This window comes from Primulina tabacum, chromosome 7 (genome assembly GCF_025594145.1).
Source record: "Primulina tabacum isolate GXHZ01 chromosome 7, ASM2559414v2, whole genome shotgun sequence".
In the NCBI taxonomy this organism is placed as follows: domain Eukaryota; kingdom Viridiplantae; phylum Streptophyta; class Magnoliopsida; order Lamiales; family Gesneriaceae; genus Primulina; species Primulina tabacum.
This window is the reverse complement of record NC_134556.1, coordinates 36,484,768-36,602,511: the sequence shown is the minus strand read 5'-3', so window position 1 is coordinate 36,602,511 and position 117,744 is coordinate 36,484,768. Positions and strand designations below refer to the sequence as shown.

The 117,744-nt window shown below is 34.6% G+C and overlaps 13 protein-coding genes, 2 long non-coding RNA genes, 1 other non-coding gene and 2 pseudogenes across 29 annotated transcripts; 10 read left to right on the top strand and 8 right to left on the bottom strand.

The window, feature by feature from the left end:
• Nucleotides 1-21,684: 21,684 nt before the first annotated feature.
• LOC142550733 (3-ketoacyl-CoA synthase 4-like) lies at nucleotides 21,685-24,281 on the bottom strand (annotated as a pseudogene).
• A 994-nt stretch (nucleotides 24,282-25,275) lies between these two features.
• On the bottom strand, nucleotides 25,276-25,962 carry LOC142550924 (protein RADIALIS-like 4). Its single transcript, XM_075659970.1, has 2 exons — nucleotides 25,623-25,962; nucleotides 25,276-25,450 (listed from the first exon to the last, which is right to left on the bottom strand). Exons 1-2 carry the CDS (start codon nucleotides 25,886-25,888, stop codon nucleotides 25,426-25,428), a joined length of 291 nt encoding a protein of 96 aa, XP_075516085.1. The 5' UTR covers nucleotides 25,889-25,962; the 3' UTR covers nucleotides 25,276-25,425.
• A 13,432-nt stretch (nucleotides 25,963-39,394) lies between these two features.
• Nucleotides 39,395-43,378, top strand: LOC142551590 (putative LRR receptor-like serine/threonine-protein kinase At2g16250; annotated as a pseudogene).
• Nucleotides 43,379-44,209: 831 nt separating this feature from the next.
• LOC142551589 (uncharacterized) lies at nucleotides 44,210-54,946 on the bottom strand. 2 transcript variants are annotated; one of them, XM_075660901.1, is made up of 17 exons: nucleotides 54,213-54,946; nucleotides 53,132-53,424; nucleotides 52,773-52,850; nucleotides 52,437-52,651; nucleotides 49,562-49,654; nucleotides 48,214-48,297; nucleotides 48,015-48,131; nucleotides 47,307-47,412; nucleotides 47,046-47,105; nucleotides 46,853-46,906; nucleotides 46,177-46,234; nucleotides 45,556-45,632; nucleotides 45,153-45,223; nucleotides 44,914-44,974; nucleotides 44,710-44,818; nucleotides 44,542-44,604; nucleotides 44,210-44,459 (listed from the first exon to the last, which is right to left on the bottom strand). In XM_075660901.1, exons 1-17 carry the CDS (start codon nucleotides 54,502-54,504, stop codon nucleotides 44,431-44,433), a joined length of 1,860 nt encoding a protein of 619 aa, XP_075517016.1. In that variant the 5' UTR covers nucleotides 54,505-54,946; the 3' UTR covers nucleotides 44,210-44,430. The 2 variants fall into 2 exon arrangements, with proteins under 2 accessions (XP_075517016.1, XP_075517015.1); XM_075660900.1 differs by having other exon boundaries at nucleotides 44,710-44,769; nucleotides 54,213-54,943.
• A 2,338-nt stretch (nucleotides 54,947-57,284) lies between these two features.
• LOC142551587 (uncharacterized) lies at nucleotides 57,285-59,482 on the top strand. Of its 2 annotated transcripts, XM_075660898.1 has the most exons (6): nucleotides 57,285-57,607; nucleotides 57,703-57,810; nucleotides 57,904-58,034; nucleotides 58,755-58,855; nucleotides 59,019-59,078; nucleotides 59,209-59,482. In XM_075660898.1, exons 1-6 carry the CDS (start codon nucleotides 57,385-57,387, stop codon nucleotides 59,291-59,293), a joined length of 708 nt encoding a protein of 235 aa, XP_075517013.1. In that variant the 5' UTR covers nucleotides 57,285-57,384; the 3' UTR covers nucleotides 59,294-59,482. The 2 variants fall into 2 exon arrangements, with proteins under 2 accessions (XP_075517013.1, XP_075517014.1); XM_075660899.1 differs by lacking the exon at nucleotides 57,703-57,810.
• Nucleotides 59,483-60,343: 861 nt separating this feature from the next.
• LOC142550732 (uncharacterized) lies at nucleotides 60,344-62,057 on the bottom strand. The gene is given in 3 exon segments (XM_075659804.1): nucleotides 60,344-60,807; nucleotides 60,810-60,995; nucleotides 62,054-62,057. Coding segments are annotated over 3 exon segments (654 nt in total).
• On the bottom strand, nucleotides 60,858-64,200 carry LOC142551586 (uncharacterized). Of its 2 annotated transcripts, XM_075660897.1 has the most exons (6): nucleotides 64,092-64,200; nucleotides 63,195-63,371; nucleotides 63,016-63,114; nucleotides 62,674-62,919; nucleotides 62,300-62,597; nucleotides 60,858-60,995 (listed from the first exon to the last, which is right to left on the bottom strand). In XM_075660897.1, the coding sequence occupies exons 1-5, from the start codon at nucleotides 64,155-64,157 to the stop codon at nucleotides 62,316-62,318; spliced, it is 870 nt and encodes a 289-aa protein (XP_075517012.1). In that variant the 5' UTR covers nucleotides 64,158-64,200; the 3' UTR covers nucleotides 60,858-60,995; nucleotides 62,300-62,315. The 2 variants fall into 2 exon arrangements, with proteins under 2 accessions (XP_075517012.1, XP_075517011.1); XM_075660896.1 differs by lacking the exon at nucleotides 60,858-60,995 and having other exon boundaries at nucleotides 62,060-62,597.
• On the top strand, nucleotides 64,085-64,941 carry LOC142551588 (uncharacterized). Its single transcript, XR_012821591.1, has 2 exons — nucleotides 64,085-64,177; nucleotides 64,697-64,941. It is a non-coding gene; the product is annotated as an uncharacterized LOC142551588 (long non-coding RNA).
• Nucleotides 64,942-66,910: 1,969 nt separating this feature from the next.
• LOC142551585 (uncharacterized) lies at nucleotides 66,911-69,736 on the bottom strand. 4 transcript variants are annotated; one of them, XR_012821589.1, is made up of 5 exons: nucleotides 69,446-69,736; nucleotides 69,274-69,352; nucleotides 67,614-69,166; nucleotides 67,447-67,519; nucleotides 66,911-67,211 (listed from the first exon to the last, which is right to left on the bottom strand). It is a non-coding gene; the product is annotated as an uncharacterized LOC142551585 (long non-coding RNA). The 4 variants fall into 4 exon arrangements; XR_012821588.1 differs by having other exon boundaries at nucleotides 67,465-67,519; XR_012821590.1 differs by having other exon boundaries at nucleotides 66,911-67,200; nucleotides 67,465-67,519.
• A 2,738-nt stretch (nucleotides 69,737-72,474) lies between these two features.
• LOC142551583 (uncharacterized) lies at nucleotides 72,475-77,914 on the top strand. 4 transcript variants are annotated; one of them, XM_075660893.1, is made up of 5 exons: nucleotides 72,475-72,826; nucleotides 74,097-74,155; nucleotides 74,266-76,599; nucleotides 76,685-76,796; nucleotides 76,977-77,914. In XM_075660893.1, exons 1-5 carry the CDS (start codon nucleotides 72,715-72,717, stop codon nucleotides 77,528-77,530), a joined length of 3,171 nt encoding a protein of 1,056 aa, XP_075517008.1. In that variant the 5' UTR covers nucleotides 72,475-72,714; the 3' UTR covers nucleotides 77,531-77,914. The 4 variants fall into 4 exon arrangements, with proteins under 4 accessions (XP_075517008.1, XP_075517007.1, XP_075517006.1 ...); XM_075660892.1 differs by having other exon boundaries at nucleotides 74,100-74,155; nucleotides 76,914-77,913; XM_075660891.1 differs by having other exon boundaries at nucleotides 76,914-77,913.
• A 3,108-nt stretch (nucleotides 77,915-81,022) lies between these two features.
• On the top strand, nucleotides 81,023-84,040 carry LOC142551582 (glucan endo-1,3-beta-glucosidase 7-like). The gene is made up of 5 exons (XM_075660890.1): nucleotides 81,023-81,183; nucleotides 81,280-81,944; nucleotides 82,367-82,690; nucleotides 83,068-83,356; nucleotides 83,639-84,040. The coding sequence occupies exons 1-5, from the start codon at nucleotides 81,117-81,119 to the stop codon at nucleotides 83,674-83,676; spliced, it is 1,383 nt and encodes a 460-aa protein (XP_075517005.1). The 5' UTR covers nucleotides 81,023-81,116; the 3' UTR covers nucleotides 83,677-84,040.
• Nucleotides 84,041-84,602: 562 nt separating this feature from the next.
• TRNAE-UUC (transfer RNA glutamic acid (anticodon UUC)) lies at nucleotides 84,603-84,674 on the top strand. Its single transcript has one exon. It is a non-coding gene; the product is annotated as a tRNA-Glu (tRNA).
• Nucleotides 84,675-91,692: 7,018 nt separating this feature from the next.
• LOC142550923 (uncharacterized) lies at nucleotides 91,693-96,765 on the top strand. Its single transcript, XM_075659969.1, has 2 exons — nucleotides 91,693-92,290; nucleotides 96,049-96,765. Exons 1-2 carry the CDS (start codon nucleotides 91,911-91,913, stop codon nucleotides 96,539-96,541), a joined length of 873 nt encoding a protein of 290 aa, XP_075516084.1. The 5' UTR covers nucleotides 91,693-91,910; the 3' UTR covers nucleotides 96,542-96,765.
• Nucleotides 96,766-97,282: 517 nt separating this feature from the next.
• On the top strand, nucleotides 97,283-102,997 carry LOC142551581 (putative protein phosphatase 2C 55). Of its 4 annotated transcripts, none has more exons than XM_075660889.1 (7): nucleotides 97,283-97,572; nucleotides 98,772-99,679; nucleotides 100,134-100,458; nucleotides 100,694-100,843; nucleotides 102,095-102,385; nucleotides 102,626-102,678; nucleotides 102,722-102,997. In XM_075660889.1, the coding sequence occupies exons 2-6, from the start codon at nucleotides 98,925-98,927 to the stop codon at nucleotides 102,656-102,658; spliced, it is 1,554 nt and encodes a 517-aa protein (XP_075517004.1). In that variant the 5' UTR covers nucleotides 97,283-97,572; nucleotides 98,772-98,924; the 3' UTR covers nucleotides 102,659-102,678; nucleotides 102,722-102,997. The 4 variants fall into 4 exon arrangements, with proteins under 4 accessions (XP_075517004.1, XP_075517002.1, XP_075517001.1 ...); XM_075660887.1 differs by having other exon boundaries at nucleotides 97,284-97,572; nucleotides 102,626-102,705; nucleotides 102,747-102,996; XM_075660886.1 differs by having other exon boundaries at nucleotides 97,284-97,572; nucleotides 102,626-102,996.
• Nucleotides 102,998-104,215: 1,218 nt separating this feature from the next.
• Nucleotides 104,216-106,491, top strand: LOC142551580 (arabinosyltransferase RRA3-like). Its single transcript, XM_075660885.1, has 2 exons — nucleotides 104,216-104,654; nucleotides 105,199-106,491. Exons 1-2 carry the CDS (start codon nucleotides 104,478-104,480, stop codon nucleotides 106,309-106,311), a joined length of 1,290 nt encoding a protein of 429 aa, XP_075517000.1. The 5' UTR covers nucleotides 104,216-104,477; the 3' UTR covers nucleotides 106,312-106,491.
• A 371-nt stretch (nucleotides 106,492-106,862) lies between these two features.
• On the bottom strand, nucleotides 106,863-109,266 carry LOC142551579 (APO protein 4, mitochondrial). The gene is made up of 2 exons (XM_075660884.1): nucleotides 108,834-109,266; nucleotides 106,863-107,832 (listed from the first exon to the last, which is right to left on the bottom strand). The coding sequence occupies exons 1-2, from the start codon at nucleotides 109,100-109,102 to the stop codon at nucleotides 107,109-107,111; spliced, it is 993 nt and encodes a 330-aa protein (XP_075516999.1). The 5' UTR covers nucleotides 109,103-109,266; the 3' UTR covers nucleotides 106,863-107,108.
• Nucleotides 109,267-110,334: 1,068 nt separating this feature from the next.
• On the top strand, nucleotides 110,335-112,993 carry LOC142551578 (uncharacterized). The gene is made up of 8 exons (XM_075660882.1): nucleotides 110,335-111,092; nucleotides 111,287-111,809; nucleotides 111,913-111,967; nucleotides 112,057-112,121; nucleotides 112,205-112,270; nucleotides 112,359-112,436; nucleotides 112,509-112,685; nucleotides 112,761-112,993. Exons 1-8 carry the CDS (start codon nucleotides 110,701-110,703, stop codon nucleotides 112,797-112,799), a joined length of 1,395 nt encoding a protein of 464 aa, XP_075516997.1. The 5' UTR covers nucleotides 110,335-110,700; the 3' UTR covers nucleotides 112,800-112,993.
• Nucleotides 112,994-113,202: 209 nt separating this feature from the next.
• LOC142551577 (lysophospholipid acyltransferase LPEAT1-like) lies at nucleotides 113,203-116,759 on the bottom strand. 2 transcript variants are annotated; one of them, XM_075660881.1, is made up of 8 exons: nucleotides 116,084-116,759; nucleotides 115,345-115,464; nucleotides 115,218-115,255; nucleotides 114,683-114,747; nucleotides 114,315-114,383; nucleotides 114,005-114,138; nucleotides 113,695-113,835; nucleotides 113,203-113,470 (listed from the first exon to the last, which is right to left on the bottom strand). In XM_075660881.1, exons 1-8 carry the CDS (start codon nucleotides 116,636-116,638, stop codon nucleotides 113,363-113,365), a joined length of 1,230 nt encoding a protein of 409 aa, XP_075516996.1. In that variant the 5' UTR covers nucleotides 116,639-116,759; the 3' UTR covers nucleotides 113,203-113,362. The 2 variants fall into 2 exon arrangements, with proteins under 2 accessions (XP_075516996.1, XP_075516995.1); XM_075660880.1 differs by having other exon boundaries at nucleotides 116,063-116,751.
• Between the last annotated feature and the right edge of the window lie 985 nt (nucleotides 116,760-117,744).

The window sequence follows — 117,744 nt, the reverse complement described above, 5'->3', positions numbered from 1 at the left end:
AAGCAATTTCAACTGGGTACGTCTCCATAAGGAACTCCAGTACTGATTGTGAATAAGGAAGAAAGAAGTATGAGATAGTGTATAGATTATAGAGAACTCAATAAGATCACAATCGAGAATAAATATCTTCTTCCAATGATAGACGATTCTTTTCGATCAACTTAAAGAAGTTACAACATTTTCCAAGCTTGACCTGAGAAGATGCTACTACCAATGGAAGGTCAGGGCTGAAGATATTCTCAAAACAGCTTTTCGGACAAGATATGGGCATTATGAGTTCATAGTGATGCCTTTTAGACTGACCAACGCGCCTGCAGCCTTCATGGACCTAATGAACAGAGTTTTCAAGTCATTCCTGGATCAGTTCATAGTAGTATTTATTGACGACATCCTCGTCTATTCTTCCAACGAACATGATCACGAAGAGCATCTCCGCATTGCACTTCAGACCTTGAGAGAGAAGGAACTTTACGCTAAGTTTAAGAAATGTGAGTTCTGGTTAAAGAGTGTATCCTTTTTAGGACACGTAATCTCTGAAGCAGGAGTATCAGTGGATCCCAAGAAAGTCGAGGCAATTACAGAGTGGCCAAAACCTAAGAACGCCACAGACATCAGGAGCTTTCTTGGACTGGCAGGTTATTACAGAAAGTTTGTCGAAGGTTTTTCCTCAATCGTCATACCACTGACTAAACTCATTCAGAAGAATTCCAAGTTCGTCTGGGACGAAGGTTGCGAGAAAAGTTTTCAGACGTTAAAAGAAAAGCTCGCATCCACGCCAGTACTAATCTTACCCACTGAAGATAAGGAATTCACCATCTACAGCGACGCATCTAAGGAAGGTTTGGGATGCGTACTCATGCAAGAGGGAAGAGTAATAGCCTACGCATCAAGGCAGTTGAAACCGCACGAGCAGAACTACCCTACGCATGATCTGGAGCTAGCGGCAGTTGTATTTGCCTTAAAAATTTGGAGGCACTATCTCTATGGTGCCAAGTGCGAAATTTTCACAGATCACCAGAGCCTCAAATACCTGTTCACCCAAAAGGAACTTAACATGAGGCAAAGACGGTGGATCGAACTCCTGAAGGATTACGACCTGACAATCAGTTACCACCCGGGTAAAGCGAACAAGGTGGCCGATGCTCTGAGTCGGAAAAATGAGAGCAAAATTACTCTGGCTTCACTCTCCGCGAGACCATGTCTGCAAGAGACCGTCAAGTTAAACCAGGATCGAGACCCTGAGCTAAAGAAACTTAAGGGACAAGTCGAAAGCGGGAAGTCTCAAGATCTACAAACTGATGACAAAGGAGTCCTGTGGATGAAAGGGCGACTGTGTGTACCAGAATGCGATAACCTTCGCCAAGAAATACTGTCAGAAGCACACAAATCCAAGTTTTCAGTCCATCCAGGGAGTACGAAGATGTACAGAGATCTTAAAAGCAATTTTTGGTGGAATGGAATGAAAAGAGACGTGGCAGAATTTGTCTCTGAATGCCAAGTGTGTCAACAGGTCAAAGCAGAGCACCAACAACCTGGAGGATTATTGCAACCGTTGGAGATACCTGAGTGGAAGTGAGAACACATCTCCATGGACTTTTTGGTGGGGTTACCAAAGTCGAGGCAATGTCAAGACGGAATATGGGTAATTGTAGATAGACTTACAAAATCTGCACACTTCCTACCCGTCCGTATGAACTATAATCTGGACAAGTTGGCTACACTGTATATGGATAATATTGTACGAATTCATGGAGTACCAGTGAGCATCCTGTCTGACAGAGACCCAAGATTCGTCTCACGTTTTTGGAAGAGCTTTCAGGGGGCCATGGGAACTAAAGTGACTCTTAGTACGGCCTATCACCCACAAACCGATGGCCAAACCGAGAGAACAATTCAAACCCTGGAAGACATGCTGCGAGCCTGCGCTCTAGAATTCAGTAGCAATTGGAGCAATCATCTACCATTGATCGAGTTTGCTTATAATAACAGCTATCACAGCAGTATTGGGATGGCTCCATACGAAGCCCTGTATGGGAGAAAATGCCGATCACCCTTATATTGGGATGAAGTGGGAGAAAAAGCAATAGTAGGACCCGAACTCGTACAGATAACAATAGGCAAGGTTACAGTAGTCCGAGAGAAACTCAAGGCAGCTCAAGATCGACAAAAGAGTTGGGCAGATCTGAAAAGAAGGCCAGTGGAATTCAATATCGGCGAGAAGGTCTACGTAAAAGTCTCGCCTATGAAAGGAGTGGTCCGATTCAGTAAAGCCGGGAAGCTGAACCCTCGTTATGTGGGACCCTTTGAGATTTTGGAAAAAGTGGGCACACTAACATACAGATTGGTCCTGCCACCAAGCATGTCTAGAATTCACAACGTTTTTCACGTGTCCCAACTACGGAAATACATCTCGGACCCAAGCCACGTATTGGAAGCAGAACCGCTCATGATCGAAAGTAACTTGGGAGAAGAGCTGAAGTACGAAGAAGTTCCCATCAGAATTGTGAACACCAATGACCAAGTACTAAGGCGACGTATCATTCCCTACGTCAAGGTACAATGGTCTAACCACACGGAAAGAGAAGCCACGTAGGAGCTAGAAGAAAGGATGAGGGACCAATACCCGTACCTCTTCGGAGACCAAGCCAACCCAAGTTTCGAGGACGAAACTTCCCATAAGGAGGGAGGGATGCAAAATCCAAGAATTTTAAGTTTTATCATTTAAGTTTTATCACGATAGTATATTTTGGATACCATGATTTATCTCATTTGAGGATGTGAGATTTGTAAGATTTTACCAAGATTGAGTGAATAATAATATCGTGTATATTATTATTTGAAATTTCGCAGATAAATGCCTAAGATTTGAGTTGATATGGAGATACCGGGATAAAAATCAGGCAAAGGATAATAAAATCCCTAGAATTCGAAATTTACAGTGTATATATTTGAGAATTTCGAAAATTGAGAGATAAAAGATTTAGAGTTCGAATTTATATCACGGATAGATCACGATTCTCGATAAAGATTTGATTCAGATTCAAACGCGATATCACTCGATCACGATAGCAGCCAACCCCTATAAATAGGAGGGCCCTGTAGACTCGAAAATCACACCACATATCACACCAAATTTTCGAAAATTTGTGCTCTAGTCTCCTTAGGAATTTTCGAGCGCAGCGAAGCCCTGCCGCCGTCCAACCAGTGAAGTAGGAATTTCGAAGAACCCTAGCCTTTTTACGTTTTTCATCAAGAATTTAAGGTAAGTGGGCTTGTTTTAAATTATTGAATTTCGATGCATATATTTTCGGTTTTATAAAAATTCGGGCGAGTACAATTCTTCTTCTACACCATTCTGGTTACGATATTTTGCATGAATAAATGTTTTGACACTGTGAGAATTCAACTTGATATGGGTGGGAATCCCAACCATACGTACCCTTACGCGGTGGGGGAGATAACCGCTATACGGCCTCGTCCCCTTAGAGGAGTAAAAATTAGGGACTGATATCAGTAGACCATTGAAAGTAGATGAATCTCAGTGTCGGGTTAATGATGCGCACATGATAAGAATTATGTTTGCATGGTATGTATATTTCGAAATTGCATATTGTTTTGTTGTACTCGAACGGCCCCCACTTGCTGAGTATTTCCCAAAATACTCACCCCTTACAACCTTCCCAGATAAATCCGAAGAGCAGATTGAAGAAGAAGAATCGGAACAATTTTGGGGTTGGTGAATTGTTTTAATCTCGAGAGTTGCTAGTAAAGAGGTTTTTGAATTTTGGTACTCAAGTTTTATGTAAAAACATTTCCGCATTTATTTCATTAGTTATTTCAGTTGTAAAGACTTTGGTTTTTGAGATTATGATTAATAAACTGGTATTTTGGTTTATACTATGCTACGAGGCTGGTTGTTTCAATTGTGTGATTGTTAAACGACGCCGGTGTCAAATCCCGAGTTTCGGGGCGTGACATTTAATGAAGCAATAAATGCTAGTATCACGTTAATAGATCAACTGTAATATTTAAAGACTTTGAGATACGCAAAATTCTGTTAGTGTATATTTCGAGTTTTGTATCCCTTCTAGTTATGATTTTAGCTAAGAAGCAGTACTTGACAAGTGCTGCTACTGGTCTTTAGCTCGATACAAGTGCTTCTGTTTTTCTGCTATTTTACATCTACTGGTTTTGTACTAAGCCAGCATCTACTGGTTTTTTACTAGCATCTTCACTTTTACTAGCATCTCCACAACAAATTTAAGTCTAACAATTTCCCCTTTGTGGTGATGCCAAAACCTAGATGTTCCTTAGACGTTAAGATGAATAGATAAAACAGATTACGAAGCAGATAAAAACAGTTATTATCCAGAAAAATCACGTAAAGCACAAATTAGTTAAGACAAGAAAATAAAACTAATTTGTTCCAATATCTCTGAAAGTAGCTTCATCTGGATTTTGATCCCTTCCAGAAGAGTAAGGTATGCTGCTACTCACTCCAGTTCTATCTTTTTCCCCCTTTTTGGCATCATCGGCAATGACCCTAGCAATTAAGTAATCCATTTGCCTAGATAAGTTGTGAATGCCATTAGTCAACATCTCCAGATATGGAGCCTGATTAGAAACTCGATCATTTAGAGCGGTGAGAGATTGAGATTGAGAATCGATCTTGGCATCCATTAGGTCCATGGTGGTGGAGATTGAGCCAAAAAGGCCATCATGCTCGGTGAGCCGGGTAAGTATGTCAGATTGAGCAATCATGAGCTGACTGGAACTTCTGGATATAGCTTGTCGAAAAACAATGGTTTCAGCATTCATTTTATGCACAGATTCCGCCGTTTTATGTATTTCCTTGGACATACGGTCTCGGAAAAACTGAGCACCACTGATTTCTACGGCATTCTCACAAGATAGCCGCTTGACTATATCAGAAAGATTTTGTAGCTCCTTTTGTAGATTATCAATCTGAAACTCTAAATCAAATGGTTCCACAACTGGTGAAGGGGTTCTTGCAAGCAATCGTTGCTTAATGTCTTCCATTCTGGCGATGCGCTCAGGAGACTGCAGAGAAGGAATAATAAGAGCAGTAGATTGTGCAACTTCTGCTTGAGTGATAACAGCTGGTTCTGGTTCAGCAGAAGGTCCTTCTGAAGCAGTAGATTGATCTGTTGGCCCTTCGTCTGGTTGCTGCAAAACAGCAGCAGGTACAGATACAGCTTGTGGCTCAACAACAGAGGGTGAAGTATGCAACAAAATTGCCATATCAGCTTGGTGAGCTTCTGAAAAATGCTCAAGTGCTGGAAGAGACGATGAAGGAGTAGTCATAACAGTAGCACTGTCAGCAGCAGTTGCAGTAGCAGTAGCAGATTCTGGAGAAGGATCAGTAGTAGTAGGAATAGCTTGAAGCAATTCATCTTGTGCTGTTTGGGTCGGCATAATCGATTCGATTACCTCATCAACAGAGGCCAGATCATGTACAGAGATCAGAGATGAAGATTGAGTAGGAACTTCTACTGGTACAGGAGTACTAGAGACCTTGAATTCAGGTGAAGCTTTGGTCGGTTCCTCAACTGTCTGATTCTTCAAAATTGCGGAGACAGAAATGAGACTGAACTTTGGAGGGGCCGAGAAAAGGCCTTTTCCTTATCAGCAATTTGTTCAGAAAGAATTGTCAGCTGCTCCGACAAAATTTGAATGACATTCTGGTCATGAAAAGCAGTAGGACTTGCAGAGTCAAAATTTGACTTTAAGGTTTTCAGAACAGTGTCCATCTTCTGCATTTTGAATTTTTCCAGAATGTAATTGCGACGATTTATAGCTTCTATCACATTTCGTGTCCCGGCAGCATCAAAAACCTTTTTCTCATTTTCTACTGTTTGAGAATAAACACCAGTAGTTTTCAAAAATGTGATTGGGTGGTAGACTCGTACCTTAAGCCAATCGTCAAAAAATTTCATATCTTCTCTGGTTGAGATCTCAACTTCTTCCAGATGTAGATTTATTGCTGTTTGGATTGAGGAGGGAGCCACCGGTGATTCAGACAACTCAGTAATCTTACCTTTCCCTTTTCCAGAAGAGGCAGAGACTACTGGTTTAAAAGTAGAAGAACCAGTAGCAGATTCTCTAATGACCACACCAGAAGTTGGTCTGAAACTTGGAGCAGTTGAAGGCCCTGATTCAACGGCTTTAGCTTTGGTGGATGGGACAACTGGTGGAAAAACTTGTCGAAGAGGAACATTCTCTAATTCAGCAAGAGCTGCTGTTTTCTTGATGCGGATGGTGGTGCGAGGCTTCTTCTTGGATGGGGTTGGAGGCAGTGAAGCTTGTTGAGTGGGTGCTGCTGATTCTCCAGATTCTGTTTTGTCAAAATCAGACAAAACCACAGCTCTTTTTCTTTTGATTTTCTTCTGCCCCTCAGTCTGAGATTCCCCAATCTCCTTCTTTATGGCCACAAATTCACCAACTGTTGGCTTTGGCCTTAAGGCAAGCACATTATCAGCATAAGTCATGGTGACCGAAGAGCCATCCTCTTCTGTTGTGCCAGGAAAGCCAGCATCTTTCAACATCTTACTGATTTGCACAGCAAATCCAGTACCTTTCCTTAGAATCATATCCTTCATAATTCGAAACAGAAAGCGACTCCAATCCACTTTCTTTTCTGAAGTGATGGCCACCATCACTTGAACCTTTTTTTTGGTCAGTTTGTCGAATGTTCCAGCCTTAACTAACAAGGCTTTTGCTACTATATTAGCGAGTATCTGGTACTCAATTTTCAGTAGCTTTTTGAAGCAAGAGGGTGAAAGTTCTTCTCCAGTGGCTGAAAAATTTGTCAAGGCGATGGACATGTCTTCCTTTGAAATGTCCGAGAGCTCAGAAAGGCCAGAAATCGGTAGGAAGAAAGTGGAACCCAGAAGTGCAGCATCAATAGAGATCGATGCATCTCCCTGTGTATAGGTAATCTTGCCTTCCACAACTTCTGCTTTGGCATAGAAATCCAGAAGAACAGACTTGTAGATAACAGCAGGCGATTCCAAGAATATTCGAAGCCCAGACTTTTCCAATGATTTGAACATCTTGACAAGATTCTCATCCTTAATGGTGAGAACAGAAGCAAAATTCACCTGATAAGCATTCAACGTATATGCTGCGGCCATTTCTAAATTTGAAAGAGAATAGAAGTATGCTAGCAGTAGATGCGAAAAAGCAGTAGAGACAAGGAAATAATCTGAGTTCGTAAAGCGTAGTAAAAAAAATGAACGGTTAAAGCAAAATATACAGCCGTCAGTGAACATAGGGACACGTGTCGATATGTTAGGAGAGAGAGAGGCAAAAGTGTCAGTTACTCTACTCATTTTAAAATATTTTAAAAATTGGCGGGCTGTCCGAGGCGGTTGCTAAATAAACAGAAGCTGATTTGTCATTTTATGATAATATCTACTGGAAGTGGATAAGATGCTGAAACAAATGCAGCACTTCAACAACTTCTGGTAGGTATACTGTTTTATCGAAAGGACAAATCAGTTTCTAATATAAATGCCATAAAGATTTTCCCCTTCAATTAATGCAGTAGTAATGGATATTAAATACTAAATGACTCTTGGCAATCTTTCAATTTAAACCGTTGAATTTGAACAGTCGCAAGGATCCTTATCTCCTTTGAATATCACTATAACAAGGTTAAGTAAACATAAAAATCAAATGAAAGAAGAGGTAACAACTGATCCGGAAGCAGAAGAAAGAATGTTCAGAAGACAGCTTGCCGCGATTTCTAAGAAGATGTTGGAAAAAGTCGTTCTGCACATAATGATCCTTGGATCATACTCCTGGAGTTGTAATATTAACAATCAAAAAGATTGTTTGCTTTCATTGAGATTGATATGTAGCATCGATCCCTTCCAGAAGCATGCTAATGCAATAAGAGAGTGCTGGTGGATCGATAATGCTAATATCATCTATAATGCCCTGTAAAGTATCTAATTACACATTAGTGCTGATAAGACCCAAGCTTGCTAGATTCTTTGCAAGACCTAAGCTTGCTAGATTCTTTTCGAAAAAGACTCTCCTTCTTCTGCTGAAGTACTTTGCAAAAATACTACAAGCTGCTGATATTACTGAAGACATAAGCTTGATTAGTCTAGAATTTCAGAAGACGTTTCGATTGTCTTGAGATTTCTGTAACTTTCGCTTTGTTTAATGTACGGGAAAATTCCTAATAAAATTTCAGTTGAAGTACTTGATGTTCCTTTATTCCTTTCTGCAAACAACTCAATGTTAGAAGAATAAAATGAATAAATGATTAAGTTCAGAAGGAAGTAAGTCGTCTTATGATAGCTTCTACTGGAAACTGAAGAAAGCCTTGTTTTGTTAATGAGACAAAATACCTTCTGCATCTGCACAAAATCACAGAAGATCAGAATAAAGTTCTACCTAAATTAGTGCAATTATTAAATGAAAATACTTGGTAACTGAACCAATGATAGCTTGATATGGGATGTTTCATATATATATCTACTGTAGTCAAGACTTTCTCGAGCTTTGGTGCCTGATTTTCATCTATAAATATGAACATGAGGTAAACCAGATAATCATTCTTTAAGAGAAATGGCAAGAGATAATAGTCCTGATTTGGCTGATGAGTTTATGAGGGAGGTGAGCGTTGCAAGAAAGAAAGCAATAGAAGACAAAGTGTTGAAGAAGACACTTGCTACCTGGACTAAAATCCAGGAGCTTAAGTCCTCCTTCGAGAGTGGGCGAGCATCTTCCACCAAGGAGTTGTTAATGATGAAGAAATATTATCGACGTCTCCATAGTGCTGATAGTGCAGACGTCGTCTCTGATGATGGCGTCTACCTTCTCATGCTCTTAAAGGAGCAAAAGACTCTGAAAAAGATTGCTTTTTCAGAGGAGTTTCTACGTACCTCTACTGGAGAGCTGACCACTTGGTTGGCATTCTGGAGAGTTTATGTTAAAACAGAAGTGAGAAATGTACGCCCCCGCTTCTATTATTTTTAATGAAATTTTATGTCTACTGATTATCTCTATCGTTCAGCTTTTACCTTCTGCAAAATTAAAAACTGAATAATCACAGAGGAAAAGTTAAGCCATAATATCAGATGATGATAAATAATCAATTAAATCTATTAATCCAAGTGTATTTCGAAAGTAAGAAAACTTATTCTCAGGCAGATGTTTTGTAAAAATGTCTGCTGCTTGCTGATCAGTAGGAATGTATTCCAGACGAATGTTCTTCTTTTGCACATGATCTCTGATAAAATGATGTCTGATATCAATGTGCTTAGTTCTGGAATGGAGTACTGGATTATGTGATATAGCAATTGCACTGGTATTATCACATAATATTGGTGATTCAGAGGCTTGAACTCTATAGTCTTTGAGTTGTTGCTGTATCCAAAGTATTTGAGAACAACAGCTTCCAGCAGCAAGATATTCAGCTTCTGCAGTAGACGTGGCTATGGAAGTCTACTTTTTGCTAAACCAGGAGATCAACCTATCACCAAGAAATTGACAAAAACCACTTGTGCTTTTTCTATCTAGTTTACATCCTGCATAATCAGCATCCGAGTATCCAATAAGATTAAACTGACGAGTCCTTGGGATACCAGAGGCCTACATTTTGAGTACCCTTAAGATATTTTAAAATTCTTTTACCAGCAATGTAATGTGATTGTTTAGGGTTTGATTGAAATCTAGCACAAATGCAAACAACAAACATGATATCTGGTCTACTGGCAGTAAGGTATAACAATGAACCAATCAAACCACGATACTGAGTTACCTCTACTGAAATTCTCCCTTCATCTTTATCAAGTTTAGTAGATGAGCTCATAGGAGTGGAAGCAGCAGAACATGTTTCCATCCCAAACTTTTTCAGTAGTTCCTTTGTATACTTAGTTTGGTTTATGAAGATTCCAGTATCAAGTTGCTTGATTTGAAGTCCTAAGAAAAATGTTAATTCTCCCATCATGCTCGTCTCGAACTGGTCCTGCATTAACTTAGCAAACTTTGCACATAATTTGGGGTTAGTTGACCCAAATATGATATCATCAACATAAATCTGAACTAACAATATGTGTTTGTTTTTGGCTAAGGTAAACAAAGTCTTATCTACAACACCAACGGTGAAACCATGATTAATGAGAAATTGTGAAAGTGTGTCGTACCAAGCCCTAGATGCTTGTTTCAGACCATTCAATGCTTTATATAATTTAAAAACATGATTTGGTAACAAATGATTAGAAAAACCTGGAGACTGTTCAACATAGACTTCCTCTTGTAGTAGACCATTAAGAAACGCACTCTTTACATCCATTTGATATACTTTGAAGTTTCTGAAAGCAGCAAAGGCTAAGAATATTCTGATAGCTTCGAGCCTAGCTACTGGTGCAAAGGTTTCATCGTAGTCTATTCCTTCTTCTTGTCTGAATCCTTGTGCAACCAGTCTTGCTTTGTTTCTTACAACTGTTCCTTCCTCATTTAGTTTGTTTCTGAATACCCACCGAGTTCCAATGACAGCTTGGTGAGAAGGTCTAGGTACTAGAAACCAAACTTTATTCCTCTCAAATTGATTCAGCTCTTCTTGCATAGCTTCTATCCAACTGGGATCCAAAAGTGGTTCTTCAATCTTCTTTGGTTCATCTTCAGAAATAAAAGCAGCATGCATGTATTCATTTATCATCTGTCTTCTAGTCCTTAGTGGAGCTGCTGGATTTCCAATTACCAAAGATGGAGGATGAGATTTTCTCCAAATAAAAGGATTTAGATTGTCTTCATATAAGGCAGTAGATTGTTTTGGAGTATCGACTGCTGGTTCTGGAATGTCAGCTGCTGGTTCTGGAGTATCAGCTGCTGGTTCTGGAATGTGAATGTCTGGTTCTGGATTTTGAATATCCTTGACACTTGCTTCTGCATCATCTTCACTGTCTAATTCCAGATAAACCCTGTCTAATCTTTTACTTAAATTGGATATGTTAGTAATCTCGGGAACACTGCTGTCTTCATCAAAGACAGCATGAATAGATTCTTCAACATTAAGAGTTTTATTATTGAAAATTCTAAAAGCCTTACTAACTGCTGAATATCCAAGAAATAAACCAGTGTCAGATTTTGAATCAAAAGCAGCTAAATGATTTTTGCCATTATTGTGCACAAAGCATCTACAACCGAAAACATGAAAGTAAGATACGTTCGGTTTACTTCCTTTCCATATTTCATACGGAGTCTGATTGTTTCTCTTGTTGATCATCGTTCTGTTTTGTGTGTAGCAAGTTGTATTAATAGCTTCTGCCCAGAAGCACTGAGAGATGTCTGCATCTGCTAGCATTGTTCTAGCAGCTTCTTTAAGTGTTCTATTTCTCCTCTCAGCTACTCCATTTTGTTGAGGCGTCCTGGCAGCTGAATATTCATGATAAATGCCCTGTTCATCTAGATATATCTCAAGAATCTTGTTAGTAAATTCAGTACCTCGATCACTTCTGATTCTAATGACACAAACTGATTTTTCATTTTGAATCTTTTTCAGAAGTTTGATCAGGAGGTTACTGGTTTGATCTTTTCCAGCAAGAAAAATTACCCAAGTAAATCTAGAGAAATCATCAACAACAACAAGGGTGTATCTCATTCCCCCTAAGCTTATGATAGGGATTGGACCAAATAAGTCCATATGTAATAATTCTAAACATCTTGAGGATGATTTGCTGCCTTTATTTTTGAAGCTAGATCTTACTTGCTTACCAAGTTGACATGCAGAACATACATGATTCTTAATAAATTTTATGTCTGGCAATCCATCGACTCAGTTCTGCTTTTTTGAGATTGTTGATAGACTTAAAATTTAGATGATTCAATCTTTTGTGCCACAACCAGTGTTTATTACTTAAAGATGCAACTAAACTTGTAGGAGCAATGATATGATCTATGTTCCATGAGATTTTATAGGTGTTGCCTTTTCTTACTCCGGTTATAACAGTAGAATCATCAGCATTTTTAACTGTGCAAGTATGCTTCTGGAATGCTACTGAAAATCCATTATCACATAATTGACTAATACCGATCAAGTTATAACAAAGATTTTCAACTAAGAACACATCCTTAATAGTGATGTTACCATGGATAATCTTACCCTTACCCACGGTTTTACCTTTTGAGTTATCCCCAAAGGTTATCTCTGGTCCAGCACAACTTACTACTTCTGATAGTAGACTTTTCTGTCGCAGTCATATGTCTTGAACATCCACTGTCCAAATACCATGTTGAGCTACTGATCTTGGTTTCCTTCACATGTTCCTGCAAGCACAAATTTTAGTATCTGGTACCCAATCTATTTGGGTCCAAGCCTTATTAGTCCCTTTGGAACCCACATTTGTACAATTTTTATACTTCGGGTATCCATGGAGGTGTGTGCAACAGAGGGTCTGTTGTTTCTAACATTGTGCATCTTAGTATGTTGTTCTTCCCTTCTGTTTCTGTTGTCTAGCCTGTATCTCTTCTGAACAGGTCTAGAATTGTAGTACTGGTAGTTTTTAACCTTCATAGGAGGTTGTCTTCCTGAGTTGAATCCTCTTCTGATTCTAGAACTCTGGTCAACTTTTTCCTTAGGTTCAACATAACCCAGACCATAATGCATCTTTTTGTTCATCTGATTTACATTCCTTTTTACTGAAGCAGTAGGTACTTCTGGTTTCTGTACCACACTGGATTTCACAAAGTGAATATACTTCCCTTTGCACATATCCAGTTTTGGCTTAGTATTCGTTTCAGAAGTGCCTTCATTATTACAAAATCCGAGACCATTCCTGTCTCCAGATTGTTTTTGTAATTCTTGCATCTTTTCCAGTGAAATAGAGGACTTGTTCCAAACATTTACCAGTAGTGATAACTTCTGGTTTTCAGAAAACATCTTCTGGTATTCTGCTTTTGCTCTTTCATTCTCCGTTTTTAATTTACTCATCTCAACTTGTAAATCATTATAGCTGTCTACTTGCAAGCAAGTTAACTTACTGTTCTGATATTTTAAGTCCTGATTTTCGATCTTAACTTCCTCGAATGATTGAGAAAGTCTAGAATACTCTTCTACCATGTCGTGTAATGCTTTGACTAACTCAGTGCGTGTAAATTCATCAGAATCAAAGTCAAATACCTCTCCATATGTCGAGGTTGAATCAGTATTTGTCATCAGACATTTGACCTCATCTTCATCACTTTCACTCGAATGGCTTTCAGAACCAGAAGATTCAGAACTCGAGTCTGCCCATTTGGACCTACTTTCTTCTGCAACCATTGCCTTCTTGTCTCTTCTGGTCTTTTTATCATTGCGTTTGACACCCTTCTTCCTCTGGTCATCCTTCTTTGGTTTTGGACAATCAGCAATGAAGTGTCCAACTTTTCCACAGTTAAAGCATGCCATATCACTAGGTGATGATTCCCTTTTGAAATTGCGGTTGGGACTTTGAAATGTTCTATGATTCTTTCTCATGAATCTGGAAAACTTCTTAACAAATAATGACATTGCGTCATTGCTTATCTGTTAAAGCACTTCTCTCAGAAGTGTTCTCTAAAGCAGTAGCAGAAGATGAGCTTGGAGCAACTATAGTAGTAGAGTTAACAGTAGCTGCGAGAGCTTTGGTTGGTGGATTTGCTAAGGGCTCTTCTCCACTTCGAACTTCAAGTTCAAACTCATATGCCTTTAAATCCGAGAACAACTCGTGTAGTTCTAACTTGTTGAGATCCTTGGAAGCTCTCATTGCCATTGTTTTGACGTCTCATTCTCTGGGTAGACCTCTCATTACCTTTAATGCAATTTCTCTATTGCCAAAGTCTTTCCCAAGAGCTGAGAGTTCATTGACGAGGCTGCTGAATCGTTCATCAAATTCATTCATAGTTTCTCCAGCCCTCATCTTCATATTCTCAAACTTCTGCATGGCTAATGACAGTTTGTTTTCCTTTGTTTCTTCGTTTCCTTCACAGATCTGAATTAATTTTTCCCAGATTTCCTTGGCAGTATGGCATATCTTGATTTTGCTAAAGATATTTTTGTCGAGTGTCTTGTATAAAATGTCCTTCGCAACAGTTGTCAAGATTGGCTTTCTTCTTGTCCTCACTTGTCCATTCATATCTTGGTTTTTCAAGCATCTGAGGTGCACCTTCGGTGATAGCAATAGCTGGATTTGGCTTTAAGATCTTTAATGGACCATCAGTGATGACATACCACATGTCATCATCTTGAGCCGCAAGATGAGCGTGCATTATGATTTTCCAATCATCGAAATCTTCTTTTGAGAACATTGGAACTTTGCTGAAATAAGCCATGTTTATTAAATATTTTTCAGAACAAGAATAACTCTGCTCTGATACCACTTGTTGAGGATCGGGTTGAGTTTAGAAGGGGGGGTTGAATAAACTCAACGGCAAACTTAACCGATTTTTCGGAATGATGTGCTAGACTCCTGTTAAAGATACTAGCAGATTCTTGTTCAAGTTTAAAGACCAGCAGATCACAAGATAATGTGCGGAAACGATCTGTTGGTTAGTAGGTGAAAAATAGTGAAACAGAAAAACAGTAGATGGCACAAGGTTTGTTTCTGGAAGTTCGAAGATGAATCTTCTACGTCTCCCCTTCTTCTGTTTCCAGAAGGTATCACTAAAAGACTTTGGTGAATACAGTACAACAGTTGTACACACCCACTTCAACAGGACTTACCCTTCGCCTATCGAAACTCTTAGTTTTACAACTCAACTTCTTGAATGATCTTAAGTTCTGGAAAAGACTCTTTTCCAGTTACAAATTCTTCTATCAATGAAATAGTGAAGTGAATAGCTTGAGAAGATATAACGAAAATAGCTAGCACAATATGATCTCAATGATCAAGAGTATGCAATGAAGCGTATGCTGCTTTTTCAGTGTTGAGCTTTTGGGATGGCTGAAAGTTCTAGCGATGCTCAAATGATATTCTTTGATTTAGATTCGTTTCACTTCTTTTTCTTGAAAAGTGCTTCGTCTCCATATATATAGACTTTATCCAACGTTAAAATCTGAACGGCTCTTTTTGACTTTTCAGTGGTTCAACTTTATTGCCGAAAATGGACCCTGCAGAATACATTAAAGCAATCAGTCTCAGTTCATACTAAAAATGGTAAACCGTCTTAAATGTTTTCGTACAACATTTAATGGCATTTAATGAAGCAATAAATGCTAGTATCACGTTAATAGATCAACGGTAATATTTAAAGACTTTGAGATACGCAAAATTCTGTTAGTGTATATTTAGAGTTTTGTATCCCTTCTAGTTATGATTTTAGCTAAGAAGCAGTACTTGACAAGTGCTGCAACTGGTCTTTAGCTCGATACAAGTGCTTCTGTTTTTCTGCTATTTTACATCTACTGGTTTTGTACTAAACCAACATCTACTGGCATCTTCACTTTTACTAGCATCTCCACAACAAATTTAAGTCTAACAATCTCGATACTTAAATTTATACAAACAAACTATTTCAAATAACCTCCCTATACTAAATCATACCCTTTTAAAAGAACATTATCGCCCTCGAGTTACCAACCGAATAATGCTAAAAGTACAACAAATATATCGTACAACGATATTTACAACAATTATGTCTTAAAATTTTATTATTATATCGTGAGATTTTGCGATTATCTCATTAGATTTTGTGTTGAATTTTTTATGAAATTTTGATAAATAATTTTTGTATTAATTTTTTTACGTCGTAAAAATTATTATACAAATTTAGCTCTTAGGCCATCTCCAACCCAAAACTCTATTTTAAAGCAACTCTACTTTAAAATAGTGTAATTTCTGCACCAAATATAATAATCATCTCCAACCCATCTACTTCAAATCTTACTCTAAAAAAATATTTTCGGAATATTCTTTTTTATTTTATTTATTTAATTTTTTATTAGTTATTAAATATATATTTTTAAATGTAGTGATATAATTTTAATTACATTTTATATTGGATATATTTAATATTATATTTTAATAGTTGCGATAATATTACATTTGGAAAATATTTTGGTGATTTTGGGATCTGGATTCGGATCCGATTTTTCAAATTATCGATGATTTAGTTTTTTTATCTTTTATTATATTTGTATTTAAATATCTGAATTCGAATTCGTATTTTTATTTTAATTATGTACTTGAATGTTTAAATATTAATCAATAAATTTGTGTGTTAGATGTTTATATTATTTTTTATTTATATTTATTAATTATTTAAAAAAAAACAAAATTTTACTTTTTCATATCATCACAAATTTAATAATCAAATTAATTATATTATTATTTATTCAGTATTATTACATGTCATACTAAATATTTTAATAATATATATATTTTAATTTAGCTATAAAATCACGTCATCACCATTTGTCTTTTTTTTTTTTTTACGAAGCAAATTCATCAAAAAAAGAAGATAAAAAGTTTGAGTACAAAATAGACGGTCATCCCAAGATCGTTGGGCCACCAACAGAAAGGTTTTGTAGGATAAAAACAAAATAAAATATTAAAATTAAAATTATAAAGCAACAAAAATAATAAATCTAAACGAGAATCAAATTATCATACTCTGATTCAAGGGGATTTTCACTATTCAATTATGTCACTGTTCATCGGCTAACATATTATTTATTCATGCAGTTACAAGTAATAAACCTTAAAATTATAGGGATAGCCGCTAAAATCATTGTGTTTTCCTAATTTAATTGACCAAACCCAGCATCCAGTCAAAACTTATCAATAACTAACTGGACACGATAACGTTCCATATTAATTCAAAATAGCATTTTCGTTTTGTGAAAACAGTTAATCCTAAAATCTAACAACCGAGATAGCTGCAATTGATAGATCGAGTTTCGTTGATTTATTTAGATTAAATATGTTATGATAGCACAACACACCTAATATATCGATACTCATGTAGCAATCGTTCATGACAATTACGGATCACTGAATTCATGGATAGCAGTAGAAAATTATATATCGAATTAAATTGTCAGATTAACCAACATACAACTTTCATATAAATAAATCATAAATCAACAAATACTTGAACAAAACACAAATATTAAATTAAAGTGCAAAAAGCTCATAGCGATAAATCGAAATAGTAAAAATATATCTTGAATTTAAAATAAAACTTAGCCCAAATGTGTGGAGAGAGTTGGAGAGAAAATCCTTGAGCCACTTTTTTCTTGTGCTTCACGTGAGATGTTGGTGGAAGGTTGTGAGTTATGTTGTAAAATTGTGCAGCCTCCTCCTTCTTCACGTGATGGTAAGTTGGGTCTAAAACTAAGCTAAAAAGCCCACTAATTTCTTAATTAACCCTAAATCTTAAAATATAAAATAATAGATAATATCTTATCTAGATTTTCCCTTCTAGAATTTCCACTAACCCAAACACCATAATTAATTCTTTCAAATCTTGCATAATCTTCACAAAATCAGATTTTTCACTTTTTGCAATTTTAGGCAGTTGAAACATAATCACAAGACGTGGCCACGCCTTGTTCCAAAACCTTTTCTGGTTTGGCCATTCTCTTTCAAAACTCTATCTTGGAAACTTCAAATGTGATAAACATCACTTTTTTAACTCAAATTTGCTTCAAGGTCGTAAAAGTTACTCCTACAATAAAATTACACAAAAATGTATCAATTAAACATATCGGAGGTTGGAATAATGAGAAATATGAAAATAAAAATACTAACTATTATGAGCCTATCAATGACACACACAAGTACTAATTAAACGTAACTACACTACAACATTAAATACATCAACAGCGGTAGGAATACAACGAAGAACAAAAATCTTAATCCTATGCACCAAGTCCTCGATCTTCGGCTTTTCATCATCGAAAATGCACCTGTTGCGTGCGTTCCAAATGCTGTAAATAGTAGATGCAAGTGTCGTTATACGCATCCTAGATAACACCGAATTACCACGATAACAATTTCTAAACGCCCTCAAAACAGCCGTGGGTGAAGCCATGTTCTTCGACATTCCCAGCCAATTGCAGATCTCCTTCCATAGTGCGGCTGAGAATTTGCACTAAAGAAAAGATGGTTTATAGATTCAAGTTCCTCATTGCAAAGAACACAAGACTTATCTTCAACAAATGATAAGCGATCTCTAGTCAGGAGTTTAGCATGAGCCATCAACCACAAAGTTATAAATCTGTGTTTCGGAAGAATGACTGATCCATTTGTCGGCTCCCGCCCGCCGGGCAAATGAAATGGCTTCACAGATCTCAAGTTTCACAGGAGACAATTCAAAGACAACAAAACAAAGCATGGCCCGACATTGTTATTTAAAAACATATATTCGGAAAAAGATAGCAAGGAGATGAGAGACACCCACCGTCTAGCACCTAGGCCCATATGTGGTCATTTAAGCCGTTTTTTTAATTTAAATATTTAATTTTTTTTTTCATTTTCGTATTTATGCAATAATTATTATATATCATATTCAAACTTAAAATCAATATATATTTCTTATTTTTATCCGATACAAATTAATTGAAAAATATGTAATAATATTTTTTTAAAAAAATAAAAATTATATTTATATCAAATTAAGCGATCACCTGGACGGGACGGCGTTTTTTAAAACAACAGATTGGTGACTTTCCAATAATGTTTCCAGCAACCGAACAAATAATGATAATGATCAAACAGGACAAGATATACGTCTGGAACCGAATATAGTCAACCATAAATATTTTCTAGTTGTAGTTGGCTTATACATAGATTTTCTAAGTGCAAATGTAGGCAACGAACTGATGTAAATACATGTTGAGATCCGCTACGCGTTTGTAAAGATGAAACTTCGTTTGAAAACATACACAAAGCACGGAGAAGACCATGGACAGAACGAAAATTTAAGAGGGTGTATTGGTTTTAGATTTTTAATAATTTTTGTGGAGTTTAAAAATTTAGAGGTATTCAGTCTAAACTTTTATATATTTTATAAAAGTTTAGTGATATTGAATGTAAACTTTTGTACAATTTTAATAAATCACGTGATATTCAAATTTGACTTTTAAAAACTTTACGAAATGTCAAGATATAGTAAAAATATCAATAAATTTTTAATGACTCCACATAATTTTATTAAGTACAAGAATTAAAGTCTATGGTATAACTATAAAATATCAAAAATGTATTTGATTCAACCTAAAAATTTGAATTAACATTTAATTTGAAAATATCTCAAACTCATATATTCACTTTCATTTCTATTAAAAATAATATCAATACAAAAATTTATTACACTACATTAACAAAAAAATTATAATATTTTATTGGCCCATAAATTAAAAAATAATAATAATAATTAGTTTTAATAAGTAAAATTTAATTTTTTTATTAATTATTATATAATATTTTAGGTTTAATTATTTTATGTAATTTTAGTTAATCTGCATCTTAATTTTGATGACAACTCAAGATTCATGCATAAGATATATTAATATAATTTTAACATTTTTTGAACACTCATATATAAAAATAATTATAATAAATTAAATATATTAAAATTTTATAAATTACACTAATTACAAATATTTTAACATAAGTATTCTCTATTTTTTAAATAAATAATTGTATTGTTTATTTTTTGTTAGAAATATTGTCAAAAAAAATTAAAATATTTTTTATACAAAAAGTTACTTAAAATTATTAAAATTAATGAAATTATTTTATTTTTGATTTTTATTAATATTAAAAATTATTGTTACGTGTTTTTTAAAAATATTAATTAATTAAATAAACATGTTGAATTAATTTGAAAAATTGAAGTTTAATAGTAATAAATTTAGCAATGATTTATATATTATATTTTATAAATTAAATGAATAAGTAAAAAAATATTTATATCAATAGATAAAAATATTTTAAATAAATAAAAATTGTTCGTGTTCAACTGTTAGTTCAAATAATTTTTTTTTAAAAAAATCACAACCATAAATTAAAAATTCACATGGTTATATGAAAAGTTTACGAATGTGGATAAAAATTATGCAAAATAAATCTACAAGATTCTGTGAATTTTTTTAGAAATCTCATATTTAACAAAATTTAGTAGAAATCTATCAACTCCACAAAATCAACTTTTTTTAAAAAAAATAAATTAGAAAATCTTTGCAATGAATACACTCTTTTAACTGACGTTTGGACGAAGTTCATAATATTATTAAAAATGGGTTCATCAACATATAAAGAAATTCCTAAATGCTACAAGATTGAGAAATTAACTAGTAGAAGCTTAGATATTGAAAGGTTGGGGCTAGTAGTTCTAGCGGTCGACTCGGCTCTTTCAAATTGTTTCTCATTATTGAGTAAGGGTAACAAAGATAAAATACGAGCTTGTTTTATAGCAATAGTAATTCATCGTTGTTGTTTCAAGGTCGATCTATTCACTCGCCTAGATAATATTTTTCCTTGTTCACTAATAAATTGACTGATTAAACTCATTTTCTATAATCAATGCGATCCCCCGATTCAATCGGGTGGCAAACACCTACGAAAAAATCGCTTGGACTTAAGAAAGGGTCGCTTGGATTTATCCATGGTTTGTTTGTTTAGTGTATTTATTATTTTCTTATTCCGAAAATCCTATTTCTGAATTGTCATTTTAACCCAAAATAGGATGATTTAAATATGAATATGTTCTATATAACGTGATTTTACCCATGTCCTTCAAAGGCTTGGTTCGATCTATTTCTTTATTTCCCCGTGAATCATATGTTTGTAACAATAGGGGTAGAATTTTATCAATTCTAATCGATTAGGGGTATTGTGCCGGTTCTTTTGAGTAATATATCTGGAAATGCCCGTTGATGCTCGAGTTTTCGCCAACTCAGGTCTTTGTTCTCTATATGATATTTTTTATTTAACCAAATCGGGTCTAAAGTTGCTGATCGCATGCTGGTTATCAGAGTAGAAGCTGCCCTCATTCAGCTGGAAGTAGGAAATCAATCCCGGCACGACCGATGACTTAGCTCCACTTCTGCTTTGAATGACTCGGTCTTCGTACTTTTCGACACAGAGATAGGGGGTCTTCTTTTTTTGACAATATTTTATTTTGATGTTCGAGATCGCCTCCAAGTGGTTCATCCTAAGTAGCTAACCGAATAACCTTAAACTAAACAATTGAAGTGTTAAAATCAAGGTTCTAAAATTTGTTATGTATTAGTCAGGTGCTAGACCTGTATCTAACGCCTAGACTGCCTAGATGGGGACTTAGTCGGATTCATGATAACAAGTTATAAATCTATTATTAATGATAACGAATAAAAATATGCTTAATATTTTAGTTACTGTGGATTAGGCCATTTATAAATTAGTAATGAGTTTATCATTAATTGGCTCATAATAATAAAAAAATTATATTTTTCTTTTTTCTTGTCCTAGTTATCACTGTCATTCTCATACACTCTTTTTGTCCTTCATTTTTCCTCTTTTCATCGTTCATCATGCCTAGATTTGATGTTCTCCGTCAATTTGAACAACGCAGCCGAAGCTATAGGCAGAGTCCTACCACCCTAAGGCCTCCTAGGCTGGTCGACTAGCACCTTTTTGGTGAGGTCGGCCACCGCCGCCTAACGTCAAGCCAGCGCTTAGATGGCCACCTAGGATGCAATTTAGATCATTGATTAAAACTCCGCCCAAGGGCTGTTTCTTTAGGGTTTAACATTGTGAATCGCTTCCCCGCAACATCCTGCTCCTAATACACACACCTGAACGCCTTATCATCTGATCCTTTACGGGTTCTCACTTCTCACCACATGAACAAGCTTGTACTTCGCCCTCGTCTTATCCCCTGATTTATTGGACAACAAAACCAGCACCCCCAACTCAAAACAAACAGTTGGGTATCAGCATCGATTTCTTGTTCCCAAAGTACTTTTTCTGAGTGATATTTTCAGTGCTGATCACCACAACGAAATACGCATTCCTATGAACTTGTAACAAATCCTTAGCTAAATCAACAGCAATTACCCCTGCACTACACCCCATTCCCCCGGAGTTAAAACTCATAACATTCCCCCTCAACTTGTACTTATTCACAATCATGGCAGATAAAGAAGGTGTAGAAGCTACAATTCACTACCAAAATCACAATAACCTTAGGGTTCACGTTCGTATGAGCAAACAAATTATCCAGTGCACCATACATTACCTGCTCCGCCTCCTCCCTGGCCACCTGCATAGACGGCCTTGGCAGGAGGAAATGCATCGCCTCCGGAACATAAGTATCATCCACCAGCCCCGACCTTTCAAGGATATTTCTCAGAAATTTTACCGATTAATTGCGAATGGTTCGCCGTCACAGTCACGGTATGGGAACGACAGCTATCACGGCAAAGTTACATGCTAAAATGTATAATTATAACGTTGTCTTTTTTAATTAGGCGATTTCGCGGTCGTTGCATAATGTTTTATGTGTTTTTTCTTAATTTTCCAAATTATATAATCATTTTTATTTTTATTATAAAAATATTTCACAGTCAATGTTCTAAATGACGATCGAGACAGACGTTTAGGCGTTGTTTAGTCGGTAGGCAGCCTTCGGCCGCCCCACCTATGTCTAAGGCGGTCTCTATAGGCTATCCAAGGCTATAGGCGGGCGAGCAGGCGATTGAGACGATCAATTGTTTTAAAATCTCGATCAACCGTCAAAATCAAATAATTTTTAAAACCTGATACCCCATGGATGGGACCCATTACCCATTGGCCCATCCCTAGCCCAAACGGAAGACAAGCCCATCAAGGGCCCATGTATTCTCTTATAAATACCAGGTTTGAGTGTTCAGTTATTAAATTCAATATATTGTTTTCAGCAGCACCATTAGCTGCTCCCCCCATATATCCTCAGTCACTATAACCCATGGATGGGCCCATTACCCTTGGCCCATCCCTAGCCCAAACGGAAGACAAGCCCATCAAGGGCCCATGTATTCTCTTATAAATACCAGGTTTGAGTGTTCAGTTATTAAATTCAATATATTGTTTTCAGCAGCACCCTTAGCTGCTCCCCACATATATCCTCAGTCACTGACTTGAGCGTCGGAGGGGCTACGCCAGGACACCCTCATGGCCCCCTTTAACGGTCTTTTTCGTGATTTCAGGCTCAGGATAATTTCAAAACCCTGCGTCTGTACTAGTGACACTTGCTGGGAGCGGACCCTAAATTTCCCGTGAGTATCAAAACCAATTAAAGTTAATCAATTTAAAAATCAGTAAATATAATAAAACACATTTCACTCTTTTTGTATTTACTTTTGGTTTTAAATGTTTTCCATCATCCACTACCTGACTCAAACCGTCTCCGGCTACGGTCGCCATCAACCACCACATTAATTATCATGTTACTTTATATTTATATATTCATTTGCAGTTTGTCTAATTGTTTTATATTATATGAAGTTTTTTTTTATATATTTAGATATTATTTAATTTCATATATTAAATAAAAATACGATTAATTATAATTACATTATATGATTATATATAATTAATTTACAAAATTGCTAAAAAAATTCAATCGTCTAAATGATTAAGACAGTAGGCGGTCATTGACTGCCATGCTGTTTACAACATTGTTTACGAATATAAAAATATGAATGGAACTAGAAAAACTGTCTCCGCACAGTCACCGCTACCGTGACGGTGAACCATGAATTCGCGAATGCTCCATGAAAGTCTGGAAGAAAGCCATTAGACGGCCGGGGGCGCGGTAACTGGAGTAATCGACCAGGTCCACGGGTCTGTCTGGGGTCCCGATCTAGACTGTGGATCCGAATACAAGAAACGCGGAGCAAACTAAAACATAAGCCATATTATATCGCAAATGAAGCCATAATTGCGGAGTTCGTTATGGTCCATTTGAGAAGTTTCGATGATTATCACTTGGATGATTATGATAACCATCAAGGGGACTAAGCAGAGAGTCAACAAATACGAGATCAAGTAATGGTACCCGAGTTTAACGCACTTCAAGTTGACACTTTGAAGGAAGTCCGGCAGGCTGCGGCCATGGTGGATTCTCATTCCGACTGTGGCGGCGGCGGTTTCCTGAGATTGTACGCTGCCTGCTCCTCCGTCCATGGCTTCGGAACTAAACAGGGGGAGATTTACTGCAGAAGTCAAAGGAGTGGAGGAAAGTTTACGAAGAAGAGGAGGTTCTTAATAGCTCGTTACGTGATTAGCACTTGTTTGCATTAGGTATTGTGAGATACATTTTTTTTTCTATTTCTAATCTTTATTTGATTTCTATATCTTTGTTTCTCCTAAATGTAGGAGGATAATTAAAAAATCTGGTTAAAAATTATTATAAATTAAATAAAATATCTAACCAAAGTTATATCGGCTGTATTTTCTGAGATACACATAGATTTTCTTACTAAAATTAATAAATTCACTTAAAGTTGAATTAGGTTTAAATAATTGATTTTAATATGGTGCTAAGAGCTCATACTCATCGTTATGTATTGTACTGTGCTTATGAAATAATTGATTTTAATATGGTGGAAGAGCTCATACTCATCGTTATGTGTTGTATTGTGCTTATGAGTTATGAACCACTAACTGATGTTTTACAAATTTACTCATCAGATGTTCATTACTGAGTATGAGAGGATGTTTTAAATGTCTCACATCAAAAGTATTTATAAATTCTTAGGGTTTGTATAAATATTTGAATAACTCTTCACTTTTGAGCTATTTTTTGTGTTAGACTTGGATTCGAACCCGCTTAAAAACGAAAAATTCCCCACCCAAAAACTTTATATGAAATGTTTTAAATCATTTGCATAGTGCCAACAAGTTTAGTTTTTACATCTATTTTCCTGCGATCAATTTAATCTTTCTATCCAAGACGTTCTACTGTCTTTATACCTAAAATATATCTCAAACTCGAGATTTTATCTGAAACTTGAGACCTTAAGATAAGATGAGCTACAGATATTGGCATAATACATTTAAAATTCTGTTCAAACTAAATACGAAAATAGCTCTCATTATCTAGACGTGATTGTAGGGAAGAAAAAGACTCATGTAGACATCAGGAAATAAATAAAATTAACTCGTTTCCGTGTAAATTAATAAATTTTAATGAAAAATAGCTAAAAATTATTAGTTTTAGTATAATTATATTTTCGATTATTATTATTTTTTCTAAAAAAAAAACCTGCCCCACGTGAATTGTAAACCGTTAGCACTAGCTGGTTCTACCAGGTAATTAATATGCAGAAAATTAATATTAAAATTAATGCGAATTGAAGCACAATTACATTAATTTTTCAAGGTAATTTATTAATTTTCGTTTATACAATTTCCCCTTCACATTAGTTGAAGCAATTGGATGGATGCGCTCTTGGGCTTTACTTCATTGGAGCTTCAGATACTTCACCCTGCCGACATATACATAAATACATACACATATATATATAATTAATTTCACATATAAGTAAATAGTATAATTTTAAAAAAAAAGTTAAAGGAAAATTGGATAAAATTCCAATATTCTTATTATCTGATCTTAGAACATAATATCTTCGTTTTTTTTTCTTTTTAATTTTCTACCTTTGTTCCTGATCTTTCATCACTTTATATCCTTTCCCATGTTCTCCATAAGATTTGTAATTTGGAAGGGGCACTTTCCCATTCTCAATGTGATCAAGATCTTCAACAAGCTTCTGGTAATGGCATTTCACCTCCTCCACGGTCTTCCCAGTACCCACCGCTCTGGCCAAACGATTCCACCGCTCCGGCGAGTTCTTGTCGAAATCCGCCAACGCATCCTCGAACCGCTTGTTTTCCTTCTCCGTCCACGACGAATTCGAACCCATTATGTATATAAGTTATATATATATATATGTAGAATTAGTTAGAAATATTGTGTTGTGTTGCATATATGGCTTGGCTTGCTGCTGTATTTATAGCATTGGCCAGTGGTCCCAACTCTTCAGGTGATAAAGGACCAGAAATCAGATAAGATTTAATCAACAGAAAAAAAAAAGAAAAGAAAATTTTACTCATTGGCTTTTTAGATGGTTTTATAGCGGGACTTGCAGATATATTCATGGCGGGTAAAAGGTGAAATAAAATTGTGAAATCAGGCCAGCTGGTACGAGTTAGCCCTTTATTTCTTCAGCAGAGTTCAGATGTAAAATGTGGCCCCAGTCTTATAAATCTTTACAGAGAATCTTTGGTCATTTAATTACAAAATCAAATGGCTTACAGCACAGCACTACTGTGTTTCTCGTATCAAGTGTCGAGATTTCTGCATAATATTACACATGCATGAACGTAAGTACTTCACTTTCAATTTTTATTGTATTTTGTGCTATGGTGCTCCGCTACATGCTTGAAAAAAGGGTCACAGTTATTTCATTTGTCCTCCCAAAATTTGGACATATTAATGTATTAAACCATTTTTCGTTTTTCCTAGATAAAAATTTGTATACATCCCCATCATTTGGTACATTTTTTCCTCATAAATGTGAATATATTGGATAATTAGAAAATCTTTGACATGGAATATTGCACTTTCTTGATTTTCAAACTCCCAAAAGGCCGAAACAGAAACAAAGTCAGCCAAATTCTGTTGATTAATAACGTACCGTTGATAAAGAAAAAAGAAGAAATTAAACCGAAATTTGGTTCCCAAAAGATATTCTTTTGTGGTGAAAGATGATGGCGAAACGTAAAGAATCCTTATCATCCACGTTGGTGTCGAGTAAATTCAATCTTGGTGAATGGTTTGCATTTCTTTGTCACCAACTTTAAGTCCACATGCAACTTGGAATTAGGATCCTGTCGAAACAGATCTTTCTCAAGGGATTCTTCGGTAAAAGATTCCACATGCATTAATTATTCTAGCGCAGTACTGCTGATAAGAACGGGGAATACGAGCTGAGGCATGCATTAATTTTAAGTCGAATTGACCATTTTCTAACTTTCTCTTTTCATAAATGGTTTAAATTAATTGGTGTACTTTAATTTGATAAATATAAAAATTAAATCTAGATATATTCTTATAATTAAGAAATAAAATATTAAAAGATGATATCTTTAATTCTAACCGAAAATTAATAAATAGAAAATATTAATAAATTTGGAGATGGAATGTGCTCATAACAAATTAGTAACATGATTAAATAACCTTTGATATATCCAACTTATTTTAGGATTTCAAATTTTAGAGAAAATTGTACTTTTTTTTGTTTTGTTTGTTTGTATCTTTGCGATTTTGATTTTTTATGTTGTTAGATTTCAGTCTTAATCCAACAATCTGTTTTTTTTTTTTTGGTAATTTTAGTCCTTTTTTTCGAGTGATATCAATGAGTCGCTGACATGTGTAGTGTCCTATGAAAATGACTAAAATTGCGAAAATTATGAAGATGCATGACTAATACTAAAATTTGTTGCCGCAAATGACCAAACCGCAAAAAAATAAATATACATGACAAAAAAATGCTCTTTTCCCAAATTTTAATTAGTTATATTTATCCTGTTGATGGATTAGTTCGGGCACCTTTGAAGGTGCTTCAAACACAATATTTTTAATAAGCTGTAATAGCTGTTGTTTTAATAATATAAACACCGATGAATTATATCGAGTTTGGTTATAAACTAAGCGAAAAATACTCGAAATAATCATTCGTTAAGAAAGCTAATCAGTTTAAAGCTTTTAACTTGTGTAAACTGATTAACTGATATAAGGGGGATCAATTCTTGCATATATCAATTCAGTTATGGTCAGAATTGAACTGATAACAGCTCGAACTGATCAAATCAGTTTGAAAATAATAGTTAAACAGCTAATAACACAAGATATGTTTATGGATGTTGAGAGACTTCAACTGCTCCGACGTCACCTCTTCTACCACCTCGGGTAGGTTCCACTAGAAAACTTTGATTTATACAATACTTTGTACAAATCACTCAGCTTAGGACTTACCTTACTGCCTAACTGAACTCCTAGCCTAAACTGAAGGCAACACCTTCCAGCCAACACTTGTTTAACGTCTATGTGTGAAATACTACATACACAAGTTTATTGTCTTTGTGTAAGACTCACTCAACTTATCAGTACGCTCAATTTCTGTACGTGTGAGTGATTCTGTGTGAGTGTGTGAGAACTGATCTATGAATACAACACGAAAGTGTTCTCACACACTGAGAATTTTGCTTCTAGACTAAGCAGTTGGCATGCCCTATTTTTCTTTTGATCTTCACACACTTGTATGTTGACGATCTTGATCTGGTATTTATAGAGGCAATGAAACCGTACACCAAAACTCGTCAAATATGCTCGTTGTAATTTGAATTCGTTCCTCGAAATGTGTCTGTATTTTCCGACATCCATTCTGGAACGTTTTTTCTTTTAGTTCTGCTGCAACGTTTACTATTGTCCTTTGACTGGACAAAAGATTTTTCTCAGTGCGCACAGCTGGATTTTATTGAATAAGTTTGTCGTGTTCTGCAAACTGATTGATTCCTAACTAATGTTCTGAACTGATAAGTTGAACTGATCTTGAACTTGTTCGGTGAAATCAGTTGGCTCGTCGGCTGAAGTGATTTCGCTGCTTTAGTTGAACTGGTCAGCTGGACTCTTCATCAGTTTAGCTCTTCATCAGCTGACCGGGCTTCTGAATGCCTTCTGCTGAACTTCCTATCAGCTGGACAATTAGGTTGAACTGGTCTTTTGATATATCAATTGAACTGATTCAGTTTTGGCGATCAGTTGGCGCTTTCAGTTTGCGTCTCGATAGCTTCAGTTTTGTCTCGATAACTGATCAGTTCGAATCCTGATCAGTTCCAATTTCTGCGCACTTAGATAAAATCATTAGAAACAAAATAACAAGTTTTGTTAACATAAAAATCAAGATTACAAATATGAAATGTTCCAACACTTGTAAATGGTATTGATAGGCTGAGAATATGAGCCGATTTTCCTTTAACTGGTCCGACGACTTCCCTAAGCGAACCTGAACTGATTAAAACTAATTAAAATTTTAAAGGCTTCCACAACTTTGGAGGAACCTTTTCTCTTATTTTCTTTTATGAACGATACCTATCGAGATACTTATCATGCTTATCATTTAGGATTCCTTATCATTTTCGGTTATTCCTTGTGAAAATGTCATATGTGATCACATTATTACTGCCTCTCTCTTTTATTTAAAACCTTTGAACTTGTTTGGTCTTCCATCCTACAATTGGAGCTTCCCACTTTCGGAGGCAGGGGTCCAGAGACGTATCGACGTAGGTGCTATGGTGGGCTGTCTAAACCCATGAGCTTTGTCTGATATATATGTTGAGTTGGATTTAATTTGAATATATGTGATTGATCAGCTTAATTTGAATATATGTGGTTGGACTTGAATTATATATAAATGATAGTGAATTTATTACTTAATTATGTATACATGACTATATTTTCTAAAATAATATATCAATATTAATTGAGCCAATCCAAAATTGACTCAACATTTTTTTAATAATAGTTTGTCTCAAATATTAATCTAACTATGTATGTGTAGTATACCATAGTTAAAAACCTATTAAAAATCCATAAAAAGGGAAAAAAAGCTAATAAAAACATTATTTTTACCTACTTTTTCTGTATTTAATTAAATATATACATCGCGATATATTTGATTTATTATTAATATTAATTTTGATAACATTAAATTTTAAGAATTTATTTTCACTAAAAGTTTACAATTTGTATCTAGTTCAATTCATTCAGATATAAAATACTGGATCCGTCCCACCTAGGTCCAAAGTGTATAGACTTTAGAGTGATTCTTTCATGCCGACTATTGGGAATGTATTCTGTCACTTGCATGGAGCACAATAATCAATATTTCTTTTTATAGAACATGTCTCTTGTGAGAGTGTTATAAATCTTTATCTGTGAGACAAGTCAATCATATCGATATTTACAATAAAAATTAATACTCTTAGTATAAAAAGTAATAATTTTTCATAGATGACTCATATAAGATATATGTCTCATAAAATACGACCCGTGAGACCGTCTCATACAAGTTTTTGTCTTTTATATATAATATTTTTTTCAATCCTAATTTAGGTTAATATATATAAAAATTATTAAGATATCAGTTTTCTGAATTAATAAAATTTGAATATAATTTCATGTTACATGCAATCGTGTCAGGGCTCCTTCGCAAGAAGGGCTTAACAGATAACCAATGCTCCTATTTAAATTGTGCAAAAACTTGTGTAAGACGGTCTCATGGATCGTATTTTATGAGACGAATATCTTATTTGAGTCATCCATGAAAAAATATTACTTTTTATGCTAAGAGTATTATTTTTATTGCAAATATCGATAGGGTTGACCCGTCTCCCAGATAAATATTCGTAGACTATCTCACAAAAAAATCTACTCTTTAAACTAATTTATCTCCGACTTAATTAAAAACATTGAATGGATATGATTTTTTATAATCCACGGGTGACAATTTGTTTTTAATGAAAAAAAATTGCACACGTGGTGATATTAATTGATATTGAATTTTTAAAATTCAAACTTAATAATCTCTGACATGGCTCGAGTTAGGATTTGTACCTTATTTTATACATGATTAGATTGATGCATATTTATTTAATCGATTAAATTGATAAGCTATACTGGTATTCTCAATTAATATTTAAGCATAAAATAATTGAATAAAAAATCATTTATAAAATGATAGAGTGTGAATCTGGTAATTATTTAACATTTATTATAATTTATACAGTTTTACATTTTGTATGACGATTAAATTTACCGTCGTTCTTCAATGCGTACTGAATAAACAATCGGACTAACACATTAACCTGCAGATTACACTAACCAAGTAAACTACATTGAGCTCGTTTGATAAAGTGTTAGAGGTGTGATAATTATAGCAACAGTTCTACAAGATCTCAATCTCAATTTTAACTCAAGAAAAGTTAAATTTAAATATCGAAAATAGGTTAAGTGGCAGTCTACGATCAAGGAAAATAAACCGAGAAGAACCCCAAAAATAATTGAGACCAGTTATTTTTACATAAACAAAATCGTTGACAAGCCATTATCCAAAATCAAAATGAGATTCTTTAAAAGATCGAAATAATAATGTTGAGATTCATTGTTTAATCACTTGTATTTATGTTGAACTTCATTGTTTATTGTCATTCAGTGTGTTATATCTATCAACAGTCAACTGTTGTAAGTAGTGTGTGTGTACTTAGAATAGAGGAATTTGGTTGCGATATTAGTAAATTGTTTCAATTATTTAATCTGTCAAATCCAAGCTAGGGTTTGTTGAAGCCTTTGTACTTTGGTGTTGAATGAAAATATTTAGAGTGCATTTAGGGAATTTAATTCTATAAATTTCGCTTATAGTATTTTTACTTATTGTTGAGTTAAGCGTACATGAGTGAGAGACCTCTTAGAAAGTTCTCATGCGTCAAACTATTGATATTGCGTCTTTTGATTTGGTTGATTAGATGAGTCATAAAAGAGTGATGTCAGATCTTATAAGTAATATTGTCTCTTCTGGGGAAGGGTCGACAATAGAGAAAGGGTAAGACCGACCTCTAAGGACATGAAACATCACCAGCAGATAGACATGCACATCCCCAAACACATGAGTCTATCAACCCGACCCATTAGCACCAAAGTAGTTGCACTCTTTACTGCCACGAGGATCAGAAAAGAAAATTGTGTCTTGGCTAATAGCTATAACTTTTGGTTTAGTGATAAGTGTTTGATCCTAACAATTGGTATCGTATCGAGGTCATGAGTTTAGGTTTCCCGAGAAGCATATTTATATACTTCTTAAGAGATAATGTTGGGTTAAACATGCATGAATAAGAGTAGTACTGTAATAAATGACTTTTTAAGAAGTTCTCGTGCGTTAAGCTATTGACTTTGTGTTGCTTGATCTGATAGGCTAAGTAGATCGTAAAAGAGTGACATCAGACCTAAACGCGTAATATTGTCTTTGCTGGAGAGTGTGGTAGAGAAATGATAATAATAATCTCTAAGAAATATGCGACTTTGTATGGGCTTTTAGTCTAATGTTTCTATTCAGTGGACGTGGTTATTGGCAAGAACTTATTGAATCCATCCATCAGCAAATAAACAAACACCTCATCGGACTCATGTATCTAACAACCCAACTCATTAGCATTCAAGTAGGTGCACTTTGAGCTGCCACAAGTATACAGAAATAAATGTGTGTCTTGGCTAATAACTATAGTTTTTGGCTTAGTAGTAAACGTTTGATCCTAACACTTACAATGAAACAGTAGATCAAATATTAAATTCATACATTACTTATGTACACATTAGTAATACAAATTAGAATAGCTTTCAAATGTCACTTACTGGGTGAACATGAAATTTATCTTAATTAACATGAAATACTATATAAACATGTAAGGAACGAATTTGCAGTTTATGGTCTTACTTTTCAAAACAATGAAAATATATTTGAATAGATTTGAAATTCATCAATCCAAATGTAACATTAGGCTACGCTTGAGAGGAAGGATTTGGGTAGATTTGGATTTTTAATCTAGGACCCAAATCCATTTCACCAGTTTGGCTACAAAATTAATATGGGCATATTTGGATTTCAATTCATTTATTTTTTTGTGGATTTGAAACCAACAAATCTCTTGAAAAAACCACCAATATCTCTAGTCATTTCAAACCCCTCTTCTTCAAATGAACACCTACGACCTCTCTTTTCTTCGAATTGACGCACATCTCTCGCTCCTCTTTGTATCAATCTTGCTAGTTTTAATCAAAAACTTTTTTTTCTACTAATTTAGTTTTGTATCTCGTTTTATGTAAATTTGATTAAATGAATGAATACTGTTTTTACTTTGACATTTTAAGTTTTTTTTTGAGTAAATATGGTTCTGAATTCAAGTTTTTGCTCGTATATTTGATATTTAACTATAATTCCACTGGATACTTGGGTGATTTATTTGTTCTTATTTGGGCAACAGATTTTTGTAGTAATAACGTAGAGTTGTGTTTTTAAGATTTTCCAATTCAAGCAACGATCTTTCGATTGGAAGCATGAGGTCTGGGCATTGATCGAAGATGAGATTTTTTTTATGTAGTTCAGATTTATTTGAATTGATGATGAATAATGAATTTCAAATATGGTTGTACTTGAATGGATAGATTTGAGAATTGAGATGACTGGATTTCAAGTTTTTTGACTTGCTCCGATGTACAAAATCGGATTAAAATGAATTTCAAATCTATCCATACCCAATAATGTTATTTTTACACACATTTCTCATATCATTCTTCAAATCAAATTTATCTATCCACATGCCACTTTTTTGAATTCTTTCTATTAATAAAAGATAAAATATACAAGATTGTTATAAATCATAAAAGAAAGAGAGATGAGTACAGAGAATTCTTAAAGAAAAAAGAGAATGTGTCAATACTCAGATGCAAATCTTTATATATATTATCTTGTCATATTTATCTTGATTACAAATCTTTCAAATCTAAATAAATAAGATAATCATCTACAATAAGAATATATTTATAGCATTCTCCCTTAGATGATTATTTGCAGAAACAATTGATTCGTCAAATATCCATTTGGAAAGATGGATGCTTAAAAACTTCATCGGGACTCAATGATGTCTCTTTAAAACTTTGTCGATGAAACACATTGGGAAAAATCCGAACGAAAGAAAAAGAATACATCAATAGATACTTTCTTTAAATGTCTTCCCAACGATATTAGATGCGCCTCGTTAAAACTTTTCTAAGAAAAACCGAGCTGTGAAAAAATCCTAGTGAAGGAAAAAGATTACGACGTCTCTCGTTAACTGTTAATTGCATCATTAAAAACTTGGTTTTGAAAAACAACTAGAGAAAAATAATAGAAGAGGAAAAAATAGTACAATTTGACTGCTCCCCTTATTACAAGCATCACTTGAAATCATCAATTCTTCGTATTCCGAAGTTGTACACTGATTTGCTAAAAGTTGATGCATGTGATCATTTTAATTTATATAATGACATGTTCTATTGAAATAATGATTTTGGACGTTGAATCTAAATTTATTTGACATTTCAAATACTAAGAGGATTTTTTATACATATCACTGTCAAATTAAATCATCCATGACAATTGAAAATATTTTCTCATAACCGATTTTGGATTAGAAACTCTGAGCTAAAGTGTGCTCATATTTCACATGTCATTTATCAATCATTTTTATTGATAATCACTACAGAATTGTATTTCAAAGTAATGTCATTTTACATTATAGCAAAAACACATTAACAATTATGCCATTTGATCCCAAATAATACTGTGAAATATCATCTTTTAATATACTTGTTATTTTTTGTGAATAACACCATCCAATTAGATTCATTAAAATATTTGGTCGATCACGCTATTAGCGTCTTTTATGTTTACTTGCAAGGGTAGATATCATCGGTCTCCACAAACTTTATATTAGGCTTGATGTATATCTCAATATTTTGTGTCAATTTTATAATTCATATCTCATTTGAGATAATATATTTTTCTTTGATATCAAGTTTGTTCATTGGCACTGTCACATTCATCTTATAAAATAGATCATATTAGTTTAGACAACTTTGAATAATTGTCTTTCTTTATTTCTCTTTGAATAAACAAAATACTATAACTAATACATTGAGAAATTGAACATACTTTTTCAAATTCTACTTACCTTTTCAAATTCTTACATATACTAAGTAAATCTTTTACCTTAAATAACGACATTTGATCTCTCATTAATGTCATCAGTCATTCCACATTAGATTTTTTGTTTCAACATTTGCAAAAAATATAAAACAATAATACGTATTACATTAGATTTTTTGTTTCAACATTTGCAAAACATATAAAACAACAATATGTAATACAATATTTCATCATTTATTAGCACTTTAAAATAAAGACAATTTTAATCAAATAATTTGGAGACTAGTCAAAAAAATATTCATAATAGAAAAAAATAATAAAATATTTATTTCCTTAATGTGATTTGTCTTTATTTTCAAATCTTAAACTCTTATAATATTCATTAATAAATAAACATTAATATCCATAAAAATATTGTTTCATTAAGTAGCATTATGTTAAAAGAAATCAAAATATGGATGTATACTCAGATTCACATGGTTATGCCATGATTTAAGAATTTATCAAAGAATTACATACACTGATTCATGATAGTGTAAACATAATATAAGCATATTAGTTTACGTAAGAATAACATGTAGTGAACCATGGAATTGAAAATCGGTGACAGTGGATGAGAAATACGTGAATGTTCAAAGCTCAATCCACTTCCATAATTGTGCATAGATTACCATAATCGTCGATATTTAATATAGACGATGATATAAATTCATTGGGTTTACAATTTTATTTTCTTTTTCGATTGATGACATTGTGGTGTCACTGCCATATATTCTCTTTCAAACATCGTGGTCTCACTGCCACACGCTCATTTATATTTTATCAAATAGCATATGCAGTACATCATTGAAGATGAAGTCACTACACATAATAAAATAGTGACAACTAATAGATCATACTTTTTCTTTTTGATAGATCTTTAGGAATATAGATAATTTTAGATCTTATATCGATATTCTTTAAGAAATTGTAATAAATTTCTCAATTCATAAGATCCTCAAAAATATCATTTAACAATAAGGACATTAAATTAATATTTCTCAAGAATATTGTCAAATATTGGATCTTATATAAATATTTTTCATGAATATCAACGAATCTTTGATATTTTGATCAATATTTCTTTATAAATATTGATATACTTTGATATATATCTATATCTTTCAATAATATTTATAGATCTTGAATCTCATATCAGATATTAACCGTGAATATATTTAGTTTTTTAGTATATGAATCATACAAAATATATTTATCATTAATCTATTTAGATTCTCAATATATTATATCATAATCACGAATCTATTTAGATTATCAATATATTTGATCTTATATAATATCTTAATCATGAATTTCTCTCAATATTTGTATTACTTTAGAGACATCAATATCATGATATTTCATGGGTACCGATATATCAATAATTATAATTATGCTATTTCTAGAGTACTAACAAATATCACATAAAATTGAGTATTGACAACACGTTGTGCTATTCCAATAGAATCAAAAGAACGAGAAATATGTTAATCCTCAGTTGTTTACAATATCGTGTTGATAACGTGTTATAAACCATAAAAAAAATAGAGAGGAAGCATAGAGAATTCTTAAAGCAAAGAGAGAATAAGTCAGTACTCATGTATAATTTTCATTGAACACAATCAACATATTTATATGGAAAGATTACAACATACAAATTATTACACATATTATCTTGTACATATTATCTTGATTATAAATCTTTTAAATACAACTAAATAAGATAATCATCTACAATAAGAATATATTTATAACAAAGATGTACATCTTACATTATTTTTACATTATTTGTTTTAACAAACACCTTTAATTTCATCAAATCATTATTTTAGTACTTCATTAGTTTTCGAAAAAGTTATTCCGAGTCTTTGGATCAGTTCTTAAGATCGAATTCATGTATGATATTTTGATGTTCAATTCAAATAAGAATATTTCAAGAAAATAACTATCACAACTCTTTATGCTCCCGAGTCTGAAAAATTCTTTTTAAAATTATATGTCGATCGTTCTCCAATCTCTCAAGGATCATTATTATTTCCCAACACGTTGTATATTAAAAAAAATAATAAATAAATAAATGCCAATTCCAACTTCCAGTCTTTCAAAGGTCATTATCGGTAGAATAAATTTGTTGCCATCAAACAATTAATGATAGATTACCATCAAACATCGATAATTATTAATGAAAACATTTTTCCATTAAAAAAAAAACCACTCAACTCACAAAATAACCTAACGACAAGTGAGTAAACGCTTCTGGTCAACTTCATTTTTGGACACCGATGCCGTTTAATATTCAATATTTTTAGGCTGCTTGTCGAAGAGAATTAGGTAGTGACGGTACCCAAATTGCCTACAACTTGTGGGGCAGTGTCCCACAGGATCTGAGCAGTTGATTTTAAAGAATTTGGTGGACCCCACATATGAATTGGTGGATCCCGCATATATGTGGTTAAATTTGGGCATTTGATCTCCTCATGAGGGCAGTGTCCCATGAGGTAGGGTGAAATATTCCTTATATTAGGTGTGTTTCTCATCTTCTTTCAATATCATTAGATCATATGGGTTCATCATATTTTTATAGAAGTTGACATATATGTTGATGATCTAAAGATTAAAATTTGATCATATCACAGGGATAGAAATACTTCAGGTGTAGCATAAAATAATCCATCAAATGGGGTGGATGCCATTTATCGCCTAATAATTTAAATTCTCAATAATTGAGCAGAAAATAATCATCTCGAATTATAAACATGTTTGTACTTAAATGTCGGAGTAGCTCTATTATGAGATAATCTCACGAATTTTTTCTGTGAGACGAGTCAATTCGATTAATATTTAAAATGAAAAGTAATATTTTTAGAATAAAAAATAATACTTTTTTCGTGAATTTTATTTCATAAAATTGACTCATGATGTTTAAATATCGATTACTCGAAGACAAAATTAGGGCTAGCAATAAGATTGAGACGTATTTTTCAAAAGAGAGAAATATAATGAGATAAAATTTAACAAGTCGGCCATGTGGGTCATAAATAACGCGTTGAAACATGGGCTACCTCATAATAATTTTACGCAAAAATCAATCATTCTAAATTTATTCTTTTTTTGTAATATAATTTATTTTCTTTTTCAAAAAATGTAAATTTCATTTACGAATTAGGTCGATGGAGATTAAACAAGATAAAAAATTGTGAAAAATGTACTCTGAATAAAATGAAACGTGAAAAATGTTTTATTTTATATATATATATATATATATATATTAGATGAGATTGGTAAAAGAGAAGACTTGGACTCACTTTTTTTCCTAGTTTGCTGTGTTGATCCAATTCTAGTAGAGTGGGTGATTTGAACATCTCCCAATTGAAAAGATGTTCAATTTTGCTTTGTATAATATATATTTATTTTTGAGAAAAAAGTCTAATTTCTCTTTTTACCTTCGTAAAATTATACTATTTTTGGATTAAAATGGTTAAGTAAGCATGGGTTTAGTATAAACTTGTGTAATAAATTTATGTGATAATTATGTTCTTATTTTTATAGTGGTTGTAAAGTTCATATATGAAATTGTATTGAATTTTCACTCATCTTGGGAAAACAATTGTTGTGAATTAAATATTGGAAAAAATATAATTTTGATCATGTATATAATATATATTTTTGACCTTCAATATTGTCAAATTTCATTTTTATCATGTACGTTTTAATTTTTGACATTTTAGTCGTTCTTTTGCGTGAGTACTGACGTGACACTTGAGATGTTAGCGTTGTATTGACGTCATGTCAGCTTTTATGTTGGAACCATGTTATCATTTCTTAGAAAAATGTCTAAAATTGCGAGAATAACAAATATAGCGGACTAAAATAAAATTCGACAACATTAAATCAAAATCGCAAAGAATTGAATATACAAGATCAAAATTTCTAATTATTATATATGTACATATATTTATTCGTAGAGCTATGTTACGAGATGTTTACAAAAACTTGTGTGAGACAGTCTCACGGATCGTATTTTGTGAGACAGATATCTTATTTTGGTCATCCATGAAAAAATATTGTTTTTTATGCTAATAATATTACTTTTTATTGTGAATATCGGTAAGATTGACCCGTCTCACAGATAAAAATTTATGAGAACGTCTCACAAAAGACCTACTCCAAGATGTTTACGTAAATATCTTATAGATCTTCACTACATATTTAAATTCTTGCGAGATATTACATCTCACGCTGGTTTCAAGCATATAAATTATTTATTTATATATAAAAAAATGGTTATTTTCTTTGGTGTGATTATTTTATAACAAAGTAGATTTAACTTATGATTTAACTTTAACTAAAGTCATTGTTCTTTTAAACTCGAACTTCATATCTAATCACATAATTGCCGCCATAAATTAACTCCGTCTTCCTTATATAATTAAGCAATAAACGCTAATTTCTCCTTGCATTACTTGGCAATCTGCCATCATATATCGCCAGCGCCACCGGCCATTGGCTGAGCGCCGCCAAGTCAACTCAGGCTCCCCATTCATTGATTGGCTCTCTCCCTCTGCCATGTAAACATCAAGAAAATAAAAAAAAAATATTTACAAACAGTTGTGGCCGTAGACGAGTATACGTCTCGCCATCAATAATGCAAACTTCAGTCTTCATTGTATAAATACATTTTCCCACACACAAACACGTATCTACACCTTCACACTTCACGCGCAAACTTGTTGAAGTGCTTGTGTTGAAATGAAGAACCAAAACCCGTGATTATATAGCTGTGCGTATTTATAGCAGTACGTATACCATTTTTCACTCGCGCTCATGATTGCGTGGTTGTTTTCATATTGAATACCATCTTCTTCTTTTTTTTCCATATTTACATTTTTCTTTTGTCAGAGAGAGAATAGTAAGAGGGCTCGATACGATGAAGATCAGAACAATTCAGGGACAAAGTTGAGGCCTTGGGTAGAAATCATGGATGCCTATTTCAAGATTTTGGTTGTAATTTTCTTGTTTTTTCTTAATCCGTTAGTGATTCAGTCACTGAGTGATGATTCAGAATGGCGGGCACTGTTGGAGCTTCGATCATCACTGGGAATCATTGCTAAAAATTGGCCTAAGAAATCCAATCCATGTCTTAATTGGACTGGAATAGCGTGTGAAAATGGTCGAGTAACCGGGATAAACTTATCCGGGTTAAGGAGAACCCGGTTTGGGAAACTCAATCCGATGTTTGATATTGATTCTTTACCCAATTTTAAGATGTTATCTTCATTTAATTCATCAGGTTTTTTGCTTCCGGGACCAATACCAGAGTGGTTGGGCCTAAGGTTACCTAATCTTGAAGTCCTTGATCTTAGGTCAAGTTCAATTTACGGTTCGATTCCACCATCAATTGGAAGTTTAAGTAAGCTCAATTCTTTGTATTTATCGGATAATTCGATTACTGGAATATTCCCATCTGCACTGGCGAAGCTGTATTCGTTGTCGGTTCTTGATCTTTCCCAGAATTTATTGACAGGGAATATTCCTAGTGAGATTTCAGCACTTGTAAATCTCAGTAATCTTGACCTTTCTTCAAATTTCCTATCAGGATCAATTCCTATTGGTTTTGGTTCATTTTCAAGTCTCAAGCTGTTAAATTTGAGCAACAATAGCCTAAGTTCTTTCATTCCCAATCAACTTGGGAACCTCTCCCAACTTATAGAACTTGATCTCGAGTACAATTCTTTGATGGGATCACTGCCGAATGAATTAGGGAGATTAAGAAATTTGAGGAAAATGTTGATTGGAAACAATGAGCTTCAAGGTTCACTGTTAGATGGCTTGTTTCAGAATCTCACTAAGTTGGAATATTTATCTCTCGGTATCAACTATTTTGATGGAAAATTTCCAGATGTTTTATGGGGAATGCCCCAATTGAAGTACCTAGACGTATCCAGGAATAATATTACCGGTGTTTTTCCAATCTTTGATGTTTCATTCAATGTTAGTGGTGCAGTCTTCAACTTTTCCAAAAATAGATTTTATGGAGATTTGACATTTGGGATCGAAAAACTTCTCATCCTTGATGTGTCCAACAACTACTTTGAAGGATTAGCTCCCAATGCAAGCATAAGCAGCATTGTTCTACTTTCCAACAATTGTTTTTCTAACGTAGGAGATCAAAGAAATTCAGAGACTTGCGCAGACTTCTATGCAGAAAAAGGACTAGCGTATAACGATAATGCCGAGCCTGATGGAAGTCCAAAGAAAGAGAAGCACAAGAGAAGGAAAGGATTGATATATATAGTGATAGGCATTTTTGGTGGGCTTGGCGTTGTTATATTTTCAATATTCGGACTGTTGTTGGGTCTGAGGAAACGCAACTCTAGGAGTAAAAATCAAGTAACAGGGAGTAGAAGTGTTGAGCATGATATAGGAAAAGGTAACGACCCACCCACTGATGCATCCATTGATTTGTCTAACCTGGGAGAATCATTTACATATGAGCAGATGGTCCAAGCGACATGCAATTTCAGTAATGAGAACCTCATCAAACGAGGTCATTCGGGACACTTATTTAGTGGAAAACTTGAGGATGAGCGGCTTGTAGTTATCAAGAAAGTAGACTTACGTTCCTTCAGGAAAGAATCATTCGTGTCAGAATTGGATTTATTCAGTAAAGTGAGACATAGGAGGTTGGTTCCACTCGTGGGACACTGCTTAGAGGACGAAAATGAGAAGATCTTGGTTTACAAATATATGCCAAATGAGGATTTGTCCAATTCTTTTTACAAGTTAATACATACAGAAGAAGAGGTAGAAGAGGTACGGTCTTTGGACTGGATTACGAGATGGAAAATAGCTATAGGAGCTGCTGAGGCCCTATCTTACTTACATCACGAATGCACCCCTCCTATTATCCATAGGTATGGAAAACTTTAAAACCACAATGTTTTCTCAGCATACCCATGAGTAGCTAACTGAAATTCATTTTGAATCTTGAAATTTGATCAGTCGGAACTACAAAAATAGGTCTGAAATTCGCTTGCGTGAAAAATATATAGTCTGTTGTTTACTTACTTATATCACAGAACCGTTATCAACTTATGTATTATTGGTTTATGAAGAGACTATTCAAACTAGCAGTATCCTACTCGATGACAAATATGAGGTGAGGCTTGGAAGTTTGAGTGAAGTTAGTGCTCAAGGAGCAGCTAATCCACCAAATTTGATCTCGAGGTTGCTTCAAACACCACAGTATGTTATTTTATAAAAACTTCATCCCTTTGTCTTCGTATCTCGGTGAAACTGTGCGTGACATACTCTGCTTTTTCCCTTCATTTTTTTAACACCCTTTCTCTTGACAATGTGCAGGACTTTGGATAAACGACCTTCTGGTAAGAATACTCCTCTTTTTTCAGCAAGATTGTATTTTCCATTCCGTGGTTGTAATGAGTTTGTAATTTTAGTCTTGGATCTACACTAGTCAAGTCTGAAAATGTTTTAGGGACTGGAAAATGCAACCCTGATATCAAAAAAATTATCTAAAAATCTTCGTGGAGTCATTAACATTTTGCTCCAAATATTCCAGGATCATCATTTATTACATGTACCTATGATGTGTACTGTTTTGGAAAAGTTCTACTAGAACTGGTGACGGGAAGACTCGGACTCAGCAGTCTAAATGATTCAGAGGCCAAAAAATGGCTGGAAAGTAATTTGCCTTATGTTAGTCAACATGACAAGGAACTGATTCTTAAGATTGTTGATCAATCTCTTATCATAGATGAGGATCTTCTTGAAGAGGTATGGGCCGTTGCCATAGTGGCTAAGTCGTGCCTCAATCCTAAAACTTCGAGACGTCCCTCAATGAGGACATATTCTGAAGGCATTGGAAAACCCTTTCAAAGTTGTGAGGGAAGAAAGTTTTAGCTCCGGGACGCTGAGACAAACCCCATCTAAGCAGTCTTGGACTGCTGCATTCTTTAGAAGTTGGCATCGTAGTTCATCCTGGAATTCCAATGTTTCAAGCCAAACAAATAGAGAGATCGTTGGTGGGTTGAGACAGTCCGGGAGAGTAGGATCACGTGGAAGTGGAGCGAATACTCATTCGTCTTCCCATAAACGATCATCGAGTGATGTTTTTCCTGAACCGGTGGAAATGCCAGATGTAGAAAGACAGGATGATGCTGGTTGAGTGTGGGGTTCAATCGTAGCTACCTTTTTTTCCCAGTTTATCGCACTCGCTGCATAAATGCTGCATTTTATCGAGTTGGTGACGGGGTTGTGGTCAGCTCAAGTATAGAATAGTCGGGGCAGCTTAAGCTACGAGTTCTTGAGAAGGAGAGATTGGGAGTGCAGAATAGTAGTTCTGGAGATCATATTGCCACTTCTTGAATCACAAGTGTAAATTGTACAGGAGCCCGTCGATGTTGGCTCAAATAAAAAAGGTCGGAAGATTATTTTGATTCCCGTATACGCATGTGTGGAGGAGCGTAAAAAAAAAGTTTCTTAAAATAATAAATGATGATTTATGACGGCACCTTGTTTATATTCTCCATTTGAATAAAATAATTTGGACCCAGCTATTGTTCTTCCATTACAATGTTATTTATCGTTGTAGTGATTTCATTCAAAAGCACTTTTCACTTGACATCTATTATTTATTTAAAATAGATTTATTGTGAAATGATCTCACAAATATTTATTTATGAGAACCGATATTCACAATAAAAAGTAATACTATTAGCATAAAAAATCATTTCGGTGAGACTATTTCACTCCTACTTCCTTCCAATCCACTAGTGGAATGGTATCCGGAAACACTAGCAATCAAGTACGGAATTGAGAAAGGATAGTCATCGGTTACGCCTTTTTGAAAGAACAAGAAGGGATTTAAGGGAAGAACCATGTTCTCTCATTGAATCATCAGGTTTGAGACTTCTCTTTGATCAAAAACCCCTTGGCTTTCGGGTTGACGTGTGCCCTCTCATCCTAAGTTTGATGCTACTACATCCACTATAGAAAGGCTAATCGTCTGATTTGCTCTTGCTTTTTTGATTCTTTCAATACATTGTATTTTGCTAAACACACGCGATTTGGACAATCGAATTCATTCGTGGTTATGAATAGAACGACCGCACTCCACGAATAAACAGTTCGGATGAAATAGCTTAAAAAAGCTAAAGAGTTAATGGATGAACTAAATAAAAAATTCGTCTTACAAAATACGACCCGTGAGACATCTCACACGAGTTTTTGCCATTTATTTATTTATTTATTCCTCGAACACAAAAATCTCATCTTTAAAAAATAATAAAAGTAAGATATGTATCTTTTTTCCCCAACGGTTAACATTTGTTCTCATTATCAGTTTACCTTCAAACTGCAGATTATATATAATCATAAACAATTTACATTTCAACTGGGATAATATTAACAGTATACCATCATACAAAACCTATTCCATGATTCTGGGGAAACCAATCAAACTATGCTTCCGAAAAACCAATAATAACTGGATATATACAAGGAGGTGAATCATTCACGAAGAGATCATATCAAGTTCATGAGGCATGAAATCTTCGCTTGGCCTGTAGTATTTGTCTGGGGAATACAGGCTCAAATTGGTAACCTGGCTAGTATACAGGCAAGCAAATCGTTCCACCTGAAATAACTCCAAACAAAAATGATTCAAAATCAACAATAAAAGGAAACACACCATCATTACTGATTTTTTTACGTCTGACCTGATGTGCAAAGCGAGAATTCTGATAGCCAGTCTTCATCAGTTGTCCCCAAACCTTGTGAAACTGAACATATTTGATGATACATGTAACACTTGACTTTTGGAATGATCGCGGATAAAAATAACCTTGTTATGTGCTAAAGATAAGCAACTAATAGCAACTTCTTACCTCTTGATGACATTCTCTTTGAGCTTCTTGATGACTCAACCGAACTTCTTCCCGCTGAGACTGGTAGGAAAACAATTTGGGCAAAATTCAGGAAAGATATTTTCAGCATCTGAAGCAGATGAACCAATTACGCATAGAAAGAATACATACTTCTCCTAAAACTTAAAGAATCTGATGCTACTCATCAACATATTATTCACTAACCTGCAATTTTTCAACCTCGGCTAGTTTGCTTTCCTTATTTACAACATTCACCTCATCGAACCTAAAAAGAGATGCACGATTTTTCTATGAGAAGAGGACACAACTTTTCCAGCTCTTTTACATGTCGAATAGTACAGATGAATATGGGACAGCAGCGGTCAGAATGACTTTGACAACTGAAGCTGTAAGGCAATGCCAGATTTCACCACGGAAGAACAACAAAGAGTTGAAAGTCTCACCTGAGAGACCACTTTAGATGGTGTATCTTGTCTTCGATGTGATCACGTTCATTCCTCAATATTTGAAGTTGCTAAAAGTAGTACATGATTTATTCAGAATAAAAAAGACAACCAAACCAAGATCAGGGAATTGGGGCATTGAGCAAATGAAAACTAGAAGAGAACACAGTCAAAACAGAACGGAATCACTTTCTCAGACCCAATGTCGCACCGCTAGATCTAATCAATTCAGCAGAAAACTGAGAAAATGAGTACACCCAAAATAAAATTCTTCCAAGGCCTAAAAATCTTATATTAGGAGATCAAAGATGGACAAATGCACTGGTATTTGCAGCATTCAGCCCATCATTGAACGATCAACTGCAGTGCTAAAAAGGTCAGTCAGCCAGACAAGGTTGTTTACCTTGCGTGTATCCCTTAATGTCCAGAGAAGTTCGACTTCCTTCTCGAGCTCTGGAACAACAAGCATTGTTCTCCAACCTACAAATGATGATATTATTCTGAACCAGACTGAGAAAGAAACATAAATTTTCAAAACCTAAGGACTATAAGATGCTTGTACAGGTATATTACAAGAATGTTAAACAATAATCATCTGAATTGAAACCTGCGAAAAAATGAAATCTGACAGTACTTAAACTCCAGTTCCAATTTAGTTCTACCTTCAAATACATTTCTCAAAACTCTTTCCCAAAACTGTATCACTTGTGCTGATTTAGGTTAAAAACGACAATCGCTTTATTTACAAGATTCAATTAAAGTTCCTGTACACCTGATACTAATAATTGGAATTACTATGAATTCAGCTTAATAACAAGTTTTACACAGAAAAAACAGAACACATGGCAACTTTCGTCTTGCGGAAAAATGTTTGGCATATCACATGCAATTTATTTGCCAAGTTACTTAAAAAGTCAACAACCTTAGGATATACAAGCAAAAGTATAGGGTTAAAGGAGTCAACCAGAAAAAAAAAATACACATATAGAAGCACCACAATAATGTGAGAAATAATGAAACATACCTAAAATTTTTTTACTGCGCAAAATATCTCCATATATATGGTCCCCAACATAAAGCACCTAACACGTGACAGAGAAATGAATACTCATACAGAGAAAATGAGTATTCGTACAAACTGATGTAAAAGACATAAAGCTTCCAACTGATGAAAAACATAGCAACACCAAGGATTAAAAGTTACACGTTATACCTTCCTATATCACTGTTCAGTAACTACACTTTATCAGGAAACAAATTTACTCTTCAAGAAGTGCATAGGAGTGATATTCATTTGTTTTTTAATTAACTTGGTTTAAGTTAAGGATATTCTTCGAGAGTCGGGAAAAAATTCATTCCGCATTTTTGCAATAGCTTCTTATAGTGATATACATGGCCTGAAAATGCGAAATACTTTCAATGACTTCGTTTCTTGAATGATGAGGGTGTGAGGCGACTCACATGCAAGAAGAAACTCATTAGCAAAGTTGAATCCATAAAACTTTGCCATCAGATAATTCGCATCCACGACCTAAGGTTTTAGATAACTATGCCTACAATTATCGAAAATTGACATGTGTCCCTTCATGCATTCAAATGTGTATTCGGCAATTTAATGACATTTGAAATAGCAAATATATTTTAAACAAAATAAAAACATCAAGACATGGAAAGACATCTTCACAAATAAGAAAGTTTACCTGGGAGCTTGACTCTATGGACAGTAATTTGTGAAGATGACCCACATTTCCTCCCTGAAAATGTAATTTAACAGAGAATCACAATAAAGCAGCAGACTGAAGAATCAACATTTACAGAAAATAAAACTTAAGTCCTGCTGATTTTCTTTCACTTAACGACTTAATTTATGTCTGCTGTTAGGTATATATGTACCTGAAAAACTTGGAAGTTTGTGTCTAGGTTCTTCAATGGAAGCCTCAGAGAAGAATCCACCTAGGAAAAATTAAAAAATTGAATCCGGCTCACAGAAAAGTAGCACGCAATTCAGAAAAACCAGGATGAAATAAACTAGGGGACCAGTCCCACAACCCTCCTCCTACCCAATCCCCGTCCCATAACCCTTCTACCCAATCCCCATCCCGTAACCCTCCTAAAGGATTTTGGGGGATTTTTCCAGCCCTAATATAAACTAACCTGAGGCATAGGGGTTCCGTTATCAGTATTAAGAAGCATTCCTGACTCAGGATCAACCTCAAATAGATTAGCACGATTTTCATCATGGAAAAAGCTTGGTTTTGCACTGAAAAACAATAATGGCATAAAAGTGTCTGGAGATAGTCCATTATGAGAAATATTAACAAAGTATCAGTCGGAAAGTGTTTTACACCTATTTTGAAGTGAGAAATGAACTACCATAGAAGTGAGGCATCAGTATCTTAGATTGCTGACTCATTTTCATTTGATAAATTGACGCAAGTTAGGAAAGTCATTTGCAACTCAATCCCCCAGCCACCCCCTCACAAAAATAACAGGCTAAATTTTTCCAAAAATGAATGCTAAAATCCATCCGAAACATGTTGTTATCCTTGTATTAATGAATGAAAAATCATGGTATTAATAGCATTAAGATGAATTATTGTTGTTTGTTCTCTTCTGAATTCGGTTCAGAGATAAACTAGAACTGGGAAAAATTATGAGGAAGAATTCATATAGAGATGCTTTATACGTCGTGATGGGAAAGACAGTATGGTCCCACCAAAATCATTAAGACAATTTATTATCATTTGGTCACTTGTCTACTTCATTCTTTCAAATCTGGTCAAGTGATAAGTTAAAATGGCCAAAAACAGAATCATTTAGGCACCGCAGAAAGACTTTCAAGCATCAGGAAAAGCTTATTACCTGCCAGTAATAACAACATCAAAATACTGAATCCAGTCAAAACTTGAGGCAGAGCAACCATCCAATGCTTGTGGGCCACACAGGAAGTTCATTACGATGTTTGTATAATCCCAAAGGCTGAATAAAAAACAATAGGAGATCACAATTAAATTTGAGAAGGGAACACATATACATAGCTTCAGGTTCATGGAATCAATACCTGTTAGTCACTAAAAATGTAGCACGACCAGAGTCTCTTAGCATCTTTAGCATGGGAACTATAGAAATGTCCTCATTGATATATCTGGCAACACAAAATAATGGACAAATAAAGGTTTGATCTTGGAATTGGGATTATCATTCCTTCACCAGCAGAGGTGACAAAAAACTCTCAACACGGTCTTTCCATTCTTTGAACTAGTCATTTGCAAGAGGTTATTCATGCACAAACGTTGTTATATCAAAGGACAGAAATCGCTCAATAATACCAATATTCATAAAGTGAGGTAATGGAGATCTGGATTAAGATAAAATCAAGAGGCCAAAGCTCGGAACAGGTTATGACAAAGATGATTCTAAGCATATCAGGCCACAAGAAGAAGCACGGAAAGTGTGGAAAGTAAATAAGTACGATCGTAGAACATAAGATCGACTTCCTGCAAGTATTGAGCATAAATGGAGCAATTTCTGCCAAAATGGTTCAGCTACAATTAATGAAGGCATTTTTTTGTTACAACTAGAACCACGGATGCTTGTCATTTTCAACAAACATGACCTGGAGGTTTGAAATTCTCAAATAAAATTTAGTACGAATGAAGTTCAACAATTTGTTGTCATTTATTTATATAATTTTCATAACATTAAGCATCCTTCCAGAGAATTAAATGAAATAATGATGGCGGTTGATATAAGAATTTTCATGCTCTGGCAACCATAATCTATGTTTCCCAAATGACAGTCCCCACATATACGAGTGGTAATATCAACATTTTTTGTACATCTTAAGATGCCAAAGTCATGTCATATGATTCAAAAATTACGCGACATGAAATATTTTTGATCGCATGAGAATACTCCATCAGCATGTTCATATAATGGTAATTTTAGCTCTACAAAGCTATTTTAATCTCAAGTATGTGAAGCCGATGACAAGCCTGTTGTAGGAGTATTTGTATATTTAAGAAGTCCTAGTGTTCATTGTCTTTTGAAACCCAAACACTGTTTAAATGGTGGCATTCGTGCCATGATTGACCGCTGATAAAATTGTACGTAACAATGATGATTAACAATGATGATTCGTCATGTAAGGTGAATGCATGTAATTTTAGCATGTCCCTTAACTTATTAGCAGTCGCAGAAAGTCAATCCCGGTTTCAAACCAAATAGGAAAGATGGAAAACCATATGAGTCAGAAGAAAAGTATCTGCTCACAAACAAAGAAAGTCATGTTATTGATGAAACTAATAAAGATAATTAGCAAACAGAGGCAAATTTTCAGGCAGTTACGCATTATTTGGAAAGACAATTGTTATTCTGTAATTTAACGTGGTATTTGATTTTTAGGATACCTTTTAGGATCTTTTGCAACCATCTTCTTTAATGTCCCATCACGATGGCACAAATCAACTGCAGCTCGAACATCTTTATACATGCGACCGTATCTGCCACGTCAGTACGTGCAAAACATCAATATAAGGTTTACATAAATTAGAAAAGAAAATCAATGAATATGTTGGAACAAATGCTCATGCCCAGCATAGGCAGGAAATCGTATAGTCTCATAGTCTCCTAAGTCAATATAATCAAGCTCCGTATGGTCACAACAACATATAGTTGGCATTTCAAACCTACAAAGATACAGCAGTTCATACTAAAATTTACAGTAGAATGATTAATATGTTTGATTATCTTCCTCCAACGGTTTCAAGCATTTTTCTTCTTGGCATGTATTTTCAAGAACAATAGCTAATAGCAATAAGCTGAAGTAGAAGCCTCAATACTACATGAAAATACATTGGTACCTCAAATGCTCAAACAAATGTGTTTTTTTGTCAAATTTTATTATCCAGGACCAGAAGAGAGAAGGCAACATATTCTTTGTCAGAGCTGACAAAACTTGTTAGATTTTGTCTGCTTAGTTTTTATTGATTCAGTCTACGACAGAATAACCTCATCGATAAGCTTTACAAAATGTTCGATTTGTTAACTACATAAAGTGTACACTTTTCCCGAGACACTCACAATGGTCAAGGACCAAGGTTCTAAAAAAGCAATTAAGCATTCAAATATTAAGCTTTATTAATCAAATATTAAGCGTAAATAATCTTTTTTATTTTAATATAATCTTAATTATGTCAAGTAAAACAACAGATAAAATAATATATAAACATGATAATTTTAAAACCAAACATGTATGTATCGATAATCATGTTCCAAAAAACACAAAAGTTCTAAAATTATAATATTAGTTGTTTATATAATTATATCACATATAAAAAAAGCTAAACATTGTCTAAATTTTGGTTGACTTTGATTCAATCTCATATTTTCATGTGGCTCATCTTGGTGTTATTTGAAACAAACTCATTTTATTCGAGTTAATTTGGAGAAAAAGGAATGAATCTTGAATTCTTTTGGGGAAAGAATTTCAGACTGTTAAAATTCAATATAAAAGTTGTATTATTCTATTTTGTAATATAACCTTAAACTATTCTAATATTAATGTTGAAAGTGGAAACTAAAATACTGGTAGTTTATTGAGCATTAAGTGCGCCTAATGCATTCAAACATGGGGTTGATTGAGCTATTTCCTGTTACGATAACGGTCATGCGCGTACTTATGGTGTTGTCCAACAGGATATATTTGCTTCAGTGGCCAAGATAAACATAGTCAGAATTCTACTATCATTATCACCAACTTCTGCTTGTATTTGAAACAATTCGATGTAAGAAATGTTTTTCTTCATGGTAACTTAGAATAGGACACATTCATCATAATTCCTCAAAGGTTCAAAAGGAATACGAGAAGTAGCAAGGTTGCAAGTTAAACATAGCATTTTATGGTCACATGACTATTTCCTAGAGCTTGGTTTGGTATATTTCCAAAGTGATATTAGTCATAGTGTATAAACAGGGTTAAGGACTCATATTCAGGGGGAGTAACAGCTCTCTTGTTTTATGTTGATGATATATAATTATGAAAGGTAACAATGAAAAGGAAAAACGAGCCCTGAAAAAATGTCTAGCCTGGGAATTTGAGATAAGAGAACTTGGTAAACTTTAGTAACTTTTTGGAAATTGATGTAGCCCACTCCAGCGAAGGCATTCTTATTTCACAGACCGTTTGAAGGAAACAAGAAAGTCGACGTGTAAACTAGCATCCACACCAATTGACACGAATCACAAACTTGGCGAAACAAATCAATATCCAGCCGTTGACATATAAATGTATCATAGGCTAGTAAGGAAGCTCATATATCTAGCTCATACTAGGCCAGACTTGTTTGTTGTAAGTATGGTAAGAAAATTTAAGCAAAATCCCAAAGAAATTCATTTGCAGATAGTAAACAGGCTACTACATTAACTAAAAAAGGAATCCTAGTGAGACAATCCTGTTAAAGAGAAATGGTGAATGCCTCTTAAATTTTACACTGATGTAGATTCCGTAGGCTCGCATTTGACAAGTAAGAAAACTTAGTAGTAAGATCGATGCAGAGGCAGAGTTCAGAGCAATGACTCTAGGAATATGTGAATCCCCATGGATCAAGATACTTTTAGAGGACTTGAAGATAACGTGGAAAGAATCCATTATATATATATGATGTAATTAGTTCCTCGTTTTTTTGTGAATCCCCAATGGATTTTGATTTACTATATTAAGAATGTATATTATTAATTTCCTAGGATTATGATGTTATTAGTTCCTCGTTTTTGTTGGAGATTTTTTTCCTCGTTTTTACTCTTATTGCTGTAAATCAATTTATATTTTTATATAAAAAGGCTGTGCTGGTCTAACATAATATAATTATTTGCTTCCCAAATTATTAATAACCAATGCAGGAACATAAAGTATTCTTACTCTGCTGTAACTTGCCCAATTTATTATCCTCAAAATTCAATTTATTTTCAAATTCGCATTTTCACATTATTTCAACTTCCCCCCAGCATGATTATTTTGAATTTCATCATCCCCAATAACAATGGTGTTATTCTATTTTATCCCTATGCAATAACTATGTTTTAAATTTTAAATACCACATATATCTGTGACATAAAGAACTCACACATTTATTACATGATGATAATTTGATATATAAAGTAGAATATCTCTAACTAAAACCAAACATACAACATAATTTCCATTTATTCTGAAAAAATATTTTCAGAAAATATTTAGCGAAAAACCAAAAACAAAACCAAACATAGCTGAAATATTTCTCTTACTCCGCCGGAATTTTTCCCGGATTGTTGTCCTTGAAGTCAACAAGTTGGGCAAACAAATAAGCTTCCGCGAGAGAAAAAAGGGTATCGATGAGAGCATATTCAGGCTCATCGAATGAATCACGAATCAACGTATTTCCATAAGCGGCAACTTTATCTTCCTTAGATAACTCTCTGAATCCATGATAAGCCACCTTTACATACTTGTGTCGATCCATCTATGAATCATATAACCAAATGAGAAGTACAAATACATTTAACCAGATTTCAAATTTAGAAAACAAAAAAAAAAAACAAAAAACAAAAATGATAAATGCATTACTAGTAAAGTGCACCTACCTTTAATATATTGCCTCTCTTTTTATCCAGAACTAGCCCTCGGACCATGTAAGTCCAATCAAAAGACCAGTCCAGCAACTACACAAAGCGAGTTATTTTAAAACATTAAATATCTTCACTCTTGAAAATAGGAAGTTAACAGAGAAACAAGAAACATCCGCATAACATCATTCTCTTAACAAATGAGGCAAAGTTCTTTTTGCTTGTAAGATTGTGGGGAAGTGGGGATTCAAATTTTAAAATACGTAACTAAAAGAAATTGCATTAGTTTACTGCTTCATCTATAGACATCATTATATGCTTTCATTCTTTAGACTAGTTCTAACGGAAATGGTTTAGTACCAATAAAATAGTCAAACCTCTTTAGGATACCCCAAATCATTGACCAGCTTTCTGACTGTGCCTTCATAGGCAAGTGACTCAAAAGTCTCTGATTTGTACTGTGCCAAAGTGTAATCCATATCAAATCCTACAGCCACGATATTCCTCATGTTTAAAGATCTATTGCAAAAGATTTGCTTTCCTCTAACAATCGTCCGCCCTCCTGGGGATGACCACACCAATGGGTACTTATCATCCTCCCTGGAGCCAGTCCCATCCAACTGCAGTGGTTTGCTTTCCATTATATTACTGGTATGAAGTTGACTATAGCCTGATTCATTTAAAACATAAAGAATGAAAAGAGATGGAAAAAATAGCAGTAAATAATGTTACTGAAATTATGAACGCCGCAATGATTAACTCACGACATGATATCTACACGATTAGAAATAAATCAGCAGGAGAAGATCAAATCAGTAATTAAGAGTCCATTTCTCTGCAGACACGCAACTATATGTTTCGCTGTTGTTTGATATGTTTCCACCACTGTTTTTCAGAGAGATTTTGACGTTATTTCATAATTAATAAAGAATAACCATTAACCAATCATAAGGAAATTGATATATTTCATCAAGAATGGAGCATCATATGAAAGTTTACAAAATGAATGCTTTCACTCAACATTTGATGGAAACATTTTCTGTCATTGATTAAATATATCTTTGAAAAGACGTGACTGAAATAGGTAAACAGTATGAACCAATAAAGGACGCTGGACTAGAGTAAAAGCAGCTCAAGAACAAAAATAACTTTCCGTGAAACAGGTGCAGACCCAGTCCCACTAAATTCAAAGTGATATTTCTAAAAATTTAAAATTTTTCACTCAATTTACATTAAATCATGACTAAATTTAGAGTCCGCCGAGAATAAACCATGCAAGAAAGCAAAACTTTCCCAGCAATCAATAAAACTAAATGTCAGCCATAATCAGAACAAAAAAAAAAAACTATCAACGTTCAAGTTCAACAACATTTCGTGGAAACAGGTCACCAAAAAAAGAAGAAAGATAAACTTTAAAGTGAGTAGCCTAAACCATGTCAGTCGAGCAAGTGAACAAACCTCTGCTACGATTCACCTTCCTTTCACTAGGCAAACGATGAGAAATCGAAGAACAGAAAACTCCGGAATGAAAATGTGGACCTCTCGGTGACGGAAGTGGATACAAAGACTGTTCGCGAAACGTCAAGGGAGAGGAAAAGATCGAGAGGCAAAGGGAAAGCGAACGGGCTTTGGGAACGCGCATCTTCTTTAAATTATTATATATACATTTCCCAACATGCGAAGGAAAATCAATCAGCAGCAAAAACTGCCAATCACGAATGGGATTCGATACTCCTTGTTGTTGATGCATTTAATACCCAGCTTCAGCAGCAAGCCTTGTTTCATTTCCGTTTTGAGGAATTTCGTATTTTTCTACTGCTTTTCCAGTTTCTCACCTTTCACTTTGTTCTCTTACGCAAAGGTGCGGAGGAATTTCAGCATCAATATGATGAGAAGGCATCGAATTAGCTGTAATCGGAGTCAACTCCCGCCACGTGGCGGCGGACAGCGGAGGTGCTCCTTTTGGTGTGGTGGCTTGGTAGCGGCGTGAAATGTATGAGTAGCTGACGTGGCGGTGATTGCGTAGTTTTCCCTTTTTTATTGATAAAAATAAAAATATGTAATATAAAACAATCTGTATTATATAACTGACAGTGTGCGGGTGAAGAGGAGGAGGGATTCCGGGTAAGGAAGCCACCGGCGTATTTTAGCAATGTCCTAAGGTTGTGGATGGAGTCCACGGACTAATTTCCTACCTGGAATTTTTCTCCATTTACTATTTTTTTAATATCATTTAATTAAAAATAAAATTTAGAAAGAAAAAAACAATTATTGATTGATTAAGAAAGAGATTCCGGATATTCTGTCTTTAAATCTCCTCTCTCCACGTATATTGAAGTTAGATAATCAGATACCCATATTTTTTTTTGTTTCTATTCGTTAAAAAATAAATTATTGAATTTTTGATTTCGAATATAGATAGATATTATAAAAAAAATTTAATTACTAAATAAAATCAATCAATCAAATATAAAAATATTCAAAGCAAATTTCAAAAATTAACTCAAGGTTTGAAATAAAAAATATAAATCTTCAATTTTAAAATTGTTCGTATATAAAACAATTAAATAAAAAGAGTAATATTATTACTTCTTTTTTTTTGCTTTATATACACTTCAATTTATCATGAACAAATCATTTTTATTATATATTTTTTTAAAAAATATCATAATATAGAACAGGAAAGAAAGTTATTGTAAGCTTTAACTTAACGTAATAAATCCTTTAAAAAAAAAACCTTAACGCAGTAAATTATGTCTATATATATAGGAAAAAGTAATTTCATTATATGTTTAATGAAGATATACTATAGAAGTTGAGCTTCAACTTAACTTAATGTAATAAATCGAATATGAGATATTAATATAGAGATAGTTAGCAAAATGACAATGATAAAAAAAATTCAAAAAAAAAAAAAACTAATCGCTCCTAGTGTATCTAAAATAAGATATTATTTTTAGGAAAAAAATATTTTAACCAATATCGTTTTTCAAAATTTGCATATTATTTAAATTAATATGTAATTATTGCAATCTACAATCAATTTCACTTATATTCAAAATTTACATTTTTAAACTATTTTTATTGTATTTTAAATATACTTTTAAAATTAACTTTATTAAATAAATAATTGATAAACATGTAAAAATATAATTATCTCGAGTTCAAAACACCATTATATAAATAATTAACTTTACATTTTAAAACTATTTTTATTGTATTTTAAATATACTTTTATAATTGATAAAATAGACCTTGTACCAAACTAAATGCTTAGTTTAGTATACATAATAGGATAAATATGTGATATATAATATAAGAATAAGTTAAGGATAAATAAGATGTATGATATTATATTTAATGTTTGGTATAATTTTAATAATAGTTATTAAATTTATATATTATATTGTAATGATAAAATTAACCTTATTATAATAAATTTTATAATTTCAAAGTTGTTGCTTGAGTTCATATTTCTTTTCTGTTCATGCGCCGACAGTGCTGGCATGATTTATTTATTTTTACCTAATTTTATATATTATATAAATATGATAATTGAGCCCTTAATTTTGTGAGTCAAGTCAAACAGTTAATCGAGTGATACTAATAATTTTATTGAGATTATAAAAATCATTTATATAATTATTTCAAGTCCATTTATATAATTATCATATTATATAATATATAAAAATAAATAAAAATATTTATTTGATTTTAATTTTATATTAAGGTCGAAAGGCAATGGCTTTTTACAAGAGGAAACTTTAAATATTTATAAAAAATTATTTATATATCTCGAGTTCAAAACACCATTATTTTGATAATATATAAAAATAAATAAAAATATTTGATAGGGATTATGATTTTTTATTTTGTGGACTAATTAAGTCATTTGTGGTGTTTTTATCATTAAATTAAAATTATCACATCTCGATATTTTATCCTTGTATAAAATTATTTATTACGGGCCCGTGATATTAAATGGAGTTTCTAAAAAGATATCAAACGTGAGATAAGTAAGATTATTTATCAATTCATCTATTATACAGTATACCAAACTATACCTCTAGTGTTATCAGTAAAAAAAATATGAATTGGGCTTAAATATGTACCTATTTTTACCCAAAAAAAAAAAAAATAGACTAAGAGTAAATATCTATATATCTTTACCTAAAAAATTTGGATTAGGGTAAAACTCAGGACGAGTCAAGAGTATAACCATCTCTAATTTCAATAATATATATGGAGAAGACTATAGTCAAAAACAAAGTACAATGAATTAATTGATCATAATTTTCTTGGGGAAAAGATACTATTTTTTAAAGTGCTATGTTATGTGTTTTTTTTTTAAATAATAATAAACACAAAAAATAATAATACTCTCACAAATCAAACCTGGCTTTGATATACAGAGTAGCTTCCCACATTAATTTCTTTTTGTGATGAATTTGGATATTTAAAAAGTTTTAATTTACAAACGACATAAAGGGGATGTAGCTCAAATGGTAGAGCGCTCGCTTTGCATGCGAGAGGCACGGGGTTCGATCCCCCGCAAGATCCAAGGTAACATTTTTTTTCCGATTTTGCTTTTTTCCTCCGATAAACCAAATACGGCCCAAAAAGCACCGCCATGCCGCAGTTCGCCGCCTCCCTTATCCCTTCCGTACCTCCTGCCGTCCACCCACCAAGGAAGCCCTTAAATCCACCATCACTTGGACAGTTGCCCCGCCCATCCCTGGAAGCTGAACCCATCTCCCGCAGAGATGCAGCCATTTTGTTCTCGTGTATTATCGGTCCCGTCCTACCTTATTTCGTCCAACCACCTCCGGCTTCTGCATTCTCATTTGGCATCTGTACACATTCTTTCCACCATTACATTTCACATTAAGTATAAACTTAGCACGATTATTCTTGTTTGATTATCGTTTTTGGTTTAATAAATGATTAGCAGGACCAAAGGAATGGCTTAAAGAACAAAAGAAAAAATCTTCTAAGTTTTTGTTGGCGCCTGTTGACGCGTCTCGCAATTTCCTTCGATCTGCTTACCTCTTATTAAGTAACTTTGTTTTCATGGATTTGTTTGTTTATCTTATTTCACTTTGGCATTTGATATTGCTGACACTTGACACGATGAATTTGCGGGACATAGCGGAACGGGAAGCAGAGTTCAGCAAAAATGATTTGGAGGAGGTTCAGAAGCTGCTTGTCTCTGCTGCTAGAGATTGTGTCCCTCAGGACAGGAATTCTTTTGTTGTATTCCAATCCAAGACTGGAGTTGAGGTAACTTCATTATTTTCAGTTAGTTCGACCTTAAAGCCTTAACATGCGTCGATAGTGTATTCTCCTTGTCGAAATGGTTTATTGTACCCTAGGTTTTTGAAAGATCGTCTTGTGTTTTTAAGTTGATCTTAGATTGTGTGTGATGTTTTTAAACAGAACCATGAATATGAATTTTTGTTTGCAATTTGGTTTATTGTACTGCAGTTTTAGAAAGTTCATATTGTGTTAATAAACTGTTGCTACTTGATACGTTTTTTGTGTTGTCTAGTGCCGGCGCAAATGTTCTTGCATTGATTGCTGACAAGTATGGTGCTTAGCTTTGTTAAACTCCTAGATGCTTATTTATAGTTAGTGCTCGTCCACATTAGATATCATACATGTTGTATGCCGTCTGACTCCGTGGTTGAAGACTCGTGCAACTCAGTAAAACATGAAAAAATAGAAATTTGCTTACTATTAAGCAATTCCACTTAACTGGACTCCATGGACTTCAATAATCTTAGTTTTCAACTTTCATATGATTATATCCATCATATGCGTTCTTTTTTATGATAGTGCTCACTAGTTGCAACAACAAACCACCTTTAGTGCTGAAAAAAGATGATTGATGGTAACTTATAAGTGAGGAGAAAATGTAGGTTGACGAAGTTTAATTGATGACATTTTATAGTTTTCATTTAGAAGGAAAATTAAATGCAATCTCCATACTCTTGGTTTTAGGTATGCACATTCCAGTTGATTCTGAATAATGCATCTTCTTTACTTGATGACAAAGATCCAAGCAAGTTGAAAGCTGAAGCCAAACTCAGTGATCTCATACAGTATGTTTTCATTTGGTTGATTGATCCTTAGCCTGTTGCTTTTATTTCTCGGAATCATCTAACTGCTTTCACATCAAGGGACTGGAAGTAAGAGATAATCACCATTTTTTAAAAAAAATTATTTCAGCAGATTCATTCAAGAAATTTTTTATCTCTTATGCAGATCATTTACATCTCTTAGTGGCATGACTAGAGAAGGGGATGTTCCACTGACTACTATCAGGTATGTAAGGCAAGGTGCTTTGCTAGCCTACACCACACTATTCTAATCACTCTTCAAATTTGAGAAACTTTTGGAAATTTCTTGATTTGGAATCATAATATGTTATGTATCATATCTTATTGTCAAGCAGGCAAAGAGTTGTGGTTGCACTTAAGGATACAATAAATTCTCTGAACAGCTTTGAGCAGGGTATCAAGAACTGTCTTGAAGTCTGATCGCACTAATTTCCAAGAAGGCCTAAACCACCAGTTCTTGGACATGAACCCAAATGAATTGTAAAATAGGTGACATTATTTTTTATGACCAATTTTAGGTGCTGTTAATAACGGCTCTATGGATACCTTGTATGAGTTCACTCGGTAATACAATGTTATGTTTGTGTCTTTGTAGGCTTTTTTATTTGATCTTTTGTTGTACATCAGTATCGCACGATATCAAAGTTGCCCCATTGAAGCTTTAAAATTTCGATTTATTAAATATTTTTTGATGTGCTTGATTTCAACTTTCAAGGTAACAGGTCATTTGACCTCTCGTTTTTGGCCAATCTTCTAAATCTTGACAAACGTGTGTGACAGTGTGAGTCCAGAGATTGAGTTGCACCAGATTTGAGAGAGCGCGCCTTTTGTATATAGTCAGCATCCATATCAACTTCCCTTGATGTTTTCTGATTGATAAGAAAATAACAAAATGAAAGGACTATAGGCTGTGAAGCACAATCCATTTGTCAAGAACTTTTTTGTAATTTGTAAATATCCTTTTGCAGTTGTAGATTGCAAATGGAAGAGTTTAATGGTTTATGTGCATTTGCAATGGATGGAATCATTCTATCTTCTTGCATTGATATCATACATATGGAAATTATCCAATCACCCATTATAATCGAAGTGGTTGAATTTTTTTGAAAATAGAAAGAGCATCTTATAGTTCTTCATTATAGTACCATGAAACATAGGTGCAGATTTTATGCTAATGCCTTTCAAGTTGAAGAATGTCAGACACTAAACTCCTTGCTGATTTATGCGTCAAAAAGGTTCTGCACCTCCCGTTATACGTTGATTCTACCAATTCGATTATGATAGCTTGAAGACAATGGAAATTTTTGACTAGAAAGTGAACCATTTTTGTTTATCATCAATGCTTTATGTTTCTTATAGAGTTGCTAACTGGATTATTTGCTCTCATTTAATATCATCAAGTCTTTGACAACGTGTAATAAGATTTATCACCTACCTCTATAACGTAAAACTGCAAGTTAAATATGTATATTAAGTATTGTACTGAAACTTCCCACATGAAATTGTTTGATAGGGTGAACCAGAGGCCTGCCAGAAATACAAGCGGCCACATGGTGTACCATCATCTGGGTGAGTTTGAATAGATCTAGCCAAGCTGCGTAACTTATTGAACAAATTTAGTGGATCTTCCAATAATCCAAAATTAGCATCTGGGTCACCAATCTGAGAAAGAGTAACATTGGAAAACCCTAGAGATTGGAGTAATTCATCAGGCCAATCACAGTAGACATGAAAAGTGGAGCTCGATAGTGTTGTTGCTTGTTTGTTCGTGAAGTTTGCTAAGAGAACTATATGGGTAAGCTGGCATTTTGCGGCGATGATTTTAAGTACTTTCATGGCCTGACAATGTGGTAGATAGTACAAGATACCCTCCAAAATCCATACTGTACTCTTATTTGACTCGAATCCTGATATTTGAAGTTTTTAAAGCCAGTGTCTTCTGTCAAGTCAGCTGCCTCTCGTGTCATTGATTTGGCTTTTACAACGGGTTGTTGTTGCTCATCTATTGCATTCACTGCTGCCTCAAGATTAGCGGTTTTTGCTTGCATAACTTCTGGGAAATCAACCTCGAAAACACTGCTTTCTTTCAAGCAACTTAGGCGATACGCCCTTGCATCCATTCCTGCAGGTGAGAAGGAACGTCATCTTATTTCTTGAAAATTTTATATTTGTTTATTGTGTTCGTTCATTTTGATATACTTTTTACTGATCGTAAATAAGCCTGCTATTATTTTATTGTGTAATGTCTCTAGGAAGGATGAAATTTATACATTCACTACATTTGGACTTTGATGCATCATTTGACTGGCAGTTTACAAACAGATTAGGGGGCCAAATTTAAAAAATGTTGCAATATTTATACATGTTCTAATCGTTTTAAATGTTTCTCTGAGAGAAACAGGGCAGACCGGAGATGAGGAGTGTTCCTGATTTTTACCGTGTTTACATGATAAATGAGACAAAGTTGGAGATGGACTCTACTTTTGTGCTCTTTATTTTTTGGACGAGATTATGAGCATTTAAAACTTTTGGTCTTCCATATCATATATGGGTGATCATTATAAAATTTAATATTGTGTTCGACAAATTAAACAATATTTTCGGAGTAAGTAGAATGAACATGTTACCATCAAATGGTTGCTTTCAGTTTCCAGTGGCATATCATTTCTAAATTTAAGTTAATGTTATTCTTTATGTTGATGATGAAATTTATTGAAAGCCATTTTTTTTTACTTTGTCATTGATCTGAAACACGAACTTAAAGAAAATAAAACATGTTTCTTGTTCACGTTAAATAATACTTTGGCAAAAAATTGTATGAGATGGTCTCACGATCGTATTTTATGAGACAAATATTTTATTTGGGTCATCCATGAAAAAATATTACTTTTTATGTTAAGAGTATTATTTTTTATTGTGAATATCGATAAGATTGACATGTCTTACAGATAAAGATTTAGATTAGTGAGACCGTCTCACAAGAAAAACTACTTTTATACTTTTTGCAAGTTATATTTATTTTAATATAATATTGTTTTAGACAATTCATTTGATGACATTTAATGAATAAGCACAATGCACATTCAATTGCATGTGCTTGGTGCATTTATAGGCTTGTATCCACTTTGTATGCATACATTAATCTAATATCTATTTCATCTTTGCCCTAAATTTTGGCACCCATTCTCCATGAAATGCCCATGCAATTAATCTATTTTAAGGGAAAAGTAGAAAATGCACAATGCAAAATCCTTTGCCCCCCTATTCGTACTTTCATATACTAAAATTAGTGGATAGTTCAAGAAATATCGAACGGTCAGGGGCAAGGCACAAATTCAGCTCGAAGTATCAATACATTTGAGCTAAACTCAAGTTTAATATGAAGACAAATTAAATGATTTTTAAATCGACTTGATTTATTTTCACCTTAGCTAGAGAAACTTCAACTAACTGGTGGAACGAGGCATTCAGGCTCTGGAGCCACTTCAGCTCCAATAAACTGGTGCTGATCAAATCCCCAGAACTTGGCAGCTTTAACGTCGTCTCGTGCCATTTGCATGGAGAACTCCTCATGGTCATACTGTAGTGTGGCTTTGCCTCCGAACTCAGTCGGGAGATTGTCTAAGTCGAAATATGAACGCATGAGTTCAACACTATCTTTGTTCTTCATGTAAACAAATTTGACCTTTTGAAACGTTTTGGGGTCCAAAAAGTACTTCACAACCTGGAATTCGGACATATATACAGGTCTTAACACCGAAAATCATGCATGGTGACATCCAAAAGTTATGGAAACAAACCTTCCAGAAAGCTTCAAATACGCGTGGGGGGCTGTACAGAAATGCTATGGCTAGCCTTTCGGGGTAATGATTTTGGAGTATAGAGGCAGTTTCCAGAGCGCATTTGATAGGGACACTGGTGCTTAAAGACCATCCTGTGAAATCTATCAACCATGCCATCTGTTCTTGATCTTCTGGAAGATTGAGGATGGCGTTTTCAATGAGGTACACCAGGTGTTTAACCTGGTTTTCTATCGAACTTGTATTCTGAAAAAATGGAAAACCATAACAGTTCACAAGAAAAGTGAAAGATTAAATATTTGATCACAATTTCAAGATTCTTCAGTAGTGACTAGTGAGTACCTGTTTCCCCGGCCTTAGAATAAGAACAGTCCTACCATGACGATCATGAAAATTTGCTCGAAAAACCTTCCCAGTTTCACCTTCCATTGCAACTTCATGCTAAAAACGATTACAGATTGGGACAATTTATTGAAGTGGTTACACAAGTTATAAATGGGAAAACTTTTTTTGCCTCTTACCCAACGTATCTCTTCGGGTTTATAGCTTGATCTCCATCTCAATGTATCTTCTAACATTTTCTTTGATTTGTCGACATTCCAGTTCCGAGCTTCCAGATATCTCTTTAAGCATGCTTCGGTGCAATACTGCAGATTGCGACCTAAAAGTGGCCCCAGAGAAGCTTTAAGCTCATTGATCTGCAAGAGGGTTTAAACAGGATAAATTTCAACCATATACGTACTGAAGCAGTGCTTGCAAATTGAAATATAATGTCTGTAAAAATCAATCTTGTTGCTGAATCACCTCTTGTTTGCCTTATGTCTAACAGAACAGAGATGGCAACCAGTGGGGATTTTTGGCCCTTTGTGAATCATGACAACCTTTCATAACTAATATTTTAAATTGCATCTTTTTTGCATAAGTACAGCAACGTTCTTCACAGAAAGAAAGAGATATACATTCAACTTTGATAAAGACTTGAAAACTCTTGGTCTGAAAATTCGAGGGAGTGCAAACTTCGAATTGCGGTGATTATAGGTTTTGTATCCTGGAAGGTTAATTCTTTGTGAACCATTTGCACCTTTTGTGGAGGAATTAATACCTTTAAAGATAGCATCAAATTTGATGTGCCTAACCTATATACAAATTTCATTGCCCACTTGATTTTTCATAAATATTTATACAACAATTTTCTAATGTCCTAAAATTTTTGCTAGATTTTCTACATAAGCTATTTAATTTTCGGCCTCGTAATGTGAAGTTTGCCGCAACTCTTGGCTATCAGCAGATGTAGTTTACATTCAAAATGGTGGGAAAAAATTTCTTTTATCTCTGCTTTGGCGAATTCAACTAAAAACTGTGGTTTCACATAGAAGCATAAATGTTCTGCTCTCAAATTAACATGGATTTATAATTACCTGGCGAGCGTGCTGCAGCTCAACACTCTCCTCATCTTGTGGGGAATTACTCTTGCGTCGAAACATGATATTGGCCGTGATGATGCGTAGCAACCAAGATTATCTACACCGAGACATATCGTGTAAAACCATCACGCTGCTAATCAGAAATCACATAACAGAACAGCAGAGGAGCCGAACAGAAGAAACGTGACATCTATATAGCACTAGATAAGGTTTACTCGAGTACCTTTACAGGAAAAGGCACATAATTCAAACGACGCTTACTCGAGTACCTTCACAGGAAGAGCATATAATTATAATCTTCCCCATCTTATTTTTCTTCAGTGTAGAGCGTGGACATTTGTGGATTTGGAGGATTGCCGGGAATTTACATAAAGTACAAAAATCTAAAAGCAGAACAAATTTTTTCAAGAAGACCATAACTTTGACTCACAGTGAGACACACTAACTAAAATGGTCGAAGATAATTCAACGATCAGAATTCAATGCCCAGATCGAAGGAAATCCCACTTCTCATTTTCATAAACAAATTATACATGCATTAAAATAAAATCAAATACAAACCCACTGTGAAATGAACATTAAAGTAAAAGAAAACAAAGCAGATGATAGATTTCTCACCCGTCGTGTATAGATAGTGAAAATTTATGTCTTTTTGTTATCTTCAGAACTTCTCCATGAAATTAGAACAGCTCCAAGAAAAGCCCACAACAAATGCTTGTTCACACGCACAAAGATAAAGCATAAAATGCGATCTCAGCAGTGTGTGTAACGAAGTGCCGTGTGAAGGCTGTGATATGGAAATGGGAAAATGATGGTAAAAAGTGAGAATCAGATTTTTTTTTCCCCCAAGATGAAGGAAATGTCCGGTGTATCCTTGTGAATCTAATCTCACTGGCAGCTTCTGCGTTACGTAAATCACAGGGACGATGTAACCTTAGGATCTAACGTTTAAAATAAGAATGGACACGTGTTGATGGATCTGATCATCTCTCAAAGTGGTCTCATCTAGCATGATTAACGATCTGAAACCAAATCGAATTCTCCACATAAAACAAAGAATAAGTCTTTTTGAGACGATTTCATAGAATTTTATCCGTGAGATTTGAATGGATGACCCAAATAAGATATCTGTCTCACAAAATACGACCTGTGAGACCGTCTCACACAAGTTTTCGTCTGAAGTGAATTGAATTGGATTTGTTTCAAATAATTCAAAACTATTTTAACTCGGTGCATTTTGAATCCGTATCGGAAGTAGATTAGGACCGATTTCATACGGTTATATGTATAATTGATAAATAAATTATGAATTGACATAATATTTATATCTAATTTCGTTGGATACATGATTTAAAAAAATTGATTTCCATTTGGTATCAAACTATCTTAATTCGATTTCGATTTTAGATTGAGTTAAAAAAATCGATAAACTCGGAACCTATCAAATCTGGTATCATACGAGAATCCAAGATTGGTTTGGTTTCATTACCAAACAATCCGACTCTAGTTGATTCTGCTGTGAAACTGGTTTGATACGGTCAAATGACATAACTAATCCCATCTGATCTTAAGATGAATGCCACGTGAATTTAATTTAAATTTTATCAAATTAGTGAACGGTTTAATTTTAATGTTATATGTGTTTGTTTTTCTCCATATAATATAGGTAACCCTCAATTTGTGTTAGCTATCACAATTATCGGAACCTTCTGATCAAGTTGAATGTGGATGACTTATATCTTATATTATATCAAGATCTCGAGTTCATGACGAGATGTCGAGTTTGAGTTATAGTTGTAACAAATATGGTTTTCAAAATTATATATATATATATCTTGTATAATAACATTGTACTGTAATTTAATAATTTAGTAAAAAATAAATTTTTATGTAAACTATATACGGGGACAGATAACAAACCTAAGGATAATAACAACAAATACTACAGCCAAATAATTTTTCAAAAACATTTAAAACGTATGGTGGGGGGTATCCCAAACGTCAAAGGATCTCGAAAAAAATCTGGGCACATGAAGCATATTCTGATTCGATTCCACCAAACAGAAAGGAATTAGATGCTCCTACATGGAAGAAAAATGTTTGACAAGTGTTTATGAATTGTAAGAATTCATGGCTATATTTTAATTTCATCATAATTTTTAATATTATTAAAAACACTTAACTTGATATATATAGAATTTAATACTTGAATTTAAATGCATCCAAAGGAAACAACAAATTTTACTGTACCTTGCACGTTTCACAACTTAAATATTTGAAGGAAAACTGCTAAGTTAATATTATATATATTTGTCATTTTACAAAAATGATGATTTATATTATCATATTTCAATTTTATTCCATTATTTTTGTTATTTTTGTAATTTTAGACCCCTCTGATGCCTGGCTCCAACATGTTGTTGATGTGTATGTTCCAACACTTCTCATGAATAATATGACTAAAATCGTCAAAAATTAAAATATACATTATTAAAATTGAAATTATACTATACATAATGTTGAAAAGTAATTTTAAAAAAAAAATTCGGAGATCATAGTATTAGAAAATAAAAATTAAATTTGAAAAGTGAAAAAACAAAAACGGGCATTAGAATGTTTTTTGACCTCAGGAACAGGTGTTTGTTAAAACTTAATCAACATCTGGTAAACTCAAACTCAAGAAGGAATCCAGCCGGACTCGGACAAACGACGTCACTATCGCATGCTAGACTCGCAGCGATTTGAACCTTTTTCTCCCGTATTTGAGCTTATGGATACATACAAACATGATTATTAACTATTAGAACAAGCAGGACAAAAAAATAAACCTCTATTAATAACTCAACCCATATACAGAATAATTAAACCAAACTATTTTCGTAGGATTTATTCAGCTGGTACAATCTCAACGGAAAAAAGAGGGTAAAAGCGAGATTAAAAACAGACCATGTTTGAAAATCCCAACCAGCACTCAGCCAGAGTCGGCCACGATCACAATATTCAACTCCAGATACAAACAGTGTAATACAAATGCCATTTTTTTTGCAGCAAACATCCTACTGTGTTTGTCTTTGAGACTGCCGTCTTGCTCTTGTTCCAACTACTGCAAATTTTCTGGCAACTTAGTCTGATCAGTGATAGCCAGCCCAAATGATACATCTCATGCTATGAAAAATTAACTACAAAGATAGTTCAAATGCTCGTCCATGTAAATTGAACTGAATCATCTTGTCAAAATGTATGTTTCAACTACAAAGACCTCACTACGATTATTGCACCATTCACCGGACACGAAAAAACATAAATTACGAAGGCTATGCCATAATAGAGGCAAACACAGTTAACTCACAATAGAAAATGTGGTTACCAAAATCCAATCGAAAAGTCTTGACGGCTTCCTCAGAGAGTCTGGCCACAGTTATCTGCATCACATGTAAATACTGTGGGACATCTCCACAAGATTCAACAGACGAAACATGTTCTTTAATCAACAAGCAAATGAATATGAATATTCACCAAATATTTGTAGAAGCTCAATGTTTGCAGGCAACAGCAAGAAACAGATGCAGCAAAAGATTCAAGATCAAAGATTCAAGATTGAATCACAGCAAAGATGCAAATGTAATACAGATCTTCCAACCACCCCATAAAGCTTCCGGTAACAGCAACACGTTACATTTGCACAAGCGCACCACAGGCTCCAGCAGTCTGCGAGCCAGAGCCATGATCCTTGATCTACCACAACTGACATACGCCTCCAGGAAGTCTCATTATCCTTGATCTATTACAATTGAAAAGACAGCCTCCGAAAAATTTAAAACAAGCTTCTCCTCGTATTCATTCAACTTTACAACATATCTCGACAGCTTTTATTGCAACAAAAATTTCATCAGCATAATTGAGAGTTACCGAGGCAAATATAACTTCATGATGTAAACAAGAAATTCGAAGAACTTTTTGACATAATAATTCGTTTGATGACGTCATGATAGTAAACGTTTTAGTAATGTATATTACTGAAAATTATAGGACAATTAATTATGGATCGAACATCAGAACTTCGGCTATCAAACACTGTCGCCATGATTACCGTATGCAGAAAGTGTACCATAACATTTTGTACGAGATGATTACCATTCACCCCCCAGGAGTGCAGCTTGAAAACCTCAATTCCAATTTCACAACCAAAGTCGTATACATAAAACTTTCTACTGCAAGATGATGATGATGATTGCCGAATCTCACAACATTGATAATAGTAAGTTTATATACAAAGATACAAGTTTTATTTCTGAAAATCCAATAATCATAAATTTATTTATTAGATAAATTATTGTGAAAATTTTTGACGTAAAAGCGTTCCGAGTGGTATGTCCAACAAGATACGAAAGAAACCTGGTTTATACCTTTGAATTCGTTGATGCTTTGGATGACAGAATCCTTGTTGGCTTGCTTACTTCTTTCATCTCTAATATTGAGAATCAGTTGGTATCATATGGATTGAAATAGTGTTTGATTAGTTGCTGTAATCAGTAACACGTTCAAGACTAGCCTGCGGTGATAGATTGCTGGATGTGCGCCATGGAAGGAAACAAAAGCAAAGGGAAAAAAAAGACAGAAAAAGGGAAACAAGACAACGCACACGAGAGAGGAGAGTCGGGCAATCTCCCGTACCATCTCCCCTCCAAAACAAAAGAACTTTTTTTATTGAATTAGCGACCTGCCATGCGAGCGCACCCATCATGGCAAAGGTCAACATCGACAAACGATCACCTCAGCTTTCAAGTAACACATAAACCACTCTTTTCTCTCTCTCTTTTTACACTACTATTTCCTACCGTTCTTTCACAACAAAGAACTCAATGATGCTATTGAAGAAATAACATGCAGTTAAACACAGTTATTTGTTAATCGCATCCAAACCGTGGAGATCTCTACGTATAGTAATCTCTATTCCACTGGATAAATCCTCCACGCATCAATTGTTTCTGAGACGGGAGTAAAGTCCGAAACCGGTTAGAGAATTTCCTTTCGAAACACCTTGTCGTCGAACATAATCAACTCAGGATCTAAGTTAAAAATCAAAACACGTAAAAAACCAAACATAATCTTGGCATCATAATAAAAATAAGATTCATACAATCCGAAATCGATAAAATCGGAATTGAAAACTCACCGGAAGTCGAGGACACGCGACTCCGATGAAAAACGGCCTCAGAAGCATAATAATTCATCAATTGATTCATAGATCATCTCTGCATAGGGTGAAAAGATATTAACACATACAAAACAGCCTTGAAATACCGCCATCAAAGAGTACAGAAACGACAAGCAGATCCACAAACTACCTTCATCGAGCGGTCGAACTCCTCGAAAAATTTTCCGAACCCATCGATCGAAATCAACAACGGAACCCAGAGAAAGGTCCGTGAAACGTATAAAATCGTAGAAAATCATTCGGCAAGCCAAACCAAAAAAACTCAAATCTATTATCGAAACGTAGATCGTCGCACGATCTGACGGAATATGGAAGAAATTTTTACAAGAGAGAATCAAAGAAGCGAAGATCTGAGGGAAAAAAAAAAGAAGCCTATTAGCGACGAGGGCTTCAGAGTGAGGCGGCGATAGAAAAGATTGCAAGGCAGGGCATTATTTATTGAGGGGATCAGATGATCGAACGGCTATGAATGAGATGTTTAAACGGTGTGGATACGTTATGTAGAGTAATTGACGGCTGGGATTAGATCCCAGTGGAAGGAAATTTCTGGATGCGAGTGTTTTACGGGGCTGAAACTTGGAATAAATATGAGCATTACTGGATTATTAGTCTTGATTTGACTCTCAAACAAAACTTTCACAATTATCAGTTCAGCCCTCTTGCTTTCGTGAAATTCATTATGAACCAACGATAAAAATAGGCATATTATTGGATCGGTTTAAACCGGTTCTGAATTTGTCTATCGATGAAATCGAATCGATTTTGTATTACTTAAGATTGATTTGGTTCGGGAATATCAGAATTGAGAGAGTAACACGTTCCAAAACTGAAATCAAATCTAACTCAGTTTGTACCGGATTGAGACCAAATTGAAATAATTTTTTTTTAGAAAAAAACAATTTTTCTTAAGAAATTATATATAAGTTTCAAGTCAATTCTTATATTATTTATTAATTATGTAATATATGTAGTGTACGTAATTTTTGATATAGTTTAATGAAAATGGTAATGGACCAATTTCGATACCGTATTAAAATGGTTTTGAATCCATTTTGAAGCAAGACAATCTGATTAACTATTAATGTTTAGTTTGATTCAAACTGAAATAAATTATATTGTTTTCAGATTAAACCGGACCGAATTCGGATTATTTAAAAATTTATTCAATATGTTTTAACCATGCTTAGGATAAACAATTGATTTGGTATAATTAAATGAATCATGTTTCAATTTTGATTCTAAGTGGATTCGGGTTAGAGCATGTTTAAGAGTGAGATGAAGTTGATTTTGTATCAATATGTTTATTCCTATGTTCTTTTAGTGGTGAGTTGAGGTTGAAGAAAATATTTAAATATAAATTTTTTTCTCATTAAATAACATTTTTATTTCTAAAAAAACTATAAATAATTATAGAAATTACAATTACAAATAATTAAAATTTAAAACAAAATAAAAAACTACACATAATTTAAAAAATAACAAACATAATAAAAATTTACACCTTATTAAAAAGTATACTAATTTCACTATGCATTTTCATGTGAACTCCAAATATATACAAATTAATTTATTTTTATAACTTTTATTTATTTATTATAATTTATTATTAATTTTAGACTTTTTTTTACAATTTTTTAATTTTAAATAGTTTTTGAAAATTCATTACAACTCAAGAACGACCAGATTTTCTAGAAATAATAATAATAAAAAAAGTTGTCAGATGAGTACGTCACTCGTCCTCGTCCACTGTCTGAGTGCTCTTAATCAATTTTCAAGACCATAGCTTTGTATTTTGGACCAGCTCAATTGGTAACGCACTGGTCTTAAAATATAATAATATAATATGCCCAATTACAATCATTTTTTAAAAATATAGAAAATCAACGCAATTTAAAACAGGGCGACCAATCTTTATTTTTTTCTATGTCTTTATATTGTTAAATTCAATTTTTAATTATTTTTTTCGTGATTTTTTTTCCCGACATCAACATACGTACGGTCATATTAATATTTTCATGAAAAAATTATTATTATTGCAAAATGTTGAAATATAAGAGACGTTGACAATATAGATAACCAAAATCATAAAGAGACAAACATAAAAACTTCACCAAAATTACTTGTTCATATTATTAATGTTCGATTAATAAAAATATGAAAAAGGAGCTTTTGGCAATTTAATAAATTATAATGATTATCTCCACAATGAGTGGATCTCTTGTGAGACGATCTCACGAATCTTTATCTGTAAGACGGGATATTTACAATAAAAAGTAATACTCTTACCATAAAAAGTAATACTTTTTCATGGATGACACAAATAAGATATATGTCTCAAAAAATACGACCCGTGAGACCGTCTCACACAAATTTTTGCCCTCCACGAGTAGGTCTCTCGTAAGACGGTCTCAAGAATCTTTATCTGTGAGACGTGTCAACCCTATCGATATTCATAATAAAAAGTAATATTTTTTCATGGATGACCCAAATAAGAGATATGTCTCACTAAATACGACTCGTGTGACCGTTTCACAAGTTTTCGTCAAACTTTTAAATTGACAATTATTAACCCATACACTTCTCCATTAAAGGCAGTTAAAGTTGCCAGTTAGCACAATAAATATAATTTTTACACCTCACATGGTCCGTTACTTCCTATTCAAATTAAAGCGCTGTTATTATCTTAGTTTCACGGTAGAACACCCAAAAAATTAAACAAGATAATTGCATTGCCTGAGCCACCAAAATGACGCTCTATCAGCGATACTTTAAAAACAAAACACACAGTGGGTACGTTTTTTTTTTTTTTTGTCCCTTAAAAATAAATATAAAGCATTCAAATGAAGATGTTTACTGTCAAAAGTGTGGAATCCTTCCAGTTTCATTGAACAGTAGAGAACGAGGTGTGGATGGACAGTGGAGTTTGTGAACAAGAAAGCTTTATTGCTAAGCCTTGAAAGCTCACCCTTTGGTCATGCTTGGAGTGCAATTAAAGCAATGCTTTCAAGTTTTACCCAGACCCAATCAGCCCCCCACCACTCTCAGCTAAAATCTTTCCACTCCTAAATACCGTCACATGGTTAATCTGTAAACGTGAAACAGATTTTTTTATTAAAAAAAAATACATGAAAATGATCTAATGTGTGTATGTGTGTGGAATGTACACATCAACCTCCATTTCGATTGCCTTCCCTAACAATCCATCTCACCCAACACTGACAGAACCTTCCCACCTAAGTGTCAAGAATAAACCTCCAACACAATCAAAGCATATATTCCCTATATCATATGCTCGAGCTGTTCTCCAAATTTAGTTGAGTTTCTTTGCAAGTTGATCGACGTAATCGGATTTACCTGAAATTTTTTCCGAAATTTCCGAGCTAGGTGTAAATAAGAAACATGGCAGCAAAATCAGATCTTGCCCAGAAGCTGCTCCACGATCTTCGTGTGAGGAAGGAAAGGATGGCCGCCACTCAAAATTCAAAGCCACGCCCAAGACAAACGCCTAGAGGTAAGTTGTGGCAGATTATGTGCCTTGCGTGAAATTTTTCGCCATCTGTTTCAAACAAGCATATTCTGTAATTTAGCATTTAACTGGAAGGCAGCATTCATATGAACTCATGCATCCATTCAGGAAGTTGAAAAGGAAACAAGTATTCTGGACAGGATTTCATCTAACTGAAGCCAAAAAATCCATGAGAATTTTTGACATCTCTTTTCGCTTTATTAGCAACTATAGCACAATTACGTTCAAATGGTTCCCGAGAGAATTTTGTTTAACATAGAAGTAAGAATTGTGTTTCTGATATGCAAGTGATGTTGTAACATGTCGGAATAATATAACACACAAATAATTAACTTAATTAAAAATAACACATAAATAATTATACACAACTGAACACATTTATGACATGTCTCAAAGCAAATTAATCGCTAGAAAATAAATTGAGTTTATAAAATCAAAACTAGTGAAGAAACAAAAACTAATTATTTTGACAAGTCAATGAAGTAAATTGCATCTTAACTATCACCAACAAAAATAATCAAATCACCAGAATGCAAATCTATATAGCTGAAATTTGGAGCAACAAAACGATTTTTCAATCAACACTTAGACGGGTGTTGTCTCCAACATGGACATCAATACAATGAAAATCTCCTCCTACTGGGCATTAAATTCTAATTTCCAATATCTAGCAGATATTTTGTTATGCAGTGCAACTTAATTTATGCTTTAAATTTCCGAATTCTTCCTATGGAGATTTCAAATCATATCACTCAAGATTTGCTTCTTGATTTTCTCGAATCTTGATCTTCTCTTGAAATCCTAGTCTTCTTGACATGCCAAATCATGATCATTGCTAGGCAAACTTTTGAATTTTATATACATAAATCTTCTTATCGTATAGACTTTTATTCATCCCTCTTAATATATATTTGTGAAATTATATATCCATAAATATGTGATAATTTCATAAATACGATATTCACTATTAACTTATTTAATCTCCATTTATCTTAGTTTTTACATTTTTACAAGTTTACTGGATTTCTCCAAATATTAAGGAGCTTTGAAACTATGCTGATTCATTATTCGAAAAGCCCCCAATAATGAACCAACGCTCACCTGACAACATAACTCTAATTTGTATCACAAAGAATATGGCTAATAGAGACAAATACAAGGCCCAGGTTGGTGCTAGCAAATGGCAAACAAGCGCTTCAATTCTCAAGTTTCTCTTGTATTTATTCTAAATTCAAGTCTATTGTCTCTGAATCAGCAGAAACGCAAGGAAATCCTGGCCAAACTTATAGAGGTGATAGACAAATAAATGGATATGTAAGTTTTGATTATACTGTAGCACGAACTTTTTTATTTTCGCTGTAAATGAAAGTTGTCCGGAAGTGAATAAACTGACTCATCTACTTGGCATTCCCCACGTTCTGCAGGATAGTTCAAGAACCGGGAACTCGACTAGAAGGTCCGCTGGATACACCAAAGCAATCAGCACTGCAGAATCCTCCAATCAGATTGTTCTCTACAATGGAGGCAAGAACTCAAAACAAGTGAAAGATCTTTCGATGGCCATAGCTTTCGCCTTTGAGAATGGTGGAAAGCTAAGTAAGATTGGCACTTCTAGCAGCAATCCACTGGTGAATTTTTTCCATCGATTCTCTCAGGGATCAACGGAAAGTGGGAAGATGGGTATAACCGGTTTCAGTAAGAATAGCTATTCAACATATCAGTTTCCTACTGTCTCTCACGTTCATATCAGCGAAATAGCTAAAGGAGTGCAAAATATAAACCAGATTTTAAGAGCTTGCTCGGATGGCCTTGACTTCGACGGAAACTCGATTAAAATTGGGAAGGAACTACTGAAAGGCGCCATTAATTTGGAAGAGTCGTTAAGAATTTTAGTAAACTTGCAAGAAGCTTCAAAATACACAAATGGGAATCAGAAAAAGAACCGTATAAGGTTACTTGAGGAAGATGACGAGGATCAAGACAATTCGGATATAACAGCAAAACAAAAGCAACTGGATAGACCAAAGTTCTCCTTTGATAAGCCAACCAGAAATTCTCCTTCTGCCCAAAGAGCAACCAAAAATGAGACTCAGCTGCATCTATTGGCATTCTCATATCTGGATGAGGCTGCTAAAAGACCCGTCTGCGATTCCAAAATGGTTCCTCACAAAAGATCTGTTAGCTGTGTCCCAGATTTTAATAGCCATTCTACGCAGGTGAAGCAAAGAATTCATTCAAGTTCTCCACACCCTGCACAAGAAAAAGGAAGAATTTCAAACGTGGTCGCGAAACTTATGGGACTCGAAGAACTTCTACAGCAGGACAACCCCACATGTGCACAAAAAGAATTAAGCATAAAACCCAAGGAAAGAAATGAAAAGGACAGGAAAGTTTCGAGCAGAAACCCAAAGTTGCCTGATCCATTCAATGGAGACTGCAAGAATGGCTCAGTCCTCCGAACCGACAAGACTTCACCACTGACGAACAACTCGGTACAGATCAGGGATATGAAGTTTAATCTTAAGGCTGGAAAGAGTCAAGAAACCTCAGATGGAAACTCCAAATTGAAAACTTCGGTGAGATATCAGAAAATTTCGACAACACTGACAGTTGGATCGGATGCTGTGTCAGCTGTAAAACTAGGAACCAATGTGATAAACAAGCAAGAAAACCACACAATTCAATCAAACAAAGTATCCGGATTTCAAACTTACCAGGATAAAGAGCAAAACCAAAATTTTTCAGAGAAAGAAGAAAGGAAGATTTCAGGGACGAGGGAAAGCAATGTTCTTCTCTTGGATAACAAGCCGCATCAGAAAGCACAACAAAATGGCATATTCTTCAAAGATGATGACATAACAGGAGAAACTATAGAGTTCATTGCAAGATCAAATCACCTGGAAAAGATGGATGTAAAGAAGGATCTCCCAAGCAATCTACGAAATCCCCAGGACAAACGTACATCATTTCAAGCACCTGAGTCTAAAAAACCTGAAACTTCAAAAGACAAGCATCAGGAAGTGCAAAAAGAGCATTCATTTATCGAACAAAATTTAATAGCCAAGAAATACAAGGGGTGTGAAGAGGAATCCATAACCTCATCGAAAACCAACCAAGGTTCAGCAAAAATGCATAAGAAGCAATCACGTCATAATGGGATATCGGCGAGACTTGCTGAAAAGGTTTCCTCGAAAGATCCGCCAAACAACACGTATCAGAATGATCCTCCCATAGTTGAAAATAACAACAGTGCTGCCAATCAGGAAGTGATCAAGAAAGAAGACCAAAGCCACTATTTATCTTCAAGCGAACCAAAATGTGATAAGGCACAGGCAAGTAATAGCACCCCAATGTGCACACAGGAAAAGCCTATTGCTGCATCAGCCACACAAAAGAAGGGCAACTCTAAGAAACTTCAGAAAAGTAAAAACCCTCAGAAGATAGAAGTAATGACTAAACGGAATGACAACGTCAATGGATTGCCAAGGTCGATGAAAAAGTCAGCTAACTTGTTGCAAGATTTGAAACAACACCTGCAAAACAAAAGCAGCAGCAAAGAGAAATCGGAGAAACAAATGGGTGCCCAGGTCAGAGAAGGAAAAGTAGACACTATGATGCATGGACAATCAGAAATGAAAACAGAGCCATCAAATCAGTTATGGAAGTTACCAAAAGAAGCTGATCAGATGACAGCACTAAGCTGTTTGGGGGAAGAGGACTGCCAAAAAGAGAACACATTAACTCTGATGAGTGGCACTGTGAGCCAAAGAATAACTTTATTGGAATGAAATTATATCTCACCATTCTAAAATGCTTACCCAGGTTTTATTGGTACTTTTGCAGAATGATGGTTTGGCTTCAAAGTCCCAAAAGGTGTTCAATGATCAGCACAAAGTGGAACAGCTCAATACTTTTAGAGATGAACAAGCAATCAAACAGTACGATCAAAGCCTTGGTAAGTATATTGTATTAGTTTCCAGTTCTTCTCAAGGATCCTGTTACTCTAAACTCTATTTTCCTGCAAAGCAGGCTCGATTAGTATTCTTGATTTATTGTTGCCATAACTTTCCAGCCGACGTTAAAGAAAGCACGGACATAAAAGATCTTTCCCAACCTAATGACAAACAGTTTTCAGAATCATGGAGACAAGAGCAGCTGACAGAAGATGAAAAGGATCTCAAGGAGATACTAATAAAAAGTCAGCTGTTCCTTAATGCCGCAGAGGCACTTTTCAAGCTCAACATACCTTTCAGCTTTCTTCATGCTGGGGATCCAAGTGATGAAGTAACGAACAAGAGGCTCGTATTGGACTGTGTATATGAAGTCATGAACAGAAAGGCAAGGCGGTATCAAGTCACACATCACCCCTACACGAACACTACCGTAAAGCGTACTACGCCAAGGTCCTTGGATGATTTGGTCAAGATACTGTGCAGAGATTTAGAAGTTCTAAAGTTATATGGCCGGAGTCGGGCCGGCGAAGCTGATGTAGCAGGCTACCTATGTAACATGCTCAACAAAGACATACATAATGAGGAACCTGACATGAACAGCACATGGGATTTCGAATGGAACAAAATGATGGACATGTTCCCTGAAAAGGAAGATGTCGTAAAGGATGTGGAGAAGTACATGCTGAACGGATTGCTTGATGAAATCAGCAGCGAACTCCTCCTTGTAACTGTTTAGGCTTGATTGGTAGAGTATACTGGTTTTGTAGTGTACACAGATACAAAAAAAAAAAATGTAACATAAAACAAGAAAGGAGTGGCAATGAATAGAGTAAAGTAAATAAAAAGAATCACTGCATGTTTTCTTTTTAAATTTTGTATGTGCAATTTACAACATAATCCAAGAATACAGAGGAGTTTATGAAACACTTCAGGGAAAAAATATATATACAAGGCATTCATTCATTCATTCCTGTGTTGCTTATCAAAATGAACCAAATTGTTTCACATTAGTCGAATTTCCGCATCCCATTGCTCAGCAAATTTCATCACTAAGCGGAAAAACATTCATCCAAAGAACTTTTTTCATCTGGTGTTGCATCAATTACACGATCCGATATCTCGGACGCGCATTTCTCAAAAATTGATGAATCGTGGGTTCGTTCAAATTAAAGTTAAATAATATTTAATATTAATTTGACATTTGCCTATTGGGCCGTCTTGCGTCAGCTGATAGAGCTATGGCTTTTAACCATGTGGTACCCACAAACCGCTTTGCTACTCTCCGATTACGTGTTCCAAATTTATATTTTCAAAATTTATAAAATTGTTCAAATATTTGTGTGTATGGCAGTATGGGTGTTCAAATATTCGTTGTTTTCGGGTTTGGGTCAGATCGAGTTGGATTTGATAGTTGATTCGAAAAAAATGATCGGGTTGGGTTGGGTTCGGGTTGACCCAACAATGTTAATTTTTTTAAAAAATATAATTAATAAATATTGCCTACATTTTTATATATTTTATGTCTGAAAAATTATTTATTGTATATTTAAATCATAAATTTTCATAATTTAATATTTATTTTGAATATTTTTTATTTTTAAAATAATTGTTTATTTGATTTATATATATACTTTATTTTTCTACAATTATATTTTCAAATTTAAATCATATATAATAAAGATTTTGTTATTATGTGTTTAAATTAATTTTTTGAATTTTATTTGATTTTCTTTTAAAAAATTAAAAATCGGATTGATCGGGTTGATTCGATTTCGAGTTCGGGTTGAGAGTTTTCGGGTTGAATAATTTGAATGGTATTAATGCTCGATCCGACCCTATTACTCAACTCGATCCAACCCACCCAACACATCCGAATTAACACCCTTATTTGTGAGTCAACTCTCCTTTTCAATATTATCTAAATTCAAATGTTTAATTATCATTACTTATAAAAAAATCATCTGAAGGTTTTCAAATCTATTTTTTTTTTTAAAAAACAAGTTTTCCAATCCGAACCAAATTCAAGACAAAAGTTTTAAAAGTTTCGGATTTTGAACTCGAATATGATTAATTCAAACTTTTGAATTTTCATCATATTCGACTCAGTTTGGTTCGTTTGCAGCACTACTTATATATTGAAATTTATAGAAGAGATAAAGATTATATAATAGAGAAAATTATATTTTTTCGATCTCATAATTTGTATTTTTTCTGATTTTAGTCGTGTTATGTTTAAATTTGCAGTCTTAGACATAAACTTATATTTTAGTCTAATTTCGGACATTTTATTTTTGCCTAAAATTGAAATTAGCCACCGAAAATTGCTAGGCTTGCGGTCGATTTGCTCAATTCTTTGAAAAAAATGGATTACTTGGTGTGGAATTAAAGTGGTAGTGGTGCCCAACCACCAAAAGACGATCCTCCTTTTATGCCATGATAATTCACGAAGCAACCAAAAATTCTACTATTGCACAAGAAGCAGCCCTTTTTTATGACACAAGATGGGACCATCTTTTTGGCTATGTTTTCTTAATACATAAGAGAATCATTTCATTTTATTTGGACTTTTGCTAGTAACACTTTTTTCATGATCTAATAATATTATTTTATATTATATTTATTCTCATATTATTGGAGGGAGAAGATGGGAGCATATTTATATTCTCCTGCACTATGGAATGAACATATATACATGGCAGAACTATAGATAGTTATAGGTTTAGATACAATAATGAACTCAAATTTTTTTTAAAAAAAAAAAAAAAAAAACTAAAAGTTAACTTTGGAGAGAAATACTTTATTTTTCACTAATGCATTGTAGAATTAGAGGAATAAATATACGTTCGGACATAGTCGATTTTGTTACGCAAAACCGCGGATCAAGTTTTCCGATGAAAGCTTTGTTTTTTTTTTCGAATTTGAGATGTTCTATGCTAGAACAATGCTTACTAATGAAATGTTGGAGCTATTTATACTTAAAACCATAAGTGATGAAGTAAGATTTTAAATAAGAATCAATTTATTGTATCAAACTGTCAGAAGATAAAAGAATTTATGTTCCAATAAATCTTACCTTTTATTTAATCGACAATTTTTTGAACCTAAAATAAATGTCTTCAATCCTAGCTGCTGCTAGGATTGTTGCTCCAATCCACCACTGTACCTTGTGCCACAAATTTTTTTAAATTAGTTTAAAATATTTTTTTAATTATATTATTTTATATTTTTTGAATTTTAAATAAATAATATTAAATTAATTTTCTTGAAATTTTAAATATTATTATAAAAAGTTTAATACTTTGAATTGAAAATAATTAACTATAAAAAATATAAATTTAACAAATAATCAAATTAAAACACTAGTGCGTTAAAATGATGCAAATTACAAACGTCAAATAACGAATACTACGAAATAACAACTACAACTAACAAATAACAAAATAACCAAACATAAAAATAAAAATTATGAAAATAAATAAATGCAATGGAAACACCGACTTCATACGTAGAAATGATGGTAATGAGTAAAATACAAGATTTCAAGAATTTATCGTTTCTTATAAAAAATAGAGATGCTCACTATGAACTAAGAAATACATTAATTCAGTATTTGTGAGAACACAATTCAAATATTTAATTTTGTATTATTCATTTAATTTTCAAATGTTAGTGTTTTTTCCTTTAAATTATTTTTTAAAAATAATTTTAATATAAATTTATCTATAAATCAAATAATTATTTTATCGGTAAATTTGTGAAAAATTATAAAATTTAATTATCATCCCATTATCAAACTATTAATAGTTATTAAAAAAATAAAAATATCAATATTAAAATAAAAATAATATTTTAGAAATATAGCGTATAATACAATGCAAACACGATTTTTATATATAACATATATATATATATTACAGAATGTGGTACATGATATAATGTCATGTGTGGAGATAGCTTTATGTTTTGAGACATAAAAATCCACGTAGCTCTGATCTCATTTTAAGATTGGTATTTAGACCTAACTCAATCTTAAAAGTTAGCTCAAAAGAAGAGGATTGTCTAAGTCTATATATACAACTAGCAGAGAATTTACCTACATGAGGTGAGATGATTAACGGTGATATCGGAAGTTCAATTGATTATTTTATTATAAAATAAAAAATATTAATAAATCTTATATTTTTTTAAATAAGATTATAAAAAAAAATCGAGAGTATATTTGCAGAGGTTGCATATATTCACCCAGCTTCCCGGAGGGTACCTCCTCTTTCTTTCTATAATTCCTTCTTACCGTCACCAAATTACTCGACAACAATTTAGCTATGCCGCCTTTTCACTGCTTTTCACCTATCTTCGTCCTCTACTTCTTCAGTTTCACTCCACTTTCCAGTAAGTTTCCAAGAAACCAATTTCGTTGAACTAGTTTTTCAAGATCGTATTTTTGATGAATTTGATTTTTTTTTTTCTGTTTCTTTTTGTTGCCAGAAGCACAGTCATTCATCGGCGTGAACTACGGCCAAGTAGCCGATAACCTCCCCGCACCGGCGGCGACTGCGAAACTCCTTCAGTCCACTTCCATTGGAAAAGTCCGTTTATACGGGTCCGACCCTGGAGTCATAAAGGCATTAGCTGACACAGGAATCGGGATCATGGTTGGAGCGCCGAACTCCGACATCCCGGCTATGGCTTCCGATCCCAACTTTGCGAAAAACTGGGTCAACGTTAATGTTCTTCCGTTCCACCCTGCCAGCAAAATCATACTCATCAACGTTGGCAACGAAGTGATGTCGTATAATGACCGTAATCTGATGCAGCAGCTGCTGCCGGCGATGCAGAATCTCCAGAATGCCCTCAATTCTGCGAATTTGGGTGGGAAGATCAAGGTTTCAACTGTGCATTCCATGGCTGTGTTGAGACAATCTGATCCTCCTTCATCTGGGAGCTTTGATCCCAGTATACAAGATTTGTTGAAGGGCTTGCTGGAGTTTAATGCTGCAACGAGCTCCCCTTTTGCGATTAACCCGTACCCGTATTTCGCGTACCGAAGTGATCCTCGGCCGGAAACGCTGGCTTTTTGCTTGTTCCAGCCGAATTCGGGTCGCGTTGATTCAGGGAGCAAGATCAAGTACACAAACATGTTTGACGCTCAGGTTAGTTTTTTTTTTTTTTTTAAATTAATGCTTTAAACTACAATTTGGCGGAGAAAGACTGGTAGTGTTTCATGATCTCTCCAGTTTTCGCCTCTTTGTAGCATAATTATGTTTTAATCATATTTTGAACTGCAGGCGTATGGTTAGAAGTTTAAACTGAAAGTTACTGCATTTGAGCATCGAATCCCATTTCATTTTTGCAATCTAAATTCCTTAAAACCCCGCTTATTTTTTGTGGGATTTTAATGGTTCAATACAATCCTCTCGAATTCCTTCAATTCCGAGTGACCCAATTACGCTTGTTGGCAGAACAGAGGGATGGAGTTTTTGGCTGATAGGCGACTGCATGACTCATCCTGCTTGTCTGCTCCTGTATTTATCTACATTAGCTTAACTGAGTTATGAATATTTTCTTTTTATAGGTGGATGCTATAAGATCTGCATTGAATTATATGGGATTCAAGGGTGTCGAAATTGTGGTTGCCGAAACCGGATGGCCTTACCACGGAGATAGCAATGAGGTTGGACCCAGTGTTGAAAATGCCAAAGCTTACAATGGCAATTTAATTCAACACTTGAGATCATTGGTTGGAACTCCATTAATGCCCGGAATATCCATCGACACCTATCTTTTTGCACTCTATGATGAGAACCTGAAGCCGGGACCGAGTTCCGAGAGATCGTTCGGTCTTTTTAAGCCTGATTTGAGCATGACTTGTGATGTTGGACTGTCAAAAACTAGCCAGGTTAGAACACTTGTAGTTTTATTTGAAGCATTCACTAGCCAATGTCGGCGCTCATGTAATTTAGTCTGAAAAAGGTACTGCACGGTACGATGACGTACACTCTGTTTTCTCATGTAAGTCATTATTCTTCTTAAGAAGAGATCGTGCAGTCGTTCCTACCGCATATGTGGTATTCGAGTACTTTCAAGGTTGAATTTTCCATAATGTACCTGTACGATTGTTAGATGCACTGTGTAGATTTAGAATCTGTTCTGCTTAATTTTTATATTTTTGTTTTGCCATCCCCCCCACCCCCCCCCCCCCAAAATAAATTCTGGCTTCCTGCTACATTCATTTTGTCTGAATCTATAACTAAACCAAGTTATTTTCCTTTAAAGACTCCATCAACACCAAAAACACCGGTGACTCCTTCATCCAAGCCCACAAAGGATACTTGGTGCGTGCCAAAGGCAGGCATTTCAAATGCACAGTTGCAGTCGAACTTGGATTATGCTTGTGGACGTGGGATCGATTGTAGTCCTATACAGCCTGGAGGTGCTTGTTTTGAGCCAATCACACTTGTTTCTCATGCAACTTATGCTATGAATCTTCTTTATCAAACGGCTGGCAGAAATCCATGGAACTGTGACTTCACACAGAGTGCCACCCTCACTTCCACAAACCCGAGTAAGTATTGTCTACTACTCAAGCTAAACGCTATTAACATAGTTTCTTTGCCCAAGAATCACGGTGAATTACGCATATGAGTTTAAAGTAAGTTGAGCCTACTCATTCGAGCCTTACTCGTGCGAGCCGTTATTCTTTTTCTGCCTTAACCACCACCTATAACGAGCCGTTTCACTCTGAAAAACGCAACCGATGGCCCTCTAAAACCCGTGCACCATAAAGTTTTCCGAGTTATTACAGATCAATTTGCATAAATTTTGATTGCTTGAATGGTTTGTGTAGGTTACAACAAGTGCACTTACCCCGGTGGAAGCACCTAAAAACGAGGAATGAATTCGTGTACCTTGGCATCATAGCTTGTTTTTGTTATTCTTCAAGCAGTGGGTAAAATAAAAGTGAATGACGATGAGTTGGTGGGCATCATGCGCAAGAGAATACGTATGAGGTAAAAAAATGGGATGTGTGTTGGGAGTAGGAATCTCTATCATCTCCACTCAACTTTTTTATGTGAAAAAGTTAGGGAGATGTATGTTTTTATTTATTTAGTGTTTGTAGAATTGGGGTGTAATCTTTATTAAATGAAGTTCTTGGGCATTTCAAGAATTTTGGTAAAAAAGTTGTTGACCTAGTGATTTGTGGGATGAGTTTGGATCTAAATTGTTTTTAATTTGAAATATTTAAATTGTTTTTAATTCTCAACGATCATTTTCTGAGGATAACTAGGTTAAGAAGAAATTTTAATCAAATTAAAATTGACTATTATTTCAATATAAACAAAAGTTATTTGTGTTTTAAAAAAAATAAATAAAATAAAACAATTTGGATTTCATTTGATTATAATTGAATAATAAATGTGATTTAATTTCATTCTCGATTACACGTTGTGTTTCATGATTAAGCTTATTAGTTGTTTATAAATAATTTTACAACCTTTATTTATAATATTTAACAGAGAAGATGATTTTGTCCAGTTAAGGTTAATTATAATTTTGGTATTTAATGTTAGTTAAATGTAATAAAAATTGGTTTTCGATTTTATCCAAATTTAAAAATGCTGATAATTATATACATTTGATATTTATAAATCATTAACTATTTTACTGAAAATTGAATGTAATTCATAAACAAATTACTCTGCTACAGTATTGATTAACTGAATTAATAATTTAAAAATAATATTAAATTCATAATATTTTGTCTCCATATATTATGTTATTAAAATAAATTTTGTCATAGCTTAACAAGATCCATTGTCGTCCAGCGGTTAGGATATCTGGCTTTCACCCAGGAGACCCGGGTTCGATTCCCGGCAATGGAACCTTTTTTTTTCACATTAAACCCGTGGATGTAATAATTAATATTTATTATCTCAGAATTTAAAAAATTAATTTAAGAAATTGATCTCGGATTTATTGTCACGACTTTCAGCATCTAATATTACATTTTAATTTGTCTTTTTTTTTTAAAAAAAAATTAATCTTATTACGAGTCAATTTATAGTTTTAGTATAGTAACTCGCATTTTTTTTTTCAATTTCGCTTTTTTTATTCGTCCAAATTTGAAACTGATAGTCAGAACTTATTTAACCGATGGTCGGAAATGCTAAGTTGGAAAATATATTTGAGAAATTTGGTTTCTGATGAGAAAATAGCTTAATGTGGCCTTTTTTTTAAATAAATTTTTTTTATCTAAATAAATAAAAGGAAAAAGAAAAAACTAAAATGATTATTTTTTTTAAAAAAAATCACCTAAGATAATTTACTTGTAGCTAAGATCGATAAATCTCCCGCAAATACACCCAAAGTACATAAAATTCCTTTTTTTTTGGTTCATTTTACATTGAACCTAAACTACTATAATCAAAAGGTGATTTAAGCAATCGGACCTAACTTTAAATATTTATAATTTAATCGAAAAATCGTTCAATTTACGGATATTATTTCCATTTTTTACAAACCATTTCAAGTTTGTCTATTTTGTAATAAATCAACATGTGACGATTGATTGCAATGATCGTAAACGGCAATAAAGTCAACCTATTTTCCCTCGTCTGCCCATGCTGTCAATTAAAATAATGATCAACTCATTCCAATCAAAAACATAAAATCCCACATGTAATATTGATAAGATTTTACATTCTTATAAGTTTTTAAAAATCAAACATATTTATCGTATTTTTAACAATGGATATATTAGTTTCTTAAAATTTTTAAAGAAGTCTTGATGCAATTTGCTCTTTAATTCATCATACTAGAGGCGAACGACCGATCGAAGGGATGACAGGTTAAGACAGGCCAGTCCGTCAATTAGTTAACCATAGACATATTTTAATGAATGAACGCATGATAGATCTACCAAGTTCTCATGTAACTAAGTAGGTCGAGTAAGTGGATTAATGAAACTACAATGTTCCATTTATATTCATTGGAAATTGAATTTCATGTGTTGGACCTAAACAATTTATTTGGTCATGTCATATTAGATATTTGTTATATGATAGATATTAAAGTAACATACCAAAGAATATGCAGAATGAATGAGTACTCGAACGAATTTCGAGGCAAAACTTGACGAAGCTGGCTATCCATGACCAACTTTGTCCATAACGTACGTAAGGACCATTTTTAATTCTTCACGTAAAGGGGAACACTCCCACCTCTAGCTAGGATTTCGAGGTTTCCAAGCTAAATAAACACTCCTCGAGACTATTGAAGATTATGGTTCCTTCGTTGCGAGAATCACCACCGCCTCTTTCTTTCATTTGCATAACAATGATCATCCTAGTATATGTAATATGCTGCTATTTGATAATCGATTTCATCACTCGAAGTGAAGATCGAGACGTAAGGGTCGATGATTTGCGAGTCAATCACAGCACCTACACCCATATATCCGTGGAGGGATTACAAGAAATTAGCTGTTTACACCACGAAGATGGAGAAACTTGCACGATCTGCGCCATTTGCTTGGAAAATCTTCGGTGCGGGGAGATCTGCAGAACCATGCCGGCTTGCCATCACAAGTTTCATGCTCAATGTATTGATCCTTGGCTGTTGATGAGATTAAATTGTCCGATTTGTCGAGTACCGTTTAGATTGCCTTGAAGAATACTGCATGGCATGTAATGGCAATTCGGTTTATATTTTTAAATTTTTTTATTATTTATGTCAGTTTTTATTAATTGTGATTTTAATAAGTAATATGATTATCGCATTAGAATATATATATAAAAAATACTTTGATTCGTTGGTTCGATTAATAACTAATTAAAATAATAATTTCTTGTGCTTTTATTACTAAAGATAAATATGAATGAAAAATAAATAAATTTCCTTGTAAACTATCTCATACATCAATTGTTGAAAATGGGCATTCCATGATTTTATTATAAAGAACTTTATGCAAGAAGTAGAGTATATGTTGCTTTCGTATCAAATCGAACAACTGGCCTAGAAGATTTTTCCATGTTGATCGGAATAGGCCTCACGTTATGGAGGAGATCTGTCGTGAGACGATCTCACGACTCTTTATCTGTGAGATGCACCAACTCTAGCGATATTCACAATAAAAAGTAATACTCTTAGCATAAAAAGTAATATTTTTCTATGGATAACCCAAATAAGAGATTCGTCTCACAAAATACGATCTGTGAGATCGTCTCATACAAGTTTTTGACCACATTATGAAATTCAAATCCGTTCTTGTATGTAATAATTATTATATTGCGGCAATAAATTTTTTTGAGTTAATTGTATAATATTATCAAACTAATTAGACACGATATTCATATAATATTTTAAAACTTCCATTCTTAAAAGTTATATTCTGAAGCAACACTTCCATTGAGATTTTCGATATATCAAACACATTACACATCCTTTTAATTTACGAATCATTGCGTCTAACTTAGCTTAGCATTGGGTAGGGCCTCATTTCGTAGCCTCCTATTTAATTCCCGTTCATATAAAAATTAAGATTTTTTCCCTCACGCTCCTGTACTCGACAAGTATTGATACCCAAATTTTCAGAATCCTGTCGAAGAAAGAGATGATATCCCGATAAATATTTCTTAATCCATGAAAGATCACGACAAACAAAGTACATAATCATTCGAAATTAAAACATTATAAATAAACTAAAATAATTTTTTGGTTAATCCATGCGATCAAACAAACACAATCTCGTTGAATTCAAATGGTGTTATTTGAATTCAATTTAGGTGGCTTTGAATTCAAATTTAGGTGGCTTGATTACTTAGCAATTCTCCCCTCAAGCCCATTTTGTGAATTCGATCAAACCTGCAACAGTTCTACGGTATTTCAACTTCCATTTCGGCAATGTCTTGGTCATCATATCAGATCTATTTTCATTCGTGTGAATCTTCTCAAGCTTCAACAACTTCTTCTCCAATACATCTTGTATCCAATGATAACGAACATCAATATGCTTTGATCTTGAATGCATTGAAGGATTCTTTCCAAGATGAATTGCATTCTGACTGTCACAGAACAACTTGTATTGATCTTGCACAAAACTTAATTCCTCCAAAAACCCTTTCATCCATAACATTTTCTTGTATGCCTCAGTTGCTGCAATGAACTCCGCTTCAGTGGTTGATAATGCTAAACACTTTTGAAACTTTGACTGCCATGACACAGCTCCCCCTGCAAATGTAATCAGGTATCCTGATGTAGATTTTCGGGAGTCAACATCTCCAGCCATATCTGCATCTGTGTAGCCTACAAGCTCAAATGTAGATCCTCCAAAACTCAATATATGTTTAGAGGTTCCCCGTAGATATCTGAATATCCATTTTACTGCAGTCTAATGTTCCTTTTCCGGTCTTGAAAGGAATCTGCTCACTACTACAGAATGAGCTAAATCTGGTCGAGTACATACCATGGCATACATCGGACTTCCAACAGCTGAAGCATATGGAACATTTTTCATTTCTTCTTCCTAATCCTCTGTAATAGGACTCTGTTTTGAGTTCAACTTGAAGTGGTTGGCAAGAGGACATCCAACCGCTTTGGCATGGTCCATGTTGAATCTCTGAAGTACCTTCTCAATATACTTTTTCTGCGACAACCAGGTCTTCTTGGCATACCTGTCTCGATGGATTTCCATGCTAATAATTCTTTTTGCTGGCCCCAAGTCTTTCATAGAAAAAGTCTTGCTTAGTTGCTTCTTTAGGCCTTTGATTTCAGAAGCATCTTTGCTAACAATCAACATGTCATCTACATAGAGCAGAAGCACACCATCAAATCATCATCAGAGGTATCTTTGACAAACACACAATGGTCTGCAGTGGTTATCTTGAATCCCTGTTGAGTTATCACCGATTCAAACTTCTTGTACCACTGTCTTGGTGCTTGCTTGAGACCGTACAAACTCTTTTTTAATCTGCATATGAGGTCCTCTTTCCCCTTCTCTGCAAACCCCTCTGGTTGCTCCATGTAGATTTCTTCCTCCAACTCCCCATGAAAGAATGCGGTCTTGACATCCATTTGTTCTACCTCAAGATCAAGCTCAGCTGCTAACCCTAGCACAATCCGGATGGATGTCATCTTCACCACAGGTGAAAATATTTCGTCAAAGTCGACCCCATGTTTTTGTCCGAAACCTTTGACGACAATCCTAGCTTTGAATCTTGGTTGACTACTGTGTTCTTTGTGCTTCAATCTGAATACCCACTTATTCTTCAAAGCTTTCTTGCCTTTCGGCAACTTCACCAGCTCAAACGTCTCATTATCATGCAATGATTGCATTTCTTCTTGCATAGCCTCCATCCACTTATCCTTGTGTTCACCGATAATAGCTTCCTCGAAGCTCTCTGGTTCTCCCCCGTCAGTTAGCATGATATATTCATTTGAGGAATATCTGGTTAAGGGTCGCACTTCTCTTCCAGAACGTGTGGTCATTGTACCACGAGAAATTTCTGCTGGTGGTTCACTGTGAACACGGATATCATCATTCTCATGATCGTTCTGCAATTCTTCATCTTCAACCGGTTGTGGATTTACCGTTGAAGTCCACCATTCCAGATCTTGTTCAGATCCAGAATTCTCCTTTTCCGCAGTCTCCAAGAATTCATTTTCCTGAAATATGGCATCACGACTTCTTATAGGCTTTTTGAGATCTGTATTATAAAACTTGTAACCAAGTTGATCCTCGCCATAGCCTTTAAATATGCACTTTCTTGTTTTGACATCCAACTTCTGTCTTTCATCTTTTGGTATATGAACATAAGCAACACAACCAAATACCCGTAAATGATTATAGGAAATTTCTTTGCCTTGCCACACCTGCTCCGGGACATCATAATTGAGAGGAACACAAGGTGAGCGATTCAATATATATGCAGCAACAACCACGGCCTCACCTCAAAATTCCTTAGTCAGCTTTGCATGTAAGAGCATGCTTCTGACTCTTTCTGCCAAAGTTCTATTCATCCTCTCAGCTAATCCATTGAGTTGTGGTGTCTTTGGTGGTATTGTTTGATGTCTGATTCCATTCCTTTTGCATATCTCATCAAAGGTTCCAATGTATTCTCCTCCATTATCTGTTCGAATACATTTGAGTTTAATGCATGTTTGCCGTTCAACCAAGTTTAGAAAATTGTTGAACGTTGGTTGAACGTTTCCGCAACTTGGTCCTTGGTTTTGAGTGTCCACACCCAAATTTTCCGAGAATGATCATCGATAAAAGTTACCCAGTACCTCGCTCCTCCGAGCGACAATGGCATCGGACCACATAGATCTGAGTGCACCAGATCTAGAATTTTATCGGCTCTGCTAGGAGGTGAACTTTTGAATGATATTCTGTTTTGTTTTCCGGCTAAGCAGTTTGTGCATTGTTTCATAAGCAGTTTGTGCATTGTTTCATTGGATAAACTCTTAAAGCATTAAGATCGAACTAACCATTTTCTTCTTCAAAGAATTAGCTTATAGATCATGACAAATAAATTAAATATCTTTTGTTTTTATTAGTAGAGCAGGCTAGCACTTATTCAATGATCAAAAGTTTGATTATCCTATCAATATCTTATCGAACAAGTCTGTCATATAGGCTATTATGTTAGTTAGTATGATTTATAAGCTATTATGTTAGTCTGAAGATATACCCAGTACATACCGAAGGTTAGTGATTTTAAGTCCCCACGTCATAAAAAAAAATTCTTAATTTTCTCGGCGATTTGTTGGGTGAGACCGAGAAAAAAGTAAAATATTATTTTTCATTTATCCGACAAATTAAAATATTCAAACTGTAAACTGAATTAAATCTTGTAGTTTCCATTCCAACCAAATTATAACTCTTTCAGTTTATCCAGCTACGATTATTTTTTCAATGTCAAGAATTATAATATCATCTTGATTTTCCAGTTTTCTATTTATTATATAAGCAAATCATCTCACACATTATAGACGAGATAACGAGCTCGTATGAGGTGGTAGATATATTAGACCTATCAAAATGGGTTGAGTTCATCCAGTCAAATAGGAGAGTTGGATTGGAAAATTCAGGTCGTCCCGCAAAGTAGCAGATTGAGGGTCAACTCGTATCAACCTGTCAAATATAACTAAAAATTGGTGGCTTGTTCTGCCTCACCCCGTCTCGTCAAACGACGAGTTGTTGGCAGACTTCATCGTCACGTTTTGACAATTCTGTGAGAGATAAGTAAGATCAAGAAAATAGCAGGTTGATTGGGCCGTATCCAACGCGGCATGTTTAGCAAATAATCAAAAGCCGTTCAGAGTAGGGATCTAAACTTGGATGAAATAATTTTAATACAGAGTTGGATCTAATCCCGGCTCATTGTCATCCCTGGTCTGGAATCCTGTAGAGCGTATTTGGCATGTCCAATAACAGGTTTCAAATTGATACAAGAAGATGCATTGCATTTATAAATTATAACCATCCTCTTTAATTAATGAATGTAGACACATGAAATTCCCTCATGTTGAGTCGAAATAAATTATTTGATTTCGAGGGATTTTTAATTTGAAATGAAACCCATTTTATTTTGCCAACTACACTTCTTCAAATCCCTCAATCCGTGTTGCGTCCTACTGCTTAGCTGATCATAATCTAATTGTAATTTGCTTACGTGATACTGACTCCAGGTTCGGAATGATTTCGTCAAAACCATAGTAGAATGGACGTACGTGTTTCCACTTTCCTCTCTGATTGGATAAGAATCAATTGCCGCATATATATAACTTCTATAATAAATTTTTCTGTCTATTAAATTTGAATCTTAATAGAACAAAATATCTAGCCTGAAACATAACTTGGTCACAATTTTTACTCTTACATTAGAAAGACTAGTTCAAATGTAGGCAGCCAAAGATTTCGTGCGTTGTCCCATTTAGGTGTAAACCTCATTTGCACAACTAAGATTTGGTCAGTGGCAAACTCACAAATCCCATGCCGGCCTGTCCTTTTTCGATCCCTCGGTTTATCCAATTCAATTCGCGTGCGTGCATCCACCAATTTTGCTTATATAAACAGGGTCTCGTGTTGCACGTTCTACAATCTCCACAGTCGAGAAAATATGGGAAGAGGTGATAAATATCCACTCTCTTTTCTCGACCACTTCCAAATTTGTTGCCCAAAAAACCCAAATTCATTGGTTAGAAACCTTTTGCCTGCTGTCACATGCATGTTCTCCCCTGTCAACTCTAGATCATGCGACATTTCATTCCCAAGCTCCCAATCCCATCCAACATCTGATTCCAGAGGATCATCAGAGATCAAATCACTTGGCAACTGTGAAAGTCGATCAAAATCATGCACGAAACACAAGATGATCGGCGGTGAATTCCGGTCGAATGGATACTCAAAACCAATAGTAGAAAGCAAGATGAAGATGTACAACAACTCACCGGTTTCGAGTGAATCGGATGAAAACAACATGGCAATTGTCCATTCTCAGTGTTTCGAGTGAAGGTGCTTGTCCATTCTCAGTGTATCTACCATAATATTCTCCACTTCTATCAGTTCTCACAATCTTAATATGTTTTCCACATTGCTTTTCCACTTTAGCCTTAAAAACCTTAAAGGCTTCTAGTGCTTCGTTTTTGTTATGAAGCATGTAGATATACATGTATCGTGAGTAATCATCAATGAAAGAGATGAAGTATTTCGGACTTTGCATGTCCATATTTGGACAACAAATATCTGAATGTATGATTTCTAATATTTCTGTACTCCTCTTGGCACCTTTTTTAGACTTATTGGTCTGCTTTCCCTTAATGTAGTCCACACAAATCTCAAAATCGGTAAAATCTAAAGTACTAAGTACTCCATCATTCACTAATCTTTTAATCCTCTCTATGGAGATATGTCCCAATCTCCTGTGCCACAATATAGAGGAATATTCATTTATAACACATCTTTTAATACCTCCTTGAACATGCATAGTGGTGTTATTATTTTGTAAAGAAATAGAGAAAAGACCATCAATCATTGTACCATTTCCAATAAGATTTGATTTATAAAACAAATTTATTGATTTATCCAAAAACTGAAAGGAATAACCAAAAGGTACAAGTTTTGATACTGAAATTAAATTCCTAGAAAAACTAGGAACATAAAAAGTCTTTTCCAATTTTAAAATATAACCACTATTCAACACTAGGCAGCAAGTCCCAATAGCCTCCACATGCGAAGACATCTTGTTTCCTGAATAGATGCTCCGCTCATTTTCTATTGGCTTCCTTAGGTTTTGCATACCCTGCAAGATATTTGTAACATGGATTGTAGAACCAGAATCAATCCACAATGTGTTATAAATTATATCAATCATATTAGATTCATAACAGACAAATGAAGTAGGAATACCTTTCTTTTCAAGCCAGTCCTTAAATTTATTGCAATCCTTCTTAATGTGTCCCGTCTTTTTACAGAAGAAACACTTGGATTCTTTCTTGATGTTAGGTTGGGGTGGAATTATTCCTTTCCCTTTTTCTTTGACTTTGGCTTGCTTCTTATACTTTCTTGTGTAGTCATAAATACATTATCACTCGTTTCCATCAACAACCTTCCTTCCTCTTGAACACACATTGTCATTAATTCATTAATCGACCATTTATCCTTATGTGTATTGTAGGAAATTTTGAAGTGTCCATATTGTTGTGGAAGAGTGCATAAAATGTAGTGCACAAGAAAAGTCTCAGACATTTCCACTTCAAGTGTCTTGAGCCGAGCCGCTATGTCCCGCATTTTCATGATGTGCTCTCGCACACCTCTCACACTGGTGAGCCTTAATGAAGAGAATTCCATAATTATGGTACTGACAAGTGCCTTATCTGAATACTGAAACTGTTCATCAATAGCATTTAGTAATTCTTTGACATTATTATGCTGATCGACAGAACCACGCATACCAGCAGAGATTTTGGTCTTTATGAACATTACACAGAGTCGATTAGATCGCTCCCATTTTTCATAAAGATCAACATCATCCGGAATGCTGTTTTCAGTAATAGCAGATGGTTCATCTTTCCGTATAGCATAATCGATATCCATTCACCCCAATTGAAGAAGAATTTTTTCTTTCCAAATTTTATAATTATCGCCCTTTAGATCGGGAATGTCACATTTCATATCAGAAAAAATCGCAGGTTGCATAACTGCACAAAATATCATATGTTTAAAATTTTGAGACAATATCATGTTTTACCAATGTAATTCATGTTTTAAAAATCTAGTGACATAAAATTTGCATGTGGGCTAAAATTTTAATTCAATAAGATTTTTCTGTAACTTTATGATAAAACTATCAAAATGTATTTTCCTTAACTCCTGTGGGTAAATTAAGAAAAATATAATTTGATATTTTAACCTAATTAGTTATATAAATATAATAAAAATCCATGTGGGGTAAAATTTATTATGTTTATATAATTAATTACAATTGATGTCCATTATGTGATCCAAATCTACTCAATGCATAATTTTTCATAATTAAGGATACTGTGGTTATTCCTCAATTATTTAAAATTATACGGTTCACCGGACAAAATTTTGGCTTTACTTAATGCTTTATATAATAATTATTTCGCAATCCAAGAGTGCTCCCAGGAAAGATAGGTAGTGCTAAGGCCCTTTAAATACCTAACTCCTAGACATAGCAACGTTCCTCAGGGAGACCAGTGGCTAGTCAGGGCAGTTTAAACCGATCTATGAAGAACTCTCTCAGATCATGTTTTCTCACGTCACCTTATAATTATTTTTCAACTTAATTATCCACATTTATGTGAATCTTTATAAGCCAAAATTTTTAATTAAATAACTTAATATTCACATTTTTACTTAATATGAACAAATACGTTCCTCATCAGTTTTTCTCTTCAATCAGAGTAGTGATAAAGTGAGGATCACATTTACGTGAAAATGTGAGCTCCTCATCAGTTTTTCTCTTTTATCAGAGTAGTGATAAAGTGTGGATTATTTGTTCATTTGTGAATATCTGAAATATTTTATTATATTCACATCTTACTTGATATGTTCATTTCAAATTATAAACAACTTAATATAATTTAATATGAACATAATGTGATTATTGTTTTTCCAAAATATTTTTCAATACAATTTGCATTTAAATTTCTAGAATAAATGCAAATATAATATTAAATTTGTATGTACAAATCAAACACTTATCCATAATATTTGACATTATCTAACATGCAAAAATAATTTCTAAACATGTATTAGAAATTACGTCGAACTTGAAATTACTTTAATGTGTATATTTAACCAAATGCTATATGTATATACCGTATTATACATATAACTTAATAACACATTAATCATTATTTATTATTATTATTTTTATTTAAAATAATAATAAAACTAAATTATTAACAACACGTGGGTCCCACTTTTAATTAATTAATTAATTTTTTTTAAAAAAATTAATTAAAACAACCTACACTTTGGAATCGAAAGACATGTAGGCTCCTTTATTAAATACTCTGCAGCCAATTGATGCATTCACGTGAATGTCTAAATTATTGGTAAATGCTTTCTGATAGCATCGTCTTCTTCCATCTTTCTTCACAATTTCTTCGGCAATATTTTTTTTTTTCTCAAAAAAAAAAATTTCCTCATCTCGAAAAAAAATTTCAGAAAGCAAATATATAATTTTTGAGATTTTACAGAAGAACTTCAAACTCCGATCGAGAACAAAATTCTCAGGTAAGTTTCTTAATATTCGAACTTCAATTTCAAATTTCTTACGTAAAACTTCCAAAATAATTTATTAAAGTTATTGATATGAAAACAAATATTTTCAAGGCAAAGGTATACGACTCTGATACCAAATGTCAGAAATTTTTCTCAAAATCATGTTTTACGTATACATGAAAACTATATGCGGAAATAGATCGAGTATTACCTCCGGCCATTGAAAACTTTGAAATTCTCTGATTTCCTTTCGGTTGAAGTCTTCTAAACACTTCAACACTCCTTTAGATTGTGTATTTTCTGTATGAGATTGTGTGTTTAGGGACCTCAATGCGTTCGGTATTTATAGGCACACTCATACCATCACCGAGTGTTTTGGGAGCTCGAGATTCAAATCAAATTTGTATACGCATCTCAATTTTCAAAATTTGAGGCTGTCGTGTACAAATTTTCAACACGTTTATTTTACGGGTCACAATTTTCTTACAAATTGCATATTCGAGAATTGAGAAGATAAGTAAAAAGACCGTAAAAAAGAAATCAAAAGCTAGATTTTACTCCAGCATTTCATCTCCAACGAGCTTCAACTCATCTTGTAGCTATAGTCATCCATTAAATACTACTACTGAAGAGCACCTTCATCCGAGAGAGAAAATGATGCAGCAGAAGCATATCGGACCACGAAGGTTTAAACGATTCGGTTCACAAGAACGGAAACATGATGAGTTGACAGTGCCACTACGCGAGTCTGCCGAAAGGAAACCAATATCAGAGAGGTTAATGCCACACATTGTGGTGAAGAGGTCAGTCGATCCCTACTGGGATTTCAAGAGATCGATGTTGGAAATGATTTGGGATCAAAAAATGTCTGATCCCAAGGAAATGGAAAACCTGTTGATGAGCTTCCTGTCTCTCAACTCAACACAGCATCATAAAGTCATCATAGAAGCTTTTGCAGAGATTTGGAAGGAAATGTATCGTGGATCATGGAACTAACAAGTCATGAAACTTAGGATGCAGTAATGTAATCTTTTATTCGTTACTTTTTCGAGTTCTTAGAAGTTAGATCAGCTTACTTCAAAGATGGAATATCAGGGGCAGCACAACACTTGAAAATCATTTGGTCTATCGTCTTTCTGATTTTTTTAGAAAGAAAAACTACAAACACAGACGTGCCATGGGAAAGTTTTTGGAAGTCACTTGTTACTTTCCACAATTTTCCCATCATCTGAAGCTTTTCCTTATGAGATTGCATACGTTCCTGGGGAAATTTTCATATGATACAAATGTTGGGAAGAAAAATATTTTGAACGAATTTTCCTGGCCCAAAATGCATGAAAGGTCATTACAAATAGAGCAACTTTGGTATATATTACGAATCCTGACATGACTTTTGCTGGTGTAATTATTCGTGATTCCGGTGCCTTTTGGATCAACTTTTGTTTAACGAGTACATATTCAAGTTCAAACAAATAAAAGATAGTGACATTTTATAAATAATAAAAATATATTATTATCCCATTCACAGAAGCCCACGATCACAAAAAATAAAAAATAAAAAACGCAAAAACTTCAAACAAATTAAATAAAAAATCAATTTATTAATACTAGTTGCCAAAAAAAGAAAGGAAAAAAATTACAAATCAATCTGGTCGGGGGCAAAATAGACCTCACACTCCCGAGCTTTTTGTGGGAAGCAGCAAATCCAGTGTTATTGACAAGTTAGCCCTCCAATCCCTGTATTAGTCAAAGCTGATTAGGGTTTTTCCGTTGATTTCCTGAAGACGAGTCCGAAAATCAAATCAAGTAGTCCCCTACGAAGCTCCAGGAGCCGCCTTAGTTTTAGAGCATACGCGTGGCTTGCATATATCATTCCTAATATACGTGAATCACAAATCCAACGATTTAACACCACTAACCCTGAAACCGAAAACAGGTGTTAAATTGTGAGCTTTCTGTTGACATACCGTTGACGATAATTTTAAAACTTTGATCGAATTGCTCCCGGTTCATCGATATTAATAAAGGTGAGATTTTTTTTGTCCAGTAAATTGTGATTGATGAAGAGGGATTTGGATTAGTGATGCCGGTAATGCGGTTTTGCCTTGCTCATTATTTTATGTTTATTCGGATGGAAAAAGGATGTAGATATTGGGATTGGTTTCTGGTTAGTTTTTAATCTGAGATTAGTTTGGTGGCGATGGTGATTATAAACTATGGTGGGAAATGAGCAAAATTTAATATTTCCGACTGTGGCGTTGTAAAGCTCTCTCTTTTTGCTCGGTAGGATTCTCTATGGCCTGTCTTTGTGGATGAGTATTTTGCTGTATTCAATATTTGTTCTGTTTCTCGGTTTTCTTTGATGTTCAAATGGACTACTCCAGCAGTCTCTAGCTTAGTAAAGTACATAATATAGACAAGCATTTTGATCTAGAACATGCTACTTCTCTCCTGCGTGGTATTAAACTGTCATGTGGAATTGGCAAAATTGAGTGTTGAATCAATTATTCGATTTAGTTTTAGTGTCATAAGTAGTTATTAGCTTTAGTTAGATTGATATCCGATATAAAATTGCCACTCTAGGAAATAGAGTGTTTCAATTTCTAATAAAAAATTAGAGCGCTTGCTTTGGGACTCAGGAAGTAATTTAAGTATTATATAACTCTTGTATTGTTCCCTGTTAGAAGCTAGATTCAAAGGTGATCGTATGTAAGTTTATTTGTGCCACAATGCAATTTAACAATTTTTTTTGTTAAGAGTTGTGTTTTGTTTATTTTAAAGTTGTATTTTAGGTAGATTAGAAATGCATAAATGGGCACAGATGTACTGAGCAATTGGATTTTTTTGTATTCTTTTTTCTCAAATTTCATAATGGAGTTTTCTTTTCTCCTATCAATTTACTTTCATGACACTTTTTTCTTTGTCGAAATTGTTGGATATGGGGATTGACGAATTGTAATAAATCTTGGAGATGTTTCTTGCTGTTAAATTTGAATTATTAATGAAAGAAAATATGTTTTAATATTGCACCACTTGTTCAGAAAGAGACTTGATAATTTAAGCATATAAATCATGGATTAAGTATCATGAAGACCTAGATATTTTTGAAATCTCGCATGACACTTTGAAAATATGCTGTTTGTTCTAAATTTCTACAGTAATCAATAGAATAATGTCATATTATTTTTATCATCTTTACTTCATTGTTTTCACTTTCATTTGTCAGGTTTTCTTGTTCCATAACTTATCTTGGTGAGGAAGGGGCTCCTGGTTGCATGGTTATTGCATAGATGAATTGAAGCATGAGATTATCTTTTATTAGTAGTTCTCCTGGCTTCACCATTTGTAACAAAAAAGCTTCATCATTTGGGCCAAGGAAATGCCATCTAATTGTTTCTCAGCCCTTTCTCACGTAATCCGGAAAGGAATCCGGGGAACAATAACTGGAAGAGAACGTGGAATACGAGATCAGGTAGATGTTTTGATTGACCAAGGGAAAAAGCTTATTGACCAATCAAATTCTTTATCCTCTGCGAAATTCACCGCTCTGTACGTATTTGTGCGTCCTGGCAGTCTTGCTGCCGCTCAGGCAAATTTGCATACAGCCAATCGAAGAAAGAATATTTCAGTTGTTGGAGCATTTTCTCGCACAATTTCTATACCTTCTGTATCAGGTCCTTCGTTTCAAGTTTGTGGATATCACATCGAATGTCTGCTAGCAGAGCCTAATAAAGTTTTGGGCAATAATTCTCAAAAGGAACTTATGTCTGTCTGTGGATCTAGGTCAGCTCTCATTCGCTGCTCTATCAGTAATTTGAACTCTAGGCCTGTTCAACCTGGTGTGGCTGCTTATCATTCTTTCAGTTCATACAGCAGAAGAAGCTTTGACATTAGTAGAAAAGTGAGCATGAGTTTGGGAAACAAAGAGCAGCCGAATAACTTCTTTCTCTATGGGTATTTCACATACAATGCTGTGAAGCGAAAGGGAAACGGCAATACATTCCTGGGATTTGGTTTTGAGGGTTTTCATCTATTATCACCTTCTTGTTCCTCGGCTGGGACTGCTCATGATGTGTCCTTTGAAAATTCTACTAGGGAGGAACAACATTTAAGTTTTGCAGATTCGTCAGAGCTGTATGTTGATTTCATTCCATTTGATTTGTTATATTCACTCAGAGCTATACTTTATTACATATCGAAATTTTCGAGTAGAGTTTCACCTCCACATTATGTCTTGGTTTGTGATCATTTGATTTTGTTGTTTGAATTTTTCTAACCCTTACAAGGGAAAAACTCCAAACTCATCAATTTTTGTAAAGAAAAGTTTGCAATCGCCCACATATTTCTGTATGACCTTTCTCCAACTGATTCATCCGTTTTAAAAAGTTTTTCCATCCGAGCATCATCTAATCCTACAGTTTTTCCTTCAGAGCATCATCTAATCCTACATCCAGGTAGCAAATGAGGCCTTGCTGTTCTTATCAAACTCTATTCTGAAACCATCGGGAATGAGAGATCTGAAGCTTTTCTGCTATGTCGAATTATTTTGCCATTTCTACTTTGGATTTATTCATCTTCTTGTATTCAGGAGCATCCCAACGGGCAGGCCATTGAAACTAAAATCTGGGTCATGTTACCTGCCTCATCCCGACAAAGAAGAAACTGGTGGAGAGGATGCTCATTTCATTTGTACTGATAAACCAGCAATTGGTGTAGCTGATGGCGTTGGTGGATGGGCTGATCTTGGTGTCAATGCAGGGTATTATGCTCGTGAGTTAATGTCTAATTCGGTTAATGCAGTGCAAGATGAACCAAGAGGTTCCATTGACCCAGCCAGAGTTCTTGAGAAAGCCCATGCCAGCACAAAAGCGAAAGGGTCTTCCACTGCTTGTATTATTGCTCTCACAGATCAGGTATCCTGAAGTATGCATATAGATCTTTTATTATTATCATTACCATATGCAATAGTTGACCATCATGCTTTGCTCATCTAAAGTTGCTCTAGGAACCTTAAGAAAATCATTGCTGCAAATTTTAGCTGTAATTTGTCCCTGATTTTTAAATGTTAAGATTTTATAAGAAACAATGGATAAGCTCAATGCTTGCAAGTTGCATGGCTTTTTTATTCGTGCTACCTTTCTTATGTAGGGTCTTCATGCCATTAATTTGGGGGATAGTGGGTTTATGGTTGTTAGAGATGGAAGTGCAGTTTTTAGATCCCCTGTTCAGCAGCATGATTTCAATTATACTTATCAGCTGGAGAGTGGTGACGCTGGAGACTTACCGAGCTCTGGACAGGTAGATTACCTCCTGTTTCCTTTATAGTTGCTTTCTGCTTATTGTTCTAATACATTCATAGATGTAGCAATAACCATCATTATTCATCATGCGCTTATTTTTTATGGTGTTTATTTTCTCATGATGTCACACGCACTTGGGAGTATCTGTAATTTGTAAAGTGACTGGGTGAAAGTTATCTAGGCTTTGGTAGCTCTCCAGTGTCTAGCATTTAATATTGCTGTGCGCTTTCCTTGCATTTTACATTGTTTGATCGTGTGTATTCATTATTTGTTTTTCATTGATGATTCGACAACCGAAAAAAAGTACCTTGCAAGGTTCCAGAAACTTAGTTTTTGGAACTCTCATCGTTGATTAATTCTGCTTTCCGTGCATACTCACTGCTGGATACTAATTCCTGCAAGATTTCACGTATCTAATCCTGGATTTGAAAATATGCTCTCTTCATTGACTCTTGTTTAATATTGGAGGGATGTTGCCCCTAGTCGTGATAACAAGCACCTGTCACGTGGATCCTTTATTCGAAGCATAGAATTGTACATAAAAACTAGTCCTGGCATATACCTGTGTGGGTATTTACCAGTAGCTTTTACCTACTTCCATGGCCAGTCCCTGATTCTATGTTCAACTTCATTTTCTATATATTAGGACTTGTTCAATGTATTGACTCCGTCTTTGAAAATCCGACCCTTAATGGGAGTTCTCTATCTTTTTTGCCAAATGGATTCCGCTGTTTCTTTTCATTAATGCTGTAGATTTTCACGCTTTGTGAGTAGTTTTCCACGTGTTATATATTCTTAATTGGTTGTTCATCTCTTTATGATGTATCATTCAAATGTTATTTCTTTCTCCTTGAAGGCATAAGATTGTCCATCACTTTCACTGTGTTTACTTTTAACATGACTTGTTATTATCTTGATGTTGTGGATGAAGTACGAACTATCTGAAACTAATTTTGTGTTTAGATAGAGAAACTTTTAAGTTAAAGGCGTTAAAAGAACTGATGTTTCGATGAAGAATATCGTTTAAAGGGCTTACAAACTCATTTTCCACAAGCCAGAAAATGTGGCTTTGAGGTTTATGATTCAGTTTATTCTTTAAAAAACGAAAAATTATTTGATCACACGTCAAAATATTAAAATTCATACTTTTTCGGGCAAAAGACCCTTAAAAAAGTCAAGCTTATTGAAGTGTTTTTTGAACTATGTTTGCTATCCAAACAGGTCTTAAATGGTCTTATGTGTTACACAGGTATTTACCGTCCCCATTGCTCCCGGAGATGTCATAATTGCTGGGACTGATGGCCTTTTTGACAATTTGTACAACAATGACATTATTGCGGTTGTGGTTCATGCTGTGAGAGCTGGTTTAGCACCTCAAGTGACTGCACAGAAAATAGCAGCGTTGGCGCGGGAACGGGCACTTGACAAAAACCGGCAGACTCCTTTCTCTGCTGCAGCCCAAGAAGCTGGATTCCGTTATTATGGTGGGAAGCTTGACGATATCACTGTAGTTGTTTCTTTTATCACCAGTGACCAAAATGTATGGACTCCTCTCCTCCCAGATACACGCACACAGTTAGTTACACATATTGAGAATTTGTCTGTGTGCTTGCATTCTGTCAACTGTCACAGAACTTCTCGCATTCTATATTAGTTTGTTGTGGGCAATATGACTTATTTCTTGCATTATTGGATGTAATTCCTTGTTTTAGAAAAGTAGTCATCCTGATTTGTTTTTTCCTGAAATCAAATTGTGATGGTCGTGCATGTTCTTGTCCAGGAGGAAGGCCTTCTAACGAACAGCTCTAAATAGAGAATCAGTGTTACCCGGTGTGATTTTATTTTATGATGTTCCAAAAGGTAATTTCATGGAATGATTTTATTTTATGATGTTCCAAAAGTAATTTCATGGAATGTTTTGGCCCTATGCTAAGGTTGATGCATGCGTTTCATGATCGAGTTTATGTAGTTTTTGTGTCGTATGCCAATCTTGTTCTCTTGTGTATATACTTGCTTTGGGAATTTTTGCGTGTAATTCTAACTCCCAGATTCTAAAAATTGATGTACATGGAAATAATCTAAGGGTGAGTTTACTCCTTGTTTTGTCTTGTTTTGTTTGGAGAGTGTACTCATGGATTCCACAATCTGGGCCGTGGTTGCCAACTTAATTCCTCGACTGTGTTTCCATTTCTTTCCATAATTGCATGCTTTTTCTATGTGAATTAGTTAATAGTTATTTTGTCTAGATCACGGATTTGGATCCTCTCATGTGGTTAAAAACACAGCACCCAGCACCGGTGCTGTGATCTTTTTACACGAGATGATCAACTGATTATCTCGTTTTGTCTGACAATTTTTTAAATTTATCTGGTAGTATGTGAGGTCAGTTGATCATCTCTTATAAAAAGTGCATGTGCTGTGTTTTAACTATAGCAGATGATCCAAATCCCTAGATCACTGAGGTCACATTAAATTTATAGCAATCTGAGTTGTGTCAGATTTATTATTAGATTAGTTTTTCCAACGTTCATTTTTTCACTCGCAAGACTCCAACCACATATTTTAGGCAAAAACTTGTGTGAGACAGTCTCACGGTTCGTATTTTGTTAGACGGATCTCTTATTTGGGTCATCCATGAAAAAATATTATTTTTTATGTTAAGAGTATTACTTTTTATTGTGAATATCGGTAGGGTTGATCCGTCTCACAGATAAAGATTCATGAGACAAGTCTTACAAGAGATTTATTCCGAAACTTATTGCAGCAAAATAACGATCCTAATAATTATTAATATGTTTAATATGCATTTGTCATTCAGAACCAATGTAACATGGGTTAATTCAACTCGACTTCCTTAATGGAATGAACGTCACCTTTCGTGTTTGGCACTTATCGATCACTTCTCTTATATTTTTTACATTTTATATTAAAAGGGATGTGGATGCATTATACCGACATAATTGCGATGATATAATACTTCCACTTGGGCTAAACATAAGTTTCTCTCAATTTAAAAATTTATATTATTGACTTCTCACCGATGAACGATGAGAAACAAGCACATTCATCTCATTGTCATCTCTTGAAAAATTATTAGTGGGACAATTATTTTGTTGAGACACACTCATTAATTAATGAATATATATAAATATATATATATATTTATTTATTTATATATATTTTTTTTTTGAAAGATTCGATCGATGTTTAAAGGGAAAGAAATATATAAAAAAATGATATTTTTTTATAAAATAGGTTTGGTATGGTTTATCACAGAATTAAACAGTGATCACTGCTTAGTTGTCAACTGAATTAGGTCAAGGATGATGGCGCAGTCTATATGAAAATTAAGTCCACTTTGATCTCAAGTTGATTTGGCTACACCAGTCGATAGGATTTTGAAGAACAAACCAAAATCCATGCTCTCGAAACATGCAATCGAACCTCCCTTGACCCATCAAACACATCAAAGCCCAAGACTTTGCCACTTCCTGCACACCTGAAAGAAAGTTGACACATCAATCGATCACTAAACGAGGATAAAATCCATGGGTTTCTTGGAAGATTGTTGAGGTTTGGTGTTGTTTAAATTTTCTTTCTCGGGGTTGTGTAGGGGATATAGTTTCAAGGAAATGGCGGGTGGTCGGAAGGAGAGGAGCGGCCAATTGTCGAGCCGTGGATCTCGAATCGCTGCGGCAATTGGGATCGGGGTTTTGGCGGGATGCATCTTCGCATTCTTGTTCCCACATGGGTTTGTCTCCTCCAAGCCGCCTACTGAAATTCTTCCGCTCTCCAAGTCTAATCTGGAGGTGTGCAGTTCCGTTATCGTTTCTTTTTGTTATTCTATTTTTTTCCTTTAATTTGTTGGTTCCTCCATGATTCTCATCGGTGGTTATCAAGGGGGAATCCCAGGAGTTCCTTTAATTTTAGTGCTTTTTAGAAGGAATCTATATAAAATTCCATTTTGAGTTGTGCAACTACCCCTGGTGATTTCATAACGTATTGTTGTTGGAAGTGGTGGTGTGTTTCAAGGAATTAGTTTGTGAAAAAATTACTTTTTTCTGTATAATTCAGAATGGATGTTGCAAGACTTTTAGTTAGTGGGAATGACAGTGTAGATTTCTTATTCTCTAGTTGCTATGAACAGAAAATTTGTGAATTTCATCTTGGATAAAACTTGATGTGCAGAGTAAAAAAATTTAAGGCAGGAAAGTTGTTTGTGCATGCTTGACGTGTATATAGTGTCTGGGAAATTTAACTCTGAGCCTAACCGTGCAGATATCCTTCCTGATGTGAATATGATGGAAAACTTAATGTGATGATATCTGATGTAATCTTATGATTATTCCATAGGTTGATTCTTCTTCATGCGAATCAATGGGAAAAATAAATATTCTGAAAGCTGATATAATGAAGCTATCCGACAAGACTCTTGAGCTGAAAAGGACAGTTAGAGAGTTGAATGAAAAGCTACGCCTGGCTGAGCAAGGAAAAGGTCGTGCACAAGAACAGATTATGGTATTGGGTGAACCGCACAAAGCTGGACCTTTCGGTACTGTTAAAGGCTTGAGGACGAATCCAACTATTGTTCCTGATGAAAATGTGAATCCAAGACTAGCAAAGATTTTGGCAAAGGTTGCTGTGAATAAAGAGCTTATTGTTGCAATTGCCAATTCAAATGTCAAGTGGATGCTAGAGTTGTGGTTTACCAGAATTAAAAAACTGGGCATCCCAAATTATCTGGTAGTGGCATTAGATGATGGGATCCTAGAGTTTTGCAAGTCGAATGACGTCCCCGTGTACCAAAGGGACCCTGATGAGGCTATTGATTCTGTGGGAAAAACAGGTGGAAACCATGCTGTCTCAGGACTTAAATTCCGAATCTTGAGGGAGTTTCTGCAGCTTGGTTATGGTGTACTGCTTTCAGATATCGATATAGTATACTTGCAGAATCCGTTCGACCATTTATACAGAGATTCTGACGTGGAGTCGATGTCTGATGGTCATAATAACATGACAGCTTATGGATACAACGACGTATTTGATGAACCTTCAATGGGTTGGGCTAGGTACGCTCACACAATGCGAATATGGGTGTATAATTCAGGTTTCTTCTATATCAGGCCTACAGTTCCTTCAATCGAGCTCTTGGATCGAATTGCTAATAGACTTGCTCGAGAAAATGCTTGGGACCAAGCAGTTTTCAACGAAGAACTCTTCTTCCCGTCGCATCCTGGTTATATCGGTCTTCATGCGGCTAAGAGAACAATGGACCATTACCTCTTTATGAACAGTAAGGTCCTTTTCAAGACTGTCAGAAAAGATGTCAATTTGAAGAAGCTCATGCCCGTTATTGTTCACGTAAATTACCACCCAGATAAACTTCCAAGAATGAAAGCTGTTGTCGAGTTTTATGTAAATGGCAAGAAGGATGCTCTCGACCCTTTCCCGGATGGGTCAGAATGACAGTGAACTGGTGATAGATTTATGTTTAAGTTGGTCTCTTTTCTTGCTTCTTTTTACTGTATACTGGATTCTCAACAGATTACATGTTTTTGGAAGGGGTCGTTTGCTAACATGGCTTAAACATCTTACTTTTGTTTCATGTATCACGTTTGTTATGATGCTAAAGCTGCTTTTATCTTTTCTCAGTGTAATATTCTTTACATTTGCCGCATCAATTCTATGCACTGATCTCACATCGCCATTGGATACAATTAGGAGAAGCGATCCAATAATCGTATAGAGAGGGCGGAACGATTTTTGAAAGAGTTTTTACTCGGAAAGGGGTAAGCCGATTCGCATGGGCTTTTATTATTATTATTATTATTTTGAAATAATGTGGAGTTGTGTCTGTTGATAATTAATACGATTGGATTGGGCCGAGTGGTTTCCGTTACTAGCATTGTTCAATGTTATCCATTCTGCATACTAGGTATGTGCGTGTGTGTGAAGAATTCTGATCCCTATAAAATCCGATTTTCACAAAAGAAAATTATTGAAGATTATGAAACTACAAAAAATTTCCTATGCAAAACTAAACTACCATATGTATATATACAAAGAAAATGAAGAATTCTTAAACCAACAAAACTTCAAATGCTAAACGCATTTATCCCAGCCATAAATGGCATATAATCAATCATTCAGAACAAACTAAATACCATATTGATGGGACCAAAAAGAACCGCATTCTTGTATTTATCCATACAAATGGATTGAAGGGAAACTCACGGGTTATTAAAGTAGAAACAACCACTCATTCAAACAGGAGCCGTTATGCCGTCCATTTTCATCATACAATGGTATTTTGACGGCACCACTGCACCAGCCTTGCTACACAGGTCCACCACAGCAGGAGAATGCCCGTAAAAATTGCGCCCACTATCAAGAAGTACAGGCGGATCTTGTCGCCTCCTAAACCAAACTATATTCGGGGGGACCAAGTTATCAACTTTCGCCTTCTCCCAGAAATGGGCCCCGTTCCAACTCTCAAACTTAAAAACCCCACACATACGAGCTTTGTGTCCAGATGGCCCTACATGAACTTCTGAGCAATGCTTACAAACTCTTGCAGGATATACTAACAATAACTTTTGCACCCCTGATCTCAAAATCTCCCATGCTTTTAGTGTTCGTATACCTAATGATCTCAAATCATAGTCTGATAATGATTCGGGCATGTTATTATCGTTTCTTGGACTATGTGAGCTAGTGGTACTCAAAGAAAGAGTAGGATCGTTAACATTTATACCTGCCTGGAGACACAGTTCCAAGATTGCAGGAATTCGATCATGATCAAATCTTTCGTGGTGTTCGATTACTTTCTGAAACATTTTCTGCAAATGATATGTTTCTACTGGGACTATCACATCATTTATGCCTCCTTTAACCCAATTATGGACCTTGTTCTTTGCATAATGCCTGTAACCCGGGCAAGTTTGAATCAAATGACCACCTTCACCAATGTACACTTCTGGGCAGTATCTGTTGCAATAAAAATTATAGAAGTAATTATAGAAGTATAAAAGAAATTGCAAACGAACATGTTTCCATCTTACTCATGTTAAAAAAGAAAATAAGAATCATCTTCAAGCTAAGATGTTGCCATGTACAAAATGGTTAATCATGTGACTAGAAATTAGCTAATATAAAAAAAAATCTAGAGTAAAACCTGTTGAAATATATACAAATATGAGAAGATCTGAAAACAGATCGTATCTTCGAAATTTTATTGGGCAAAATCATGTGACTTTGAGAACTCATATAAAGAATTAGAGAGCAAATTAAGTTTTGAAACCATTAACTGCGATTGGCAGAAGAATAACTTTCAAGCCAGCTGAACCTGCTAAAGATAAGAATCCGATGAAAGCATTCAAATCATGTTGATTTGTGACACAAGATAAAAGACACTAACTGCAAAAGCAACACCAATTTTCTAGGGAAGCGTGAAACAAAACAAGATACTACATGGCGTCCAAACAACTAATCAGGATAAATTATAGTTAATGGCTTGAAATCTTTTGAAGTTTGTGACACAAGATATACAATCACCCAAAATCTTCTACCCATAAAAAACAACACAATCATCGGTATACAATTAGGACAGACCTCTCTCCAACACATCAGCAGGCCGAGTATGAGTAACTTCTATTTTGGCTCGAGATTAATAGCTTAAATCTCCTCGAGTTCGATTAATTAGCTCTACTAACGAGGCCAGAACAAATTTCCTCGTTCCATAGAGCCTTCAATGATCAATCAAAGCATAATAAGCAAAGAAATGATGAAAAGCATACGACGGAAACACCCATTTTCATCCACCAGGGTTCACAAATAAAGAAAAACAAAATCTTCTGATAAAACACAAGTTTCCTCTCTCAATGAATAGAATCGCCTCCCCGGTCTGTTAATCCCATCATTAAATAATAAACACCTAGATTCACATCCTAGAGAAACATCAACAGAAAGGAAAAAAGGTGAGAACTTACTTGCAAGACCATACGGGAAAGTGATTGATAAGGGTCGAAACGCCATCGTAGAGGGCATTTCGGGCACCAAGAACTTCGCGGGCTACCTGGAGCATGCCTTTGACAGGATATTCCTTAGACCGTTCCTCAATTCGATTCAATATCATGGGTCTAAGCTTCTTGAAATCCAACCTGGAATTGGATTTTGTGCTGTAAAATCTGAACCCCTCGCTCATTTCATCAGGAATCATGGAAAAGTTCGACCAGAGTTTCCGATTTCTGAGAATCATATCTGCACAATCCAACTTTTAAAGTTCTAAACCAGAATCTCAAAGGATTGGCGGCGGCCGGCGAAGAGCTCGTACGGGAGATTGACGGTGGCTTCGATACACCAGATTTCAGGAGCTGCACTACCTTGATGGATGGGGCAGGACAGGAGAAATGTTTATGAAATTATAGTTCCAAAATTCCGATAATTTCCAATTTCAAATAATGATTATATTTTTTTTGCAATGCTAATTTTTTTAATTCTTTTTTATATTTTTAATATCATTAAAATAGCCAGATTGAGTATTTATATCATATTAATTTTAAATATATGTCAAGTTGACTTGTCCGATTAAAAGGGCTAAATTTCAAAAAGATTTAAACATGTATGACTAAAATAAATTTTGATAAAATATACAATAAAAATCGCAAAGAAGTAAACATATGTATCAAAATGTATTTTTTCTATATTGTCTAATAACATAAAAGACAAATAAAAAGCATCCGGAAAAAAAAATCAAAAACCAAAAAAAAAAATTATTACTACAAATTTCACAGAAGGCCTAAATGATTGACTCCCTAAACGCCACTAAAAGTTGTAATTTACTCATTATTTTACCATTTTCAACAAAAATTACTTTATTGATATAACAGCCGATATTTTTGCAAATGTAGATATAGACTTTGAATCATTTTTAAGATGCATGAGCGTGTCAATTTCGATTTGGCGAATTAATTAATTATTTTAAATTTTTTCAAAAAAAGAAAAATCCACTCTAGCGATCACTGAAGTTGATGTGTGCAAACTAACAATAAATTGCGAATCTTGAGTTTGCAACATCAGCTCGTGTATTGGCGGTTATGTCGATGCTACCTATGGGAGCAGTGCCCCACAAGATCTAGGCCGTTGATTTTAAAAAATTTGATAGACCCCGCATATGAATTGGTGGACCCCGCATATATGTGGTTAAATTTGAGCCTTTGATCTTCTCATGGGGCAGTACCCCATGAGTTAGGGTGAAATATTCCTGTATTGGCCCTCAAGTGTACTGTAAACCACCAAAATTGTATATATAAATAATTGATATGTCACAGATTGAATGAACAGGCGCCAACAAATTTATCAAAAAGACTTCGTTTCTTGTATTTTAGCATGGAATCTTGATTAGCTCACCTGTTATGTCGTTTGGATTTTTGCACTTTTTTGCTTCCTTATCCGAAATTTGATCAAGAAATACGATGGCACTCATACTCAACTTGTGGCTTCGATTTCCCACTCCCACTTTATCACTCTTCTTCCCTTAATTTCTTCTCCAAATTCAGAACCCAACCCAATTATAGATCGTTGCTTCATGCAAAAAAAAAAAAAGGAGTAATCTTTGCTCAAGTTGTAGGATTCGAATTCCAATGAAGGTTCCAGTCTTGAATCTTTCTGTCTTTTTTTGATCACGCAGGCCGCAGCGATCTGCGTGTTTCTTGTTCTTCAATGAAGTGATCCTTTTCAGTTTGGAATACAAACTCTCGTCTTCGAGAATCACCAAATCTTGTTTTCTCTTCTTCTTTTCTCCTATTCACATATTATATAACTCAGTAGTCAAGAAGCGGAAATTTCCGCAGAACAATGGAGGAATACATGCACAGTAAAATACCAAACAAAAACTCAGAAAGTTTGGATTATGAAGATGTATTCGGGGGTCCGCCGAGGCGATTTTCGATGCAAGAAGTGAGAGTAAGACGCAGCCTCGGTGATCTACTGGCCTCTGAACATGGTGGAACACCATCAACCTTGAGACCGAAGGAAAAGCTCAGGTTTAGTGAAGCAAGTGTGGCGAGAAGGCCGAATCTAAGCAATACTTTCTTCGATGATATATTTAGAGGCGATGAGTCTTACAGTTCGCCAACGCGAACCCATCATGATTGGGAAAATTTGTTGGGCCTGAGTCAGAGTTGGAGGATCACGAGCCCTGCGATTAGAGCCGAGCTTTTTGGCACTTCACTACCTACTCAATCAAGGTACTTGAGCTTTTGTTTTTATAATTATATTTCACCTTTTTCAAGTTTTTATATGTTCTAATCAAGAATTTTGACGAGCTCATTTGAAACATCATTTTGTTGGTATAATTCTTGTATATCCAAATTATGCACATGAAAATTTGTACATATTTTCAACCAAGGAGTTCTACTTCAAACTCTCTGTTGTGTACTAGTCTTCCAGCCAAATGGCGAAAAGCCGCGTTTTCTCCGTCTGTCTCTCAGAATCAGGGCCAGTTTGATGGTACCACAAATCAAATGAACACTACTCGTTCTTCAAGTTCGTCGTTTAGATTCTATCATCGAAGTCCCTTTGCTTCTTTTAGCAGCGAGGATTCGTCGTCCACTGCCACACCTGATCCCAATGACAATTTCCAAAGCTCGAAAAAAAATACCAACGCAATGGAATCTCCGGCAAGTGGTGATCGGTTCCATTTCTCCATATACAAATGGGCGGGAAGAGGAGTTCCAGTGCTCACGCCTCATATTGAGAGGAGTAACGTTAAAGAATTGAACACAAATGATAGATTTTCACGCTCGGGTGGAAAGACAGAAGGTGAATTTATCCGGAAGGAATCACCAAAAGTGATGATGAATCAAGATTTGTCAGCAAATATAGTGCCTGATTCCTTGAAAACAGAATATGGGGAAAAAGAGAATAATGGAGTGACCTTGAACGCAGCACAAGTGAAAGAACAAGTGAGTTCCCTTTTTGCGGACAAGAAGATATCAGTTGGTTCCTAAAAATCATTCAGCCTATTAAAAAAAGGATACACAGTAACGTTTTCTTGTTGTTCTTTAGGAATGTGAAAATATGAACAAGGATGAAGCACGATTTAAGACCCCAAGTTTTCGAGGTAACAATTTTATACTGTACCGAATGGTTTTTTTATTCCTCAGGCCCTGTTGTTGATCTGATGGTCGGTATTTGTTTGTGTTTTCGCAGAATCGTTTAGCTTGGAGTCGAAGATAATGGAAGATTTGGATGACCCTTTTGAAGACGACTTCCTGGTACACAGACGGTTGATTCTTTTCATCAGAATTACAGTCCTAGTTGACTTTAATGAAGTTTTTAACCCACGATGCTTTAACAGTTCCAAGAATTGTCCGATGATAATGAAAATGTTACACACGGTGGTCAAGATTGTGCTGAAAAAAAAGTAAGCTCAGAATTTCACTCGTCTAAGATGAAAATCTGTGCTGTTTAAAATGAAAATCCGAGCGTTGTATAACTTGAACCTCTTTCAGGCTTTAGATACTAAAATCCTTCAATGGTCAGTTGGGAAGAAAGGAAACATCCGTTCGCTGCTGGCGAATTTGCAATTTGTAAGCAGCATTCATTATTTCCCTCGGAATTTCAAATCATCATCATCTCCGTTTCTAACGTTAGTCACACAGGTTCTTTGGCCTGGAAATGGTTGGATACCAATTCCCCTGGTTGATCTAATAGAGGTGAATGCAGTGAAAAGAGCGTATCAGAAAGCTTTGTTACGCATACATCCAGATAAGTTACAGCAGAACGATGCTACTTCGCATCATAAGTATACAGCGGAGAAAGTTTTTGACATTCTACAGGTATGTTGGTTTTTTTTTTTTATCACGGATTCAACCCAGTTGGGATCCCGTTCTTGAATCCTTATATTCATGCAGGAGGCGTGGGATCAGTTCAATGCACTTACCCCTCTTTAACGAGAAAGGAAAAAAAACAAATGGAACAGCAATAAAGGGTGATGTTCTGGCAATTGGCGAGGATTTGACTCAGGAATCCTGGTGTGGATAGAATTTTTAGGGGAGAAATTTGTGTAGGTTGGATTGCTTGTTTACGGAACATATATATTTTTTGCTTTGTTTCACAAAGCACCCGTTCTTGAATCCTTATATATAAAATTGGTTGAGCATGTTTGTTAGAAGAATGGATTGAAATTTTTCTCCACGGGTTGGCTGCAACTAAGATTGCTACAAAAAATCGATATACAAAACGCACAAACGAGATAACAAAAAAAAGTATCAACACAAAGCGAACCAGGATTGTTGTTGGTTAAACAATCCTGCAGGAACACCAAAAAGATTATCAAGACGCTAAACCATGTGATGACACAATATAAGCAACATTTTTATATAACCTTTGCACAAGCATAACGTAAATATTCTGTCTCCTTTTGGAGTAAAACCACTCGAAAATCTATCTAGCAATCTTTTAAACCATAAGGAATACAAGATGACTAAACTTTCAGAGCCAGGCTATAAAATTATCAATCATCTTTGTGCTGCAAAACATTACGCATGCTAAGATTACCATCGAGAGCCGTAAGATAAACTCGTTTTTCTGCCAGTCCAACATCTGAAAGAATCAAGTTACCCTGCATCGTTCAGGCGAAAGCAAAAGATATGTTAACCCTCAATTGAAGACTGAAGGTACCCAAGATTCTAAACAAAAGTATTTAAACTCTCCGACCATTTTTTATTTTTTTGAGGATTATCAAAAGTAAGTAAACTATATGTCAAAGCTACCAAAAAATACTTGGTTGGTCTCATTTGATTCCTAAGTTGTAATCATAATTTAAGTATAAAACCAATCAAATACCTTGAGAGCCATTAGCTGTCTCACATGTTCAGCATAGAGCTTCGGATCTTTCCTTTCATGTTCTGATGGGTGATAAACCGGCAACTTGATCACTTCGATATAATTTACAAACTGGCAAAGTAGAAGAATTAAGTGGCGCATCTGCACAAAATGAACGTTATATCAGCATTTTTAACACACGACAAGTTTGACACGAAAGAACCATTCTATCAGATTTACATTCATCTTCTTACTTAATACATAAACAAAAATATATTATACCGAGAAACCAACAGAAACAAAAACTAAGATTTCAAACTGGAAGTCTCACCCCGGAAATAGAATCCCATGCAGCACTAAACCTCTGGTAGGGATATCTTAGAATGACAGGAAGAACCTGTGTTTTCGCCAAAAATGCACCGGTTTTGAATTTAAGAAGGTAGTCCCCGTTCGTGGTTGTGCCTTCTGCCGAAAGACCAAAAGAAGCAAAGAAAAAGTATTATAACTGACTTTATGTCCATTCGAAAAAAGCTATGACGTATATTATAAAGGGGTGAAAAATAGAATAATTTGAACATACAGCACAAAATCTGGGAAAAAACCAACAACTTGAGCTATTAGCCTGCCATTAAAAACATAACCTGGGAAAAGCATCATCTGTGGAGCAGACTTATCTTGATGAGCCTCCAGAATTCTTTCGTTAACAATACCTGAAACAAAATCCAACAGTTTGAGCATAACAACTGAATATTTGATTTTTGACGTTTTCTAACTGGACAATTAATTTGATGTTAACCTTGTTTTTTGGCTTTAGTAGGTTTTGCATTAAAGCAAAATACGTATTATTCACATCATTGAGTTGACTTAACTTCAATTAACTATGGCTTTTCCAAGATATCAATCCATACATAAACTCAAATGATTCTAAATGGCACCCGCTATAGAAGTACTGTATGGAGATGAGATTTTGTGCAATAACTAAAGTGTTCATAAAATGGTAAACAGCTACCTGAGACACCCTTAAAGTCCGAAGATTTTAACCCCCGATGAACGTAGACACAACCAAGACATTTGCTGTAATATGAACAATGTTAACAATGTAAGACACCTTTTGACTGAACAAGTAACTATTGACTGGAACATGCTTGCTAGAGAACGTAATCAAACATTTCAGATGTATATTTTATCATCGAACCAGACTTATTCTATAATTCTTTGAAAGGAAGAAAAATTAAAAAATAAAAGTCATCCATATTTGCTCGGAAAAACGTCATTCATGAAGAAATTTGTAACGGGAATTTTATATTACAAAACAATGTATTTTTACCTTCAGCGAAACAAATATTGTACATCATATTCGGAAAACCAATCCAACAATACATATTGTACAGACCGGTTTTACACTTGTGATAATCATTCACATGTTAAAACCCAAAAGAAAAGGCCAAAAATACACATCAGGAAAAAGGAGACGGTAAGATCCGTTTGTCATCCTTGAAATACCGTCTACATATAAAGTGTAAAAAATTATTGATTGAACGAACCTTATGAGACCAACAAGAGGAAGCTCAGCCACTGATCTCTTCAGAAAAAATGCCAAGTAAGCAATAAAATATAAAGAAGTGAGTGAGAAGGGGTAACATAAGCACACGTATCTAAGAGCAACCTAACCTTGGCAACGAAGCTTGGGAAAGAGGAAGACATGTGGTACAAAATATCTATATATGATATATGATTCGAGACAATAGCACCAGGTCTTTCCAACTCTTCAGATTGATCCATAGAGGCAGGCTGAAAAGTTCAAAAATCATAAACAAAAAACAATACATTTTTACAAAACAATGCATAAACAAGAAACTAGCATCCAAGTGTTGTAAATCAAATCGTTACTGACAAAATCATTCCTTGTCATGAATAATTATGGCACACGTACTTCTAGTATGATATGACAATCAACTCAACGTAATGGCCATATGAGAAATCATATGAACAGGACAGCCATATATAACATGCATATTACTTTAATTAACAGCGCAAGCAAGCCTAACTTTTAGCACACGCTCAAAGTCGAATTCTTTCGCATTTCCGATTATTTTGAAGGACTAAAGAAACAACTTTTTCATATGGATACAGACATCCACGCTGAGGGAAAGAAATTTTTTGTATATATTCATATATATTTTTTATTTTTATATAATCATGAAGATCTTGTTTTTTATATAACCAGAAAATCTTGTTTTATCTATATCCAGCTTTAGTTTCTTGTATAGCAACTTGGCATACACTTATAATTTCACTCAAAGCACGGTATTTCTAGCATTCTAAAAAAACTTCATTCCATTACTAAGATTAAAGCATTCTGGAATGTTAAATAAAAGTCAGTACATACCGAAAGAACACGATAATCAACCTCATTATTCAACTGCCCATCAACTTCTTTGCTCAGACTGGTCTCCCGAATGGAATAAAACCCGAAAACTAACAGCAAAAGCCTGGACAGAAACCTGCCGCTTCGCACAATCACCGCCCTCTGCCAGCCCCTAATGTGAGCGTAATCTTCCCGGTCATCCTCCCTGTTAGGATAGAAAAACGCCGTGCAAAGCCTACAAATAACGTAATAAAGGACTAAAATACTCATTCCCATCGCCACTCTCGTAGGTACCAAAAAAGCCAGACCCACAGCAAGTAAAATCTTTTCCGGCCAAGGCAACTTCCCCTTGCCCAGTTTCCCATACACGTCGTACCGAACAAATGCGGCAGACATTTTCTTGAGCTCTTCTATGTCAAAGGTTTGGGTTTGGGGTAAAAGGATTTCCGGGTCGGGTTCGAGGAGCGGGTTGCCGTCATCGACGGGTATGTTGTGGTCCGATCGCCGTTCTACGGATTTTGAAGTCGGGATTTTGAGCTTGGATTTCATTTTCAACAAATTCCTTTCAGAACTTGAATCGTTTTGGTTGTTTTCCATAGTATTAAGTCGATGGGCAGCCAGTTTTTGCCTCGTTTTTGTGAAAACGCAGCAAGTGTACAAGGATTCACAGAGAGATGCTGCACGTGGAGGAAGCTTGACAAACTACGCGTCTATATATTAGGGGGCCCTACGCTGCCAATGGTGGCCCACCATATTTAATTAAAAATATCGAATAATTTGATTTTTGTTGTAAAAAAATAAAAATTTATGGTAAAAAGTAAAAATCTCAAACTCTAAAAATTTACCAAACTATACATTTTATAATATTTTTCTCTCTACTCAATTGTATCAAATCTTTACAAATGGAGACCTATTTATAGGATTTCTTTGGAAAACAATCCAAAAACAATTTCATCATTACATACATCATCACACACTAATTTTCAATATTCAACACCTAATTTTACCTAATTTTCAACATTCAACATTATAATTTTCAACACAAATATTTTTCATATTTTCAACACTCCCCCTTGTGATGATGATCATGATACGATGATGTCTTCATTACGCGATTTTGTACTGCCTCGTTAAAAATCTTACTAAACCCATTGGGATAAAAACCATAGTAAGGGAAAAAAGAGTGCAGTCACGTAAACTCCCCCTCATGTTGACATGAACAATTCTTCACAAATTTCGTAGATTGCGCATCCCAATATTATATATGTGCTTTTTGAATATTGTCGTAGGAAGTGCCTTTGTGAAGAGATCTGATGAGTTTTCACTTGATTGAATGTGACGAACATCAATACATTTATTCTTCTCAAGCTCCTTGGTGAATGCGAAGAACTTAGGAGGAATATGTTTAGATCCATCGCTTTTTATGTATCCTTCTTTCATTTGAGCTACACATGCAATATTATCTTCATATAGTATCACAGGCTTCTCGTCGAATGATAATCCACATGAGATTTGGATATGTTGGCTCATTGATTTTAACCACACACATTCACGGCTTGCTTCATGTAGTGCAATAATCTCGGCATGATTTGATGAAGTTGTTACGAGCGTTTGTTTCTGTGAACGCCAACAAATTGCAGTCCCTCCACGAGTAAATACATATCCAGTTTGGGAACATGCCTTGTGTGGATCAGATAAGTATC

Excerpts from the sequence above, each read along its gene's own strand:
- LOC142550924 (XM_075659970.1), bottom strand. The coding sequence starts at position 25,888 with ATGGGTTCGAATTCGTCGTGGACGGAGAAGGAAAACAAGCGGTTCGAG. Across the intron at positions 25,451-25,622 it reads ATGAAAGATCAGGAACAAAG|GGTGAAGTATCTGAAGCTCC; the intron begins GTAGAAAATTAA and ends ATATGTCGGCAG.
- LOC142551589 (XM_075660900.1), bottom strand. The coding sequence starts at position 54,504 with ATGCATCAACAACAAGGAGTATCGAATCCCATTCGTGATTGGCAGTTT. Across the intron at positions 53,425-54,212 it reads GAAGGTGAATCGTAGCAGAG|GCTATAGTCAACTTCATACC; the intron begins GTTTGTTCACTT and ends TAAATGAATCAG. Across the intron at positions 49,655-52,436 it reads CCGGGAAAAATTCCGGCGGA|ATACGGTCGCATGTATAAAG; the intron begins GTAAGAGAAATA and ends CTGACGTGGCAG.
- LOC142551587 (XM_075660898.1), top strand. The coding sequence starts at position 57,385 with ATGCCGCAGTTCGCCGCCTCCCTTATCCCTTCCGTACCTCCTGCCGTC. Across the intron at positions 57,811-57,903 it reads ATCTGCTTACCTCTTATTAA|CGGAACGGGAAGCAGAGTTC; the intron begins GTAACTTTGTTT and ends TGCGGGACATAG. Across the intron at positions 59,079-59,208 it reads GTTCCACTGACTACTATCAG|GCAAAGAGTTGTGGTTGCAC; the intron begins GTATGTAAGGCA and ends ATTGTCAAGCAG.
- LOC142551586 (XM_075660897.1), bottom strand. The coding sequence starts at position 64,157 with ATGTTTCGACGCAAGAGTAATTCCCCACAAGATGAGGAGAGTGTTGAG. Across the intron at positions 63,372-64,091 it reads AGCTGCAGCACGCTCGCCAG|ATCAATGAGCTTAAAGCTTC; the intron begins GTAATTATAAAT and ends ACCCTCTTGCAG. Across the intron at positions 62,598-62,673 it reads TATTTGAAGCTTTCTGGAAG|GTTGTGAAGTACTTTTTGGA; the intron begins GTTTGTTTCCAT and ends TCCGAATTCCAG.
- LOC142551583 (XM_075660891.1), top strand. The coding sequence starts at position 72,715 with ATGGCAGCAAAATCAGATCTTGCCCAGAAGCTGCTCCACGATCTTCGT. Across the intron at positions 72,827-74,096 it reads CCCAAGACAAACGCCTAGAG|CAGAAACGCAAGGAAATCCT; the intron begins GTAAGTTGTGGC and ends TCTCTGAATCAG. Across the intron at positions 74,156-74,265 it reads ATAGACAAATAAATGGATAT|GATAGTTCAAGAACCGGGAA; the intron begins GTAAGTTTTGAT and ends CACGTTCTGCAG.
- LOC142551582 (XM_075660890.1), top strand. The coding sequence starts at position 81,117 with ATGCCGCCTTTTCACTGCTTTTCACCTATCTTCGTCCTCTACTTCTTC. Across the intron at positions 81,945-82,366 it reads CAAACATGTTTGACGCTCAG|GTGGATGCTATAAGATCTGC; the intron begins GTTAGTTTTTTT and ends TTCTTTTTATAG. Across the intron at positions 83,357-83,638 it reads CCTCACTTCCACAAACCCGA|GTTACAACAAGTGCACTTAC; the intron begins GTAAGTATTGTC and ends TGGTTTGTGTAG.
- LOC142550923 (XM_075659969.1), top strand. The coding sequence starts at position 91,911 with ATGGGAAGAGGTGATAAATATCCACTCTCTTTTCTCGACCACTTCCAA. Across the intron at positions 92,291-96,048 it reads ATGGCAATTGTCCATTCTCA|AATTGAGAAGATAAGTAAAA; the intron begins GTGTTTCGAGTG and ends TGCATATTCGAG.
- LOC142551581 (XM_075660889.1), top strand. The coding sequence starts at position 98,925 with ATGCCATCTAATTGTTTCTCAGCCCTTTCTCACGTAATCCGGAAAGGA. Across the intron at positions 100,459-100,693 it reads TTATTGCTCTCACAGATCAG|GGTCTTCATGCCATTAATTT; the intron begins GTATCCTGAAGT and ends TTTCTTATGTAG. Across the intron at positions 100,844-102,094 it reads ACTTACCGAGCTCTGGACAG|GTATTTACCGTCCCCATTGC; the intron begins GTAGATTACCTC and ends TGTGTTACACAG.
- LOC142551580 (XM_075660885.1), top strand. The coding sequence starts at position 104,478 with ATGGCGGGTGGTCGGAAGGAGAGGAGCGGCCAATTGTCGAGCCGTGGA. Across the intron at positions 104,655-105,198 it reads TCTCCAAGTCTAATCTGGAG|GTTGATTCTTCTTCATGCGA; the intron begins GTGTGCAGTTCC and ends ATTATTCCATAG.
- LOC142551579 (XM_075660884.1), bottom strand. The coding sequence starts at position 109,102 with ATGATTCTCAGAAATCGGAAACTCTGGTCGAACTTTTCCATGATTCCT. Across the intron at positions 107,833-108,833 it reads TTTCCCGTATGGTCTTGCAA|ATACTGCCCAGAAGTGTACA; the intron begins GTAAGTTCTCAC and ends TTATTGCAACAG.
- LOC142551578 (XM_075660882.1), top strand. The coding sequence starts at position 110,701 with ATGGAGGAATACATGCACAGTAAAATACCAAACAAAAACTCAGAAAGT. Across the intron at positions 112,122-112,204 it reads CTTTTGAAGACGACTTCCTG|TTCCAAGAATTGTCCGATGA; the intron begins GTACACAGACGG and ends ATGCTTTAACAG. Across the intron at positions 112,686-112,760 it reads AAGTTTTTGACATTCTACAG|GAGGCGTGGGATCAGTTCAA; the intron begins GTATGTTGGTTT and ends ATATTCATGCAG.
- LOC142551577 (XM_075660880.1), bottom strand. The coding sequence starts at position 116,638 with ATGGAAAACAACCAAAACGATTCAAGTTCTGAAAGGAATTTGTTGAAA. Across the intron at positions 115,256-115,344 it reads TCCCAAGCTTCGTTGCCAAG|AGATCAGTGGCTGAGCTTCC; the intron begins GTTAGGTTGCTC and ends TTTTTTCTGAAG. Across the intron at positions 114,748-115,217 it reads CCTCTTGTTGGTCTCATAAG|CAAATGTCTTGGTTGTGTCT; the intron begins GTTCGTTCAATC and ends TTCATATTACAG.